Source organism: Capra hircus, chromosome 23 (genome assembly GCF_001704415.2).
Source record: "Capra hircus breed San Clemente chromosome 23, ASM170441v1, whole genome shotgun sequence".
Classification (NCBI taxonomy): Eukaryota; Metazoa; Chordata; class Mammalia; order Artiodactyla; family Bovidae; genus Capra; species Capra hircus.
Window position 1 is genome coordinate 15,510,528 of NC_030830.1, and position 141,277 is coordinate 15,651,804.

At 48.6% G+C, this 141,277-nt stretch overlaps 4 protein-coding genes across 26 annotated transcripts; 2 read left to right on the forward strand and 2 right to left on the reverse strand.

Annotated features, from left to right (window-relative positions):
* Positions 47,956-75,227, forward strand: PRPF4B (pre-mRNA processing factor 4B). Of its 15 annotated transcripts, XR_001917114.1 has the most exons (19): positions 47,956-48,147; positions 54,379-54,474; positions 55,083-56,279; positions 58,150-58,326; positions 58,689-58,844; positions 59,225-59,306; positions 60,593-60,803; positions 61,724-61,797; positions 62,795-62,885; positions 63,438-63,585; positions 64,722-64,859; positions 65,482-65,635; positions 68,141-68,255; positions 68,816-68,967; positions 70,021-70,107; positions 70,779-71,516; positions 72,024-72,069; positions 72,583-72,665; positions 73,455-75,227. XR_001917114.1 is itself a non-coding variant. In XM_018038987.1 (16 exons), the coding sequence occupies exons 1-16, from the start codon at positions 48,011-48,013 to the stop codon at positions 70,980-70,982; spliced, it is 3,219 nt and encodes a 1,072-aa protein (XP_017894476.1). In that variant the 5' UTR covers positions 47,956-48,010; the 3' UTR covers positions 70,983-75,227. The 15 variants fall into 15 exon arrangements, 2 of the variants coding, with proteins under 2 accessions (XP_017894476.1, XP_017894477.1); XR_001917107.1 differs by adding an exon at positions 72,925-72,997 and having other exon boundaries at positions 70,779-72,665; XR_001917108.1 differs by having other exon boundaries at positions 70,779-72,069; positions 72,925-75,227.
* On the reverse strand, positions 77,679-86,321 carry FAM217A (family with sequence similarity 217 member A). Its single transcript, XM_018039031.1, has 6 exons — positions 85,808-86,321; positions 82,540-82,624; positions 82,364-82,377; positions 81,660-81,734; positions 81,504-81,571; positions 77,679-79,315 (listed from the first exon to the last, which is right to left on the reverse strand). The coding sequence occupies exons 1-6, from the start codon at positions 85,865-85,867 to the stop codon at positions 78,103-78,105; spliced, it is 1,515 nt and encodes a 504-aa protein (XP_017894520.1). The 5' UTR covers positions 85,868-86,321; the 3' UTR covers positions 77,679-78,102.
* C23H6orf201 (chromosome 23 C6orf201 homolog) lies at positions 93,403-100,470 on the forward strand. The gene is made up of 3 exons (XM_005696921.3): positions 93,403-93,595; positions 99,127-99,325; positions 100,065-100,470. Exons 1-3 carry the CDS (start codon positions 93,403-93,405, stop codon positions 100,336-100,338), a joined length of 666 nt encoding a protein of 221 aa, XP_005696978.2. The 3' UTR covers positions 100,339-100,470.
* On the reverse strand, positions 100,387-118,051 carry ECI2 (enoyl-CoA delta isomerase 2). 9 transcript variants are annotated; one of them, XM_018039040.1, is made up of 12 exons: positions 117,950-118,035; positions 116,774-116,847; positions 116,451-116,531; positions 114,557-114,710; positions 112,225-112,323; positions 111,826-112,014; positions 111,534-111,603; positions 108,177-108,279; positions 107,340-107,460; positions 102,725-102,814; positions 101,256-101,399; positions 100,387-100,658 (listed from the first exon to the last, which is right to left on the reverse strand). In XM_018039040.1, exons 4-12 carry the CDS (start codon positions 114,662-114,664, stop codon positions 100,503-100,505), a joined length of 1,080 nt encoding a protein of 359 aa, XP_017894529.1. In that variant the 5' UTR covers positions 114,665-114,710; positions 116,451-116,531; positions 116,774-116,847; positions 117,950-118,035; the 3' UTR covers positions 100,387-100,502. The 9 variants fall into 9 exon arrangements, with proteins under 9 accessions (XP_017894529.1, XP_017894526.1, XP_017894522.1 ...); XM_018039037.1 differs by having other exon boundaries at positions 116,706-116,847; positions 117,919-118,002; XM_018039033.1 differs by lacking the exon at positions 116,774-116,847 and having other exon boundaries at positions 117,950-118,051.

Here is a 141,277-nt window from a genome sequence, read left to right on the forward strand (position 1 = left end):
TTGGGGGCCACACTGACATTCAGGGTCTGATTAGACTGGAGGAAGGGTGTTGCAGTGGCTTGCCTAGAGTTGATTGGATTAAAGTGAGACTGGTTGGATTACCTAATTGAGAAAGGAGGCAGCCAAGCAATCCGATTTATGTTATGTTTAATAAAGGGAACAATTCGGGGGGCTTAGAGACAGGAGGGTATGGATAACTTTGTGTATCTGAGCAGGGACAGTGCAGGGAGCTGGAGGTTTTCTGCTGGAGATCTTGAAGGTTAGGGTTACGGAGGACTTGTAGGAAGGGCGTCTCCAAAGGTGGCAGCTATGAAAAGGCAGCGTCTGTACAGGAACAGTGAAGAGTTCCTGAACCACGGGCGCTGCTGGATGCTGGGGTGTGCGGGCTGTTAGGAAATAGGGGGTCCCTTTATTAGAGACCTGGTGGCTTTCCTGGTGGCCCAGCAGTGCAGGAGACCCAGGAGATGCGGGTTTGATCCTTGGGTTGGGAAGATCCCCCAGAGGAGGCGATGGTTACCCACTCCAGTATTCTTGCCTGGAGAATCCCATGTGCAGAGGAGCCTGGAAGGCTACAGTCCATGGAGTTGCAGAGTCAGGTGCAGCTGAAGCGACTCAGCACGCACACGTGTAGGATACTACTGTCTGAGAGCATCCGTGTGTCAGTGTGTGTCTGCAGAAGAGCTCTACCCAGTGGGGTGCTGGCAACCTGAGGGTGGGGAGAGACAGGAGCGAGCTGGAGGGGCGAGGAGATACAGGAGGAAGGAGGGAACAGCTGTCCTGAGGACGAAAGGAATCAACCCATGTAGAGCACCTGGAGCTCAACAACTATCTGCTCTTATCCTCATGCTCTTGGTTAATTTCTTTGAAGGAGCTGCTCAGTCTCTCAGACGTGTCCGTCTCTCTGCGACCCCGTGGACTGTAGCCCACCAGGGTCCTCTGCCCATGGGATTCTCCAGGCAAGAATACTGGAGTGGGTTGCCATTTCCTGTGACCCATTTCAGAACCTTCTGAGGGCAAAGGCGGACCTGCCCATCACTTTCCCAGCGTCAGGGGAGGCGGCCGCTCGATCACACACTGGGGGAACAGCCCCCAGCCCCGAGGTGCTCCCCAGCGGGCTCCCTTAGCTCCCGGGGTCAGGGGGCCGGAAACCTGGTGTGGGTGACCACTTTTACTTCTGCCTTAAGTCCCGTATAGCTCTTCACAGCCTGGCCACAGGCCCTGTCTTTGTTTAAGATTTTAGTGTTTTGTTCATCGTGAAGCTCTTTGTATTATTCTTAAAACACTGCACCATTTATCTTGCCTGCTGGATTTTTGGGTGTCCCCAGCCTGCACCTTAGCGCCCAAAGCAGCTGCCTCCCTCCCCATCCCAGCTCCAAGTGTGGGAGGGACACTTCTTTTCTCAGAGTTCCTGCCTCAACCCACAGACGAGAGTTTGCACCAGAACCCTGGCCCTCTAGGGCAGAGGCTCTCAGCCTTGGGTGAAGACGTCAGACCGAGTGCCCTAGGGTTTCTGTGCCCCAGAGTTGTCCGCACTGAGCTGAAGTCATTCAACAATTAGACTTTTAAGTGTCCGTATTCCGACACCCCTTTCTGCTGTATGTGGTGATGCGCTGCACTCAGCTGTCTCTACAGTTTGGGGGCAGCACTTTGACCTATGACCTTGCTTCTCTGGCAGTTCTAAGAATAACTTGATTTTTCGGTTTGCTCACCTTTTACGTGTTGTTAGTGTGGCGTGCTGACTTCTAAGCTCCTTGCGTGCCTGCACCAGAAACCAGAGCACCCGCCCACAGTTTAGCAGCATTCTAACAGCCCCAGCCTCTGAATACACACATCCTGCAGCCGTCCGACCTGCCCCCATTGGGGTTGGCGTTGGCGTCTCCCTGCGGGGTGGAGCTGACGCCCTGGGGACCCGTCCACCTGCCTCCCGGGCCCCACCCCTGGTTCCTCTCGTGGGTCTTCTTCTTTCTCATTCGCTTCCTCTTTTTGATGGAGCACATCCTCCTTGGCTTTAGGATCAGGGGTTTCTGAGAAGTACTTGTTTTTAGAGCTTGCGCATCTGAAACGTACTCATTTCACCCTCCCACGGGACTGAAAGTTTAGAAGATGGAAATCACATTCTGTCAGGACACTGAAGGCGCTGCTCCTAGCCTCGTAGTTTGCTTTCTTGACTATTTCACTTGGAACGTGGAGCAGAAGATCGTGGGGGTGGGGACCACATCAAACCCGGGAGAACTTCCCCCATCCCAGACCTCCAGGGACGGTCCAGCACCCCCTTCCCCTGTGCGTCCACGCTGCTCCGTCCGCCTGTCCAGTGCTCCAGCAAAGAGCCCTCTTCTCAGAGGCAGAAACCCTCCTGGGCCGAGTCATCTGATCCCACAGCCCCCTCTCTGCGAGACCCCCACCCAGATGGAAGTCGTCCCGCTTTGTCGTCCACGGCAGCTGGCACTTGCTGTGCGCATTGTGTGAAGCTTTCTCCTCATCTCTGTGTGATCAAGTCCTTGCACCCCGGGGGTCAAGGCTTTACGATTCCTGTCTCCCCAGGCTACCTGGACCACAGAACTGTTGGTTTAACTGACTTGGATGAAGACGATATTTGCTCCGGGATATTCAAAGCACAGCAACGAGGGTGGGTGCCCAGACCTCAGCCGGCCCCCAACCTCTCCAGGTGGAATTCAAGCCTGACGCTGTCAGGATGCCTGAGCCACTGTTTCAGAGGCTCCCAGCCCAGGGGACCCCAGGGGAAGGACGGCCGCTATCTCCTCTGGTGATGCTGGTGGCCCCGTAGCGCACAAGACACCGCCCCCTCCAGATGGAAAGAACACGGATAGGGGACGGCAGAGGGAAGACTGTCCTCTCCGAGAGGTCTCCCCCTAGGAACAGCCGAATGCAGGGTTTCAGGCGGTGGCTTGTCTCCAGGACCCTCTGAGCCCCACACGTGCCCCTACTCCTCCAGTCACGTCTCTGTCCCGAACCCTCTGACTCTTCCGAGGAGGCCAGCTTCCTGGAGTCCGGACGGCTTCACCGCCCCAACACCCAGAGCCAACGCTTGGATCGCTGCAGAGATCTCCATCCAGGGGTTGCAGAAACGGGGCTCCCTCCCAGCCCTGGAGAGAGACTCCAGCTAGAAGAAGCAAGGACGATCCGGGGAGGATGCTGAAGGCTTTGATCTCAGAGACCTCGCCCCAGCCTTGTGCGTCTGAGACACGGGTTCTCGGCTATCCTGGAGAAGCCTGTGGCTTTCACTGTCTCTCCTTTTCCCCGGGTTAGACGGCTGTGGCTCTTTCTTGCGTCTCCTAACGGGCCGTGTCAGACACTTCTGCAGTTACACATCCTCACGCGGGTGCACGGAGCTTAGATAATCTCAGGACGCTCGGGGACCAGCTGCCCATGCAGGAACAGAGAGGAGCATTCACAAGCAGTTTGTAATATGCTTTAAAATTTTACCATTGTATTGAAGCCTGCTCCCCACATCGTCTTCAGAAACACTCCACAAAATGTTTTCATCTCAATTTCTTCCTTTTCACGCTTTTAAAATGTATGAGTATAATCCATACATGTCTTCAAAATATGCAGATTTAGAAGACGCAATTTTTTAGCGGTTCTAGATTTTTTTACAAATTACTGTCCTCTGTAGTGATGGGCAGTGAAGAAAACACAGGTTCCGCTTCTGTTTTTCTGTAGTTGCCTTCAAATTAGGCTTTCTCTCTGGCGGAAGCCTGTCCTGGGCGTTCTTTGTGGTAATTTAGATGTCTATGTGTATATCCGGGGAAAGACGCCTAGAACCCTTTGCTCCCTTGCCCATTTTTTGAGGGAGTTTAGTCTACTAGCCCAAATGTGGGATGTCTTAGGAGGTAGAAAAGCCACCTTTCAGATCAAGCAACGGTGAGGTTGACTTTCTCCCTCGAACCATGCAGTTCAGTTCAATCGCTCAGTTGTATCCGACTCTTTGCAACCCCATGGACTGCAGCACGCCAGGCTACCCTGTCCATCACCAACTCCCAGAGCTTACTCAGACTCATGTCCATCGAGTCGGTGATGCCATCCAACCGTCTCATCCTCGAACTATTAGGACATGACTTGTCGTGGCGCCTACCTGAGGCACCTCTTTCCCCAAATCGCAGACAGAGTTTCTGGAAGCTCATAGCTTCCAGAGTTTCTGCCTCCCTCATAGCTGTGAAACGGGAAGCCTTGTGCACTCAGCTGATATCATTTCAGTTTGGGGGTGGGAAGTAAGAGGGAGGAAACTTTTTAAAAGTTATGAAACGACTCCTGCACCCCACCCAGCTCCCTCGTGCACCTGCAATATTATTTGTTTTTTTAAGAGGATTAAGACCCATCCCCAACCAGACCTATCCATTCCTCCTTTGCTTTTTCCAAGAGCCCATTAGAACACAGGCCAAACCTTGGTCCCAGTCCGTATGCCAAAGACGGAACCCTTCCCTGCTCAGAAACAGCATCCCTCTTTCTTCCCTGTTGGTAACGAAGTGAGCTGCAAACTTCTCATTGTTAACATCCCTCCTTCTCCTCCTCACTTCAGCCACCTTTACTGCCTCTAAATCCTAGATGCCAGCCTTTGAGTAAAAGTCACTCCTTTTAAGGTCCTTTGCGCCACATTGGGCTCCCATCAGACCAGCATACCCTGCTCATGGGACCTTTGTGTGGCTTTGAGCAAGTGTGCCCAATGAGGCAATCGGTGGGTTGTTTCCAGGTTTTTATCTGGTGAGATAAGGGGACACGGATCAATTCCTCCCATGTCTCTATGGCTGCCTAGGAACCAGGGGCCCGGGACTGGCTTGGAAAGCCTGTGCAAAGCAGTATCTTCCCCAGAAAGGACATTCTGACCTGATGGGCCGCTCAGGGAGACTTGTCCTCTCTCTTGCCACCGGGGGACTGGGCGGTGGGGTCAGCGCTGGGGTCTGAGTGCCCGACGGGGATGGGCTGAGCAGACTGTTTGCAGGGGGGGCAGGGGCCCCGAGACCCTGCCTTGTGCACACAGGACCCCGTCTGGGGCTTGGAGTGGCTGACCCTGTGTCCTGTCGGGGTTCCCAGGAATTCCTTCCTGGGAACAGTGACCCCAGGAGCCCACACTTTCCTCACGACACTGGCCAGTCTTTGTCATCTCCTCCGAGTCTCTGGCACAGCTACACCCCGGGGTTCCACCAGCCACCAGTCCACAACCTCGGGTTTCAGATATGCAAACATTTAACCAGCAGATTAGGGGGTTCTGGTTTGACGTGTTAGTTTAGTCTTGTCTTCTTAAGGAAGTTAGGATTTTCAAGACAGCGCGTTCCTAAGTGTATCACCCACACAAGGTCACGGATAAAGCCTGTAGGATATAAGGTGATTTAGTCCAAGATAAACACTTTGAACTTCCAAACCCACTTTGTCTTCACACAATCATTTCAGCCTCCTTGCCAAAGAGTTCGTGGATAAGATGGATCATTCTGAACTGTGCTTCTGAGTGGAGATTCAAATCTCCTCATTCACACTGAAAAGTCTAAATACACCACGACTAATCTCAATTTCTATTGTAAGCGGCTATCGAAAAAAGAAAAAGGAAGTGAGATCAAAGTTTAAAAATGTTCAGGACAAAAAAGTGTGTGTTTGCAGCCTGTCTTTTTCCTTCAGGGTGTATATGATTTCACAGCAGAAGAATTTCTGCTGCAAGTCAGACTCAGTCCAGCCTTTGGAAACAGCGCCGACAGAGCTCTGGGGAGGAGGTCTCTCACCTACGAGGCCAGCCTTGAAGGATGAGCTGGCGGTTCTCAGACTCTTAGACCCGGTGACCATGAGTCCTGAGAGCACCTCCCAACCGTGAAGCCCCGCTAACCCCCACCCAAGACGTTCAGCTCAGTCGACCTCCAGGCGATTCTATTGCAAACAAGTCCTCTGTGGGGGAAAAGTCACTCCTAGCCCTACTGGTGGCAAGATGACCACTCTCAAGGCTTAATGCTGGGCTAACGAACCTCCAGGATAACCGTCAGTATCCTTGCCTCCCAGTAACCGCATCCTCGTGAGGTCCCTCCCATGAGAAATCAGGGCTGGGCCTGCATGACCCACAGAATATGCTGAAGCATAATGTACGCTTCATGATATATGAAGACAGTGTGGGACTTTCCAGGCCAGGCCGTGAAAGACATTGAAGCTTCCACCTACAACCCAGATTTCACAACAGCGGCACTGTGGCCACTTTGGACCAGCTAACTCTTCACTGTGGGGGCTGCTCTGTGCATTGCAAGGTGTTTAGTAGCATCCCTGGCCTCTACCCATTAGACAGCAGCAGCCTCTCCTGCTTGGCTGTAAAAATCAGAAGTGTCTCCAGGCACTGCTGAGCTGGCCCAAGTTGAAGACCTCTGACCTGGACTCAACTTGCTAGCTCTGGGGACAACAGGTCACCGGATATTGCGAGAGCGCTGCGGACAGGAACACATGGGGAGGAGCTGAGAGCCCCAGCTGACAGCTGATTCCATCTTGCCATCCCCTGGGGAAAGCCACCTGGAGAGGGACCAAGACACCAGAAGGCGGGGGGAGCTGGCCAAAAATTGATGGCTAACTCCACGGGAGCCAGAACCATCCAGGTGCACCACTCCCAAATTTCTGACACATAGAAACCAAGAGAGATAACAGATAATGATTACGTTGTCAAAGCCACTGGGTTTGGCGGCGACTTGCCTAGTTGGTTTGTTCAGCAATTGTTCTTGAGGTCTGAGAACCGGCTGCATGTAGAGCAGGCAAGCACATCCTTTTTCTTTCCCTGAGCACATTCTTTCCCTGACTCTTCGCGACCCCATGGACTGCAGCACGCCAGGCCTCCCTGTCCATCACTAACTCCCGGAGTTTTCTCAAACTCATGTTCATCAAGTCAGTAATGCCATTTAACCATCTTTTCCCAGCATCAGGGTCTTTTCCAGTGAGTTAGTTCTTCACATCAGGTGGCCAAAAAATTGGACCTTCAGCTTCAACATTAGTCCTTCCAATAAATATTCAGGACTGATCTCCTTTTGGATGGACTGGTTGGATCTCCTTGCAGTCCAAGGGACTCTCAAGAGTCCTCTCCAACACCACAGTTCAAAAGCATCAGTTTTCTTTATGCTCAGCTTTCTTTATGGTTCAACTCTCACATCCATACATGACTATTGAAAAAACGATAGTTTTGTCTATGACTTCGTCAGCAAAGTAATGTCTCTGCTTTTTAATCGGCTGTCTAGGTTAGTCATAGCTTTTCTTCCAAGGAGCAAGTGTCTTTTAATTTCATGGGTACAATAATCAGTACCTTGGTCTGAACTATCTCCACAGGTTATGGAGGATATGACTATCCCTAACTGTTTACAGACCAAACCTACATGCTGTTCCTAAACCGGGTGACTGCCCTGCTCCTGCAGGTGGGACATCAAATGTGTGGGCCTAGAGGGGGAACTGGGGCCCCTGCTCATTGCCAGCCCCGTTGCTCTGGTGTGAGGCTCTGGGGCCGGTTTGTTTGTCCCCAGATGTTGGTAAGGCAGCTTGGAGGTATTGTTTTTGTTGTTGTGTGTTTTACATACTGTTACCATTTGACAATGAATTAAGGTCTATATATTTCCATTTTTTTAGCCACAGTGAGCTTGAAAGGGCTATTCAGCTTTCGTTTTCCATACTGTCAAGAGAAATGTATTATTCCACTTTTTTTCTATTGTCATCAAATGTATACCATTCCATTTTTTACCGCAGTCAACAAACATGTATATTATTCCATTAGCAAAACAGTCTGCTGATTTTAGAATATCTAAATTCAATTATCCAGTTCTATAATTACTCATGTGATTTTCCTTAAAATATATGAGAAGAGAGAAAACTGGAAGCTAGGGAGCAAAGAACTATAGATTCTTATTCTTTGGTTTGGTTCTAAAGTTCTGCACCAAGAGATGATGGAGCATTTATTTGAGAGAAAAGAACAAAAAGGAAAGAAAGGAATAAGAAGACCACTCAGGCCCTGGAAAGAGCCTGGCACCCTTTCCGCATATCATCTTTACCTCTTTCTCTGATACATAAAGATTTCACATAGTTATAATCAAAGTGTACATATACTTTATGCATTACTTTTCCATAAGATATTATCCAGTTCTCTGTTTCAAAATAAAATACATAGTTGCCATTTTAATGGTGGCATAATATTCCATGATCTTGATATACGTCACGTCCTTATTGTTGGATATCTGGTTTGTATGAATCAGACTTGTAACAAGATATGACTTCTGAGAAGATCTAGAAATATTGTCAACAGATGGCTTATGAACTGATTTTGATATTACAGTGCCTCTATTGATGATTCTGCAGTAAATAAAATGTAACTAAGGATTGCTCACAAGTTGGTTGGAAACGTGGATATTATATATACAAATAGAATTTACAGAGAGATACATGAAATTCAAAAAAAAAATGACAGAAATGAGATGTAGGTGAGACAGAAAAGGCCAAATATACATAGAAACCAAATGCCAGATCCATAAATAAAGACATTTTGGTCACGTTACTCATCCACGTGTTAGAATTTTTCACAGTCCAGGAGTTTTTCTGTCTGAATCCATGCGTCTATTTAATCCTGAAATACTGAGCACATCCTCCAGGTTTTATATCCCTATACAGCTAAACTGTTTCTCAGTTTCTCTCTAAGATTTATGCTAAATCCATATTCCTAGATTAAAGCAACAGTTTCTAAAGTGAAAGGCAGGAATGGAAAGTGGAAAGTAAGGCGTTTTCCTAGTTAGAGAAAAAGACACAGAGGATCTCAGGAGTGACTTTGATTTATGGGAGGGTGGATGTTTGAGAAGGTAACCTGGAGAGGAGTAGAGAAAATGGAAGGAACTATTTCTGTAGTCTGGGCTTTTATAAAGAGACTGAAAGAGCTACACGACGCCCTTGTGTTAGACACTGATGTGTTCAGACTGCGTCTTAGGTCATAAGGGGCTGAAGTTCTCCTTTTAAAAGAACCAAGGTCGCACCCTTGCCCACCCTGATCCCAGCTGAGCAAAAGGGCAAGTTCCATCTCCCTGGAACGTTTCAGCCGGCGGAGTGCCAAACTGCAAAATCGTTCTCACCGACTCTGCTCTGAGAGGAACCGATGCTTCTCTGGTTTTCTTCCCTCCCTCACGGGCCCAGCTGTGACTCCGGGCCAACCTTGAAAACTTACCCAAACTGTTACACAATGAGGGGAGCTGTCTGCTAGGAAAATGGTCTCCGTACATGATTTCTTCTCTCTGAGACTCACAGTGGTGGCTCGTGGGATGGTGCAAAACCCAAATCCTCGTTCCGAGCAGGGCGGTACTCTGTGAGGCCCTGTCATCGTCCCCTGGAGTGCGTGTCTGCAATAGAAAATGCAGACAACTTATTCCTCACTCTCATCTGCTCTGATTAGATGGCACTTATCTTCAACCCCTGTGTGAAGGGAATGATCAGACTGTCACGCAGATCGATATACTTGATTATATACCAGTATCTACATAGTCGCTTCCCTGGTGGCTCAGTGGTAAAGAATCTGCCTGCCAAGCAGGAGAAGTGGGCTCCATCCCTGGGTTGGGAAGATCCCCTGGAGAAGGAAATGGCAACCCACTCCAGTATCCTTGCCTCTAGAATCCCATGGACAGAGGAGCCTGGCGGGCTATTGTCCATGGGGTCTCAAAGAGTCAGACACGACTTAGTGACTGAGCCCAGCTGGGATGGTGGTAAAGAATCCTCCTGGCAGTGCAGGAGACCCAAGGGACTTGAGCTCGATCCCTGGGTCAGGAAGATCCCCTGCAGTAGGAAATGGCAACCCACTCCAGTACTCTCGCCTGGAGAATGCTACGCACAGAGGAGCCTGGCGGGCTACAGTCCCCGGGGTCGCAAACAACATGCCACATTCACATATACAGACACCTGTAACCATTTCTGTCTAATTCTGGGTGTGTTCACACACACACACACACACACACACACAATATGAGCTCATACTGACACTTCTGATTTCATTCCTATCCCCGCCCCTTCTCCGGGGTGGGCACCTGGGGCCGCTCTCCCAGCGGAGAAGCTGCTCTGGCCGTGGGATCGAGGGAGAGGCCACAGCCAGCCCGTGCAGAGGCCATGCGGAGGCGACCCAGTGACCACAGGGTTCCACTCGCCTCTTGCCACACATTCAGGATTCGCAGCACAAACACGGTGGCTCACGGGTCCCGTGGTCAGGAGTCCAGGTTCAAGGAGCAGGGCAGCTGCAGCGCCTCGCCTGGCTGGAATCTGGGGTCCCCTCTGAGCTCTCCGGTACGGATGGCCGTCAGGCCCTGGGACCGTCTGGGTGCAGCTCTCAAGCCCCTGTAGGCCTCCTCCCCACCACGGAGGCCGCTCCCTCATTCCAGGGCTCTGCGTGGCCAACAGGACAGCCTCTGCTCCAAAATCCCCCTTGTCAGGAAGTCCTCTGTGAAAGGGCTCCCCTGCTTAGGTCAGGCCCACCCAGGGCAATCTTACTTTTCATGACCTCAAAGTCAGCTGTTTAGGGACCTGAATTACATCCATAAAATCCCTTTATCTTCACCATGTTATTCACTGTGTTAGCTGTTCAATCGTGTCTGACTCTGACCCTGAGGACTGTAGCCTGCCAGGCTCCTCTCTCCGTGCGATTCTCCGGGCAAGAGTGGTTGCCGTTCCCTTCTCCAGGGGATCTTCCCGACCCAGGGATCAAACCTACATCTCCTTCTTGGCAGGTGGATTCTTTACTGCCTGAGCCAGCAGGGGAGCCCTGTTAGGGTACAGATGTGAGATTCCACTGAGTTCACAAGTCTCGCCCCCGACGACAGGAAGTTATCCAGAAGCTGTGCACGGTGGGGCCAGAGAGGGAGTCCTGATTCCCTGAGCTAGCCTGACCCCCTAGCTTTTTTTAAATGTACTTTTTAACTGTGTTATGAAGCATAGAACATAAAACTCAGTTTTAATTCATTTTTCATGTGTTGTGAGTTCAAGAGCACCAGGTGCGCTCATGGTGCTGGACTCCAACCCCCTCCCTCGAGCCCCACAACTCTCTCTAGCCTGTGAAACTTAACCTCCGTGCAGACTGAGGCCGTGCGGTCCCGGCCGCCCCCCACCCCACCCCTTGTGTGGCCGGGGCAGGAGCGGGGAAGCCGACAGGTTCGCCCAGCTCACTCCTAAGCGCAGTCCTGTTGGAGCCCGTTTCTTGTCCCATTCAGCGTTGGCTGCGCATTTGGCCTGCTCTTTACAGGACCCGTGTAGCTCACCCCCTGAGCTGGGACCGTGAACCCCGTTTGCAGGGCAGGATACAGAGGAAGAGACGAGTCAGGGGATGGAAACAGGACGTGCTGCCCGACTCCACGCTTCCCACAACTCCAGACGCAGTGAAACTTCCCACTCGGTCAGCAGGACGGGGCAGTCTCTTCAATTTGGGAAAGGAGCCAAGCCCAGAACAAGCAAGGAAGCTCATGCCCGCCCTGTGTCTCAGTGTCCCGATGACCAAACGGGGACGGCAGCGTCTACACGTGTTAAATCGCCGCCCTGCATGTAGACAGCCTACACGACAGTCATCTTCCACCCAGGGTGGCTGCAGGGCTCTGGAAAGGCCCTACTGCTTCAGGGACTGCTCTCAAGCTGCACAATAAAAGGTCGCTCTTCCGCTTGTTGGAAGCTTCCCTCCTCATGGATGTGCCATTACTGAACAGGGTGAAGAACGTGACTTTGATTGTTTCTTTTTTTAATTTGTATTTCTTCTGTTCTGTGTCTGAGGGAAGCTGCGGGCTGTGGGTAAAACCTGCTTTTTACATCCCGAGAGACTTAGGCCCAGCTGGGCCAATGCAGAAGGGACTTTGGTCCCACTTTCTGGGGTCTGAACGCTGTGTTTTATATCCTGCAAGATTTCTTTAGCTCTGTTCCGGAGTCATAATTATTTCCAGACAAGATGCTGGCTTGGCCGCCGGCCGCGGCCCTGATGCCGCTTTTGAGTTTTTCAAGCAGCAAACACAGAGCTGTCCTCTCGCCTTCAGTGAGCAGTTGGTAGCGTGGCAAAGGAAGAACTCGTAATTTCCAGCTATGATACTGTGTTTCCAGGGTAAAGTAACTTGTTGTTCAAATTCCAAAACCACATGCGTAGAAACTATCATTTTCTGGGTGGGTAGGAACTCTCCTCTGCAAGCAGAGTAAGGGTGACTGTGTCAAAGGCCTCTCTCTGCTTTTGAATGTTGAGGCCCGTGGGGTGGCGAGCCCCCTGGGAGAGGGTGGGGCTCAGCCCTCTGTGAGCTTTGTGTGTGGACTCGGACCGGGCAGGCTGGAACCCTGGGGACCTCCGACAGGTCGGCAGTCTGCTGGGGACCCCAGAGGTGCCTGGAGCCCTGAGGATCTTGGGTGTACCTGAGTTTAACCAACACAAATTCAAAAGACTTCCTGCTTGGAAAAAAAAAAAAAGAAAGAATGAGTAGGAGCTATTTATATTGCCACTTCAATATCTTCAGTGTGCTTGGAGATAAAGGAAAATTCCATAAACACAGGAACTACAGCTACCAGTCCCCAAAGATGCGAGTGCAGCTGTTTGCACCTCCTCCGGAGCAAGAGGGGATCCAGGGTGAGGTCAGCAGCACGCTGGCCCGTTCTGTGGACGTGGCCGTTCAGGTGGACACACGCTGCGGTCAGACCGCTTCCTCTGTGTCCCGAAGGCAAGTAGGGGACGGGCCCTGCAGCTTCTGCAAGCTGTGCCCGGCCCGAAACTGCGTGCACACACACACACACACACACACACACACACACACACACACACAGTGTCTGACCGGCCCAGCCTACCTCACTGAGTGTACTGAGCCTCATTTCTGTCGACAGACCCCCGCAGCCCTTCGAGCCTCTTTACCCCAGCCTCTCATGCCCACCGTGGCCTCGGGTCATGGTTTCCTTCCAGGTTCCCGACTCTGCCCTCTCTCCTCTCCTCAGTGGCCCTGGGACCTTGATTCAGAGATGACCTCAGGCCCCCCAGCTGGTTCCCACGTCCGCCCGTCGGCGCAGGGCCGGGCAGCCCAGACTAGCCAGGGCAGGTGGGTCTGTCGCCACCCACGACTTCACAGATCTTCTGTGCCCACATCCTGCTCCCCAACTTCCCGCAAGGTTGCTCAAGGTCACTGAGATCTGCTTTCCCCTTCCTCACAGTCAGTGTCTCCCACACGACCCGGTCTCCCCATTGGCCTGACTCCAAGCTAGAATCAGAGTCGGACCAAGCCTTGGGGAGGAGGCAGGCAGCCTGGCTCAGCCTCACCGCCATGCCTGCATGTTGTGGCTGCAGCAAATGTGCGGAACGTGGAAAGAACCTAGAAGAGAATTCTACCAGAAATGGCACCATGAAGTCCATTTACAGGGGACAGAGACGGCAGGAAGGCGGTGACGCAGAACCGAACGTAGGGGACAAGTAGGTAAGCCAAGCTGTTCCCAAGACCCAGACACAGCGAGTACAGAACCAGGTGCAGCCTGGCCGTCGAGAAAATTCTCCCTGGCCAGCCTGCCCTCTGGCTCACACTTCCTGCCCGTGAGTCGTGTGACCTCAGCCAGAGGTAAGGAGGCCCCAGAATTCACTTGGGAATTAATTCAACCCTTAATTTTTGGAATGATATCATCATTTCCTTAGTGAGCACATGGCGTTAGTCTTGAAGAGATACAGAATTAAGTGTAAAAATAATGAAGATAAATCAAACCTATTTTTAAAAATATTGGTACCAAGAAAAAGTCTGTGGATATTTGTGGGTTTTTCCCCCATTTGTTATGTTTATGAGTATTTTGTGTGCTGGGTTGCCAGGTCAAACTTGAAATTCTAATTTAAAGCATTAGTTCAAACAGTTGACAGATGATGGTTTTATGTTGACATTTTAAGGAAATGTAAGATTCATTATGTGTCCAGAGTTTATTTGTTATTTTTCCAGGAATAATCACTTAAGTGTTTGGCACAATTTGCCTGTTTATCAGACAATTAAGGAAATAAAATTATTACATTTTCAAATGCTGTTTTGGTTTTTTTAAATAGGACCAAGGATTAATCAGAGGCCCTCTTTGAAAAGTCATTAAATATTACTAGATTCATTGTTGAAAATAAAGTTTGCAGGTTGAATGGCATGAAGGGACCCTGCCACAGTGCTAATTAAGCATTCAAAACATTCACCAGTTTTTATTGTAGGTGTATTTCTCATGAGACTCTTCGGCAAGGATCACCTTTCCTTTCACTGAAAAGGCTATTTCATACACCAGTGAGCACATACTCACACCAGAGGCCAGGGAGTCCAGTGCGAACTCCAGGGAGGCTGCTGTTACCTGTGAACTGAGTCGCTCAGCCCCTCTGAGCCTCAGTCTCCTCATCTGTAAAATGACACAGCAGCAGTTACCTCCTGTGGCCGACTCTAAGGGCAGATGAGACCAGGTGGGCGAGAGAGGCCCTTGCCAAGGACCCCCACAGCAGGCACCCAGGCTCGTCCCATCTAGGAAGACTCCGATCAAAGAAGCATAGCAACCTTTTACCTGGGCCACAGCCTTTCCGATTTCATCAGAAATTCATGTCGTAAAGGAAACTTACACATTGTCTTGAAAGCCTGCAACGGCTCCATCTCAGTCAGGGCATGAGCCGAGGCCAGGGCTGTGGCCCACCGCCCGCACCCTGGCCCCCGCAAGCTGCCTGCATTCCCCCTGACCTCATTGCCTGCTGTTCCCCTGCTGCTCTGCCCCCGACCTGCCCAAGTGACCAGCGTTTCCCCTGGCTGCGAGCGTTTCCAGCAGGTTCTGCATGACCCACCCCCTCTCGCTCTCAGGCCTCTTTTCAGATGCTGCCTGAGCCCCCTAAAAAGCCCTCCATATCGGCTCCAGCCCCTGGATGCCGATGGCCATGCCGTCCTTTTCCTCCAAGGTCCTCGTCACCATTTAGCAAAACACCCAAGCCGTGACTGGCTCTGTGTTCACATACCCCAGTAGGGTGCGAGCAGAGCAGAGAGTGTGTTCCCCACCACGGACCTGACAGAGCGGGAGCCCGCCCCTCAAAGGAGCAAAGGATGTGAGACAGGCGGGCCCAGGACTCGGGCAAGGTGGATCTCTGAGACTCGCCTGTGTGGTCTTCGTGTACAGATCCCTGGGCCTCCTGAATCTTTGCTTCCTCCTGTCCACAGGGCAAGCAATCCTGTGGGACACAGGGAGCCCAGGATGACTCAGGGTATAAGGGCGCATTGGCTGGAAGGCGGTGCGGACTGTTATCACTAGCTGGTGACAGTTCAGAAGGTTGCCCGAGGGTGCACAGTTATAAACATTTTGAAGTTGAAAATTGTTTTCCCTTATGGAACAAGGCTGTGAGCCAAGAAAGACTCAAATCAGCAGTGCTCATCCCTGTCACATGATACGGGGGAAGGACAGCCACCATGAGTTGTCTCAAAACTGGTGAAAACTGGGGTCGACTGAAGATTCTGGAGACGTCTCAGGAGGGAATTGTTCTCATCTTGGGAGCTTGTCTCTTTGCTCTGTGAATGCCTGGTCAACGTTCTCTCGGTAGGGGTCTGGGAAATTGTCTGATGGGGAGAAACTCGATGAAGTTCATTACCTCTGATGATGGATAGAATGATTCTCTAAGTGCAACGACTGTGTCCAACAGGATGGCATGCAAGTTCAAGAGAGAGAACAAGGGTTTTCCTCGCTGTTTATACATGGTCGTTCAGTCCGCATTTTAAAAACTCCTCTCATTGAATTCAGAGACCAAAGGTCTTTCTCTCAGAAACTGAAGCTTTTGTACAGAAAGAGCCCAGGCATATTTGCAGGAACTAGGCTGGTGTGACAGGTCACCTGGGCAGCTCTGCAGCATGAGGACACCGGTCTGATTAGCTGAGGCCACAGGTTCAGATACAGCAAGTTCCTCAAACCAGTCACCCTGGCACCAGTCCACACACCTGCGCTAGAGCTGACCGGGGGCCAGGGTCACTGGGGGGCAGGGTAGGGGGGACAGCTAAGTGTCAGGCTCCTGGGGACACAAGATCACATGTGAGAGTCTATAATGTTCTAGAGCAGGTGGGGAGGTGGGTGTCAAATCAAACTCCAGTGTTATCCTGTTTTTCAGCAATTTAAGGACAAGATGTTCGTGGATGGGGGCCCAGCACAAGAGGTGAGCGCCACCTGGTGGACGAACCCGGAGGTCCTCCTGGTACCCAACCTGCCCCCCTTCCCAGCCCCACCTGCCAAACTCACCAACTGACGCTAATGCGGCGGATGGAGCGTACACTTGACAACATTCTTTCACGTTTTTCAAAAGAAAGATAATTTAAAATCTAATCATGCATTTTCCCTGCGGATCCCCCAGGTGCTGTCTGCCTTCTTGTTCTCCAGGGAGGTTACACAGGAGCCATCCCCTCACCCTATTCCTTGTTCCTTCGCTCAGACATAGCCTCCCCGACGTCCATCTCACACCTTCCTGCTTCATTCAAGAAACCCTGATTTTGTGTAAATGCCATGTAGGGCCCAGAGATGCCACATGAGCAGGGCCGGCCTCTGGCTCTGAGTCAGGAGAACAGACGTGCAGGTGATGAGTGTTGGGATTTGCCGACAAATAGCAGCAAGTATGAAAGGGCTGCCAAGGGCGGGGGGCGGGTGGTCTGGGGGGAGGTCGGGGGCTGTGAGGGTAGAGGGGAGGGTCAGGGGCTACGGGCAGCGCCCCCAGAGTCCACCCCACTCACTGCCGCCGTTCAGATGTCCCCAAGCTCCAGCTGGTGCTGAAGCTGCAGCCTTGTCCCTGAAGCCGGTCCCCAGAGCCTCCCTCCCTGGCTGCACTGGGCTGGCCTGGGTGTGGACACGTTGCTTTTCCTCTTAGTTCATCCAAGGCAGGGATGGAATTTTCCAGCAGAGTTGTTTACTAGGCAACTTAAGGGAAAAACAAAAGCAACAACATGAAGTGCTAGCTTGCTGAGGCAAGCTACTCCGTCCCGGGGGTTCAGGCAGACACCCGAACACCGGCGAAGACGGCTCGGCGAGAGCAGCTCCTCCGCATGCGGCCCCTCGGCCCCCTTCACCCCTCGTGGGTCTCCAGGCGGCCAGGCTGGCGGAGGCAGAAGGCAGCTCATGAGTCTCCCGGGCTGGCTGAGATCGCAGGACCTTCCGGAAGCAGCTTCTGGAGCCCGGCTCTGGGATGGGTTCGTGACGCGCCTCCCGGCCCCACTGAAGCCCTCCGCCCTCGCCCTTACCCTCCTCCTCTTCCTTCTTCAGGACTAATGAACATTTACGTAAAGTAAAAACATGAATCATAAACGTTGCTTGTGGTATATGGGGGCCTTCCCTGGTGGCTCAGATGGTAAAGAATCCACCTGCAATGCAGGAGACCCGGACTTGACCCTGGGTCAGGAAAATCCCCTGGAGGAGGGCATGTCTACCCACTCCAGTATTCTTGCCTGGAGAATCTCATGGACAGAGGAACCTGGTGGGCTACAGTCCATGGGGCCGCAAAGAGTTAGACAGACTGAGTGACTAACACATCCACCCATCTCCACACACACACGGTATATGGAGTATGCACAGACAGGTGTCCTTCCATCAGCTCAGTCTCTCGGTCATGACTGACTCTCTGTGACCCCATGGACTGCAGCACACCAGGCTTCCCTGTCCGTCACCAACTTCCACAGCTTACTCAAACTCACATCCATCAAGTCGGTGATGCCATCCAACCATCTCATCCTCTGTGATTTCATAGTCATGAGAATAAATAATGTGCAAAAATATAGTGTATGTTTGTGCAAAATATGTATTCCTATTATTTAAGTTTTTAATTGTAATATGTAAAAAAAAAAAAAAGACCGAGGAACATTTGAGTTACCTCTGTGCTTGGTGAAGGTTTCTTTTGGTTCCTCTGGAATCGAATCTGTAGGCTAACGCACTGCACTTCTTGATTACACCTTGAGGTGAGACTCAGTGCCTTCCTTTTTACAGAATTCTCTGGGACAAGTGTGTTTAGTCTGGGCAAACTGGAAATACCACAAAGCAAGGCTGGATCTGGAAGTTAGCCTTGAGACCGTGTGCGCTGAGCAGAAAGGGAGGCCGGGTCTGGGCGTGGATCATCTTGCATGAGGGACCAGCAGCCCAGGGGGGAGTCCCAGCCCTGGATCTGGGCGAGGGTCCCCCGGCGCGGATCTGGAGGAGGGTCCCCAGGGCAAGGGTCCCCTGCCTGGATCTGGGCGAGGGTCCCCAGGGCGAGGGTCCCCGGCCTGGATCTGGAGGAGGGTCCCCAGGGCGAGGGTCCCCTGCCTGGATCTGGAGGAGGGTCCCCAGGGCGAGGGTCCTCGGCCTGGATCTGGGCGAGGGTCCCCGACCCTGGTTCTGGACGAGGGTCTCCGGCCCCGGATCTGGGCGAGGCAGCAGTCGGAGCATCAGCCCCGCTGACCACGGGCCGGGCGAGGCCTCTACTCCCTGCGCCCCGCGTCCTTTCTGCGAAGCGGCACAGACGAGGGGGCGCCGCGCCCCTCCCCCCCCGCAGGGTCTCGGGCAGGGCAGCGCCCCCCGGAGCCGCCGTGCTCCAGCCCCGCGCCCCAAGGCTCCCGACTGGCCACTCAGCAAGCTCTCTCGGGCCCCAGGACACCCCCACGAGGCTGTCTCTCACACTCTGCCCCTGACCCCGAGGGGACCGAGCGTTTTAAAAAAGACGGACTTTCTCCAGGGCGCATTTCTAAACAGCAGTGCTGGGCCTCAAACCCCAGTTGGTGAATCACCAAAGCCTTTTTTAAAGGACTGTTTTTTCTTGAGGTAAGGCATGAAAAGTACTTAGGCCACCATCCAGCTCAGTGGGTCTCCACCCAGTAAACACACGTGTGCTTGCACGCGTCTCCCCCACCCTCATCTGTTCCCCTCCCAAGGGTCAGGCGGCTGTCCTTTCATGGGGCGTTTCCGACGTGAGCGCCTCGATCCCCAGAAGCGGTCACTTGTCCTCCACCAACCGCACCAACCGTGGCTACGGCCAGCGCAGGTTGTCCTGGATCCGGGAGCAGAGGGAAGAGCTGAAGAAAAACACATTCCTCGGCACAGCAAGACAAATGCCCCGGGGAAACGGTACACGTGACCTTACTTACAGAGAGAGAGTCACAGATGTAGAGAAATGTATGGCTCCCAGGGTGTGCGGAGGGAGAGAGAGACTGGGGGGTTAGGGTTGGCATATACACACTGCTGTACATAGAAGCTATGGCTACTAAGGACCCACTCTGCAGCAGATGGAGCTCAACTCAACACTCTGAGATCATCTAAAAGGGAAAAAAATCTGAAAAAGTGAACATTTTATATGTATAACCGAGTCACTTGGCTGTATAGCAGAAACTAATAGACATTGTAAATCAACTATACTCCAGTGAAAATTTCTAAAAAACACACAAAAACAAACTATTTCTCTCTCTTGAGGATGGTCCGGGTCAGGAGTCAGGAGGCCAGCAGGGCAGCGCAGGACACTGCCCCCGGCTCTCCTGGGGGCCAAGGGCCATCCCAGCCACGGGTGAGGCCCCCGGAGCTCAGTCGGCTTTGCTCTCTCCATCCCCAGGTCTGGACAGCCTTCCTCCGCACAGCAGACCTCCACCTAGTCACTGCACTGGGCAATGTCCACTCACAGCTGGTTCATTTCCAGGACAGAAGTGAGGCTGTGCCGGCCTCGTGGGAAGGACTCTGCTTCTTCCGGTCCTGGTGTTTAGTTTTCTCTCCTTCTAAGAGGTCGCTACGGCATAGGCGGCTCTTGGGATGGCTCCACTGTCAGAAACGAGCTCCCTGCTCGGCTGGACCAGGACTCCAGGGCTCTCCTGCCTGGACAGTGTCTGCTCCCACTTCAGGCAGGAAGATGCAGGCCTGCCTCGTTCTTGGTGATCGATCAGAACCGAGACGAGCTGAGATCCCTCCTCGCTTCCCCCGGGAAGCAGCTGATGGCTCTCAGACCAGCGCATCTTCTGGGCCAGACGGAACCATCCCCAGCCTGCTGAATGGCCTGAGGACACAAAAAGCCGGTCTCAGAGATGTCACTGAACACTCTGCAGACTTCAGGGTGGTCCAGTGGATAAGAATCCACCTGCCACTGTAGGGGGACACGGGCTCCATCCGGGGTGAAAGAAGACCCCGCGTACCGCAGAGCAGTTCAGCCCATGCGCCACGACTGCTGAGCCTGCGCTCTAAAGCCCGGGAGCTGAGACTCCCGAGCCTGCACACCCCGGGGCCGGTGCGCCACAGCAGGAGTGAGAAGCGAGAAGACCACGCACCGCAATGAAGTGCAGCCCCGCTCACCGCAGCCAGAGCGAAGCCTGCGTGCAGCAGCAAAGGCCCAGTGCAGCTGAAACAAATAAATTCTAACTCTGACCCCATCATTTCAATAATTCAGATAGTACCTTGCAGGTCATCTAACCCCTTAGCTTCTCCCCTCTGTCACACCCATACCTGCAAAACGTACTGCTTTCCCAGTTTGGTTCTGGATACACTCCGATTCCAGAATTGCGTTAGGAGGGGATGAGCCCCGCGGCAGGACTGTGGGCAGAGGAAATTGGCCATTTAACTCCCCAGGCAGAATCGCACCTCGTGTGGAGAATCCTTTTTTAACAAAACCCTTTGAGGTACTATTTTGCGGCAAAAATAACAGCTCTTGGGGCAAAGCCAAGACAGAAGGGAGTAAAACTATCAGAACAAAATTGCTCTGCTTAATAAATTCCCTCAAGGCATCTCAAGACTGAATGGATAGGAGACCCTCGACCAGCAAAACAAAACAAAACAGAAATATGAGGAGTAAGAAACAGTGGTGAGCAGAAGGGGCTGGACAGCGGGGTTTTGCAGGGGGATGTGCTCATTTGCAGGAAGTCTTGTGGGGCAGGAGCACAGCACAGCCCCTCCATCACCCCCTCGTGCACCCTGACTCCTCAGACCTGGACGGGGAGGGAGCCCCCAGTAGGGGGGGAGCTGCAAGTTCTGGAGGAACAGTCTAGAGACAGGATTCCAGAACAAGAAGCTGGTGCTGGCTGGGAGGAATCCGGAAATGTCCCCACCTCCCTGCAAATAAGGGGAGGACGCTGGATTCCCCAGTGTTAGTGAACTGGGGCTGTGAGAAGCTTTTTTCCATTTCAGAGTGTGCAGTGACCCCGCAGCAAGAGGACTGGGCGCCTCTGTGCAGCTGACCATCAGATGCGTCCCCCTCCTCTAGGCCCAGGTCCCAATTCAGCAAAATTTGTGCTGAATTAATTTTGGTTACTATGGAGATGCTGATTTTAAATTGGGTAACAAGGGCCTGCATACAGTTCTGTCTGTCCCTTTTCAGCCTAGAGTCTGGCTGGTGAACAAGATCTTTTTCATTTGGTGCCATAAATAACACATTCAGAAAGATTCTATCAGTTCAGTCCTACGGAAATATTGGTGTCAAAATTAGCAACACGGCGCCCTTTGTATGACACAAGGCCTGTACCCGCTAATACCGCCCAGTGGATTTAATTAATCACACTTGACAAATGAGCGCTGTTTGCTAAGAGGTCGATACAAAGAGATTGATACATTAGTCTGCTACTCATTTTTCTCTTCCATAAAGTTACTTTTTAAAGAAATCGAAAAAATCACCTATAATTTTGTTGCATTATAAAAAATACTACGGTCACAACACTTGGAAAGCCAAGAGGAGGCACACAAGCTTCTCCCATGCTGACAAAAACAGCCTGAGTGTTGTAATATATTTCTAGGAACATGTTCATTTATTTCTTTGCAGTTTTTTATTGTTAAAATTATGAAGCCTTTCCAATGTTTCCAAAACAATATAACACCTATACGCTCCCCACTGAAATTAAATCTGCTAGCATTTGACTATGTAATTGTACACATAAAATTACTGTATCCCTCTCTTTTAAAAGGGCTTCCTTAGAAAGAATCTGCCCACAATGCAGGAGACGTAAGAGACGGGGGTTCAATCCCTGGAGAAGGGAATGGCTACCCACCCACTCCAATATTCTTGCCTGGAGAATTCCGTGGACAGAGGAACCTGGTGGGCTACAGTCCATGGGGTCACAAACAGTCGGACACGACTGAGTAACTAACACTTTCACTTTTTTCTTTCTCTTTTAAATGGACAGAGCATGACAGATAAAGCTAAAGCTCAGGCCCTGAGATCCCATCCACCCAACACATGTCCACATGTGCGTGGCTGCGAGATTCTGCACTTTGTACTGCATCTTACATTTACTGATCAACACCTACTATCTTTTTGTGTGTGTCTTTGAAATATACATATATCTTTTTGCTCTTTATTTTTTTTCCAATGTGATGTTATTGCAACTCAAGCTGTCTCCCCTCACCTGGGGCCTCAGCGCAGTGCCTCCACGGGGGTCTGTCCCCCACCTCAGCCCAGCACACCGTCCTGCTGCAGCTGTAAAGCCCGTCATGGCTCAAGACCATCCCCAACTTCACCCTTCTCTGATCGCTGCCCAGCTCGCAGGACCGTCCATCAGTTCCAGTGTGACCTGCGCACTCAGTCACTCAGTCATGTGTGACTCTGCCACCCCATGGACTGCAGCCCACCAGGCTCATCTGTCCATGGGATTCTCCAGGCAAGAACACTGGAGTGGGTTGCCGTTCCCTCCTCCAGGGCTTCTTCCCAACCCAGGGATCAAACCCATGTCTCCTGTGTCTCCTGCATTGGCCCAGTCTCACGGGAGAAGTGTTTCCAGAAGGCAAACAAGCAGCACACAAACTGACCTCATTCTGATTGTCAATCAGGGGTGGAGAGAGAGGAAGCTGGGAGCAACACCTCAGAGTGGAACAGGGGGCTGGGGGCCGGGGGGTCTTAACTCATCTTCCACCTCCAGCTCAGACACGCAGAAGGCCAAGGTCTCTGAAGTCTCCCATCTGTGTCCTAAGTCACTTTCTTCTACTTGCTATTCCTTAAGTGTTCTTTCAGAGCAAACCACAAGTTCAAGGACTCTTGAGCAATTCTACACTCAACAGCATGGGTGTGTCTCAGAGACACACTGTGGCATGAGTCCGCTTAAGAAAAGTTCACAATAAGCAAAGTCGACTCCCAGCAATGGAGTCCAGCAGATAGCCCCTGTGGGCGGACAGGGATGGAAGGGGCTCCTGCGGGGATTCCAGGGCACTGCGGATGTCATTTCCGTACCTGGGCGCCTTGCTACATAAATGCGTTCATTTCGTGGCCCGTCTCGGAGCTGCATCCTCAGAGCATGTGCACTTCTCTGCCAAAATTTTGCTCAACTAAAAGGTTTACTCTTTGAAAAAGTAAATCAAAAGTATTCTGTGTATATCAGCAGATGAAAGGATAAGGGAGTTCTGGTACACATACACAAAGGAATATTACTCGGCTATAAAAAGCAACAAATTTAAGTCAGCTCTAATGATGTGGATGAACCTAGAGTCTATTATATACAGACTGAAGTCAGAAAGAGAAAGACAATTATCATATATGAATGCATATTTATGGTATCTAGCGGAGAAGGTGATGGCACCCCACTCCAGTACTCTTGCCTGGAAAATCCTGTGGACGGAGGAGCCTGGTAGCCTACAGTCCATGGGGTCTCGAAGACTCAGACACTACTGAGCGACTTCACTTTCACTTTTCACTTTCATGCATTGGAGAAGGAAATGGAAACCCACTCCAGTGTTCTTGCCTGGAGAGTCCCAGGGACGGGGGAGCCTGGTGGGCTGCCATCTATGGGGTCGCACAGAGTCGGACACGACTGAAGTGATTTAGCAGCAGTAGCAGCAGCTTGGTATCTGGAAAGATAGTACCAACGATCCTACGTGCAGGGCTGCAAAGGAGATACAGACATAAAGAACAGACTTTTGGGCACAGTGGGAGGAGAGGGTGGGGTGGTTTGGGGCACAGTGGGAGGAGAGGGTGGGGTGGTTTGGGGCACAGTGGGAGGAGAGGGTGGGGTGGTTTGAGAGAGCAGCATTGCAACGTATACCCGACCATGAAACAGACGGCCAGTGAGGGTCTGATGTACGACGCAGGGAACCCAAAGCTGGTGCCCGGTGACAGGCTGGAGGGGTGGGGTGGGGAGGGCGGTGGGAGGGGGTTCAGGAAGGAGGGGACACAGCCTACGGCTGACTCATCTTAATGTATGCAGAACCATCACCATATTGTAAAACAATTATCCTACAATAAAAATAAATAAATGAAAACGTTATAAGTATTCTGGATATGTACATATAATTGCAGAACTGAGTCGCTGCTGTACACCTGATGCTAACCACATTGTTACAATCGGCTATGTCCCAACATAAAACAGATTATTTTAAGTATTCTGAAAACAACTGAGGTTTTTGGCTATTCCTCCCACAGGGGAACAAACTCATAAAGGGAGGAAGGCAGTGAGGAAACCAGGAAGGAAAACAGTGAGGTGCCTGAAATAACGGGACCAGTTGGAGGCGCTGGCAACCAGGTCTCTGGAGAGAATGACGATTCGGATTCCCAACTGGGCTTCTTTTTAAAGCAGTATTCATGCCCCTGTAAACCGCAGCTGGGATGGCAGTGTCCTTAACACACGTCTAAGATGCTATTTTAGCAAGCACTCTAAAGGAAGTCTGAAGCCAGGCTGGCCATTTCCAGAGACAACTGGTAGCTTTCCCCCTTGCCTCCGGGCTCCCCTAGGCAAGGGTTGGTGAGGGTGCAGCTGCTGTGGGTGCCCGAGGGGCATCCACCCTTCCCTGTGCCACGAACCTCTGGCTGGCAGGTTCAGCAGTCAGCGGGGTCCTGCCCTAGACACATGGCTCAGGAAAGCGTTTCAGGGTGCCGACCACCCTAAGGAAGTGGGTGATGCAGCTGTGCTGTGACCTCACCTGGGACCCTGTGCTCCCTGCAGGCGCAGGGCAGACATTCCAGGCTGTCAGGGGAGCGGGCTGAAGCTTTGCAAGCTGACAGCATGGCTGCAGGATCGATCCGACCCACCTAGGTCCCCGCCTCTCTGGGCTGGTTTGTGATGGTACAGGCGTGTTGCAAACACAGCGCCCATCTGGCCCCACGGAAATCTACATCCACTCCTGTGAACTCTTTCTCCCACTCACAATGTGGCCTGTGTGCAGACGGGAAGCGACCCCGAGATGTGGAGAGTTATGCTGGGACCAGCCGAGGGGAAGGCATGGGGACCCAGGGACCCCGCGAGGCTGAAAGCAGAGATGTGTCTGCAGTCCTCAGGTTCACGCATGTATCTTTGTTTTCTGGTGTTTCCTGCACCAGCCCTGTGGCCTGAGGCTTGGGGAGAAAGCTGAGACTCTATTTCCTGTTTCCAGGGAAAGAGAAAGCCCATCAAGCCAATGATTCTAGTTTCAATTCCAACCACGGGAGGGGGTTCTATGTGCAGCATCGGGCCTGGGCCTGAGCCTCATGGGCTACTTATCCAGTGAACAGTCCTGTAAATAATAACCCGGCAGCCAGTCTCTGACACCTGCCACATCCTGCAGGCTTCGAAAACTGCTTCCAGACACATCAGACTTTGTCTTTTCAGTATTGTTATAAAGCGAAGGCGAGCTGTGTGAGATTGCTGATTCCTAGCACACGTCACATGGAACAGTCACAGGGAAGGGACGCCTTGCTCCGCACGTGGCCAGAGGGCATCCCCTCTGGCCCCGCTCAGCCTGTCACATGCTCCTGGCTCGAACCACGGCCTCCACGCCTGCGAGGCCGTCTCTGGTTTGGAGCCTGTGGCCTCTCCGGGCAGCGATGCCCCAGATGGACCAGCGGAAGAGAGCCCATGACATCAGGCAAGTACACTTGCCCAGCGTTCTTATCTGTGTCCTGGAAGGGCCCCACTGTTTTCTCTGAGGAGCGCCCTGAAGGAAAACAGCGCTTCTTGCTTCTTAATAGCTAAGCAGCTGGAGAAAAACCAACGATTTCTGCCTTTGCAGCAGTGTGCTTCTCTGGGAAACACAGAGAAACAGAGACATTCTTGCCAACTGTCCTGGAAACCCGACCTTCTGCTGTGTCCTGGTGTCAGGCAGATACAGACTCGACTTCCTAAAGTCCAGCTGCCTGGCTCAGATCGCATCCTCCCACCACCTCGGGCGACTGGCAGCTTAAAAGCCAACATCTCGATCACTTTTGCAGAGGTGACAGCTGTTTGGAATATCTCCGTTTAGCCCACATGAGTTTTACATGTTTCCACAGGACAGCAGGCTCCTCCTTCCTTCCCAGTGTGTTGATGACACGTGAGCAGGGAACGCAGAGTCAGAGGCCCTGGCTCCCAGCCTGGCCCCGCCACAGACTCACTGCAGAGTCTCCTGAGCCATTGCTTCCACGTCTGCAAATTAGAGGTCCAAAGAATGCCTCCTTCAGAGAAGTCCAGGACTTTTAAATATATGAAAAAATATATATGGGAGAGTTCCGGAGAAACTCTAAGACCAAAATATATTACCGAGCTAGGAAACCCGGCCGGTGTAACTTGTCCTCGCGATGAAGAGAATAAAATGGCTGCGGTGCACTTCACCGCCCCGAGCACGTGGTTCGTGAATAAGAACTAGCTAGCAGAAACGGACGCAGTAGGGATTCAGAACTGCTGAAGGATGGGCCAGAGAACTGGGGAGAGGAAGAAGTGAGATCTTAGTTAACCTATAAAAAAAGGAAAACATGCAGATATATGAGCTTTAAGACACACGTAAGAGCGTGACAAAAAGAGTAAGCACAGCTCGGGTCAGGAGAAGGAGCGAGGCAGTGAAGGACCGGAAGGACGTTGTTTCCTGCGGCCTGTCCGGCCCGGAGGCCAGGACCGGTCACCTGGGCCCACTTTTCCTCCCCGGCTGGACTGCAGGTGCTGGAGGGCAGGAGCTGTCACGGCGGGGCCTGCCCAGGGCCCAAGTGCACGGCCGGCGGCGCGGTGACTGCTCTGCAGACAAGCACAGACGCTTCGGTCCAAGGTCACGCTGCAGAGCGAAGAGGAGAGTCCGGGCAGCCGCCAACCACGTCCGCAAGGTCTTGTCCACCGAGCTGGGCCGCAGCCGCTAGAGAGAAGGTGCCTCCGGGTCGGCCAACCACCGAGGCTCGGCCCCACCAGCTGGCGCCCGCCTCACCGTCAGCTGTGGGGAAGGCCCGCGCCTCCCGGGCAGCTCTCTCCCCGCCCTCCTCCGCACGCCCCTGGGTCTGCCCTCGCCTGGGTCCAGCAAGGGGTGTCCCTCGCAGAGGAGCCGCGGCAGGAGGAGCACAGCGTGTTTGCCCGCTGCCCTGGGGCCTGCTCTGGGTTTCATCACCGCAAACCTCCTCCCTCTCTGGACGCAGGCAGGGAGGAGCCAGGCCTGCCTTTGCCCCTTAAACATCTCCAGCGACTGCAGCGTCAGACTGCCCTCCCAGGTGCTGGCGAGTGACCTGGGGAGGAAGGTGCCCACTCTCCTGTCCACAGAATCCTGAAACACAGATGCTGCCAAATTCCCCTCTCCCCATGGCCCAGTGCCAGGGAAAAACAGGCTCTATTTTCACTGAGAGGTCTTTAAAAATAGAGAAGGAGACAGGAGGAGGGTGGATTAAGTGACCTCTGGAACTCCAGGCCGGGCACAGGAAATCCTGGCAAACTCAGAAATGTATGCTTAAGGGACCAGTGGGCTTCGCACAATGAGGCCCTGTTGAGCTTTTTGCTGCAGCAGGCTGGTGAGCTGAATTAATCACTGTTCTTTGCAATCAACTAAGGAAAATGGACTTTCCTTCAAAAAAAAAGAAAGAAAGAAACAGCTGTGAGCAATGACTATAAATCGGTTCATTTTATGTGGAAAGATGCCCTGTGACAGTCAGTAAAATGAACACTTCCTTCGATGTGACTTGAAACAGAATGTTGGAAGTGACGATCTATGAGTGAAAATAGACGGGCTAACAAACAGCACGGTCTCAGACCCACTAAACCAGCAAGAAGACGCACAAGGGGTGAATTTTGGAGCCAACGAGTAGAAACGATAATCCTGAGGATGATGCCTAATGTTTATCGAATGCTTGTTATATCCTTGGCATTTACTTGCCTTGTCTCACCTACCGTTAAAATTAATATGTCCAAGCAGGTCTGTTTGCTATTGAGACTTGCCAAGACTTCCTCAAAATCACAGGCCCACATCAATGGTCTAAACGCACCGTAAAAACGCAGATTATCAAGGTGGATCAAACTGAATGTTGTCCAGAAGAAACCCATTTTAAAGTCACATACAGATTAAAAGTAAATAGATAGGACTTCCCTGGTGGTCCAGGGGTTAAGAATCTGCCTGCCAATGCAGGGGACACGGGTTCACTCCCTGGTCCACTAGGCCTGTGCACCACAAATACTACTGAAGCCCAAGGGCTCTAGAGCCCGTCTCTGCAACAAGAAAAGCCACTGCAATGAGAAGCCCGGCTCCACGAGGAAGAGTTGTCCTCAATTCCTGCGACTAGAGATAGCCCATGCACAGCCACGGAGACCCAGCACAGCCAAAAATAAATACAGTTTTTTAAAAAGAATAAATACATGCGTAAAAGGATGAAGAGATAGATAGGGTAGTAACCATAAAAATGGACAGGACTGGAAAAGTCCAGGATTAAATTTGGAAGACAAAAGCAACTGGTGAACGTAGAAAGCTACAAGGTGCAAAGCTCCCTGAGCCTGGCACCCAGCAGAGGGAGGGACCCCTGGAAACAGGGGTCTCGGGGAGGGGGGGCTGCCTTCTGGAAGCAAAGATGATGAGTTCGGTTTTGGACATTTCGAGTTAAGTGAGGGGGAGAGCTCTGGCAGAGAGCGAGGCTCTCTACAGAGAACATCTGTATAAACTAGGGTAGTAAAGAGGTCTCCGAGGAGCACTTATCATCTCAAACTAAAGAACATTCTCTAGTGACTTTTAATGGATAAGACTTTCCTCTGAGCAAACGTAACCTACTGACACTGATCAGGCTATTCCAAACAGATAGGAGAGAGACGTTAACATGGAAAGTGCAGCAGGCTCGGTGTCTGTGTGCTCGTCTCCCTTTCCCCAAAGTCAGATGGAAGTAAAGCGGGTAGAATCAGTGCCCAGTGCAACGTCTGGGCGCGCGCTCAGTCCTGTCCGACTCTGTGCGACCCCATGAACTGTACCCCCCCAGGCGCCTCTGTCCATGGGATTCTCCAGGCAAGAGGACTGGACTGGGTTGCCATTTCCTCCTCCAGGGGATCTTCCCAACCCAGGGATTGAACCCCCGTCCACTCCGTCTCCTTAGTCTCTGGCCTTGGCAGGCAGATTCTTTATCACTGAGCCGCCAGGGAAGCCCCAGGTTAATCCTTAGTGGTTATTACATGAAGTGGGCTTTGGCAGGGCTGACTGACTCCTTCGTAATATTTGTGACCCTCTCCCCACTCTGCCCTGTTAAATAAGGTTGATGGTACCTCTTTACGGAGTTTCTGACGTTAGCCTATAATTCAGGGGAGGAAAAACACCCTCATTTAACAAATGACTGCACTAAATCCCAAAGAGGTGAAAGAAACTGGCCTTAAACCACACAGCCATTAATACTTAGGGGCACAAGCAGGGCTGGATCCTGTCTAATGCCCTGCATTTACATTCTGTGTTCCTCCTGGAAGGTGTTGCCATGTAAATTACCTATAAAACATAGGGTTTCGAGTCAGAGAATCTAGGTTCTTAGCTCAGTTTTAACACATATGCTGTATGATCTTGAGCAAGACCATTTACCTCCATGAAAATCAGCACTCTCCTTTTAAAATGATTTTAATGATAATACCTATTGTATTGTTTTTAAAAAAGATATGACAAATACTACATAGAATAAAAGGCTTCCCGGGTGGAGCTAGTGGCAAAGAACCTGCCTGCCAATGCAGGAGACGCAAGAGACGTGGGTTCGATCACTGGGTCGGGAAGATCCTCTGGAGAAGGGCATGCAGGCTACTCCAATATTCTTGCCTGGAGAATCCCATGGACAGAGGAGCCTGGCGGGCTACAGTCCATAGGGTCACAGAGAGTCAGACATGACTGAAGTATAGAATAAAAGCACTGAACAGATTTTTTAAAAATAAACTTTACTAGAAAGGTAATTTGGGACATTTTTCTTTTACATTATTTAAAGATGACTCTCTCTCTATAATTTGACTAAAATATAAGAATTTTAAAATTTGCTTATATTTATGTCTTCAGCGTCCCACTATTCTAATGTTCAGTGGTTTGTTCCTCGAAATTTATGTAATTTGATTTAGAATTAGCTCTACTGGGTAAAAGACAATATTCCTAAGGAAATGCTAATACTGATGGTAAAATAATAATAAAATATTGTATTTTCTACACAGTATCGACAAAAGGGGCCAGTAAGGTAAATAGATTTTCAGAAAATTTATAAACACACACCACAGCAGAGCATGGTACATTAATGTTCAATAGCCTTTATGATGATAGTGCTTCTGTGTAAAGTAACTTGCTGGAGCAGATTACAAGTGAATTTATCCACCACAAACCAAAATCTAGTCCCTTATAGCTGCATCTTAAAAAATAAAATTTTTTTAAGTAAAAGTTCGGGGACTTCCCTGGTGGCGCAGTGGTTTTCCACTTCAGGGGGCACGGACGCCCTGTTGTGGAAAGAGGATCCTGCATGCCTCACCTTGCAGCCAAAAAACTATTAAAAAATTATTTTAAAAAATAAAATGGAAATTTGGCATTGCTGAAGTTCTGCATTATACGTTCAGAGTTTACTCCGAATGATTACTGGCAATGATCGAATCCAGGATTAGCGGATTAAGATCTATCACCACTGATGCTTGTTAAAAATATGCTTCAAGTTCTGAAGGGAATTCTTAAAAAGTACCACTACATGTTTCAGAAACTTCGGAATTTAAAGTTAATTTTCAGTCGGCATATTTTGAGTACTCATGTGTTGGCCAATGTCTTCCTGAAGCAAAAGGCTCAATCTAGGTATACAAATGTTACCACATTCATTAAATGTTGGAGCGATAGTTTTAGGAAATGTGACTACAAGTGGATTTAAAGGGCATATGCCTCTCCTCTTTCGGTTCTAAAGGGAAGCCAGCCTGAGGATAGAGGTACCGTTCGGCTTATACAAGAAGGAAATTGGCCGGGAGTGGCCGAGGCATGCAGGTCAGCAGGATCGCCCACCTCTGTGCGGCCCAAGTGCCATCAGGGAGGAAAGGACAGAACGGTTAATCCAGGCGGTTCTCTTTTACAAGCTTCCCCTTGATTTTCTGCCAGCTCCGCTGCTGCCACGCTTTGTTGGGTTAAGCCTTGCATAGAGATTCTTTCCTGCCCGTAAAAGAAGTCGGCTGTACGAGAACAAAATAACAGGACAGAGGAACTGGAGAAGAGGAAGCAGGAACACAAAAGCAGGCCTTTGTCCTTCACCCACCGGATAACATCCATGGATGGAGAAGTTAGTCGTGGAGCAAGCTTGTTTCACCTACATCCAGCTTAGAAGCCTACATTATTTAATGACTTCATCAAGGGATTATTACACACTAGCTTGAACATGAACACATAAAAATTGGAACATATTCTATCCCAATCATGTTTGCTAACATCCCAATAATCTAACCTGGAGGCTGTCTGCAAGCGAGAAGCTGAGTGATACATTTCTTTAGCCAATAAATTTATCACTGGTGTCTTTAAAAAAGAAGTTGTGTTTTCTTTGCTGATGTGATTCAGATGCAGTGAAATGTGTTCTTTGAAGAAATGCCCGTTTAGTCCCTCTGCCCATCTTTTAAGCAAATGTTTGTTGTTATTGTTAGTCCGTAGATGAGTTCCCTGTGGGGTTCTCTGCACCCTCTCAAGTGTCCCCTGCCAATTCATGTCTTGATTTTTCCAACTCTGTGTTCTACCTTTTACTAACGTGAATGGTGACTTTAACTGATAGAGTAATTCAGCAACCCTAAATTTCAAATTTTGAGTTTAATTTTCAGCTGCTTCAGCCTTAGGGTTAAAATAGAGAACAGGTGGGGTTTTTTTCTTTTTTGGCTTTGTGTGTTTTCATATTTATTTTATATGTATTTTCAAGTTTAAAAAAAATTAAAAATGAGCAACAGTGACTTGAAGGATCTAAGTGCATAAGAAAGATAAATTGAATGAAAAGGATTAGAAAGATTGAAAAGGATTGAAGATAATCTTAATTAAGGAATCTTTTTTTTAGAGATATAGATCTCTAAAAAAGAGAGAATCTTTTAATTAGAGAATTAAGATAATCTTAACTGTTATATAGGTCCTACCATATAAAATAGGGGACTGTATTCAGTATCCTAGGATAAACCATAATGAAAAAGAAATACATATATATGTATAACAGAGAATACATATAATATATATACGTGCAACTAAGTCACTTTACAATAGAAATTAACACAGCATTGTAAACCAACTATTCTTCAATAAAATAGAACTTTTAAAGAGGTTGGGGCAAAAAGTATGCCATTTTTAAAGTCCTTCAACTTAAACTATTCAATGTGCTAAGATGCCATATACTGGGGCATGTCCTGAACCATGAGCTCATATCAGATCAGCAAACATTTCCTTTAAAAGAATAATGTTCTGAGCCAGTAAGAATGTAGTAAAAAAAAAAAAAAGTCACCATCTTACATTTTATTTGGAGCATAAACTGGTGTACTTTTTTTTTTTTTTTTTGGTGTACTCTTTAAGGTGATTTCCTGGTGTTTCTTGAATTTACATCTTTCCACTCATTTGCCCTCGCGGCTCCACTTCTGGGAGTTTATCTCCTGAAACACTTCAGGAACGTTCACTGGACAGACTGAGGCTGGAGCTGAAGCTCCAGTACTTTGGCCGCCTGATGCGAAAAACTGACTCATTGGAAAAGACCCTGATGCTGGAAGTGACTGAAGGCAGGAGGAGAAGGGGACGACAGAGGATGAGATGGCTGGATGGCATCACCAACTCAATGGACATGAGTTTGAGTAAGTTCCAGGAGTTTGGTGATGGACAAGGGAGGCCTGGCGTGCTGCAGTCCATGGGGTCGCAAAGAGTTGAACATGACTGAGTGACTGAACTGAACTGAACTGAACTGATAATTGAAATAGGTCAGGGGAGGAGAGAGATATCAAAGTAAAAGAGGAGGTCTCTAACAACTTCTTGATGGTCCAGGGGTAAAGAATCTGCCTTGCAATGCAGGGGCCCAGGTTTGACCCCTGGTTGGGGAACTAAGATCCCATATTTTGTGGGAGCAACTGAGCCTGTGTCATAACAAAGGACCCTGCAACTAAGACCCGATGCAGCCAAATAAATTTCTAAAAAAAGAAAAGGAGGAGGTCTCTTGGGAGGAAAAGACAGGACCTAAGGCTCAGGCAAATTGGGGCGATAGCAGGTGGTGAAAGTCACTAAATACTTGACGGTAAACCACAACCAAACTGTCTGCACATGAACAGTTAAGTTTCGAATTAAAATTTTCATCCCCTCCCTGAATAATATAGTATAAGCTATTCAGTCAGTTCAGTCGCTCAGTCGTGTCCGACTCTTTGCGACCCCATGAATCCCAGCACGCCAGGCCTCCCTGTCCATCACCATCTCCCGGAGTTCACCCAGACTCACGTCCATCGAGTCAGTGATGCCATCCAGACATCTCATCCTCGGTCGTCCCCTTCTCCTCCTGCCCCCAATCCCTCCCAGCATCAGAGTCTTTTCCAATGAGTCAACTCTTCCCATGAGGTGGCCAAAGTACTGGAGTTTCAGCTTTAGTATCAGTCCTTCCAAAGAAATCCCAGGGCTGATCTCCTTCAGAATGGACTGGTTGGATCTCCTTGCAGTCCAAGGGACTCTCAAGAGTCTTCTCCAACACCACAGTTCAAACGCATCAATTCTTTGGCGCTCAGCCTTCTTCACAGTCCAACTCTCACATCCATACATGACCACAGGAAAAACCATAGCCTTGACTAGATGGCAAAGTAATGTCTCTGCTTTTGAATATGCTATCTAGGTTGGTCATAACTTTTCTTCCAAGGAGTAAGTGTCTTTTAATTTCATGGCTGCAGTCACCATGAGCAGTGATTTTGGAGCCTCCCAAAATAAAGTCTGACACTGTTTCCACTGTTTCCCCATCTATTTCCCATGAAGTGATGGGACCAGATGCCATGATCTTTGTTTTCTGAATGGTGAGCTTTAAGCCAACTTTTTCACTCTCCTCTTTCACTTTCATCAAGAGGCTTTTGAGTTCCTCTTCACTTTCTGCCATAAGGGTGGTGTCATCTGCATATCTGAGGTTATTGATATTTCTCCCGGCAATCTTGATTCCAGCTTGTGCTTCTTCCAGCCCAGCATTTCTCATGATGTACTCTGCATATAAGTTAAATAAGCAGGGTGACAATATACAGCCTTGACGTACTCCTTTTCCTATTTGGAACCAGTCTGTTGTTCCATGTCCAGTTCTAACTGTTGCTTCCTGACCTGCATACAGGTTTCTCAAGAGGCAGGTCAGGTGGTCTGGTATTCCCATCTCTTTCAGAATTTTCCACAGTTGATTGTGATCCATATAGTCAAAGGCTTTGGCATAGTCAATAAAGCAGAAACAGATGTTTTTCTGGAACTCTCTTGCTTTTTCCATGATCCAGCGGATGTTGGCAATTTGATCTCTGGTTCCTCTGCCTTTTCTAAAACCAGCTTGAACATCAGGAAGTTCACGGTTCATGTATTGCTGAAGCCTGGCTTGGAGAATTTTGAGCATTACTTTACTAGCATGTGAGATGAGTGCAATTGTGCAGTTACTATTACTTTAACTTAAAAACAAAACAAAACCTGCACTACTTTTCCATAATCTAGACTTTGCATTAATGCTGAGGTCTCTCGCTTGCTCCCTCATCTCAGTTGAAATTATCTCATGAGTGTGAATTCAGATGCATCTGTGCAAACGCTTTGCGATGCTCCCCAAGTGCTAGAGTCTGTGTGTCTGGACCAGTGGAGTCACAACAAGCATACAGACTGTCTGAGGAAAAATGAGTTTCACGGCTCTGCCTTGGTAAAAGCGCAGACGTTCGTTCTAATATTTTGACATGAAATCTTATACTTAAAAAACGGAATGCTATTTCTGAACACGGTCTTTCTGAATGCAGTGTTGATTCTTTACACACGTGTGTGATTACTGCCTGATGCTGCTCTTCAGGTTTGCCTCTGAAACAATCTCTCCCTTCATACACTTACCTCTAAATTCATCTCACATTGAATTTAGACCATTAACATAACATAGGCCATCCCTGTTTAATTTGCCAATCCAAGTCATTTATTCCTAATCTTGAAACATGCTTCATTTAAGAAAAGCATTCAAGGGAATAAATGCACGGAAATGGAAGTTGCCCAAGAAGTTTCATACGTAGGCAGATACAAAAGACATCTGTGTAGAAATCCAGGAATCGGAGCAGTCTACTTGTCATCATGTTCCCCCCCTCCCCAAGGATGGTAAAGAAGTGGGTGTAACCATGGAAATGTTTCATCCTAAAACACAAATCTTAAACAAAACCTCAAAGCCGAGGAACATCAAGGAAACCAAAAACCCTAGCCCTCCAACAGAGAATTCACATGGGAGAATTCACAACAGAGAATTACCATGACCCAGAGCCGCTAAAACACTGCCACAGAAAGGAAAGCCCACAGAGACAGGGCCCTGTGCTTTTAGCCCAGGCGAGATGCCTTTTATTCTGTAAAAGAAAACACTTGTCAGCAACTGCAGAAATAAAGTACGTGTCTAAAATTTTCCTGAGAAGAGCTATTATTCAGGAGCAAGATTCAGCCACTTTCTTTAGAGGATTGGGACTTGCGTGACAACGGCAGGGGCTTGCTCAGCCGTGTCTGACTCTTTGGAACCCCAGGGACTATAGCCTGCCAGGTTCCTCTGTCCATGGAATCTCCCAGGAAAGAATACTGGAGTGGGTTGCCATTTCCTACTCTAGGGGACCTTCCTGACCCAGGGGTCAAACCCGCGTCTCCTGTGTCTCCTGCAGACTCTTTACTGCTGAGCCGCTGGGGAAGCATGCGAGGGAGGATGTATCCAGTCTTGAGTCATGAGGAGGAGATGAAACAGGGCAGCAGGGGAAGGCGGCTGGTGAGAGGCTACTTGACACTGAGAGGCATTGAAGATGTGACCTTCCAGCCAAGACTGGAAAGCCAGGACAAGTGAACACTCGTCAAGAGGAAAGGAAGAGAAGTCTTGGCAAAGGAGGAACACCAGGAGGGCTTTAAGACTGGAAGAAGCTTAGAGATTGAAATAGAGGAGAAGAGGGTGTGTCTGGAGCTTAAAGAGCTCAAGAGAAAATTTAGGGAGGGCCGAACATCTAAGGGCTTCTGAACCACAATAAGCAATTTGGATTTCATTTGATGTACACGGAGAAAACGCTGAGGGATCTTTGCTCTGATTAATGTTTTAAACATCACTCTGCTGCTTTGGGAGTAAAGAAATGCAAGCAGAGAGACACTCTGGTGGCTTAGATGAGGATGGTAGAAATGGAGAGGAAGGCGAGGCAAAGTCTCGCAGCAAACTTTACAGTAAAGTCAACAGGCAGGGGCGCGCCTTCCCCTCACCGAGGCTAACTAGAGCGCCACGGCAGGAGCAGGTGTGGGCTGGCCTCACACCCTGACGGCAACAGATGACATCATCTGAGAACTAAAGAAAACCTCTCCTCCCGGGGCCAGAGAGAGACAACTTGGAAATTTTCAATAAGAACTCACAGGCAGGACTTCCCTGGCTGTGCAGTGGTTAGGACTTCCTGCTTCCACCGCAGGGGTTGCTGGTTCGATCCCTGGTCGGGGAACTAAGATCCCACATGCAACGTGGTATGGCCAAACAACAGCGAAACTCACAGCCGTTTCATAACACAGACAAAACAATCAAAGACACACTCTGAAGATTCGGATAAATAAAAATTTGCAAGTCGTTATTTCTTTTTTAAATACAAGCCTGATAACAAAACTGTCTGTTTAAAATGGATAAAAGCTGGTAAGTAATATGAGGACAAACGCGGATATTATATTATAGAAAAATTAACCAAATGATATGAGATATGATATTCTAGTCAAGACTGGAAAAATATAAAAGACATCTGAAAACATATTTATGGGTGTGTTAGGAATGGATAAATGAGGAAAGAACAAATGAGAACAGGATTGAAAGATGCTGAAGTGTAATATACTATTACAGTAAAAAAAATCATACTCAAAAGAGAAATGCATTGAATGTCTGAATTTAAAGTTACACAAAAACAATGAATTCCACCCAAATGTCATGGTTTCTGCTCTATCAAGAAGGAAATAAAGTCAGGTACACTCTATGTTTAAATTGGATTTTTATATGCCCAAACCACTGTTCCAAACAGTTATGTATTGTTACATTAATTGTGATAATCTGAGAGGCCAATTACCCATGAAAACCTATGGATTTCTGATACAAATGAACTTACCTACAAAACAGAAAAAGGCTCTCAGACTTGAGAACGAACTTACAGTTACCTGGAGGGAAGCATGAGCGGAAGGGTTAGGGAGCTGGGGATGGACGTGTACAGACTGCAGTGTTTAAAATGGGTCACCAGCAAGGACCTGCTGTTCAGCCCGGGGAACTCTGCTCAGGGTTATGTGGTGGCCTGGATGGGAGGGGAGTTTGGGGGAGAATGGATACATGTTTATGTATGATTGAGTCCCTTAGCTGTCCGCCTGAACCTATCACAACATTGTTAATTAGCTATACCCCAATACAAAATAAAAAGTTTTTTTAAAGAAAACCTATCGACTTCTCAAGATATCATAACATCTCAATGAAATCTGCCAAGAAGACTTTAAAATACATGTTTAAGAGAAAAACACTTTCTGAAAAACAGAGTAAATATTACTAAGAAAATGCGACATCACGTCACATTCAAGAACGGTCGCCAAGACCACTGAGGTGGGCGCTGACCTTTGGAAACCAGGGCAGCCAAGCACCGGAGCAGGACCCGGGAGTCCCCCGATGGGCCAGCCATTCCGCCCCGAGGCTGCCGGCGAGGTTCCGTGGGCCCTGAGGACTCAGGCAGCGCCACTTCCCCAGCAGCGAGGCGGTCCTTTCATAGTTTAACGGCCAGTGTGGCTGTCCCTGCAGGGTGGGAGGGACGAGGAGAGCACCATTCCCAGGCAGTCCACACCACGCGACCTCTGCAGCCACGCCGCGCATCGACATAGCCTGTCGAGAGCCATGCCATCATACATTATTACGTGACGAAGGCGGTCACACACAGCGGGCACGTGCTGGCCCTTCAGGAGCGTGGGCCCGTGTGTGGGGCGGCAGACAGGACAGAGAGGACCGAGAAGGCACACAGCCTTTCGCAGATGGCGGGCGCTTTTCTTCTTAATGTTTATGCTTTGTAAATGCCCTACAACAAACATACAAGCAAGTTAGAATATTAGGCTTTGGGTACAGAATTAGACTGCTTTGAAAACTATAATGACTGATAAAGAAACATGGAAAGGGGAGTGTGCATGAGGGAAGATGCTCTGATCCAGTCCGAGGAGAGCTCCGATCTACAGCCGTTCTCCCAGTTTCTTCCTTTCTCTACGACCGAGAATGACACTGTCTTATGCGTGAAACAGATGGACGACAAGACCTACTGTATAGAACACGGAACGATATCCAACATCTCGTAATAACCTGTGATGGAAAAGAATCTGAACAAGAACATACGTGGATGAATCACTTTGCTCTACACCTGAAGCGAGAGAGTAGCCCCTGCTCACCACGACTAGAGAAAACCCAGGCGCAGCAGCAAAGGCCCAGCACGGCCAAAAATTTACCTAAAATCTATCTATCTGTCTATCTATCTATCTGTATATGTAGCCACCTCTGTAACGGGCTATGCTTTCCTTTTCAGACCCTTAGCAGGATTTCCTCTGGGTGAACAGGGCCATCAGATTAGTCGTTTCCAGCTCTACCCCCTTCAGTGTCCTCAGCCTCTCCTGGACATAGAAATTCCCTTGTGCTTATTGAAACCACGTGAAGGAGGCTTTGCTATTCTACTCAGGCCCCAGCTTTTTTTTTTTTACTAAATGGGGAAACAGCCTCAGAAAGTTTAAGTAGCCTTTCCAGGTTACACAGCTGGTAAGCCACGCTGCCAGCACTCAAACGCCCACAGCTGACCCCACAGCCAGTTTTCGGTTTCAAGGCTCTCTCCGAACCCGCGGCCCGGTGTGATACACTCTGCAGGACAAACACCACGTTAGACCACGCGGAAGACAGCACGGAGACCAACTGAGGCCGTAGCCTTGCCCTCTATTTTCCTCCCTCTTTGAAGACGCCTGATGTTTGCTTGCAACGTGAGCTAGTCTAGTGGAAGCCCGCGTAAGGACGAAATCAGGATGGCCCTTTGCTGCCCTCTGCTGGAGGATGTCCATAGAAAAAGAGAGAGAGACACCCACACACACCACACACACACACACACTACACTCACACACACCCACACACACCACACCCCACACACACCACACCCACACACACCACCCCCCACACACACCCCCCCCCCACACACACACACCACACACATCCCAGGATGGTCCTTTGCTGCCCTCTGGTGGGGGATGTTGAGAGAGAAAGAGAGAGAGAGAGAGAGGTCACCTAGGGTCACTTTGTCCTAACTGCCCTCTGGTGGAAGATGTCCATAGACACACACACACACAGCAGGGTCACTTTGCCCTAACTGAATTATTTCAGATGTACTCATTGGAAAAGACCCTGAGGCTGGGAAAGATTGAGGGCAGGAGGAGAAGGGGACAACAGAGAATGCGATGGTTGGATGGCATCACCGACTCGATGCACATGAGTTTCAGCAAGGTCCGGGATAACAGTGAAGGGCAGGGAAACCTGCTGTGCTGCAGTCCGTGGGGTCACAAAGAGCCAGACACGACTGAGCAACTGAACCACCACCATCTAGGTTTAAGTGGCAGATGAGTTTCTAAAACAATGCAGCTGGCACATGAGAGGGACTGGATGGATATTCGCAGAACTCAACTGAAAGTTTGATGGGCTGAATCTCTGACATGTACCAGGAGTTTGCTTTTTTTAAGAATCTTATGATAAATTATTTTGTTAAATGACTAAACACCTTTCAATTTAAACTTTATGGTATACAGATTGGCATATATTGTGTTTATTTAACATTATAAAATTGCATCATGTAGCCAATTTGCAGTAGTCATAAAATTCACAAATAAAAATCATAATCTAAAAAGTTCACTTGAATCACTTGTTCAAGCACCTTTGCTTCCTTTCCTAAAATAGTTGATGTACAATACTGTTTTAGTTTCCATTGTGAATCACAGTGATTCAATATTTTTGTAGATTATATCACCAGTTAAAGTTATCATAAAACCATGGTTATATTCCCTGGTCTGCATATTTAGATGCTCTCTAATCTTCAAAATGATCATGAAGACCAATCAGAAATACTCATTTTAATTCTATGAATTATAATTAGTATAGACACAATATAAGTCTGTACATATTTCTACAGATTAATACATATTGATTGTATCAAAACTAAGTCCTGATGAAAAAAGCACAAGAACAAACATACAGTTTATAAAAAGGAGCAACACTGAAAGACGGTCTCAAGAGGAAATTCACCTTGCAGACTCCTATTGCCTCGTGTGTGTGTCTTAGGTAGCCTTTTTTCTGGCAAGGGTTTGACCCTTGCTCAGTTGCCTTCCTCTTTACTAACTCCCAGTAATATCTGTACACACCTTACCGATTACAAAGTACTTTTCATATAAATTGTGTAATTAGGGAAACCATTCATATTATCCAAATAGGACAAACAAGGCAGAATGTTTCAGATTGTCTATAGATGGTTCTTGTTGCAGAAATGTAACCTGACATCTGTAACTTTCATCCCTGGCAAGATGAATGAACTCATGTGTACTTAAAAATTGGAAACTGTCTCACTGGCACCTCTCCAGTGGATACCATTTCGGAGTTTACAAGCCATTCTTTTACATTAGGAATTTAATCTAAAACATGATGCTGTTGCTGGGAGAGATTGAGGGCAAGAGAAGAAGGGGGCAACAGAAGATGAGATGGTTGGATGGCATCATTGACTCAATGGACATGAGTTTGAGCAAACTCCAGGAGACAGTGAAGGACAGGGAAGCCTGGCCTGCTGCAGTCCATGGGGTCACAAAGAGTCTGACACGATGGAGCAACTGAACAACAACAATCAAAACAATTCAAATTCTGCCCAAAACTCTACCTGGGACTTCAAACTTGAGGCAGTGCCCACCACTCAGAGGAAACCGACGCCATCCTGCTAGCTGCTGCTGCTGCTTAACAGGGCGCACCGAAGCTGCCCTCCAGAGAGGCGAGAACGCGCCTCCACTGAAGTGAGCGGGAGGACCCCAGTAGCCGCGGTCTCTTTCAAGAAGGAGAGAAACACAGGGCTACTTCCCATGTAGGAACAGGGGAGAAACCACCCAGTTCTGTAGCAGAGGTCCCTGCCTCTCACATTCTCTGCTGATAAGCCTCTGTGCAGCAAGAAGTCGGCTCTCAGTTTAAAATCACCCAGAGTAGGCAGGATCCAGCATTATTTATTCCACATAGTCTGTGAAAATAGCAAGAGGCTCTAGGAAGGCAGAGAACAAGAGGAGAAGGTAATGACAGAAACCAACCACATGCCTCCCCAGGTATCAAGAGGAAACGAGTCCTGGAAGTTTGAGTTTTATTCCTTTGTCCCCCTTGAAGGCATTTGTAATACACAGCTGCGGCAGTGTAGTCGCTCAGCCGGACTCTTGCGACCCCACGGACTGCACTCGCCAGGCTCCCCTGTCCTGGGATTTCCCAGGCACATCCTGTAGCGGGTTCCCCTTTCCTTTTCCAGGAGGTCTTCCCGACCAAGGGCAGTCTCCTGAGCCTCCTGCACTGCGGATGGATTCTCAGCCCCTGAACCGTCAGGGAAGCCTGTAAAACACGGCATCTGGCACTTATTCACTGCTTTGGATTCACTGCTATTTGGTTATAAGTTTTAAATGATGCCTATTTCCTCCAGTATTAATTTTTAAAAGCAAACCTCTATATGATTAAGCTTTATAATAATTTCGAACGAGAAAGCATTACAGAATACATTAAGGCAAAATAATTTGACCAAAAAAAAAAAAAAAAAAAAAGGCAGGCAGGCAACTGTTAACAGATGCGGCTAGACAAAGAGAAGCAGTGGGTCAGGCTGTCGTGGCGCGGCTCGCACACTCCTGTTGAGAAGGTCCTCCCGTCCAGCCCCTCCGCCCGCTCGGTCACACAGGAGAACCGGCCTTGGCCCTGGACGCTTCCTCACCGAGGCAAAGAAGCCGCACAGCCTGGTCCTTTATTGCCTCGCGCAGGGATGGATGTCCCTGCTTCGGGCTCACCGGGTGCTCCTTTGCTCTGCTCCAGTGGGTGTCTCGATGGCCCGGACGGGCTCCAGCGTTCAGTAGCTCACACTCCTCAGGGGAGGGGCGTGTCCTTCTGCCGCAGCACGTGCGCGCCGCGTGCGGGCCATTTGTCCCGCGTCCGCAGGGTGGGACCTGCTGGGCGTGGGGACCAACACACCCCAAGTATTGGAGCTCGTCTCCCTCCGTCTCCTCTCTGTGCTGCTGTTCCATCCAGCGCTAGACCACGTCGTGCTGAGCTCTGCTGCCCTCCGCCAGCGAGAGCCCTCCCCTGGCACTGAGAACCCCGGCACGGTGCAGTCCCTCAGTATTCCATCTACTTGACTAGATTCTCTAACAACCGTCTCGGTTCTCCAGGAGTGGTCCATGAATCATGAGGGGCTCCCAGAAGCCTACAATGGGGTCTACAACGTCGAAACTACTTTATAACAACACTGAGATGCTGCCTGCCATTTTGGCTGCGTTGCCATCGTGCTGATGGTGCAAAATCAAAGGTTGTAAAAGTGCCGCCACCTCAATACCCATCAAGGCAGTAGCACCGTGCTCCCAGTGCAGGGGCCCATGTTCGATCCCTGGTCAGGGAACTAGAGCCCACTTGCGGCACCCAAGAGTTTGCACGCCGCAGCTGAAGGTTCTGCTTGCCACAGCTAAGACCACGCACAGGCAAACAAATAAATTATGGGCATATTTTCAAACAAATATTAAAAGGAGACAATACAACGCATATGCTAGAAAATCATTTTCTATCCCCACACACTTTGATTATACTGAATTATATCAAACTGCCCAAAATTATGCAAGTTACAAAAGGCTAACGGAAACCAGCTGTACTGTGAAACACAGGTGCTGTGACTGTTCACATCCAAAGTACAATTTGCTGAATTTCATTTAAAGTGACTGAATAAGGACAGCAGCAACAAAAAAGAAATGCTATCATAAAATTATCAGCTATCACAATGAGAAGTCAGTCATCATAATGAGAAGTCAGTTGTCATAATGAAAACTCCCTTGGTGTTCAGTGTCAAGGAAAGCCACTTTGGATAATTTTTTAAAACACCACGATGACTGACTCCTTTCCTAGATGACTGATTCCCATGTTTCCCCCAACCATTCTGTGTCAAGAAAACTTTTTCTCTATCAGGTACTGACAGGTAATTTTACTAGCATGTGAAAAATGGTGTCTTCTTGTTAAACTCTACTTAGCTCTCAATTACAATAGAAACTCGCAATTCCAAAAGTTCTCTTTTGCATACACAACATGATTTAGTACAACTGCCGCCTAAAGTAGGCTACACAAGGACTTCCTGGTGGTCCATTGGTAAGAATCCGCTGTGCTATGCAGGGGACGTTGGTTCCATCCCCGGTTGGGGAATGATCCCACATGCAGTGGAAGCAGGTAAGTTCCCTACCTGCAACTACTGAGCCTGCACGATGCAACTAGAGAGTCTGTGAGCTGCAAAGAAAGATCCGGTCTGGCCCAACTCAGACCCAACACAGCCAAGTAAATAAATATATATTAAAAAAATAGGCTACATGGAAGGCTTCTTTCATTACATTTTAAGACGTGAACTCGATTGTCATTTCGTCCTCCTTTTCTGACTTTTATCAGTTCTCATTTGAAACTTCTATGGACACTGAATTCTCCCATGGTTCTGAGGTTGTGCAGGAGAAATTCAGCACAGAACAACAGTTAGGGAGGGCTCTGCTGGGTCTCCATCTCTCCTGCCTGCTTTTAGCACAGAGGACAAGCCACAGGAGAGGCAGTTCACAGGCACCCTCCGGCTTCTTTCATGCGCTGGTCTCTCCGTCAGGCAAAGGACCGTTGCTGTGGCCCCTGGGGCTGGGGTCTGAGGGCACTTGGCACACTGTTGCATTGTTTCCAGATTTCCTCTGTTTTCTGACATTTCTACATTCTAAAACTTGGAAGTTTTCATCTGAGTGGGTTTTCATTTCTGGTTCAAAACTGTAATACCACCTGTCATTCAACAGGAAATTAAAATGCACCTCCTGAGGCTGTTCTTTGTGCTGCTGGTGATTTGGTAAAGATTGAATCCACTTATCTCTAAGGACAGTATTTCTCCGAAGGGCGCAATTTGAGTTTCAAAGTCTTCCCGGAGGAAAGAAGGATGGAAGTTATGTTTTCCTCTGCTAAATGTCAGGATCACAGGATCTGTACTGGAACTTACATTTGAATTCATTAGTTTAACGATACATACCTACAAACAGAAAAAAAAAAAAAAGAAATGCATACAAAGGCATTTTTAAAAGCTGGCATTAAATTTGCTTTTTTCCAATTTTATTGAGATGATTGATATACAACTGGGTGTTAAATTTGCACTGCAAGGCAAACAATTTTACAATGTATTATAAATGTGGTGGGAAAACGTTGCTGAAATGAGATATAGTTATCTGCGATTCCACTCAGTTTACAAAAACACTCCCCTCATATACTCACAACCTCACAAAAGTGAAAGCTGAGCTTTTTAAAAAACACTTTAGGAACCTCCCTGGTGCCGCAGTGGACAGGAATCCGCCTGCCAATGCAGGAGACAGGGGTTCAATCACTGGTCAGGGAAGATCCCACGCCTCTCAGAGCACCAAGCCGTTGCCTCGCCGCCGAAGCCCCGCCCCGCCGCCGAGGCCCCGCCCCCAGGCGGCCCCGCCCCGCCGCCAGGCGGCCCCGCCCTCCAAGGCGGCCCCGCCCCCCAAGGCGGCCCCGCCCTCCAAGGCGGCCCCGCCCTCCAAGGCGGCCCGCGCCCCCAAGGCGGGCCCGCGCCCCCAAGGCGGCCCGCCCCCCAAGGCGGGCCCGCCCCCAAGGCGGGCCCGCCCCCCAAGGAGGGCCCGCCTCCATGGACTTCCAGTGGGCGGGGCCAGCCCTCCCTCGCGGCTCTGCCCTGGCACCTTTCCGGTGCAAAGGTTTCTGGACGCAAGAAAGAGCAGCGCGGTTGCAACGATGGGCCTCGGGTTTGAAAATGAAAAGTCGAGCTTAAGTCTGTTGCTTTGGAAACGTCTGCTGAATGATTAAAGTAAGAAGCGGACGTTTACTTTAACTCCGTCTGCAGAGAGCGCTGCTTCTTCCAAAACTACAGTTTGGAGTGTGTCCTTGGCAAGCCCTGTTCTAGTGCACTCTCCGAAAGTAGCACGGTGCGAGCGAATTTGGTGAGAAATTTTTAAAGGAGGTGTTTGCCAGCATCCCTTTCTGAAGCTTGACTTTCACTATGCTCTCTTTTAAAACTTGAATGATTTGTCCAAGTCTCAACTTGAGCCAGCCATAATCAGGCTTCAAACCTGAACCTTAGATCCTCTGTTCCCCACCTATCCTTCCCCATACTCAGGAAGCTTCGTTTAAGCTCCACGTTAAACATGCTGCAAAGAAATGGAGAGGGGGGCGGGGCCCGGGGAGACCACATTAAGGCTGAGGAAACAGACTGATGTTTAAGCGCTCCACTAATCATCAGGAAAGAGACGACAGTTTCTGGACCTAGGGAAAATAAGGAATTTCTGGTGCCAATCTAGTACTCTTTCCATCGCACGTATGCTAAGTCGTTTTAGCCATGTCCAACTCGTGACCCTAGGGACTGTCGCCTGTCAGGCTACTGTCTATGGGATTCTCCAGGCAAGACTACTAGAGTGGGTTGCCATGCCCTACTCACTCTTTCCATTACTTATATTCAAAACGCATTTGAAAACCAAAGAACCGTGTGGATGGGCGCACTGTAGACAGATGCTAAATAAACGACTTTTCTGCGGGAAGCAGCACAAGAAGAAGGAAGAGTGCAGACAAGAGGAGTCTCAGTTCCAACCATGGCTTGGCAGCTCAGAGCTGAGCCATCGCAATCAAGCCACCTTACCTCTGAGCGTCAGCTTACTAGGCTTAACGTGTGTCATTCCACTTTACATCCAAGATGAGATCTCTTACGGCTTGTACTCACTTCCGAGAAGAGCTCTGTAATAGCTTTGTGCTACATACACCATGTTTATTTTCACTTTAAAATCATTTATTTAGAAGTATTGGACTAATGTTATTTTAATAACATGTGAGCTATTAACACAGTGACACATGGCCTTGCCTTCGTGGGACAGAGAATATAATGAAGTGTAAATACAAGAGTGCTGTATTGCTGTATATGTAATACCTTTAAAAAAGATATACCTGGATGAGAATCTAGAGATAAGAACAATTAGCATAATTCTGAAATTCCAACCTACACACTACTAGTACATCAATAAATATATGGGTGAAAATATAAACCATTTTCTTAAAACTATTTCCTTTGAAAGAAGCCTCCTAAGTTATTATACTTGAATTTGATAATTGAGGAGAAACAAAGAAAGAAAGTGAAGTTGCTCAGTTGTGTCCGACTCTGCAACCCCATGGACTGTAGCCTACCAGGCTCCTCCGTCCATGGAATTTTCCATGAAAGAAACCCTTCATGAAGAAAACAGTTAAGGACCATTCAAAGAAACGCAGCAATGGGTGTGGGGTGAGGGTAGGAGAACCCACAGAAGTCAATAAACATCCCAGGATTTAGTATTCTGTATTAATAAAGTCCATGAGGGGAAAATGCTAAACATTTTAACACATTTGGGATTCAGCCAACTAGAGACTTACAAGAATATTTGTAACTCTTCCCCTCTGACAATCAAGAGACATATAAGAATCTCAGCTATTCTGAACTCAGATTTCTAAATCAAACCCAAACTCAGTTGATTACAAGAATAAAAGTGATCATCACCTTGCTTTCAGGCTCAAGTATGAAGAAAGATACTCTTCAGAGAAACAAAGAGAATGTAAAAACCTACATGTTATTGAAAGCTCTCCAAGAGACAGTTCATTTCAGTTCAGTCGCTCAGTCCTGTCCGACTCTTTGCAACCCCATGGACTGCAGCTCGTCAGGCCTCCCTGTCCATCACCAACTCCCGGAGTTTACTCAAACTCATGTCCATGAGTTGGTGATGCCATCCAACCATCTCATCCTCTGTCGTCCCCTTCTTCTCCCGCCTTCAATCTTTCCCACCATCAGGGGCTTCTCAAATAAGTCAGCTAGAGACAGTAACTTTTAACCAAGAGACAGTAACTTTTCACATACCGTATTTCATTTCGTCTCATTACTGTAGATTCCATTATTATAGAAAAACAAAACCATAAAGTTATTTGGACCAGAAATGTTACTTTAAAATTCAGTTTACAGGTCCAGAGAACCTGGACAGGAGTAACGGACTCCTGACCTGTGGACTCAGCCAAACCTGAAACAAAGTTCCAAAAGTTTCAAACGAACGTGCCAATACTAGTAGTTCCCTACGTTCCAGGTACAGCCCTAGCTTGCAGTATTCTCAAGATGCCTGTCTACAAACTTTCTCTTAATACCGCTTCACACTGAGTTATCTAAGGGATAAGAAGCTGTTTGAAAAGCAAAATCATCTTGTTTTCCCAGCTTGAAAATTTTCACCCGAGTCTGGGTCCCACAACGAGACCAGTTCTCAGAACTGCGCCCAGGATACAGAGTCCTCTGCCTTCCAAACCCTCTCCAGGTTCCTAGAACTTGACGACGGTTTTTACCCAATCAGCGCGCACCTTTAAAGCCCCGACCAGGGCCGCCGCGGTCCCGCCCCTTCCGGAAGTGCGTCACGACGCTCGTGCGCTCTGTCCCCGGATGCACTTGTATATCCGGATTCTTCGAGCGACGCTGAGCTCCACGGGTCCCGACGCTGTCGGCACATGCGCGACGGCCCTGTTCCCTCTTCCTCCGCCTCCCCTGGCTTCCGCCGTCCGCGGAGCCGCCGCCACCGCTGCCGAGGAGTCAGGAAGTTCAAGATGGCCGCCGCGGAGGCGCCGTCGCTGCGGGAACAGCCGGAGTAAGTAGTCCGGCGGCGCGGAGGGCCTGCGCCGGGGGCCGGCCGAGAGGGGACGGGCGGAGCGCCGCCCGGGCGGGCGAGCGGGCGGGAAAGTTCGCGGCCCAGCGGTCGCAGCCAAACTTTGCCTCCCGCGCGGCGCCGTGGGGGCGCGGGAGGGCGGCCTCGGCGCTCCGCCCGCCCGGAGGGCCTAGCTGTTGGGTCGAGGACGGCCGGGGCCCGCAGCGGCGTTGCCCCGGGAGGCGAGGGCGCGAGCGGCCTCTACGGGTCCCGAGCGCGAGGCCGCGGCGCGGGCGCGCCTGCCCGCCTCTGAGGCCACGAGCGGGTCTTCCGGAGCAGCCCGGGCGGCGCGACCCGCGCGGCGGCGAGCCCCGAGCGCTCTTTTCCGCAGGCGGCTCCCGCGCCGCCGCCGGTGTCAGCCCTCGGGGCTGGGAGCCGGGAGCAGAGGGGCGCCGGGCGCGCCTCCTTCACCGCCCGAAGCCGCGGTTGGCGGCCGGCGGGGCGCTCCCTCCTTCCCGCCCGGTGCTCTCGGCCCCGGCGTCCCCGTGGTGTTTTCTCCTCCTCTGCCTGGTGCAGCTGGTGTGCCAGCTCGCAAACTCGAGGCAAAGTAAGACCAAGTCGTCGGTTCTGAGAACTAAGGTTTTTGGCCCGAGTTTACAGCGTTTCTCTGGGAGCCCCAGTGGAATAAAAAATGGGAACGGTCAGCTACTTGCAAACCCGAGCGGTTCGTGTCTGTAATCAAGCTAACGTAAGCATCGATGCGGTCGAGTGGACGCATCCTCGTATATTCTGCTAGGGTAACCCTTCCTTACTGAGAGCAGTGTGTTCTGTTTTCCGTGTGTTTGCTAGGAAAGCTCAGGAACCTAAGAGAGGGAATGGATTTTAAGACAGTATTCTTGTAGCGCCTTTTTTTTTTTTTGCTTGCATCCTCATTATTTGATTTGTTTCCAGCTGTCTTGAGAAAGAGGTAGAGATAGTCTCCCGGCAACTTTGGACTGACAAGAGGAAAAATCTTTGCACGTCCCCAGCCGGGCCATCGCTTCACCGCTGTGCGTCCAGTGCCGGACTGCTTGGGGATTTGCTTTGCTCATCTAGGCAGCGACAGTTACCAGAAGTTTTTCGTTTAGGGCCTCTGAAAGGTGCTCCATTATCTTCACAATTTGACTTAAAAGAGGGCAGGTGGGTTCTGAAGTAGATTTTGCCTCTTTTTGTTTTTCACGGAGTTCACAGTGAGGCCTTGTTGCTGGCTTCATGAGAAGATCCTATGAAAATCTTAGGCTATGCAGCTGATTTTTCTAGTAATCTGTTTAAAGTTCTATAGTATTATGTCCATTAATTTGATTTCAGGGACGGTTTAGATTCCTTTTCAGGAAGGATGCAGCCGTGTTTGTTTAGATACTCAAATAACACCAGCTTTAATCTTGCTTATTTAGGCTCCTGCAATGTGAGTGGCACTGAGACGGTCTTTATTGCACCTCCCCACTCACACACACCTCACACACACTTGGTACGCACAGAATATTCCATCTATATGTGTCCCACTTTCACTTATTTGAAACGTTTTAATATAGAAAATGACAGTTTACTAGGAAAGCAAGTACCATGTTGGCTGCCCACAGTGAATGCTGAAATGTAATGTCTGAGTAGGTTTTTTTTTGAAGACACACCGAGGAGTTCACAGTTATGTGGAATCTGCTCCAAGTGGAATATTTTGAAAAAGTAAAGCTCCCTGAATGCTTTTTAGTGGCTTTTAAGTTTGTCAATGTCTTTATCTCAATGTTTTTTCATAGTTTCAAGCATTTAAATTTTTATATGCATTGACTTACTTGAACTTAACCAGACCAGCACTGAGCAAATACGACCTCATTCAGTCTTTATGACAGCCCTGTGGAGGCGGTCCTGACACTCCCCACATTGTACAGTTGAGAATCTGGAAGTACAGAGAAATTAAGTTGGCTTGCCCAGGGTCACACTAAGCGACAGGTGTAGGGCTCACGCCCGTGCAGCCCCTCTGTGCAGCCCTGCTCTGTGCTCTGGTCTCTCACTGTAGTTCGTGGCTCCTTTTATTTAAAGTGTTACCAGCCTTTAACGTTTGAAATAATCTTTTATTTATTTTCAGTATCCTAGAAAGGTTCGTTTTTATGATATGACAGTTGCAACTCTTTGGAATTTAATATCCTATTTGGAAAGAGTCGGGGTGGAATGGTTCCTTTTGAGACTGGTTGGTCTTTTGAATCCATCCTTATTTTTGCATCTACATTAATTCTGTATTAAAGGAGTCACTTGTCAGAGAAACAGGCTTAGTTATAATTATTTTCCTTGTTGAAAGCAGTGGCATTCACTTTGCTCCCCATTGCCCCCAGCTCCAAAGCATGAATTGAATGCCTCCCATATAAAATGTTATTAGGAATATTCTTTAAAAGTATATATATATGTGAAGAGGGAAGTTAAAATAATGCTAGTGGTTGGTAATTGGTCGCTTTATTTTAAAGTTGTTCCATGGCTATTTTTATTGTGCCAGATGCCCCAAGACTCTGGGTGGTTTGAAGGATGAAATAAGCTAACCTATGAGTAAATACTGTTTGACACCACCATGCTGTCTGCACTCCGAATGCAGCTTTCCTTCCAAATGAGATTTGAAGGATGTTACTCAGCTCTCAGTAAGTACTGGTTTATGACAAACCTGTTGTAGACCAGTTTGGTATAGAAATATACCTACTAAGTGTGTAGTGTTAGATTGCAAAATGTAAATTGTCCAAGAAAGTGATCAGGTTTCTTTACAAGAAACCTTTTCCTAAAACTTTAGAAGAAAGTTGTTAATGAGCCTGAATTAAGTGACCTAGCACAAGCGCGCTCATTATATGCGACATGGGTGCCATTGATGGGCCGAGTTCACGTTTTCCTCATGTGCCTAGTCAGACTTCAGTTATTTTCTTTGAAATTTGCTCTAAGAGATCAACAGAAGAGGCTGGAGATCTGCTCTCTGCCTAACCCCAATGTAGGAGAACTCTGGAGTTAAGGTTAAGCTAGCTGGCCCTAAGGTGGCATTTTATTAGTAACCTAGTCATTATTTGTTGAGGTAACATTCATTAAGTTACAATGAAAACTGGGATTACTCCTGGGAATGGCAGTAACTTTGGGCACCGCTGTGATGTTGATCCTGATTCTCAGAAACTTTAGATGCTAGGTTCTCTTTTGGAGGAAATTACTTCCTCTGAAGGTAAACCCTTCAGTATTTGGATTTGAAATGCCTTGGAAAACTTGTAAATTATAAGTAGCATTGGAAAAGGGTCAGAAGAGGAGATTTTTCTGTGGGGAGATGATTAAATTTAAATCATTTGAGGGTATTGTGGTCAAGAAATAGGCGTATGCGCTGGAGCGTAAGTGAGCTAAAAACCAAGTGTTCCCCTTCAAGAGCTGAGCATGTGCACAGATAGCATAGACCAGCCGTGCCCAGCAATGCCGCTGCATCGTCGCTCAGTCGTGTCCAACTCTTCCGGGACCCCGTGGCCCGCCAGGCTCCTCTGTCCATGAAATGCTCCAGGCAAGAAGACTGGAGCCGGTTGCCGTGCCCCCTGCAGGGGATCTTCCCAGCCCAGGGGTCGAGCCCACATCTCTTGCATCTCCTGCACTGGCCGATGATTCTTTAGCACTGAGCCACCTGCTGTTACTCTGTGAGTCACTCCCTTGACACAGAAGTACTTACTGAGTACCCGCTCAGGGTTAAATCATCTTCTGGGCCTCAGGGATGGAGCAGTGAGCTAAACAGATTACGATCCTGCTCCACAGAGCTTATGTTATAATAGGAGTTGTGCTAGGTGGAGGGCAGTGAAGGGGAGGGAGGGAGTCTGTCTGTGAAAGGGAGGGGTTGTAGTTAAAGGGAGCTGGTCAGGGAAACTTGACTGAGAAAGTGGAACTTGAGCCAAGACCTGAGGTAGGTGAGGGGACCGGCAGTGTGTACTTCTGGGGGGAGCGCCCAGGCCCTTACGTGCAGGGGAGGAGAGCCGTGGTGTTGGGGGGAGCAGGCTCGGCTGAAGGGAGGCTGGGCTGATGCTGTTGGTCTGGTGGAGGGTTCAGGTTTTCACTCTGGACACTCATCACAGATTTAAGGTGAAGATACAAAGGCTTTCTCTTGGGGCTGATGGTGACCTGATGTTGTGAAAGCACCTTCACGCAGAAGCAAGAGCTCTGATGTCAGCTGTAGCACCAGCCTTCCCACCAGCTGGGTGTGCCCATGCCTCAGATGAGTCCTGTCTGCCTCCTTGAATGTGGCATCACATCTGTCGCAGGGACACAGGCAGAGACAGGGCTTCTTGGACACTTGAGTGACTGCTTTGGTGTGGATGAACTCGTTGCAGTGACATACCTGTGGTTGGTCAGAAGTGTTATTTGCCCAGCTTTTACAGTGGGGGACGCTGATGCACGGGAGTGGCTTGTCTGAGGGCACACTGGGAGTATCTTGTTGCAGGTGGCGTCGGAGCAAGGCGGTTTGATCAGGACCCTTGCTCTTTAAATCACATTCTGAGTATCCGTGGGCAGCTCCCCAGCACCATGGGGAGTAAATTTGCCTGGTGTCTGAACAGTAAGCAAAACTGACTTTGGGCACGAGATTTGTGCTGGGCTTTAGGAGCTGTGCGTGTTAACTGTGCGGTCCTCACCATGTGCTCAGAGGCAGGTCCTGCTCCTTTCCCCACTAATCTCACACTCAGTGAGGCCACTCAGCTAGTCAGTAGTGGGACCGGGGCTTGAGCCCCTGGAGCCTGGCTCTGCAGACTTCACCAACCAGCTGTCTGTTCTCTGGGCCGTTCTTAGAGGGTCTTTAGGTTGAGTTCTAGCTTACTGAGTAGAATTTTGCACTTTGGGCACTTGGATTTTTATATTCCTGAAAATCATTCTCAACCTTCATAAAGGTCCTCCCTGCCTATCTCTATATCTTGAATCAGCCTAGTTCTATTTATCTCACACTTTCCCCCTGTAAGTCAAGGTCCAGAAAAATGGGCTTATAGCCCACCTTCTAGATTGTGGGATGGGAGAGTCTAGGAAACGGAGACAGTTGCCTGTATGAGGTTGTAGCCTATACAAGGAACAGAGTTGAAATGCCTTTGTATCTTCACCTTAAATCTGTGATGTCCCCTCACCTCCTTGATAGAGCCATGTTGTTGGGTATTTTTCAGTATACAAAGATACTACACTGTCTTTTTCCAAGTCTGTGAGAAAAGTCTTTTCTCAAAGACTATTTATCCTGTGCCCTCTTATGCTCTATTAGAGAGGTCAGCCCAGACTGAGACCTGGCTCAGCTGAAGACACCGCTTGCTCTGTAGCTCGCTAGTACTCCCTCCTTCCCCGTGGTCCCCAGTGCCAGAAAAGGGCGTTGCAGTGTGACAGCCCAGATCCCAAGTCCCTGCCATGTGGTGGCTGTGTTCTCCGTGGCCCCTCACTACTGTGAGCCAGTAGCTTTTCAAGCGTCCTCCACTGTGTCATGCCCCTGCCCCGCCAAGTTTACTGAAGACTGAGACCAGGCTTGGGGGCCGTGCGTCGAGCAGCCCGACCTTGCAGTCCCTGGGCCTCTCCGCTGTCTCAGCTGTGTGTTCCTGGAATCTGTGCTGCACACCTCCCTCTCCTGGGGTCGGTCCACTTGAGAGCTTAGCTTCCATTAGACCAGTCTCTTCACCAGGTTTGACACCGTGGCAACATTGATCTTTTTTCCTTTTTCTAAAATACCCCTTAACCTTTCTCGTTAATGTCATACTTATTCTTCAGGTCAGTGTTACTCAGCCTATTTTTCAATCCAAATAAATACCTTGTTGATAAACTCTCCCCCAAAGTCGCTGCTGAACAAATCGCTTGGGTTTTTCTGTGATTCACAAGATACCTTCCTTGACCGTTTCAGAGTGATTTAAAGTGACCCCCAGCATTCCCATAATGCCCTTACTCAGGTCTTCATCGTTGCGGTTCTCCAGTGAGGCATGCGATTCTTTCCCACTGGAAGTTTCCTTACGAGAAGCAAGAGATTTTTATTTTCCTGCTACCTGACTTAATGCCTACATTATGTGTAGGTGATTTTCTTCAACATGTTAAAAAGAGATTGAATAGACCCATTAATTGTTAACTTGTAAGGAGCTCTTTGTAGTATATGGTACAAACATTAAACTTACTATTAAAACATTAAACTTATTAAAAGTACAAGAGTATATAATTTGGAGGACTTAAGCAAATTAATCCATCTTGTTCCAGCTGGATGTCAGGAGGAGGATCACCTGCTTCTGGTGACCCTGAGGCCTCAGCCTTGAGGATGTGGCTGGTCAGGGTCAGGAGCAGACAGCATCCTTGGTAAGGGCCCAGGGCGGGATGGCACGGCGAGCTCATCACGCTGCCCGGAGGGGGCGGGTGGTACTGCTGTGGCACACGGTGGCTAAGATGCTGCTTACAGGCCCAGAATGACTCTGAGTATAGCTCGTTTTGGCTCTAGAGATTTAAGTATATATGTGTGTGTGTGTTTCCGAATTCCAAGTGGGGAAAGAGATTAGTGTCGCAGTGGATGTTATCACTAACATTTTATGGAAAAAGAATGGGCAGGTTCCTTTAGTGTGGAGCGGTGGGGATGCTGATTCAAAAGCCAAGTGTCCGCGTGGCTGTTTAAGAAAGTCAGTGTTAACTTACTGTAAAAACTACTGGTTTGAATTTCCTTTTTCTACAAAGTATAATTATGTTAACCTACCCTATTATGTATTTCCTTTAATACTTTCAGTATTTGAGTTCAACCGTTAGAAACAGAGTTAAATCACTGTTCAGCTCAGTTCTTGCCTTATACCTTTGAAATAAAATATTTCAGTGGCTAACTTCATGTATCACATCGAGATATATTTTATCATTGCTATTTTGTTACAACTGAATGCTCCATAAGTAATGTGTCTTTTAAATATTTGATACATTTATAGGATGGAAGATGCTAATTCTGAAAAGAGTGTTAATGAAGAAAATGGAGAAGTATCAGAAGACCAGTCTCAAAACAAGCACAGTCGTCACAAGAAAAAGAAACATAAACACAGAAGTAAGCATAAGAAACATAAACATTCCTCAGAGGAGGACAAGGATAAGAAGCATAAACATAGGCACAAGCGCAAGAAGCACAAACGGAAGGAGGCCGCTGATGCCTCTGACAGAGAGGGCGCGTCTCCAGCCAAGAGAACTAAGCTTGACGATCTAGCTCTGCTGGAAGACCTGGAGAAGCAGAGGGCCTTGATTAAAGCTGAGCTCGATAATGAGCTCATGGAAGGAAAGGTCCAGTCTGGGATGGGGCTCATATTACAAGGTTATGAGTCCGGCTCTGAAGAAGAGGGGGAGATTCATGAAAAGGCAAGAAATGGAAATAGGTCCAGCACTAGATCTTCAAGTACGAAGGGGAAACTTGAACTTGTGGACAATAAAAATAGTACAAAAAAGCGGAGTAAAAGCAGATCCAAAGAACGGACTAGACATAGGTCTGATAAAAAGAAAAGTAAGGGAGGTGTTGAAATCGTTAAAGAGAAGGCAACAAGGAGCAAGTCAAAGGAGAGGAAAAAGTCAAAAAGCCCCTCCAAAAGAAGTAAGTCTCAAGATGAAGCCAGAAAGTCCAAGTCGCCCACCCTCAGACGGCGCTCTCAAGAGAAAGTTGGGAAGGCCAGATCTCCTGTCGATGACAAGGTTAAAGTCGAAGATAAAACTAAGTCAAAGGATAGGAAAAAATCCCCTGTTATCAATGAAAGTAGAAGTCGTGATCGAGGCAAGAAATCTAGATCCCCAGTCGACTTGAGAGGCAAATCCAAAGACAGACGGTCGCGGTCCAAAGAGAGGAAATCGAGACGGTCTGAAGCCGATAAAGAGAAGAAGCCGATCAAGTCTCCCTCTAAAGATGCTTCCTCTGGGAAAGAAAACAGGTCACCCAGTAGAAGACCTGGTCGCAGTCCCAAAAGAAGAAGTTTGTCTCCGAAACAGCGTGATAAGTCCAGGAGAAGTCGATCCCCACTCTTGAATGACAGGAGGTCTAAACAGAGCAAGTCACCTTCTCGAACCCTGTCGCCTGGCAGGAGAGCCAAGAGCCGATCTTTGGAAAGAAAACGCAGGGAGCCTGAAAGGAGACGCCTCTCTTCTCCAAGGTAACTTGATTTCAGAGCGCTAGTGGTTCCTACCATTGCAGCAGATTTCAGTGGAGAAGCTAAAACTTGTGGACAATAGAAACAGAGGTGATGAAGAGTTGATAGTGTTCGGTGTAACCTGTCCTGTCTGCTAACTGTGCTAATGTTCGCTTCTGTCAGTATCTTGCCTGGAGGTGGCTTTTAAATGTTGAACTTACTCTAAGTTCTTAATTTAGTATCTAACGTGCAGAACTGCACCTTTAAATCCAAGAAATTTGGTTGATAAGTCTGAGTCTACACATTTTATGGGAAAGGTGTTAGTTTCTAGAGCAGGGATTGTATTTTGAACAGTGTGGGATGGAATTTTTAAAAATGGAGGTATCAGTTTAAGGATTGTGACCTGTCCATTCTTTTGAATTGGTGTGATTTTGAATCATAACAACATAGTTGGAACTACAGTTGGTTTTTTTGGCCCCCAAAATACAATTGAAAATGGGAAATTTTTTTGTTATTAACTCATATACCTGTAGTCTCATTGTTGAAAAACATAGGAGCTCTTAAAATGATTTTTTTAATCAGTCGTAATAAAAATAATTCATATTTACATAATACATTTGATCCACCAATTCTTGTCTCATAATTTCATGATCTCCTAGCCATCTACTGTGTATGGGTATAAATATGAATTGATGTTGAAGTTTAAATTATCCTGTTTTGAGAAGCTTCAAGAATGCAATTCTCATAAGAGCTACTGTTGATTCTTTACTTCTAAGTGATGGAATGGTCCCCTGCCTGTAGCTCTGCATGGAGACTGTGTTACTGTCTTAATATCTTTTCTTAAGGATCCTATTCTCTTTCAGTTGCTTTCAGTTTGAAAAGGAAATTCTTATGAGTTCATTAAGGGACTAGAGTTGAATATTTGAAACAAGTTTTTAGTGTTAGTTTGCAGAAGAAATGCATGCTAATTAAAGAGACGTTTAAATCCTGCAGGAAGCCTGTAAACGCACTCTTCCATCCCTCCTCTGCTGCCACTCCTGAGACAGCAGTCTCTCTTCAGCTCCTTCTCTGTGCGCATGATACTTCTTAAAAATAGGATTCATACCGTTCATGTTAGCCGTGGTTTTCTTTTCTCATCAAACACTGAGTGGCAGTGTGTAAGGGCTGTTTGTTACGTAATAACATGATACTTCACCATGTGGATGTATCGTAATGATTCAACTTCCTTTGTTGAGACTGATGAAAATTGAGATTGGTTCCAGTTTTTCACAGTTGTGTGCAGAGATATCCATTGAGTCTGTGTGAAGCTTCTTTTAGGGTAGTTTCATAGAAGTGGAATTACACAGCCTGAGATTACGTATATTTACATTTCAGAAAGACACTGCCATATTTCCGTCCAGATAAGTTATACCAGTATTTACTTCCATGACTTGGTGGACTGGCATTTTCTCTTAACTCTTACCTAAAGTTCCTCTCTTCTAAGGTTAATGTTGATTGTAAAGGGATTTTATTCTTAATTGATACATTAAAAATAAGGGTCTTAATTGCAAAAAAATGTCGACAATTTAGAAAGAAAACAGTCCTCAAACCAAGGGAATGGAATATTATTCCTTATATGGGCAAGTTTTATCTGAAACTTGAAAAGATAAACAATATAAATAATTTTTACTAATTCTTCAAATTGTGAGACCAGAGGAAATAGACCTTCTCTTGTGTGTCAAGCATTACACCAAAATGTTATTGTTGTCGTCTGAATTTTTGTTACAAAACATTGTTCTGTGTTTGCAATCTTTAGGTTACTGTGCCCTTTCTTAAAGTGCCTTTACATGCAGGAAAAGTTTGCTTATTCTGATTTGATTTATTCTTCTCTGAACCTGTATCTGGTCCCCTTAAGAACACGACCTCGAGATGACATCCTCAGCAGGCGGGAAAGGTCCAAGGATGCCAGCCCGATCAGTAGGTGGTCTCCAGCCCGCAGACGGGCCAGTAGATCTCCTGTTAGGAGGAGGTCCCGTTCCCCTCTCAGACGGAGCCGGTCTCCCAGAAGAAGAAGCAGGTCTCCTCGGAGAAGGTAAAGCCTCCCCTTTGGTCCATCAGACCGGAGCTTTTGAAGCTCAGTGGGTGGGTTTCCTTAACAGCTGCTTTTCTCTGAGAAACGAGCTGTGGCGCCATGCAGTCTTTCTGTCGCCAGCGTGCGATATTTCACACGCACAGATTGTTGAGGTTTGCTTTAAACTTAAATCAGTATTCATTAAAACATTTCTGCTGGCCCCTTAAAGACTTTATTTTTAGAACAGTTTTGGATTTATAACAAAATCGAGCTTTTGAAAAGTACTGGGAGTTCCTGTAACACCTGTGCCCCAGCACACTCAGAGCTCCCTAACTTCAGTTGACCTTTTCTATGTATTATATCTCTCTGTTCTCCTCAAATAGGGACAGAGGTCGGAGGAGCAGATCACGCCTGAGAAGGCGGTCTCGATCACGGGGTGGTCGTAGACGTAGGAGCAGAAGCAAAGTAAAGGAAGACAAATTTAAAGGAAGTCTTTCTGAAGGAATGAAGGTTGAGCAGGAATCTTCATCTGATGACAAGTAAGAATGGAACTTTCCTATAACTTCTTTTTGCAAATTAGACAAACGGTGTGACTTGAAAGTCTTTAATTTCCATCTATAATTTTGATCACAGCTAGTGATGACTTTTAAGCTTAAGGATCCTTCTTTTGTTTCCAGTCTTTGTGCAGTGAAATAGGTGAGGAGAAAAAGGAGACATAGAAGGTTAAATTTACTTGCCGGGATTCCAAACCAGGACAGTTTAAAAGCAAGGATAGAGTGAGGTGGCTTAAGGTTCCTGTTCAAACTTACTGATGACCGACATTTTCCAGCTTTTATTTTTTTAAATATATGAGAGTTAACAGTTTTGGACTCTCTAAGGATGTCTGGAATTAACATGTATGGATGTAACTTTTCCTAAGCCTTGAAGACTTCGATGTTGAGGAGGAAGATGAAGAAGCCTTGATAGAACAGAGAAGAATACAAAGACAGGCCATCGTTCAGGTATTGATTTTAGTAACATTTTGATCAACAGTCCTTAAATAACCACTATTTAAACAAAATTAAGAATTTTTACTTTAACAGTTAAATGTTGGTAGAGCACTTGAATAGGTCTTGAAAAAAAGATAGTTTCTTAATAAAATTGAAATATTTATCTTTTTTGTATACATAGGATTCCCATATAAAGCCCTTTTGTAAGACAAAATTTGGAGTGTGCTTTTTTTTAATGTTGATAAACAGGAGAACCCTCAAATGAGTACAACTTGGAAGAATTTCCTTTAGCATAAAAATTGTATATATTATAGCCTATTAAATGTGAGAAAGATTTTTCTTTAACGCCTAGTAAAAATGGTAGATTTTCTAATACAGATGTGCATGTTTAAATGGAACGTCCCGATAAATTTAAGACTCCTTGAAAGCCGAGTGGTGCAGGAGTCGGGCGGGAAAGCGTGTCATGGAGGCCTCAGACGGTGAGCTGCGCAGAGGGCTGCCGGCTCTCCTTGGCTGTCCTGAGAGGAGGCCTGGCCACGCGGCCCTGTGAGCATGGCCGTCCTCGTACAGTGCCTTCTCTCATCGTCACGTGATGGGAGGTGAGGGTGGAGGTGAGAGGAGAATTCTGAAAGACACGAAAGATGCTTGGGTGCTGTAAACAGGCAGCAGACCAGGAAGGGGCAGCTGTAGCAGCCTGTGAACTGGCGGCAACCTCAGCATCTCAGAGCAAAGGGCAGAACTGGAATTACCAGAGTACGTGGGGTGTGCCTGGAATTCCAGAGGTGACTTCCCTCCCTGGGGCGCTGCGGAAACTGGTACTGAACAGTTACTGGGCACCCCTGAAGACTTGGTTGAATCTTTTTCTGTTCTTACCCAGGTCCACAATCCCTTATCTCCAACTTTTGGGCCAGATGTGCTTCAGAACTGAGAAATATGTGAATTTTAGAAAGGTAATGTGGTGCATACATGTATCTTACTTAGCCCCTGAGTGAGGGCTAGCACAGCACCCCATTACCCGACACTGGGAGCGCTCTGCTGTGAGACGCCTCGTGTTCACACTGGGAACATTCAGAGTCACGGCTTCAGGTCAGATTCTACCACCTGATGAACATGCACCAGCCGTAGAAAGCCTCCCGCAGCTCTGTGGGTTTGGAATCGCATATAAGGGATTGTGGATCTAATTCAGCTGAGGCATCAATACCTTTATTTTATTTTTATTTTTTAGCATTATTTGACACTCAGGTTTTCAGTGCAGCTCCCTCGATTGGTGACGATGACGCTCTGTGTTGTCACTACAGAAATACAAGTACCTTGCTGACGACAGCAACCTGTCGGTGCCGTCCGAGCCCAGCAGCCCGCAGAGCAGCTCCCGCTCCCGCTCCCCGTCTCCCGACGACATCCTGGAGCGTGTGGCTGCCGACGTCAAGGAGTACGAGCGCGAGAACGTCGACACGTTTGAGGCCTCGGTCAAAGCCAAGCACAATCTGATGGCCGTCGAGCAGAATAACGGTGAGCTAGGTTTCTGTGACTGAGCTCTTTTTCCCGGGTGCTCAGCTCCGTCACTTCACCCAGGGGAGAGGCTGTTTGCGGCAGGGGAAGGGAAGGAGACGAGGAACGCCGTGTGCAGAATACCCCAGTGAGTGTCCCCGTAACCGCGACTGGAGCTCACGCACGGTCCACCGTGCGTGCTCTGTACCTTTGGTTCTGCTTGCTGGAATATTTGAAAGCAAGTCCAAGCCGTGATTAATTTCACCTGGGAAAAGTCCAGTTTGTATCTGTGTTAGATAAGATTTCTAAAGAAAAACATTACTTACAATTGGTAAAACTGATGATTTTTAAATATCTCATGTCTGTAGTTCGTTGGTTTGAATCGTAATCCAGATGTGGGGTTTAACCTTTTGAGGTATGAATTGGCAGTTTAAAGAGGAGCTTTCCTGGCGGCGTATAAGTGTTACTTGTGTGTGCTCAGTCATGTCTGACTCTTTGCAACCCCCGGGACTATAGCCTACCAGGCTCCTCTGCTCATGGGATTCTGCAGGCAAGACTACTGGAGCGAGTAGTCCATCCCTCCCCCAGGGGATCCTCCGCACCCAGAGACCGGACTCCAGTCTCCTGCATTGGCAGGTGGTTGCTTCAACCACTGAGCCGCCTGGCAAGCCCAGTTGTTGCTTAGTTATTAGCATATTAGTTCAGTGTTAGTGAAAGTATCGATACTAGGTTTTTTAATTTTCTGGAATGCATTCTCAGTAAAAAGTGGATAGCTTTGTATATCTTGTGTTATGAAGTGATACTAAGTTGGGTTTTAATGAAACACTGATACACAAGAGGAAAAAGCCTGGATTGCTGTTAGTGATTCTCCATTGATTGATTCTTTGTGTTTCGGTTTGTATCTCTCCATTTTCCAAATACTGATGCTGATTTCCATTCAGGCTCATCTCAGAAGAAGCTGTTGGCACCTGATATGTTTACAGAATCTGATGATATGTTTGCTGCCTATTTTGATGTGAGTATTTTTAGTTATAAAAATATAACTGTTAAGTACATATAGAAAATATGTATTTGGGTGGTATGTACATACCTAGTGAGAAAAAAAGAATCAGGGCTTCATAAAAGTTAAATACAAAATGACTTAAATGTGTAGTTATTTTCTTTTTAAACAGCTCCTTTCTTGGATTTACAGATGTCTGTGTCTGTTGTGGTTAGCGGGGGACCAGGTGACATGAGTAATTTTCAGGCTTTCAACTCAGGGCTTCTATATTGTAGGTGATTGGAAACTTAGGATTTGGAGCTTAATGGAATACATTGAAGAACTGGGAATGTTATAAGGACTGGGTTAAGAAATTTTTTCTTTTAAGCATTTTATCAGGTTTTTTCCTTGAGAAATGGTCTCAAAAGCAGCAGACCATTTCCATCATAAACTTAGGAGGTGTGAGAAACATGGAGGCTTTGGTCGAGGCAGTGGGGTGCACGCATGCACGCAGCGAGCACCCGGCGGGGGATTAAAGTGGACGGGGGAACAGTGGGTCCAGGACCCCACGGACACCAGTGGCCGGCGTCGGCAGCAGTCACGTCTACAGTGTGAGCCATGCTCACGGGCAATGGGTTAGGAAGGATGAGGTGATCTGAGGAAGCTTCATTTGCCTGGGTGTGAAGGGTTTTCCAGGTGTCCTGGAGAGTGATGCGTAAGGAAAAGGTCTTCAGAAGTACCAGGTACTCTTGCAGTGCAGCCAGTGGCATTTCATATGGAGATGGGAAGAGACATGGGGTGTTACATGAATGGGGCGGTAGAAGGAACGTGAAGGCAATGTTAACTTTTTCCCTGAGCGTCACTGTGATACGAGGGACTTAGGAATCACGTTTCTGTTGTGTTGCATTTGTGTGAGTCATGGTGAGAGTTTATTTAACTTGGCACGAAATCTTCCTGTCAGAGTTTAAAGGAAGTGCTTTAAATGTCTGCCTAAATTGGGCATAAGTAGCTCGTGTTACTCCCTTAATTTCAGAGTGCGCGTCTGCGGGCTGCTGGCATTGGAAAAGATTTCAAAGAAAATCCCAACCTCAGGGATAACTGGACTGATGCAGAAGGCTATTACCGTAAGTTCACAGTCCTTGCTCATTTCAGAGTTTATCATAGTACTTTGTAAAGTTGTGTGGCTCAAGGCCTTCCCACTTGGGAGGACTCTGGAGATCACACCCCAGTGCCGTCACTCGAGCATGCAGCTCCACTAGCAGCTGCATGTGCCCGTACCACCGCCCAGAAGCCCCGCAGACTGAAGTGCAGCAAGACCCAACGTGCACCTTAAATCTGTTCAGTTACTTTCAGGCCTCAGGTAATTCTCTGGAGGGGGCAGTGCCAGCCACGCCAGACTGCAGCGCCCACGGCACTGCCTCCTCGGGGTTCGGGGCGTCAGCAGTTGCCGGAGGTGCTCCCTGAACTTCTGTAATGCTTGGAAGCCTGCGGCTTCGAGCATGTAGTGTGGAGGCAAGGCCTTGGGACTCTGGTGTCCAGGAAGCCAAGCACACCGGAGAGATTTGGCACGCTATTAACATGCTCTGTTCCCTGCCTTTTGATTTCTGATGTGTCTCAAGGTTCTGTTCATTAATGTATCCTGGTCAGAATTCTAATGTTTCAGTTTACCTTTTTAGGTGTCAACATAGGTGAAGTTTTGGATAAGCGTTACAACGTGTACGGCTACACGGGTCAAGGTGTGTTCAGTAACGTGGTCCGAGCCAGGGATAACGCGAGGGCCAACCAGGAGGTGGCCGTGAAGATCATCAGAAACAACGAGCTCATGTGAGTTCAGGGAGCTGCGAAACCAGCTCAACACAGGCGTTCACAAACAAGCGTGTTTTTAAACAGTGACAGCAGTCTGTGTAGGACAGCTTGGGGCTTATAAAACAGCAGAGCAGCTCTTTGTGGGTATTTAATTTATAGTCACGTGTTGCTACACGTGACACATCGGAACTGTCGACTGATTGTATTCAGTTCGAAGGGTCGTGATGCTTAGCTGTCAGCGAGCATGATGCCTGCGAAAGGTGACAGTTCAGGTCTAGGAATGCGTCGTATCATTTACCTGCTGCCTTTTCTCTTTACGAGCAATGAGGTCATTGCCATACTGCTTTAACACAATCTGTGCCACACACTGGAGAAGGCGGTGGCACCCCACTCCAGTACTCTTGCCTGGAAAATCCCATGGATGGAGGAGCCTCGTAGGCTGTGGTCCATGGAGTCGCTAAGAGTCGGACACGAGTGAGTGACTTCACTTTCACTTTTCACTTTAATGCATCGGAGAAGGAAATGACAACCCACTCCAGTGTTCTTGCCTGGAGAATCCCTGGGACGGTGGAGCCTGGTGGGCTGCCATCTGTGGGGTCGCATGGAGTCGGACACGACTGAAGTGGCTTAGCAGCAGCAGCATGCCACACACTGAGCTGCATTAAAATCAATCTAGCGTTGGTTTAGAAGCACTAGAAAGAAGTGTCTAGTTTATGCTGAGGTCCTGGGTTGTCCTGGGCTTAGAAGGTTAGTTTGATGGAAATCCTCAACTTCTGTATGATAGACACTAGCTTTAAAATATGGCCTATTGTCAAATTGTAACTAGAATCTTGGAGGATGATATTTACATCGAGGCGTCTTGGGATAAAATGTGCCAGATTGATTTCCCTCCAAGCAGGGTGGGTCTGTTGCTCGGAGTTTGTGTTCTGTTCACTGATTATTTTGGAAATTAGCTCCATGAAAACAATATTTGGCCAAGTGGGAAGTATTGTGTGAATGACGTGGAGACTTGGCCTTCCTCAACAGATGGTTTATTAATACTTTAAAAAAACTTAACACATCGCTAAATAAATATACAAAATAAATACACATTATTTACTTTTCCTAAATTCTTGGTGTATCTAGTTTTGACCTAGTTTTCTTTTTCATTTCAGGCAAAAAACTGGCTTAAAAGAATTAGAATTCTTGAAAAAACTTAATGATGCTGATCCTGATGACAAGTTTCATTGCTTGCGACTCTTCAGACATTTTTATCACAAACAGCATCTGTGCCTGGTGTTTGAGCCTCTAAGGTACGATGCCTGAACCTGGACGTCATGACCCTGAAAACTAGGCTTCCCCATCTTGCCATCCTCAGTTCAGACAAATACTGTGACCAGTTTTCTGGGTGTTTGATGTTTTTTTCCAGTTGGCTGTGGCTTTTGTCTTTTAACTGTTGGTGAAAAGTTAGCTCCTTGACGGTTGTTAATGTGTAGACAGTGGTTGGCCGTGTGCCACACACCCACCTTGTGTGGCCTTGAGCTCAGCAGAGAGTTCCCTGAAAGTTAAATACTCCAAGGAAAGATTAAGCCAGGATGAGCAGGAATGGGAGTCATGGAGTAGGAATATGATTTCAACCTTCAAATCCATGTCTTCGTGTTTCTGCCCATTCTAGGTCAGTGGGAGTTTTACCCCTGTGTATCTTCCCTTCTCTTCATTTTGGAAACTGTGTTGTGTAGACACGGTTCATACGCTCTTGTTTCAGTGTGGAATAATGTATCAGACATTTGGGCAGTGGGTGGGAGGATTCCTGAACAGTGTTTTCATTGTATTTCATACTCTTAAATTGATTTTTTTTCATGCTTGAAAATGTTTTTGCTTTTTACAATTTTCATTTTTCATTTTAACTTCTGATTTTTGTTTCTTTCCTAAAAGTATGAATTTACGAGAGGTGTTAAAAAAATACGGTAAGGATGTTGGCCTTCATATTAAGGCTGTCCGATCCTATAGTCAGCAGTTGTTCTTGGCTCTGAAACTCCTTAAAAGATGCAATATCCTCCATGCAGATATCAAGCCAGACAACATCCTGGTAAGTCAAACGATCAGACGGCCTTGTTCATCCATACAGTTCCTTCTGTAACGCGATTACCACTATGTCCTAGAAATTACATCTTCCAAGAGTCATCCCGTGTATTAATTACCCATTACAAATGACTTTACCAGTTTTTCACTCTGGAAATTGGGCCATGAAGTGTTATAGTGAAATGTGTGGAGAGAGAGGCAGTAGGCTGCTGTCCCAGACGTCTCCGGGTGATGGATGGGTTTCGCGTCCGCTGGACGCTGAGAGCTCTTGGATGCGCGATGGCGGGCTTCCTCTGGTGTCTGAGCAGCAGTGCTGCAGGTGGGGCCTGCTGTGGAAAGGCGTGCTCACCAAAGGAAGGCAGCCCTTGCTTCTCTAGTTTCGTGCAGTGAGGGAGTCGCCCTCTCTGAAGTGGATGCGCGGCGCTGAGTGTCGGGCGCCCAGGAATCATCTCCACCCTTTGTTCTTTGCTCTGTGGCCGCTGTGGCTTCGGGGGCCACGCCCAGGAAGCCCAGGCGTGGTTGGGCCTGGTGTGGAAGACGTGCCTCTCGCAGCGCGTGGCTTTGGTGTGGTCAGGTTTCCCAGTGTGTGTGTCTGAAGCCTCATCCCAGTGGGGCGGCTGGTCTGCACACACCTCTCCCGCCCCAGCCCGTCCTCTGCCCTGGTCATGCTGTCCAGAGGCGGGGGCGTGTTCACGGGCGGGGAATGCTTAAAGAAAGACCCCTTTAAAGTGTGTTTCAAACTCCTTATCAGTAGCTTAGAGCTTGGTTCGGATTTCCGTTTTTCTTTTTAAATATCTTAGACTGTTTCCTTCTAGACTACCACATTGTTGAGGTGTTCCATTTTGTTAGGTTTGGTCTGAGTATGTAAGGTATTGCGTTTCTAAGGTAACTTGGGGCTTGAGGCGATGAGTATTCTCAGTGAAATGGTAGGTACAGTATGAGTTGTAGTCTTGCCTAATCAATTTCATAATTGTCTTTTACCCCAATTTTCTTTTTCTTTTTTTGAATTACAAAGTACAGTGTCCATACCAAAGAATGTATTAACTATGTGTCGGTCAAAAGTAATCACCCAGTGAACAGCCTCTCTGTAACCACTTGGAGGTTAAATAATAAGACGTTTACCATTGTCTCAGGACCGCTTGCCTTTAAAACTTCATATATCTTTGAGTTGGTGCTTAACTAGTATAGGTTTTCACGTGGATTTCAGAGACAGTTTGGCATTCTTCCTAAGAAAAATAAATATCAGAGACCACGTGCAGTTGCTTGTTAATGAAAACCCCAAGCTTTTAGCCCAGCATTTCAACTGTCAGTCTGACAGAGTAGTGTACTAGGCTCCCTGAGGGCCAGTGGATGAGGGCTGCCCGGGTGTGGGTCCCCAGCTGCTGGTGAAGGCCCTCTGTCCACCCAGCATCCCCTGAAAATGGCCCTGGGGTTTTTGTCCGTGACCGTTGAAACTGCATCCGTAAGTCGCTGAATGCAGTTTATGTTGAAGAATGTTGAAGCACTTTGCGTTTGAAGATCTCTTTTTTCCCCAATTTCCCCAGGTGAAGCCTGGTGCTTGACCGTTTCTGTTGCTCTCAGTTCTGTGGACGTCACCTGTAGTGGGCCAGTCCACACTGATCAGGCTCTACGATAGCCTGGGAATGGCCCGGGGCTGTTTGTTTAAAGTGCTGGGTTTCTGTGGGGTGGGAACAAGAGGCCAAGTTCAAGTCCCAACTCGGAATTTGTGTGTGTCTCTTTTGAAGGGGGGAAGGGACTCTGGAATGTGACTTATCTCCACTTGTTAACCCCGAACATGCTTCTGACTCAGGATGGCAGCAGGCATGGGAGCACCTCCAGCCTTTCTCAGCAGATGTCACTGTTACTGTGTATGTGGAAGTATTTGCAAAGGGAAGAGAAATGACTAATAGTGTTCACGTGTATCAGTTTGGCCAAGTGTATTTAACACTTTCTTGACTAATACTTGCTTTATACTTAAGGGATTTTAATTTTTTTGAGACTTGAGTGCTAAATTTGGGATGGCCTAACAGCTTCCGATGGAGGATGTCTCTATTCTGTTTCTGTCCAAATTTAATCTGAGCCCTTCTGCTTTCATTGCCGTCATAATTTTCTGGCAAATGAGAGTTAAGTCCGCTCTCTTCAATGACCGTCTTCATGTTCCTTTAAGTAATAACTTGACTGAGATTGGGTTTTCTGGGGGGTTTTAGAAGATACTTTGCTTCAGTGCTTTCTCTCACTACTCCAACCTTTTCTAAATAGCATTGGTTAGAATCAGATTCACTTGGTATTATCCCTTATTTCCTCGTTGAAGAAAGTTATTTCGCTAATTAGAATACTATAGCTCTTAATTCATAATTAGGAAATTGAATTATAAAATAATTAGGAAAGGAATTTTTAAATGAGTGACTTTGTTCTCAGTATTGGAAATAACTTCTCAAAGCCAATTATTTTTATGATAATGTCTTAATTATTTCTGGCCTGAGTCAAACTTCCCCGATAAACTGTTTTGCAGGTTAATGAATCAAAAACTATATTAAAGCTCTGCGACTTTGGGTCAGCCTCACATGTTGCGGATAATGACATAACGCCTTACCTTGTCAGTAGATTTTACCGCGCTCCTGAGATCAGTAAGTTTCCTCCAGTGCTCCTTGGCCTGGGCCGTCGTGGGCGGTGGGAGCACCCGGTTCACTGAGCACCGTTTCCTGCCGCACTTGAGCAGCCGCTCAAGTCATTGCCAAGGAGAGCAGCCCTGCTCCTCCTCAGGTGGGGTGATGGCAGTTGGTTGTGGCAGGAGTCGCAAACGGGCATGGAAGGCCTTGGATTTAGAAGATGCCGCGTTACTCCGGGCTGGTCGTCACGTCCTGTTCACGGCTTGTCTGCACCTGTGCGGTTTCTCCTCTTTGGCCTTGGCTGAGGCCGGTTAGCTGCTCCACAAAAGGGGAAATGAGAAGGTAGAAGAAACACATGCTTTTCCTACCTCTTCATTTCCTCCCCAGGCCCTCATCTGTTAAGGTTTTTAAGAGTGTCTGTTAAGAAATAGTGGGAGTGAACGTGAAACTAATGCTGAGGTGTGAACTATTGAGATAATGGTTATATCGTCCGAGTTAAATTAATGCTCCTGTTGATGGAAATAAATAGTAGTTGGTTGATAGTATCATTGTATATTAAAACTGTATTATGTTTTCAGTTATAGGTAAAAGCTATGACTATGGTATAGATATGTGGTCTGTAGGTTGCACCTTATATGAACTCTATACTGGAAAAATTTTATTTCCCGGCAAAACCAATAACCATATGTTGAAGCTCGCCATGGATCTCAAAGGAAAGATGCCAAATAAGGTAGGATGTTTGGGTGGGCTCGTTTTTAAGGTCTCAGCCCTACCATCCTGTAGATTCGTGGGTGGCTGACGCTCACCCCGGTGAGAGTACACCAGTTTCTGAGCGGCAGGTAGCTGGCTACTCTGATTGCTTAGGTGTTTCTGGTGCTTAAATTAATGGGTCTAAGCAGCCAAGAGCTCTCAGGACAGAATGGGAGAACCCCATCTTCCTTTTCCTCTCTGAAGTCTGTTCTTGTGCATTTCTTTCCCCTCCTGAATTGAGCAGCAGGGTGTGTAGGGTGGGGCTGTGTTGGGGGGAGAGGACGTGGCTGTTCCACATCTCCGCAGCCTTCCCTTGTCCCGCTGACTGCCCCTGGGTGACACACGCCCACCCTGGTGACTGTGCGGCGAGAACCAGATGCTGGTAGGTTAGACGGAGTCAGAGGAAGGACCTGGTCATCGGGGAACCGCAGGGGCCTATCGGAAGCGGGACTCAAGGGCACTCGGCTTATTAAAGGTTGGACACTGCTGGGCAAAGAAAAAGGTGCCAAGAAAAGTCACATGAAATGACATCTTTTTAGGTTCTGTTCAAATTCTCTTGTGTTGAACTTGTTTAGACTAAGACAGAAATTAGTTATGTTGGTTTTTGCTTTAATGGTGTCATTTCAGGGCTGTTACTAGAACATAACGTTTTTCAGTGTCCTGAGGTTTCTTAAACTGCCAAGAGACAAGGCCCCACTTGTGTAATGTTTTTCCTGTCTAAGAACAGCTGGTTTAAGTCTTTGTTTAGTCTTCAGTTTTGAATAATGAAAGTACAACTTGATATTGTAATGGGTTTATTTAACTCACTGCCTGGGAAAATTAATTTCATGTTATTAAGTAGTTTTAGGTACAACATTTATATTTTTTCCAAATATGTTACTTTCTCAAGAGCAAGGAATCTGAGATCATTTTCAAATAAGTAAGCAAACCCAGAGAGACTAAATAGTAATATTTGTGTGACTTATATATTAGGTTATCGGTAGATCAGACTGTTTTGTAAGAGCTCAAAATCCAACTTATGTTTTATTGCCAGATGATTCGGAAAGGCGTATTTAAAGACCAACATTTTGATCAAAACCTCAACTTCATGTACATAGAAGTTGATAAAGTGACCGAGAGGGTAAGTGTCTTCCAGGTGTGCCACATTAGATGGTGACCTTATAGCTCATGGATGGATTGGGTGTTGGATGGTCTAGGAGCTATGAATATTTCAAAACACATCTATTCCTGTTCCTGTTGGCCAATTTCTGAATAAGACAAATCAGGTGATGAAAAGATGTAAAAAAGTTTGCCTAGCATGAGTTTATTTTACCGTATTTAGGCCTTTTTCTCTTTCCTTGGATCACTTTCTTGGTCTGGCTTCGCATTCAGCTTCCTTGCTGCTTCCAGATCTAAAAACAAATCTGATCGTGTTACTCTCCCTGATTAAAAATTCTTCCCTGGCGCCTCTTACCTGTAAAATACTGTACTTAATTCCTCAGAAAGCCTGCTGTCCCCGGCGGGGGACGTCCCCCTTCTTGCGACTCCATGGACCAGCCACTCCGCGCCTGGCGGTAGGCCAGTGGGCGAGCGCTGTTGCAGACCCCATGCCTGTGTTCCCGCACGAGCTGTGATTTTGAATTCTCATAGAATTCCTTTCTGTTCTTCCTCTGACCTTTTTATAAAATTACAGAACCATGTTTAAAAAAGCCATCATGGCTAACTTGGGGTTGACCTTTTTTCATTTAAGTTTTTAGGTTATATGTGTCTAGTAATTTATTTAGAGATACACATTTAAAAAATTATTTGTAGGAGAAAGTTACTGTCATGAGCACCATTAATCCAACTAAGGACCTGTTGGCTGACTTGATTGGGTGCCAGCGACTTCCTGAAGACCAACGTAAAAAAGTACACCAGCTGAAGGACTTGTTGGACCAGATCCTAATGTTGGACCCAGCTAAACGGATTAGCATCAACCAGGCCCTGCAGCATGCCTTCATCCAGGAGAAGATTTAACTGAGATGAAGACGCTCCGAGGGTTTGAGTAATTAGATGCAAAGACTGAAGAAACCTCACAGCAGTTTGTTAATGTATATAAGCTGATAAGTATTTCTCCAGCAGATTTGAGGAAGCATGATATATTTGAATTAACACCAAGGGTGATATTTCTTTTAGAAATGTTAGTTAATCTGTTTTGTGTCTTATGTGAAATCTCACTGTAGAACTGTTTTAATCGCCAAGACTGCACAGAATTCCAGTGCTAATGTAAATGGTTGCAGTTCACATAAAAGACAGAAGCATCTGCTGTAAAATGAGCAGTGAGATGGGTGGTTGACTTATTTTAGCAAACTTGGCTTCATTTTGGTCCTCAGATAAAAGGCCAGCGTAAATGCTGTTTATATTCACGTTTCCCTAGGTGTGTGTGTGCAGGCCGCAGCGGCACGCCCTGGGTGTAGTCAGTGCCGAAGGGGCCTGTTCCTTCTTGAGCCTGCCTGCAGGGACGGCCTCCTCTTTTAAAGCAGGTTGTGTACAGCATTCAGTACACTGAAGGTAAGCTGAACCATCAACATCACCGGTGTGTAAGATGTTATTTTCCTGGAAGAGTTGACAAATGAGGGACGTTAGCGTTGTGGCAGAATTCCCCGCATGTGTGAGAGCTGCTCTTGTTTTATTTTTTGGCATCACAGCTGTGGAGTAGTTACAGTTTCTGTTCCGTTCATCACATTTGCGATTTGAAGAGAATGCGCTTGATGGATAGAGCGCCTTCAGTGTACTGTTTCTTAGTAACTTCCATTTTTTAAAATCAACTTGCTATAGACTTTATACACTTTTGTTAAATGCAGTTCCTAGTGACAGAAACAGTGCGTAGTTCCCTTTACTGATAACAAATGTTGAGGCCTGATTCTGGAAGTCCTCATATTTAAAAGTTAGATAGACAACGTAATGAAATTTTTAACTATTTGTATGTCATTTTGAAAGTGTATGCTTGATGGTAAAAAGTGTTTTTCATTTGTTCACTGTTTTCATTCTTTGTGATCATGTTGTCTTTCAATACAGGCATAAACCTTCCACTCTTGAACAAAGCAGCTGCTTTTTAAAAGCGGTAATTGCTTCTTTACCTTTTATTTCTTTTGTAAAATGAACTTTTCTGTAAGGATGTGACTTAAAGTGTTGTCTACTGCATAACCAGTCGGCCCTCACTTACTGTAAAGTGGAGATTGCTCTGCTGCACGCGGCGTGGACCGTGCAGGCTTCTGTGTGTTCTCAGTATGCATTGCTAGGTAATAAAGTCTTTTGTGAACAAGGCATTGGCAGCCATTTTTAACAGTTTTTGTCTTCAGTGCTGGTAAGTCAGGTAAACCACGTAGAATGAAAAGCAACCTTGCGTTTCTTCCTTTAATTCTTTACGTGAAAGAATTACTCGTTAGAGGTGTAAGCTAACCAGAAATGTGTAATTTTATTAATAATTAGGAGCCTAATTATTTCATCAAAAAATTCTACCAGTATTGTCAGCTTTCAGTGTAGTGAGGTAGTTCCTGTAGGTCATGGGGCAGAGTCCAGGATTTAACTAATATTTCTGCTGTTTTCTCACTTTTCCTTCTGATGGTGCGGAAAGAGAAAAGGAGACGGGGCACAGGCCACTCACCGCCTTCTCCAGGGTCTGATTTGCTGAGACACCAGCTGCACCTTCTTAACAAGGTTATTTCTGACAGCATGTGTAGATAAACATTTAGCAACGGTTTAAATCAAAATCATGTCAATCAGTTTGGTTTTGCAACACAAAGGAATTAGTAACTTTTTTTTTAACATGGTAGCAGAGAATTTTCAGAAATGTAATCTTTTCTGGTTGGGTGGTAAAATGAATGCTTGTCTCCCTGAGGAGTGTGGAAAATAATCAGATTTTTAGAGGTTAACATAATATTTTAAAATTGTAAATGGGATTTTTTTATTCACCCAGGCACCTAATTACAACAAGCATGCACATTTTGGTGCATTCGAGAATGGAAAATCAGAGTAGCAGCATCCTTCTGGTGGGTTTTGCTCCATTTAAAGGCATGAAATGACCTGCAGCCAGGAAGGTGCAGATGCCATCCTAGGCCAGCTCTGACTGTGTGCCCCCCTCCTTGTGGTGTAGCCGTGAACCGACGTGAACGCCAGGCGTGCTCGTCCTCAGGCGGTGAGGCCTTGTAAGCAAGGCTCACAGGTGCAGCTCTCCTGCCTGAACTAAGCGTAGCAGCTCCCCGCCATGTTAGCTCTGGCATTGGCTCTGGCGGCCACTTACCTGCTGCACAGTGGAGCGTTTCCCGCTGATTGTCACTCACAGTAGTTACATTTGTATGTTTCTGGTGATTTTTCATGGCTTCCTTTTGTATACTTATTTAAGTAAGTTAACCTCCACTAGAAACAGTTCATCTTATGCCTTCAAAACTGCTGCGCGTTCTTTAAAAAGCAAACGAAGTCGCTTGTTGCCTGTTCTTTGTGTTGTAGGTGCAGCTCAGTGGAAGATGATGGCTCCAGAAGACATGAGCCAGGGCTCTGTCCCATAGAGGTCTAAGAACAAAGAGCCTCCATCTAACCTCTGTCTGGTGTTTCAGTTTCAGCATGACGGTTGAGGGTGCATCGCCCTTTGGTACTGAGAGTGGTGCTCCCGTGTTCATTGTAAAGTGCTCACTCATCACGCTTCCTGCCCCTGCCCCTGCCCTCCCCCGGAGTGCAAAGAGGAGTCAGACCCAGCAGTGTTAGCCGTGTGGTCGGGGAGATCCCTCGTAGCGCATAGCTGTCAGAATCGGTCCCTGCGGACTACTAGAAAAACCACAGCCACCAAGAGCATCCATCCCGAGGCAGCTTTCCGCCACAGGGGTCATGTCTTCTTGGCTGATCGATGCCCAGGGATAGGAGCAAGCCCTCAGCGCTGCTCAGCTCCCGGGGCGCCCACCTCTGTGGCTCACCCGCGGGGTCTGCCCAGCCAGTGGTGTCGTGGTCTTAGAATAGGCCACGTGCCGAGCACAGCCGTGGTCCTGAGGGGAGTGAGGGGGCGCTCCCTAGGTCTCCGGGGCTGCGGACTCAGCACGGCTCCGTTTGCCTCCGTGAGCGGTCTTGATTCTCACGCACGGAGTGGTATTGGAGCCCGTGGTCTCTGAGACAGAGACCTGGAGCTCTGTGAGCCTGCGGGGTGGGGCCAGGTGGCGGGCGGTCCCCAGCAGGTGGGCGTGCCCAGCAGGCAGGTGGTCCCCAGCGGGCGGGCAGTGCCTAGGCCGGCCACTGCCATTTCTCTCAGGAAGGTTTTGCTTCATTTCACTTTGTGGCAAAAATGGCATCAAGTGATTGTGAGACTTGAGGGTCTGTAAGTCCTAGAGCGTGACCCACAGAGCGTAGTTTTCTCCGTAGTTGGAGTGGTTGAGCCTACACATCTTAGGATCGTTCTTCGGGTAGACCTGTTGTCCTCCGAGGTTAAATATACCTTAAGACCCTCCCGGCATGAGTTCACCCTCCGTTCTTATTAATAGCACCCTACTCCTTTATTCCCCAGTGCCTGTTTCAGTACACTCTTTTTCTCAAAGTAATTTTTGTGTTTAAAAAACACTTTTTTTAATCACTGTAATTACCACCTCCTTTCCCTAAGACATACTCGGGAAATGTCTTTGGTATGTGGTGGAGGCAGTGAGACATGACTTGTCCTTGGGTGCACGCCGCCTTCTCTCCACCCGTAGTTTATCGTGGTTTCATAGTGGAACTCTTGCTAGCTGGGGAGAAAGAGAATCTCTGCAACAGGAATCCCATGTCTTCAGATGCAGGCCAAGCAGTTAAGGAATTCCCTTCTAAATACTGAGATAGGAAAGAAGCCAGACGGCCAACGTACCGTCACTTTGTTAGTTAGGGCAGCGATAGAAATTGAGCTTCCTAAGGCGTTTTCTTTTTCATAGCATATCAGTTCAGATGTGAGTTTTTATAAAGTGTTCACTACAAATTCATTTGTTTTTTATGTCAATTAATGTGCACCAAATTGACTTTTAAAATGCTTTCCAGTTACTTTGATAGAGTTCATCATCGTGGCATCTTTTTCTTCTTCCATGTGTAGGGTAAGGGACTGTTCTTCTGAAGAATCTTTCCATTTAGTGATCAAGATACGGAAGCTGACCTCTGAAAATACTCAATATGTACCCTAATTATTCCCAGTGTCCTTTGAGTTGTAACTTGCATTTCAGCAGCAATGTTCCTAACTGACCTGCTGGGAAATGTAATAAACACGCCTCTTGTTACCCTGCTGCCTCCTGATGTCTTACTGCCTGTGTTCCGTGTCTGACATGTAAAGTGAGGAACACCGTTTCTCACCTGCCGTCTCCCACTGATCTTCGCAGACCTGCTTGTCACAGAACCCCAGCAGGCCTTCCTGTCTCCCGCTCCTTGTTTCCGAAAGACGGGCTCACGTTCTTACTGCACACCACGTCCCCGGTGCCTGTGCCTCTGAGAAGCGGGAATGCGGGTGGTCTGTCATGAACTTAGCACAGGGCACCCTCTCTGCCCTCCGTGTCCCTCCTGCTCTCCTTGATACATATCCTGAATTTGCCAGGCTCTTGATTATAGGAGAGAAAAGGTTTCCTACTCACTTTACCAATGAGGTAAGGGAAGAACAGAGAGGTCAAGGAACCTGCCTGAGGAGTCAGAACTGTTAGCGGAGCCTGGGTCCCCGTGCAGACGGCTGGCAGCGGGGCCGGTGCTGGCAGCTGCTGCGGGAACATCACAGACCTGTGTGGAGGCCGAACTCCACGTCTTAGCTAGAGACCCTAAAGGGTGTGTGCAGCGCGCCAGGCAACAACGAGGACACAGCATTGAATGGGACGCACGCTCCCTGAAGGGTTAATGAATGAAGATGAGATCTCAGCGCTGAAGGTGAGGGCCTGCCTGGGATGCACACAGGCGAAGGTCGAAATGAGATGGCGAGCGCGCTGGTGTGTAGGTTCAGGGCGCAGAGCTGTAGGAAAGAAGGATGCGCCGGTGGGGAAACGGGTCGGAATTGAGTTAAAGCTCAGGCCCATTTCTGTGAAAATCGGTGGAAAGGCTGTTAACACCATTTGGCTAATGAGCCTAATTGTGTGGGATTCAAGTAAAAGTCTATTATAAGGGATCCTGAACAATTAAGTTTTTTTTTTTTTTTTTTGCTGTTGTAAGGGTCCAGAACTTCCTTTGAAATTAACCTAAAAACTAAGCATACCCTGGCCCCTGCCTCTTAAGTACTATTTGAATTGTGTTCTTTTCCTAATGATATGTTGGAGGAAACAAATGACAGCCGCCTCTTCAACATTGATTTGAATCGCCCTTTAATCTCCACTCTAGCATGCCACCTTAGTGGGGAGATGATACGCAAAAACTTAATAGTGACTGCCTTTGTGGGAGGGGGTTGGGGGTAGGAAGGCTTTTCTAGTTTTCCTTTCCTAGGTGATGTTTGAAGTGTTAATTTGAATTCACCAACCATCCACTAAAACCAAAGCCCACTACCCCTTTAAATACCCAGACTCCGGTCCAGGCGGGCTGCACCAGGCCTCTCACTTTGTATAGCATTTTCCAACTGTTCCAAGAGCCACCTGCATCAAACTCACCTGGGATACTGTGTTCAGAGTGGAGCCCTGGGCCCCTCCCAAAGACCCTGTTTCCTCAGGGCTCCAAGAGAAAGCAGGACTGTCTTGTTTGCCTGATTCTCAAGTGCAGAAAAGGATGTCAGTTACGCACGTGTGCAAAATCGCTTCAATTGTGTCCGACTCTGCACCCTATGGACCGTAGCCCGCCAGGCTCCTCTGTCCTTGGAATTCTCCAGGCAAGAATATTGACTGGACTGGGTTGCCATTTCCTTCTCCAAGGGATCTTCCCCGCCCAGGGATCAAACCCGAGCTGCTTAAGTCTCCTGTGTTGGCAGGCAGGTTCTTACCACTCACACCACCTGGCTAATTACGTCATTTTTTGCCTTGTTTGCCAGGTGATAAGTTTCAGCTGTTTTGAGTTTCAGCTAACTACCCAGGGTTAAGACTCCAGCAGTAGTCTTGGGGAGACATTTGGGCTATTCTGTGATCAGTGACCTTTCTCCGTTTCCCTTCAACATCCTAAAGCTATCCAATCTGAGGGAAGAGGGTGGTTTCAAGCCTCTATCTGTAGCTGGGCCTCAGAAGTGACCTTGCTGTCACGCCTACGCCTGTGACCAAGGGCCTGGGGAAGGGTAAGTTTCTGAGGCTTCAAGGAAGGACCCAGAGGATCTTGTATGTTAATTTAATAAAATAGCAACTTCTTTAGCTTTTGAAGGCAAAACAAATGCCCAAAGATTAGGGCAAAGTGACAAAGGAGACGTGTGGAGATGAGAAGGGTAAGAGAAGGGGGTACCAGTGAGGGGGGGAGACCAAGAAGGTCATGATGTCCCTTACATAGCGGAATCTAAGAAGATGCGCACGGACTGTTTCACAGAACAGACAGACCTACAGACACAAAACAAACTCATGGTTACCAGTGGCGAAAGAGAGGGATGTATTTGGAGTCACTACTACACGTAAGGCAGATGACCAACAGGCACCTCCTGTATAGGACAGGGAGGCCGCACTCCATACCTGCAGTAATCAGTGTAAAATCTGAAAGAACACCGGAGACGCTAAAGCAGCTATAACGAAAAGTCACCGATTCGATGGCTAAAATGCAATAAAAAAATAATCAGACCAGTGGTAAGTCTGTTATACCATTTATTGATGATGGAATTACACTGGAAAATAATCACAACAAAAGAACCACCTTGAGCAGAATGGTTTTCTAAGAGAAACATTCCTTAGAAACGTAACATGTAAGAGACTCAAATATGTCACCAGGGAAGCCCATGGTTTACGTGTAGCCATCTCAGCTGGGGCTCTGACAAGCTCCATGCCACAGCACATTCAGGGATTCTGTGTGCATGTGCGCGCGTGTGTGTGTGTATGTACACACGCACAGGAGTGAGCGAGTGTGTGTGTGCACGTGTGTGTGTGTGTAATACCTGTATCTCACAATGAGAAGCCATATTTGTGACTGTGTAATACCTGTATCTCACAATGAGGAGCCATATTTGAGCCCGGCTTCTTGGTGTAGATTTGCTCATGTTGAGACGCAGGAAAGAAGAGAGAGGTTATTTTTGGTCAGTGGGTGAGCACTTACCCTTAGCTATTAATGAAGGTGACAAACAGCAGTTCAGCTTCTGAACACAGAATGGCCTGCCCAGCACCACACCTTTTCGGTAAAATTCCTTTTTGGCCCTCGGTGCCTGGCTCTCTTCCCTGTGACCATCAGGAAAAGACAGGGGTGTGGGTGAAATCGGTGTGGGAGACTTTGGCGGCAGGCATCTGGCCGAGACCGTTTTAACCAGCAGCTGAGTCGTCTGGACAGGGGCGGGCTTGATTGTGAGTTCTTGGCATGGGTTTAAAACGGAGATGTTGGGATCCTTAACGTCATCATGAACGGCGATGACCTGTTTTGGGGTGGACGAGGTTTTCAGAGCTGGTCTGGAACCCCACTTGTATTTGCCAGCGCTGTTCCAGTTCCACTTGGGAGCACGGTATTCAGGCTTGTAAGAACCAGAACTGTTTTTCATCTTCTCATGACTTTTCTCTACACAAGCCATTTGAAGCCCCACAGCATCAGGAGGTTTGGGCTGTCTCGTTTTGGAGACAGCTTTGGAGGAAGGGGGTCGTTCGGTGGCGACCGGGGCACAGAAGGAGGTCTGGAGTCTGGGCCTTTCTCTCTGAATGGTCAGGTGCTGAAGTCTCTCCATGTCCAGCAAACGAGCCATCAGCGGCTCCAGGGAGCTGGCCGGCGTCTCCACTGACATTTTCCAACTGTCAGATTTTGAGAGGGCTAATTTGTGCAAGTCCAAAGTACTGAAAGGAGGGGGGAGAAAATCAGGATATGGAAATACTTCATTCAGTTCCTCTGTGAAAGGTTCTTCAACATTTTCTATTGTTTCTGGCTTTAAGTTCAGGTCCATCTTTTTAAAATAGCTGAGTAAAGCATCGTTTGCTTTTTCATTTTCTGATAAATCACTTTCATCTGTTAAATTTTCCTCCACACTGCTATTTCCATACTTCAGATTCCAGTTTGGAGCAGTTAAAAGTTCTCCACTGTTGTTTTCTACAGTTGAGCATAAATTAATATGAGGCTCATTCGTGTCCTTGAAAGAGTCTCCATCAGCATATGGACGGCAGAGACTCAGTGGTGCCCGCAGTGCAGGGTGGGAGCCAACTCGCTTGTCCACTGAAGCACCTGTCAGTGGGTTCACACCGAAGAGCCTCATGGGATTATTGGTCATATTACAGCCAGTTTCCATTGAAGATATTTTGAAATCCCTTAAAAAATGATTCATATAATGAATGGTTGGTTGCCTAGAATTAAAATGCTATTAAAATAATGAATAAGAAAGCTTTATCAAAGACTAATGTTTAGCCCCCAGTGGCATTCTATCTGTAACAGAAACATGTTAATTTTCAAATACGCTCCAACTATATACAACTATCTATGTTTTTAAAAGTATAGATTAAAATAATAACTGGGCAGTCCTTTGTACATGCATAGGTGACTAGACCATTCTACCTAGAAATGGCTAACTGACTCCGAATGGCCACGAGGCTACACGTGGCTGATCATAGCTGCTCGCCTATGAAGATACCCTACGTGTAACTAGGATGTCTGAGAAGGAGGCTCTCCACCTCAAACTGAAATTACACTGAAATGTTTATTGAATTAGACAAAAGGAAACTCTCAAAGAGTGTAGTCAGGTTACTTAAGAAAGGCTTCTACTTGGGCCACTGTGGTTTTTAAAAATTAGCCAAAATAGGAAGCAAAACAATGTCTAGCTATAAACAAAAATTATCCCAGATACAGTCTATAGCAATTTTCATCTGATGGTACACTTTCATTTTAGGGGTAATACTTCTAGATATTATATTCAAATGAAAACTGCAAAAAAGCCAGGCCATAGGCTACTGAATTCACAGTTACACGTTTTAAACACTTACTAGAAACAGTGCCATGGAAAGATTTGATGCATTAATTGACATATATACAGTTGTGTTATCTTCTTGCTTCTTTTAAAGCCAACTTACACTAAAGTCAACAAAGTAGTCTTGAGGGGTTTACAAAAACTCAGAAAATGGTAAAGATCTATTCATTTAGCTAAGCACTAGGTTTTATGACTTGCCTCTGAAAAATCACAGGAAAATCACGTTAAATCTATACTTGATAACAGACAATCCATGTAGCAGAAGAAAAGAGAGCATGGAATCTCAATATGGAAGACTGGCTGGACCCCTTTGCCACCAGCTTACAAAGTGGAAATTATCCACCCTGGAGGTGGTCTGAGAGGCTAGACAATGACACCAACGCACTCCGCAAACTTAAACACTCACGGAAGCTGTCGCGGCTTTTACATGTCGCGACATTGAGGAGAAACAGCTCATTAGCAAAATGTTTCCCTGCCCTCAAGCTTCCAACTCTGCACCAACACCAGGCCTCGCCAGCACCAGCTGTGAACACCCATCAACTCTGTGTAGTCCTCCCAACAGCCCACGAGGTCGGCGGTTTCATTTTCTCCCTTGGACGGATCAGGGGTCCCAAGCCCAGGCAGGCCGAGGTCACACATCCCGGAAGCGGAGGAGCTGGGGTTAAGCCGGGGCGGAGGGTTCCGCGCCCGTGGCTCCAGCCACTGCCCCCTCCCGACTCCATCGCGTCCCCTTGCGTCACCTGACCTCATCCTGCGAGCTCCTGCTCTGCAAAGCAGCCTCCCCCGCCTCCCATCTGCACCATCAGCCCGCACACGAACCAGTGCAACCCCCTGCACGCCTCCGAGCTGCCTCGGCTTCAGCACGAGCAGGGCCGCGCCCCGGGCGCGCAGAGCACCCTCGGCGGAGGGCACAGCGGCTGCTGGGGAAGCGCCCGACGGTCAGAACCGGGACGGCGAGCAGCCCAACTCAGCAGCCTCCGCAGACGACACAGGGCGGCGCTCAGTGCACGGAGGCGTCCCCGTCACTTGGACTGTGATGTGGAGACGCCTCCCAGCTGGGTCTCAGGCACACCGAAGACCCCAAAGGCAGAAGTCGGCCCCAGGCAGGGTCTGAAGTGAGGAAGGGGGCTGCGGGCGCGGCCGGGCTCTCACATCCGGCTCAGCCTTCCGTCGCGGGTCTCCTGCCCCCTGTCCCCACCTATAAAAGACGCAGTGCCAGCAGGCCTCCCAAGCGGGGCTGCCCTGCGGCTTCGGAGCAGCGCAGGGACGCGAAGAGACCGTCGCTGGCGCCTGCATCGCGCCTCTCGCCGGGGCTCCTTCGCCTCTGGACGAAGCCCACCGCTCCTCGCCCAGCCCCGCCGCGGCCAGGCCCGCTCACGGCTTCCGCACTCGCTCGGCCACTCCCTTCCTCAGGGCTTCCCCGGGCTTTGCACACAGTCCTTTTTGCTACTGGTTGCTTTTTGGCCTCCTGCTTCCACTGAGGAGCTAATCCGTCTGCAGCTATCTTTGTCTCACAGTCATAAACACTCGCTCACCTGAGCTCCGTGGTGCTTGCTTCCCTCACAGGGTAACTCCACAGCTGGAACAGCCCTCGTTTACTATTCTAAGAAGAAAACCACAGACGTTTTAGTAACGGCATGCCTTTTTAAAAATAACAAAATACTTTCAGAGTGTGACAGATAGAACCCCACCTGTGTTCTCTGGGGCACGAACTCCGAGAAACTGAGCTCCAGCAGGAGCTGCTTTGCTGGAATTTCCAGGTGGGTCTACAAAGCGGCAGAAGACATTTAAACACCCAGCATCTCTACTCCCGACTCTTGTTCTAAGAATGTACAGTTCTTGTTCTAACCAAGCAATATATGCCAGAATCTGATAATTCACCCTTATATACATATTGGTCTGTACTGACCTCAGTAGGAATAGCATAATCCATTTAAAAAGATCAACTAAGCACTGTTAACTAGTAAGACTTGACTATCATTAAAATTGTCTTTATTTTATTAAGTTAACTGTTTCACATTTTGATCAAAAAAAGCAGATGAAAGACTAATTCTTTCACTACTTCAAAATATAACCGTTTCAACTGCCTTAAGGCATCTTAAGAGCTGAGACCACCTCCCTTTAGGCAGTGACTAGAACATACTATATTCATTAGAATGTTAATTTACATTTATGATATTGTTATATTGAAAAATGCGATATAATAAGATATTCACTTAATGACCTATTTGCAGCTTTGTAAAACAGTAAGCAAAAGCACTGACTTGACTTGTTTGAAGAACTCCATAGAAATAAAATTTAAAGTTTAACTTAGAGGAAAGAAGCTTTCTTTAAGGAACATACAATGTTATGTTGATGTGCTGTGAATTATTTAAAACCAAATATTTATCCTTACCTTGTTAATTTTGCCTGAAAGAATGTGTACGGGAAAAAGATGACAATTAATAGTTACATAAAACTGGTGATGCTCAAAACAAGCCCCTTTAACATGAGTGGTTGTTCCTGTTACAAACAGGGATGTAAGTTTCCGTATATTTATAAATATAAGCAGACACATCCGGGATCTCTTACCACCTGTGGCGCTGTCCCTCCCAGGTGGGGGGCTTTTATTTTCAGGAACAAGCGCTTCTGCATCCAAATTCCAGCGAGACAAGCTCTAAAACAATATTTGTTTCAATAAACTTAACGTAAGAAAATTTTACAAGCCCAAGTACATGACTTTATAGGTCTTTTGGGTAAAATATGACAAAAGGCACCAAGTTCTATGACCCCCACCTCCACCCCATATGGACACTCAGCATTTCTGAGGAGTGGGAAACGTTCGCCTTCAACTATTATCAGCTGGATAAGACCTCAGGAAATGGAAAGGCTTTTATAAGAATTGATGTCTTCGTTTCAAAACTGATTTTAAAAATATGATAAAGTGTCCAGTTCAGTGTGTCCTGGGCACACGATGGCTCATTCACTAGATTTTATGTATCTGAATATCAGATCTGAGAGTCTATGAAAGTCTTTCCATCAACAGAACAAAATTCTCTGACCCTCACATACTCAACACTGACTAGCCCGCATCTCAGTCCAGACTCCAGATGTTGAGAAACATGCAGGAACTGGTTTTTTTTTTTTTTTTTTTAAGGCAAGACATGAATAAGGAAAGGTGCAGTATCTACTGAGGACCCTCGTTCCAGACACTGCGCTGACCGCTATGGGGAAAGGCACGGGTGTGTGCAGGAGAGGGTTGCAGTAAGGCATCCTAGAAAAGAGAAGGTGAAGAGGTGGGCAGTTTACTTTTAAAAAAACTAATATTTGAGGGCTTCCCTGATGGCTCAGTGGTGAAGAATCTGCCTGCTAATGCAGGAGACATGGGTTCAGTCCCTGATACTGGAAGATCCCACACGGAGCAGCTAAGCCCATGCAGCTCAACTGCTGAGCCTGTGTCCCGGAGCCTGTAAACTGGGACCACTGCAGCTGCGTGCCCAGAGCCCGGCTCTGCGACAGGGGGCCCCAGCCCCGCGAGGAGAGCAGTGCCACTCGCCCCAACGAGACCAAGCCTGCAGGCAGGGGCAGAGACTGAGGACAGCCAAACCAAGGAAAGAAAGAAATTTTTTTTAAAGTAACATTTGAGGGATGAACTCAGCAGCTTTGTTACCTCAAATGAGAAAACCCTTTGTAAACTAAACTTTAAGCAACATTCACACCAATGAAAGGTAGTATTAGGTCATCATCACTGCACTAAGGAGAAAGAGGGACAAACCAGCTTAAATACAGGATGAAAATTTAACTGATCCACAAGGAAGTTACCTCCTGGCAGGAAGGAGAGCTGACCTTTGGAAGGTGGGCCTTGGTTTATCTTTTCCTAGAGGCAATGGCACTCCAGTACTCTTGCCTGGAAAATCCCATGGATGGAGGAGCCTGGTGGGCTGCAGTCCATGGGGTCGCCAAGAGTCGGACACGACTGAGTGACTTCACTTTCACTTTTCACTTTCATGCATTGGAGAAGGAAATGGTAACCCACTCCAGTGTTCTTGCCTGGAGAATCCCAGGGACAGGGGAGCCTGGTGGGCTGCCGGCTATGGGGTCGCACAGAGTTGGACACGACTGAAGCAACTTAGCAGCAGCAGCAGCAGCAGAGGCTTTTATTTACAAAAAAAAAAAAAAGTTAATAAAATTCTTTGTTCTTTGAGAGAATATGCTTTGGATCTAGTCTCTGCATGAGAATCACCAGGGGTGCTCTTCAAAAATAACAGTTGAGGGTTTCCCTGGTGGTCTAGTGGTCAAGAATCTGCCTGCCAAGGCAGAGAGCACCAGTTTGGCCCTCGGCTGGGTAAGGTTCCACAGGCTGGGGAGCAACGAAGCCTGCGCACCGTAGCTGAGCCCGAGCCCTAGAGCCCGCAAGCTGCAACTAGGGCCGGCGGTCCACAACCAGAGAAGCCAGCACAGTGAGACGCCCGCACACCACAGCCAGGGCGGGCCCCGCAGCCAGGGCGGGCCCCGCAGCCAGAGCAAGCCCGCAGCCAGAGCAAGCCCGCGCACGGCGAGGAAGACCCAGCACGGCCAAAAAAGAGAAACACAGATGCTGATTAAGTAGGATGAGGCCAGACACTTGTATTTTTAGAGCCTCCTGACAGATTCTCAGGCTTCTCTCCCCTCTGTAATCCTGGTTCCCTGGGACTTCCCTGGTGGCTCAGAGTGTAAAGTGTTTGCCTTCAACGTGGGAGACCTGGGTTCAATCCCTGGGTCGGGAAGATCCCCTGGAGAAGGAAATGGCAACCCACTCCAGTATTCTTGCCTGGAGAATCCCATGGACCGAGGAGCCTAGTAGGCTACAGTCCATGGGGTCGCAAAGAGTCGGACACGACTGAGCGACTTCACCTTCACCTTCAAGGTGCAAAACAACCTGTGAGAGAACTACAGTAACACGATAAAGGGCAGCAAACGAAAACTGCCCCACCGAGATCACAGCGAGATCACAGCAAGATCACAGCAAAGAGGAAGTGAAGTCACCCACCGAGATCACAGCGAGATCACAGCAAAGAGGAAGTGAAGTCACCCACTGAGATCACAGCGAGATCACAGTGAGATCACAGCGAGATCACAGCAAAGACGAATCGAAGTCACCCACCGAGATCACAGCGAGATCACAGCGAGATCACAGGGAGATCACAGCGAAGAGGAAGTGAAGTCACCCACCAAGATCATATTGAGATCACAGCGTTAAGAGGAAGCTAAGTCACCCACCGAGATCACAGCGTAAGAGGAAGCGAAGTCACCAGGTAAGGAAGGCCGTTGCCCACGACATCTGCCACATTGTAAACTCCCTACAGGTGGGAAGTGGGCCCTCCTACTTGATATCCACCTGCCTTGCCAATATTTTTCACAGAAAACATGTAAGGATATTAAACAGGTGAGCACTGTCGAGGAATCAAGGTGGCATGTTTCATGAAATCCCATTGCAATCAGAAATGTTTGGAGATTTGCAGAGAAGCTGGTTAACTTGTCCTTTGTTAAAGGACGTAAAAATGTTCAGGGCAGTCTACGCAGTACTCTCTAAATAAACGGGAAAAGAAATTGAAAAAAGCGTGGATATATGTATAGCTGAACCTCCCTGAGCTGTGCACCCGACGCGAACACAACACTGCCGACCGCCTCAACTCCAATATAAAATTTAAAAAGTTTTTCAAGAGAACTTTTCCGTCTGGTCTTGCGAACGCACCTAGAGGTGGAGTGCACACCGCTCCCAGAGAGAGCAGCGGGGCCCGCGGGGCACCTCGCAGAGGCGCTGAGCGCGGCGGGTGGGTGGGGAGGCGGTGCTGCGCCCCCCGCGCTCCGCTGCACCTACCTCCCAGGGGACGGCCGCGCCCGGGCCGGCGCCGCTGCTCTCGCCGGCTTTTCTGCCCATCTTGCTCCTCGGTTTCCTGGGAATCCTGCTCAGGTGTGGGGCAGCACATGGAGGGCGAGGCCCGCGGTTGAGGCAGAGAGCGCGTCCAGAGGGTAAGAAAACGCTTTAGAAGAGGAGAGACTGGCCTGAGGGCAGGCCGGCTCACAAGAGGGGGTTAACTGGGAACCCAGGCCAGCCAGCCAGAGGGAGGGGGCACAAAAAAGAGAAAACGGGAAGACCTAAGTGTCAGAAGGCGGGAACGAAGGTCTGAAGCCAGAAGGCAGCTACTATCCGATCGGAAGAGTAAAACACAAACTGGCGAATCGTCTGGAAGAAAGACACAGGGCCGGGCTGTCTGCTCTCCAGCATTTAAGCCAGGGGCGCCGTTGGAAAGCGGGATCCACCTTCCGCACGGGCAGCGCAGACGCCCCGCGCCCCCACCCCGCCAAGTGCCTCAGCTCCGCCGAAAGGCCTGTTTCCCACCCCAAACGACCCTGGTCCCGGGCCCCCGCCGCTCGAGGCAGAGCCTGCGGGCGCAGCAAGCGTCACGGCTTTGCCGAGGCAGATTAAGGCGCGGGTTCGGACCCGCTGCAAAAACGCAGACCGAAGGCAGCTGCCGCGGAGAGCAGGGCGCTCGCCGGGCGTCTCCGGGAGGGACGCCGCTCGGGGACGCTCGGCGCCCGGGGAGCCGCCAGGCGGGGGCGACGGGGCGGGGTGCCCGGCCTCCTAACGGGGGCGGGAGGGGAGGGGAGGGGAGGGGACGGGGGCGTCCGGCCGGCCCGGCCGCCTCTTACCGCTCGGCGCCGCTGGCCCCCGGCTCGTCCCCGGCCGCGTCTCCGCGCGCGCTGCCGCCCGGGCGGCCCAGCCGCTCCGCGCGCCCGGCCTCCGGCTCGGCGGGCCTGCGGGGAGGACAGAGCGCGGCGCCCCCTTGCACGCCGACCCCCGCCCCGACCTTGACCGCGCCCCCTGACCCCTGACCCCGACCTTGACCCCGGCCCCGCCCCAGCCTCCTGCCGGACCCTGCAGCAGGTCCAGGCTCCATCCTTACCTTCAGCCCGGCCCCGCCCCCTGACCGCAGACCCGACCCGGACCCTGCCCCGCCCAGCCAGGCTGCTCCCTCCTTCGAGACCCCGATTTGGGTTTGCAGTAGGATTTGCTTTCAGTTCGTTGCTCACCTGTTGCATCAGTTACTGATTTAAATTTCTCACTCGCTACCTTTTAAACACCTTGAAGATGAGACCGGGCCTTTCTCTGACTGGCAGAGTGCCTGGCATAACAGACAGTCTGTACGTGTTTGGGTTAAATTTCCCCCGAAGTGACGTTTTTCTGTGTGGTGTGGTTACTACGTTCAGGCCTCCTGCCGAACGTTTCATAGAGATTAACCAGTGTAACACTCAACAGCCCAGCGAGGGCGGTACTTCTAGGGATTCTTGTTTTATAAATGAGTAACCTGGCCTTAAATATTACATTTCCCAACTTACAATTTCTTGAAAGCTAGTGACTTGGGTACATGTGGGTGTCCACATACTCCTAGCTAACACTGACTAACATATCTAAGTGGGAAAGGGTTTTGTGTTCTCTGGCTGGAAGACAGAAGTGATGTGTGTATGTGGACACGTGTGTGCGTTTCACATGTGTGTGCGCACGTCACGTGTGTAGCTTATGCAGCCCCCATCCTTGCTTTCTGTTTCTGCTTTTCCTTCAGCTTCAGAACTTGACCTGCTTCCTAATCCCTTCAGGTCCTTCTAAGCTGTGGCATCCAGGGATAAGCACATCCTCTAAGATGCTCTCTTTTTTTCCTTGACGGAACATATTCTTAAAAACGCTCCTATTCTCTCTGTTTGATGATTCTTCCTGTCTCTGGAGACTTTTTGAAGGCTTTGCATCAGCATCAAAACCCTGCCTCCCTTCCCCCAAGCTGGTAAGGTTTTTAGCATCACATGTTCAACACAGCAGTGACCGCACAGTCCCCACAGGGTGTTCCGGGAGAGCGAGGGACCAGGCCTCTCGAGGGGCGGAAGGGCCAAGCTGTGGATGTGGAGGATGCAGGGTGGCAGCCGGGGAGCCTCGGCAGAGCCTGGCTGCAGGCTGGTCTGCCCCTAGTCCAGCCCTGAGAGTCAAGGAGCAGGCTGGACGTGGCTGTTTTCCAGAGCAGCTCAGGTCCTGGGGCCAGCCTTCTCAACCAGCCCCAGGCCTCTGCGGGATTTGGTTCTGCTGCTAGCCTTACTTCCAACCCGCTCCTCCCTATTAACCCATGAAGCAGGACCGGGTTGCCTCTGTCTCTTGGCACTGGACAAGCTCTTCCGTCGGTCAGGACGGAGCTGGTCCTGGTGGGCAGAAGGGGAGCTCCTCGGGCCAGTCACCCTGTGGGCCAGGGGCCTTCTCCCCACCTCGGGCTCTCTTGCTGTGGTGACACGGTCTCTTGACAACTACTTTGGAGAGCGCTCTGACATACCTTCCTTCTCATTGTCCAGGCTGATGGACAAGGTCAGGAACAACAGTGCTTAGCTTCTTGTTCTCCTGAAGGGAACAGTTCTCTGCATCTGCCCCCCTCTGTTGACACCCTCCGTGGCTCCATAGATTCCCTTCCTGCTCCCTTGATTCTCCCAGGTATTGCCAAGCTTGGGGCGGGTCGTGTTCTGCTGAAGGATCTTGTGCAGTGTAACTATGGACTTGCTTTCAGAAAGTCAGGACCATCTTTTCTAATTACTAATATGCATTTCCTTGGCTGTACTGCATGGCACGCAAGATTTTAGGTCCCTGACCAGGGACCGAACCCATACCCCTGGGAGCGGAAGCCTGGCGCCCTAACCACTGGACCCCCAGAGATTTTTGCTCTCCGTAAGACTCTATAACAGTGGGAAAGACTCCGACTCAATTACGGGCAGCTTGCATTTAGTGTGTCCAGGTAACTCGGTTTCCCTTACCCCACCCTCCACCTGCCTCCCCGTTTTCCAGCCTCTGCTTTGTCTTTCAGTCAGGGCCAGTTATATTTATCTCCAACTTAGGACTCCATTTTTGTGAGATTTACCTTAAATAGCCTAACTTCCTTGTATTTGTATAATTCTGCTCTAAGAAATATTCATGGAGTTACTTTTAGTTAGAAGTTGTGTTTTTGTTTTAAAAATTAAGCTTGAACACTTTCCTGCCTTATTTGGGAGGCCCCAGTTGTGTTGTAAGAAATCTTGTTAAAAACCTGTTCCTAGAAGGTGTGTGATAGACGTGTGCATGAATATCTTTCCAGTGTAAGATAAGCACAGACATCAGGACGTTCCACACCTGCCTCTGTTGCAGCTCACACTTTTGATCCAGGTCTCAATCATGTTTCCGCCTTTATTTCGATTTTTCTGCAAGATTTGATTTCTACTGTTTGAGTTGCTTTATATGTCTCCCTGTCCTCCAGATGCCTGTTCTCCATAGCTGGGTTTTCTTAGCTTTATATCCCCCTCTCACTTTGGATTTTGGTTTGGGTTTGGGGATCAGAACTTACTCTCTGGGTGGCATTAACAGTGAAGAACCTGCCTGCTAGTGCAGGAGGCCTAAGAGATATGAATTCAGTCCCTGGGTCGGAAAGATCCCCTGGAGGAGGAAATGGCAGCCCACTCCAGTATTCTTGCCTGGAGAAACCCATAGAGCCTGGTGGGCTACAGTCCATGGGGTCGCAAACAGCTGGACACAGTGAGCAACTTAGCACAGCACTTACTTTCTGCTGGCAGGAAAGCTGTGGCTTGGGTCCTCCTTCTGGTAGCTGGGGCCTCCCCGCCTCAGCTGCTTGGAGCGGAACACTCTCTTCAGCACGCTCTCCTTCAGGAACCTGGAGATAATCCTCTCTCTCTGGACGTTACTGAACACCTTGCCCTCGGGAAGCCAGCTGAGCTTGTCATACCCGCCATGGAAATGGGGGGGTGGGAGGAGCTCGGGAGACACGGCAGTCCTCTGCGGGAACAACAACAAAGAAAGGAATTGCCGTTACCTGGAAGTCAAGAATGAGAGACCAGCCTGCCCAGAAGACCAGCGCCCAGTCCTGCAGCAGCTCTGCTGTGGGAGCAATCGTGCTGATAACACGCACGCCCCCCACCCGGGGGGCTGCCAGCCTTTCAGGGCAACTCAGGGCATCACAGTGACCGGAGGAGCAGGGGCACGCCGAGGGGAGGTCTTCCTGATCCTTTCTAGGGAGAAGATAATACTCGACCCCAGGTTCGGTTTTGAAAGGTAAGTGTACCGGTCACTGAAGAGCAGAATTTTAAGTAAGAGGGGCTCAGAACAAGGCTCACAGGGGAGGGGTCTGTGTCCTCAGCATCAGCACCTCAGGCTGAGAGCAGTTTGGCCACAGTGAAGGTCATGCAGCTACTAAACTGAAGGTCACAGCTGGGCTTGGCACCCCACCTGCCCCAAACAGTGTTCTTGCTACCGCACCATCATCAGAGCAAAGGGATGAAATCCAGCTCCTTGAAGAAGACATACCTGTGGCAGAAAACACTTATTCCTCCGAGTTTATTTAAAAATAAAAGGTAATCATCGTGGCCTCCTGATTTCAGCCAAGGTCAGTAAACTTCAGATTGCTGGAAAGATTCCAACAGCTGTTATTTAGAGCAAAGAGTGAGAATATATAGATCAACTTGCAGCCTTCGAGCGCCAGCTAATGGTTGTTGGGGGGTGGGGCGTGGGGGGGATGGAGGCGGGAAGGGATAGTTAGGGAGTCTGAGATCGACACGCACACACCACTATATTAAAAATGGACGGGACCTCCCTCAGGGTCCAGGGGTTAAGCATCTACCTTGCTGTGCAGGAGATGTGGGCTTGATCCCTGGTCGGGGAACCAAGATCCCACATGCCACAGGGCCACTAAGCTCACGTGCCACCACTACTGAGCCTACGTGCCACCACTACTGAGCCTGCGTGCCAAAACGAGAGAGGCCTGCACGCTGCAACCAAACCCAGCACAGCCAAAAACAGACACTGTCTTAAAAATGAAATGGGAAACCAACAACGACCTGCTGCACAGCGTGTGGAGCTCTGCTCCGTGTGAGGCGGCAGCCTGGATGGGAGGCGGGCTTTGGGGGAGAACAGATGACGTGTGTGCAGGGCTGAGTCCCTTTGCTGTCCACCTGAAACTATCACAATATTATTTGTTAATCAGCTATACTCGAATACTAAATAAAATGTTAAAAAAACATATGGGTCAAATAAAGAACAGGCTTGTGGTTGCTGAGGGAGAGGGGAACAAGGGGGGAATGGATTGGAGTTTGGGGTTAGCAGATGTGAGCTATCATATACAGATGGAGAAACAAAGTCTTACTGTATAGCGTAGGGAACTATATTCAACATCCTGTGATAAACCATAACGGAAAAGAATATGAAAAAGAGTGTGTGTATATGTATAACTGAGTCACTGTACAGCAGAAATTAGCACATTATAAATCAACTATACTTCAATTAAAAAATATAAAAAGAACATATAGGTCAATTTATGTGAACTGGAAAAAATCAATTTTAATAGATTCCCTTCCTTGGCCTTTGAATGGCTTAAAACATGGTTTGTTCTTCCCTATTTATGTGAAAGAGGATTTAGAGTAACCCAGTCACATCTGCTTGGAAGAGAGAAACTTCTGGCTTCCAGAATATTCTACCCTCCCCCTCCACCAATTCCTTTCTCTCTCCAAAGGCACCCGTGAAATTGTGAGACTCACACTCTATTCCAGGGGCTCTGGTTAGTTCCACACCTATTTAAAATGTATTTGTATTTAAAGTACATCTTTCTGTTTACTTTTTAAAGTTGCAGTTTTTAAATTGCAAGTTGAAAATTCAGAAGTGGAATTTTGTGTCTCCTGTGCTGGGGACCATGATACCATCATGACTTTCTTACAGTCCTGGCCAAGGGTTTTGACGTTTGATAAAAAGCTGGCCCTCAGGCACGCCCCCCAGCAGTCCAGTGGTTAAAACGCTGCACTTTCAATGCAGGAGGCGCGGCTCTGTACGTGTTCGGGGAACAAAGATCCCCCGTGCTGCGCAGCGCCACCAAAAAATAGGGGGAGAAAAACAAACAAAAACTTAAAAACACTCCTAGCTTTCACCATGTGAAGCTGAAGTGACGTTGCTGAGTCGTGTCCAACTCTTTTCGATCCCAGTCTCCTCCATCCGTGGAATTTTCCAGGCAAGAGTACTGGAGTGGGCTGCCATTTTCTTCTCCAGGGGATCTTCCTGACCCAGGGATCGAACCCAGGTCTCCCACATTGCAGGTAGATGCTTTACCCTCAAAGCCACGCAGGACGCCCAGTTTTTGCCGTGGCTTTCCCTGTTTCTGACCATTCGGCAGTGTCCAGCCAGTTCATGGAACAGACCAACTATGGTGAGCCTGGCTCAGTTGGAGCCTGGCCAGGATTACCTATAAAAGATTTCATTATTTGCATTTTTGCCCAATTTCTGGGAGTAGTTCTTGGCAACTCCTATCTTTCTTGGGGGTTGTGCTTTCAGGTGTGGTGGTTTAAGATCATTTAGTATGTCTGCTTTTGTTATTTCTTTATTTATTTTTATTGAAGTGTAGGTAATTTGCAATGTTGTATTAGTTTTAAAGGGCTTCCCAGATGGCACTGGTGGCAAAGAACCTGCAGAAGACGTAAGAGATTTGGGTTCCATCCCTGGGTTGGGAAGATCCCCTGGAGGAGGGCAAGGCAACCCACTCCAGTATTCTTGCCTGGAGGATCCCATGGGCAGAGGAGCCTACGTGTACATCAAAGCGATTCAGTCATACACACAACACACATACACACGCACACACATGCATTCTTTTCTGAGACTCTTTTGCGTTCTGTCGAGAGGCCGTTGCAAGCCACCGAGTGCAGCCCTCTGTGCCGCCGGTAGGCCCTCGTTCTTTGCCTGCTTGGTCCTCCGTCTGCTTTTGGACTACGATGGAGAACGGCTTCTCTAGTAAAGCTGGAGCTGAGCATCTTTTGTTTGTTTCCTTTTGTCTGCTCGTGTTAGTCTAGGTTAATAGAGAAAGAGTTGGTCTAAGGAAATAAGCAGCAGCTGAGCTTCTTACCTGGGTTAATCTGGACATGTCCTCCGCCGTGGATGATGACGCTCTTTCCCTGGTTCTGCTTGGAGACCTCGCTGCTGTAGCCACACTCCCCGGGGCCAGGTAGGTCTGCAGAGCCTTAATTAGATTCACACAAGGTGCTCGGCTTCCACTGGGGGCCGGATGGGAACATACCACTGATGTGCGCACACTGGGTTCCCCTCCTGTAGGAAAGCACCCTGCCTTCCTTAGGTATCGTCCGTGTCTGGACAGGAAACAGGTTTCTGCCTAAAATCCCCCTCAGACTCTGGATATTTGTGAAAGGCGAACTTCCTCTGGGTGGAAGATGCGAGGCGCACACTCAGGGTTCCAGGCTTGAGCTCTGGGCCATTGTGACCCTCAGAACGCTCAGCAGCCAGAGGGCAGAAAAGAGGGTTCATGGCGCCTTCCTGGAGATGACGGAGAGCCGGGAGCCAGCGGCTGCCAGGGCCTCCCCCGCTCCGCTCTCCCTCCGCTCTTCTCCGTAACTCAGAGGGTCATCATGGGGACAGCCAGGAACAGCCAAGTGGAGCTGAAACTGCCGCTCCTCGAGAAGCCTAAGACCCCGAAAAACTACAGCCACCCTGAGGTTCTCCGTCACACCTTTGAGACTCTGTCCAACCTTCACAAGCTGCTTCCCAATCATCTGATGGAGCTGCTCCACTCCTGCCAGAGTGAGGAGGACAAGAAAAAATGTATGTGGGCGGAGGGCAGGCGCCAAACTCTTCAGGAAGCCTGCAGTTTATCGCGGTACCCATGCCCCTTCTGTAGCCACGCGTGGGTGTGTGCTAAGCCGCTTCAGTCATGTCCGACTCTGCGACCCTATGGACCATAGCCCGCCAGGCTCCTCTGTCCGTGGGATTCTCCAGCAAGAATGCTGGAGTGGGTTGCCGTGCCCTCCTGCAGGGGACCTTCCCAACCCGGGGATGGAACCATCTCCTGCGTTGCAGGCGGGTTCTCTACCACTAAGGCCACTGGGAAGCCCCTCTGGTCACGAGTGAGAAGCTAGTCCTGCAGAGCAGGTATGGTTCACGCCTGAGACCTCGACCATGTCCATCCTTCGTGCTGTGGGGCCACGTGCTCAGAGCTCACACGCGGGTCACCTACACACTGCCTTTCCCAGCGCCGCCTCCTGCTCTTTTGTGAATCGGGAAAGACGGGAAGGGGCCTAAGTGACAAAGACCAGTGAATGTACAAGTTCGTTCCTAGATGTGGTTTTAAGCTTAGTGAGATAACCTCCCAGTTAAAGGTCAGGCTTTGAAGTTTACTCCTTGCTCTGTTTCCTACCCCTCCTTCTTCCTTTTTTCAGGCTTGCACCGCCCTGGAGGAACACTGTTCTCCCCCAGGCCTTACAGGCTTTGCAGTGGGCAGTGGCTGCCCCTCCTGGATCAGTTAGGGAGGGTGATAACTGGACTGATTTGCAGAGTTGGGTGGAGCCTGGCTCCCGAGTTGTTCGAGCTCAGGTGAAGGGCAGAGGTAGATGGTAGCCACCGGCCCCCGGGGCCTTAGGGAGTGAAGTGGCAGCTGCCACACTGATGAAGACACAGGTCCTGGGTAGGAAGGCGGGTATCGCGGTGATGATTTTAGAACATAAGGCTGCTTTGGTGATTTGTCTTCTGGTGGTGGTGGCTTAGTTGCTAAGTCATGTCTGACTCTTGCAACCCCATGAACAGAAGCCTGCCAGGCTCCTCTGTCCGTGGGATTCTCCAGGCAAGAGTATTGGAGTGGGCTGCCATTCCCTTCTCCAGGGGACCTTCCCGAGCCAGGAACCGAACTGGGTCTCCTGCATTCTGTCTTCTGATTAATCCCTAATCCCTGTACAGTATCGGGAATCAATCCCAAGATCCAAAGATTACATAGCAATCAAGAAAAGTGTAAGGGCCTCATAGAATAGAGAGACATTATACACTGGCAATTCACAAGATGAAATACAAACCGCCAACAGACATGAGAGGGGTTCAGACACTCTGGTAATCAAGGAAGTAACAGAAAACCAAGGAGGGGTTTTTTCCCTGTGGTCTTGTGGCTAAGACTCCAAGCTCCCAGGGCGGGGGGCCTGGGTTCAGCCCTTGGTCCGGGAACTCGATCCCACATGCCACAGCTGAGATTTTGCAGGCTGCAGTTAAAGATCCTGCTTGCAGCGACAAAGATTCAAGCTCTTCCATGCTGCAACTGAGACTCAGTGCAGCCAAGGAAAGAAAGAAATATTTTTAAAAAGATAAATTGAGGAGATATTTTTAAGCCATCAGAGGGGTCAAATTTTGTAAGATCAGTAATGATAAACACGTGGGGAAATTAATACCCTCACAATTGATGGTATGTTCATTGCTTCAGGCTTTTTCGAAGGTAATCTGAAAGTCTTTGTCAAAGTTTAAAATGTATGTTGCTGGCTTACTGAATGAGCTCAGTAAAGAGTAAGCAGAGTGTCCTGGGACTGCCAGAATGGGGCGGTTAAAGCAGCGAATGGGTGGTCTCATGGCCTGGAGGCTGGAAGTCCAGAGCCAGAGTGTCAGCAGGCTCTGAGGCGGCTGGGAGAGGACCCTTCCTTGCCTCTTCCTGGTCTCTCGAGTTTGCTGGGAATCCTTGGTGCTCCTCGATTTACAGACACATCACTCGACTCTCTGCCTCCGTTGTCTCAGGAGTGTCTGCACACGTGACACCCGTCTTCTCCGTGTGCGCGTCTGTCTTCCTACGAGGAGCAGCATACTGGATTAAGAACCTGCTCTGCTCCAGAACAGGGCTTCCCGGGCAGTGCTAGCAGTAAAGGACCTGCCTTCCAATCCAGGGGACGCAGGAGACTCGGGCTCAACCCCTGGAGTAGGAAATGGCAACCCGCTCCAGGACTCTCGCCTGCAGAATCCCCGTGGACAGAGGAGCCTGGTGGGCTACAGTCCACGGGGTCGAACAGAGCCGTACACAACTCAGTGACTTAGCACACACACTGCCCCAGTGTGACCTCATCTTAACTACATCTGCAGGTTATTTCCGAGTGAGGCCACATCCGGGGATACTGGGGCTTAGGAGACGCTCCAGTCCCCAGCACTACAGCACCTTTGCCTAAAGAAATCCTCACGTGCCTAAAAGAATGCTTAGCATTTTCTTACATAGATAAGTTTGTTGTTCATAGTTGGGTATCTGGCGCCACTGGATGCTTTTCAGACCTTGTGGGCTTAGAACAAAACTGAGCCAACAGAAAAATCCGCAATACATCCTGTTAGATGCGTGTGTCCTGCTACTTAGCAATTCCACTTCTGCTTCGTGACCTGGAGAAATACTGGCCCACTCTGCACAGAGAGGCAAGAACAAAGGTGTGCGTCGAAGCACTTGATAAAGGTGAAAAGTTCTAAAACGCCTATTAGCATTCAACAACAGAATGGTTAAACAGACACATTCATACTGTGAAATACTGTTAAAAAGACAGTCGATACTAACATATCTACAAAACACACGGCAGAGTTTTAATAACAATGATTCCATTTTTGCCAAAAGAAGACTGTAAATTTATAGATGTAAATATCTACATGACTGTTTAGAAAAGGGTTCTAGAAGGAGACACAGCAAATTCGGGACGGTGGCAGGATAGCGAGAGGAAGGAAGAGGTTCCTTTGACTGTTGTTGACTTTGAACTAAAAGGCCCGCCCAGTATTTCTCCAGCAAAGATGGCTTTACTCGGTATCCACGGAGAAGTGCAAATCAACAAACCACAAGGAAGTCACCACAAGGCAAGGACAGGGGAACGCTTTTACGGAAGGTAAAGGAAGTTGGGAGGGAAACCAAAGGAGCGAACAAACCGGGTGAGTCCTGCGGAAGAGGAGGGGGGCGGGTCTTTCTTCTTCCGATTTGGGCTCCGCTGTGGACACAGGGCTGAGCGCGCCCCCTGCTGGTCTCCTGGCTCTGAGGTTCATTAATTTTCTGCACCGTGTACACCGCTTCCCTGGAGAAGGCGATGGCAGCCCACTCCAGCTCTCTTGCCTGGAAACTCCCATGGACGGAGGAGCCCGGTAGGCTGCAGTCCATGGGGTCGCGAAGAGTCGGACACGACTGAGCGACTTCACTTTCACGCATTGGAGAAGGAAATGGCAGCCCACTCCAGGGTTCTTGCCTGGAGGATCCCAGCGACGGCGGAGCCTGGTGGGCTGCCGTCTATGGGGTCGCACAGAGTTGGACACGACTGAAGCGACTTGGCGGCAGCAGCAGCATACTGCTTCCCTGGTGGCTCAGACAGTCAAGAATCTGCCTGCGACTCCGGAGACCTGGGTTCCATCCCTGGGTTGGGAAGATCCCCTGGAGAAGGGAAAGGCTACCCACTCCAGTATTCTGGCCTGGAGAATCCCATGGACAGAGGAGCCTGCTGGGCTACAGTCCATGGGGTTGCAACCAGTCAGACACTACTGAGCGACTTTCACTCACTATACTTAAGCTGTTAAATTTTATTTTAATGGAAGTCTTTCCATCCATCTTTAATTTTTGTAATTGAAATTCAGTTTTAAAACTGAAAATGGAGTGAGCGTTTATGTGAGGTTGGAGAAGTGGGTTTTGATTTCTCAATATTCCAGTTATATGTTGATTGTTTGTTCTCCTAGCCTTCCAGTGTCGACACAAATAGGTGTTGACACGCCTTTAGCAGTTGGTGGTGATCCTGCCATGTAGGCTTCGGTCCCCTGAATTATCAATAGATTTGAAATCCTGACAAGCAAACCCTACGCTCTTGCTGTTGGGCAGGGGGAGCCTGAGGGAGGCTGGGCGGCCCAGCTGTGTGGTCATGGGGCTCAGGAACCGCCGCAAGAACCCTGGCCTTCGTCCGCAGGCGGGAGCCCCATACTCAGGCCTGCTCTTGAGTCACTTGGTGTGATTTTCTGGCCTCTAAGGATGAAGCTGATCACTGTCATCATACCATTTAGTTCACTTAGTCTGGATGAGGCAATGTTTCTGGGGGTCTCTACCAATTACCCTGCCCGGGAAGGACCTTCAGGGATCCAGCCAGTGGAATAACGGGGGCTGGATGAGCTCTGATCTAATTCCGAGTCTGATGCAGGGCCTCCCTGAGTCTCTTGAGGCTCAGCTCCTCTTCCTGCCGCAGCTGTGTGACAGCTTCTTCTCACCTGAATGGGTTGCAGAGATGCTCAGAGCACGGCCTGCAAACTGGCTTTTGCTTCTCAACATGTTACCAGTTGGCAAAGAGATAAAAAGCCTGCCCTGCAAGGTAACTCAGCTCTGTCAGTAAATGACGTGCATTTTAACTGACTTCCCTTCTCCCTCCCTCTTTTCTTTGGAGGGGGAGAGATGGTTTTGATGAAGGAAGGAAGCGGTGTCCTGGAACACGTTCTGACACAAGTTCTGCCTCACAGCTGCCGGGCGATCTGATTATGGGCCATCCATGTGAAGCAGCGCGTGTGCCGTCAGGGCAGTGTGTGGTTACTATCACTGAAGCACTTGCCCTTTGAGAATCACAGGCAGATCACACCAGAGAGCCTCACTGCCTGCCCTGTGCAATCCTTCACTCCCTGCTTGCTGGGCGTCTCTCAGACATCCAGGCCCAGGCTAAGGTCTAAATGCTGCTCACTGGTATTTTTGGAATGAAAAAATGGCAGAGCTAAGTAGCAACTAAATGGCGTGAATAGCCGTTCTCAAACCAAGCAGAGATGGGAAGGAACACGGAGTTGCTCCAATGCTCGCTGCACCAGGGCCTCCCTGGGGCTCACGTGGTGAAGAGTCTGCCGGCTGGAGAAGGAAATGGCAACCCACTCCGGTACTCTTGCCTGAAGAGGCTCTTGGACAGAGGAGCCTGGCGGGCTACAGTCCACGGGGTCGCAGAGTTGGGCAGGACTGAGCAACTGACACACAAAATGGAGGAGACACTTGCTGGCGTGAGGGTACACTTATCTGTTCTCGCATCTCCCGCAGGAAGCAGGATGGGGCAGGCAGGATGGGTCCCCACCCCCACCCCGTTCTGGAAGTCTTAGGGCCTCAGTGCCTGCCACAGTTGGCCTCGGGCAAATAAAAGACAAAGTTGTTTACTGGCAAAAAAAATCTGCCTGTAGTGCAGAAAACCTGGGTTCAATCCCTGGACCGAGGAGATTCCCCGGAGAAGGGAATGGCAACCCACTCCTGTATTCTTGCCTGGAGAATTCCACGGACGGAGGAGCCTGGCGGGCTACAGTCCAGGGGCAGGTGTCGCCGAATTGGAGACGGCTGAGCGACTAACACTAATTTATTCTATTACTAGGTGAGAATTCGGAATACTCTGGCTTAGAAAGGATCTTGGAAAGACATCAGTTTCCAAGAGAGATTAATCTGACCCCCAAACCAAGCAGCATGCCCCTGTGGAGAAGGAGGCAAAACAACAGCGGCAATCAGGGGTGGAAGAAATGCCGCCTGTGGAGTAAGGGCACGAGGGAGCCTCCGACGTCGACCATAGTTGTCAGGTAGGCGGCCAGCTTTGCCCCGGGCGGGCCTGTTTAGAGATGTTACAGGATGACCGCGAACCCCCGATGCCTCAGCTGAAAAATGACTTGAAGTCGTCTCTGGCGTATGTGGTTGAGTGTGAAAACAAGCTCTGCTCTGCATAAAACACAAGCTGCCTTTTCACCCTCCGCTGCACCCAGCGTCTGTAGGCGTGCTCAGAGACGGAGCAGGCGTGTGGGATCCCTGTGGGCCGCCGCGTTCCAGGTCGGGGAGTGGAGACCTCGCTGGGCTGGAGTGGGATTCTAGGGACCCAGCCACTGAGCTGCAGGGATTTTGTGCTGTGCAGGTCGGGAAGCACCAGCCCGCCCCAGCACGGCCAGGGACCCAGGGTGCAACCCTGAGTGGCTGAGCCGTGCCTGTATTCCTAGTCCACCAGATTCCTTCTTTTTCACGTAAGCGCTCACAGCTATACATTTTCCCACTCAGCACCAATTTTACTGTGCCCCGTAAGTTGTTTTTACTAGATTACAAGGACAGTGAAGGCAGCTTTCAGATGTGTTTTTTATAAGGGACCGTCTTAAATGAGAGTGAAGACAGGACAATAACATGAGGAAATAACCACTGATACGGAATATCACGTTCCTGGGAAACGGTCTAATTCTCTACATCTTTTTGGCAGATGATAGGGGTGGAACGAAACTAAGATTCTAATTGACCCTCTGATAGTCCTGCTCCTTTCTGTCCATTCCTCCCTGTCAGATGGCTGAAAAAGAACATGCGACCCATCGAAGACCTTGCCTCGGTCACGCAGAGGTTGTCGGTGTTCGGGCCGATAGAGTCGGTGACTCTGTGTGGACGGCAGAGTGCCGTGGTGGTTTTCAAACACATGGTCTCGGCCTGCAACGCGGTGAGCGCGTTGCAGAGCAGGGCGCCGGGCAGCCTGTTCCAGTGCGCCTGGCAGCAGCCGTTCATGTCGCGAGAGCTGACCCTGCCCCTGACCAAGGGCCCACAGAAGCTCCCCAAGCGCGTTTGACATCATTTGTTTTCCATCAAGGCTCCAGCACAATACAATCATAGTAACTGGTATTTAAGCACTGAAAGAAGGCACAGCAAGCTTTATTCGGCTCGGGGGCTGACAAGCGGGAGCAGCGGTACAACGCTTCCCTGGAGGCGCCCGGCTCTGCTGCCACGCGGCCGTCAGAGCTTCGACTTTCTGGACAGGAAGCTCGCGATGGCGTTCATGCACTCGTCTGACAGCCACCTCTCCCTCAGGACACTGCTTTCTTCCGCGTTGACCGCGTGCAACGTTTCTTTCTCCCTGTTTCTGATGATCTGCTTGGAAATTCTCATGGCCTGAAAAGTCAAAACCAACAGTTAGCTGACGAGGTATTCTAAGAAGAGTTAGGGTCATTCTAGAATACTGATGACTGTGTGGCTCCATTGTTCCTTTGATCCTGTGACACCTTATAAGGAAGACAGGGCTTCTCAAGCGTTCGTGTGTGCACACGTCACCTTAGCAGGTATGGGGCGGGCCCTGTGACCGCATACTTCTGGCTCCAGGACTGCATTCTGAGCAGCGAGGATATGAGAGAGTCGCTCACCGGCGGGCACGTGTGGAAGTGCAAGCGTCCTCGAGGAGCTCACCTATCTATCTGCCTGCTCACCTGGGTTCGAGGCCAGAAGTCCCAGCAGAGGCGGCTGGTCAGCCTCCTCAAAGTCATGCCCAGGAAGAACTGCTCCTCTGTCTCCACAGCCCAGAAGTGGAACGGCCATTTGGTAAGTTTCGTAAAAAAGTCAGTATTTCTAATGTTATTACGGCTACTTTTAATATCAGATTTACATGTGCTCAGAGCAAGCGAAGGGGTCTTTTTTTTTTTTAATTGCCTATTTAAGGCAAACGGTTCTTGCAAGTAAAACAAACAAACAAACGAAAAAATCCAGAATACTAACATTTGGGGGGAGCTTTGAATATGCTTTCAGCCTGGCCCAAACTTCTTTCTGAAAAGTGCTGTCGGGAAAAACTTCGGTAACGAGTCCTTGGGCACATGCTTCCTGGGCCGTTAACTTTTTCCCAAAAAGGAGCATCTCTGCCGCCTGGAATGAAAAGCAAGGTTAGGACGCGACTTCAGTGAAGAAAGGCTCAGTTAACTCAGAGTGAGCTCCTCTCAGCAGACACGCGGCCATTTCCTTCGGTCTTTGAGAGCGCCAGCATTTCTCATTAAGGGAGAAATTGATGACCCCACAGGCAATGCTGTGCAGGCTGTGTGCTGAGACCGTCAGGCTTTCGAGAAGGCTTGTGGAGTTCGCTGCCTCTGTTATGTGTCTATGTTGGGGAGGTAAGAGCTGGGATCTGGAGCAGAAATGCCAGATACTGGGTCTATGACAAATGGCAGCTATGATTCCTTGTTTCGTACACAATAAACAATTACAACAACAAAAAATGGCAACTCATGGTCATAGAGAATGACAGCCAGCGTTTAGAAACAGCAACGGTCAAAATCCCCTTCCCTGGAAATTCACACAGTGGTCTGGCTCTGGGAGGCCTGCCCAGGGAGTCAGATGAGATCTAATTAACTGGAGGAAGGTGATGAAGACTAACGTTCAGGTCCTAACAAAACTGGGGTCACTGAGTGGGTATCTTTCTCTATGTTCTTCAAAGACTGTTCCACAGCCAAATGCTCTAAGCCTTCGAGTTGGGTCTGCCCGACTTTTCAAGTTCAGATCTGTGTAACACTTCAGGGAATGTGTCGGAAGAAAGAGATTTAAAAGGGGGATTCCTCAGTGGCCTAGTGGTTAGGATTCTGGGCTTTCTCTGTTGTGGCCCAGGTTCAATCCCTGCTCGGGAAGCTGAGATCCTGCAAGCCGTGCGGCATGGCCAAAAAAAAAAAAAAAAACAAACTTTAAAAAATCCACATTTTTTCCCCATGGAAATCTGACAGCAACAGGCAAAGGCCCCATCCCCACTCCTCTCTCAGATCTCAGAGGATGTCTGCCAAGCCTCTCCCACCCCTGGTGCCCCGCCCATCACGCTCCCCTTGGGGTCCTGCACACAGACGGTGGGCACTGAGGCTTCCGCCGACGCAAGGACAGGCCGGAGCAGCCACAGGCCCCTCGGTGCCCACCCTGCCCTGAGCAGGCTGGAGAGAAGGCTGGAGAGGCCAGGCGGCTCTGGGCGCAGGGGCACCCAGCTCAGCGTGATCCGCTGTCTACGGAGCGGCAGACTGAGTGCCAACCCCCTCCACACGAGACCCTCCCCACGGCCCGGCTCCTCTCTTTAAAACTCTCGGATCTGCGGGGCACATCATGTGCTTCTGTGTCGTCCCTATTATCTATTATCGAGGGAAAGAACAGGGAGTACGGGACGGCTTTTGGAGTGGAGAGACTTATTTACGTTTATTTTTAAGGCTTCTGAGACCTACCTTGCTTGAGCCCATTATCTTGGGGAAAGTGTAAGAGGAACAGCCTTCCGGACTCTGGCCCAGGTGACTGAACGGAGTGTGAAAGGTTGCCTTTTTGGAGAGAAAAAGAGAAAAGAAAATCATCTTCTCACATGTGATTTCAAAACGTCGCCACCTGTTTGTGTCCTCCTTGCAATGCTTAACTGAAGCACTTCATCGTGTCACAGGCAGACCTCACTCCATTGACCTTTTGCTTTACTGTGCTTCACAGACTCTGCTTTTTTCTTTTTTAAAAAAATAAATTGAAGGTTTGTGGCACCTTCGTATCAAGCAGGTCTATCCATGCCATTTTCCCAACAGTGCTATTTTCAAATTAAAATGTTTTTAAAACATTTAAAAATAGCTCATGGTTTTTTAGACACAATGCTATTTGCACACTCAACAGACTACACTATGATGTAAACGCAACTTCTCAAAGCACCGGGAAATCAAAAAATTCCTTTGACTCACTTTATTGTGATATTTGCTTTATCCCAGTGGTCTTGAAGTGGACCCACAATATCTTCAAAGTGTGCCCATATACACACAAATTGACTTTCTGAACACACACAGTTTGATGAGTTTTAAACAAATGTATAGTCATGTAGCCACTACCATAGTCAAGATATGGAATATTTCTATTGCCCATAGTGGTAACGAACTTGCCTGCAGGAGGCATAAGAGACAGAGGCCCGATTCCTGGGTGGGGAAGATCCCCTGGAGAAGGGCATGGCACCGACTCCAGTGTTCTTGGCTGGAGAATCCAGTGGACAGAGGAGCCTGGTGAGCCACAGTCCGCGAGGTCTCAGGGTCAGACTGAGCACACAGCCTCAGGTTCCTCATGCCCTTCTGCAGTCAGCCTGTTCCTCTCATGCCTGAGCCGCCACCAATCTGGGCTCTGTTCCTACAGTTTTGCCCTTTCTCAAATGTGTATAAATGGAATCATGCATCCTGTACCCTCTCCTCCTTTTTCAGGCCTCTGTCCTTAGCAGAAGGCTCCACGTTGCTGTCTCATGTACCAGGATTTTGTTCCTTCTTATTTCTGAGCGGTACTGCATCCGATGGGTGTGTCAGGGTTCATTTATCCACTCACCAGTTGAAGCCACGGTGGCATTTCCAGTACTCTAGATATTGTAAGCTTATGATGAATGTCTGTTTTCAACTCTCTTGGGTAAATACCCAGGCGTGCAATTGCTGGGCTGTGTGGTAAATGTGTGGTTTAACTCTCTAAGAAGTTGTCAGACTATTTTCAGAGAGGCCGCACCATTTAACAACGCCACCAGCAGTGTAAATTCCAAATGCTCCAAGTTCTCCCTAAACCTTGTCATCAGCATCAGCCTTTTCAGAGTGTTGCCCGCTCTCATAGGGGTGTCCTGGTGTCTTGGTGTGGTTTTAATCCCTTGGTGGCTCAGCGGTGAAGAATCCACCTACAATGCGGGAGACCTGGGTTCGACCCCTGGGTCGGGAAGATCCCCTGGAGATGGAAACGGCAACCCACTCCAGTATTCTTGCCTGGGAAATCCCATGGACACAGGAGCCTGGCGGGCTACAGTCCGTGGGGTCACAAAAGCATCACACATGACGGAGCAAGTAAACAACAATGACTAGTGACGCCGAGCATCTTTTCACGTGTTTATCAGCTATTTAGTGCCTTCTTGGGTGAAGTAATTTGCAATACTTTGCCCACTATTTTTAAGTTGGCTTGGTTATCTTTTTATTATTGAGCTGTAAGAGTTCTTTACATGTTCTGTTTACAAATCCTTTTCTTAATGGTGTCTTTCTCATATTTTCAAGAGCCAGTTATACTTTCTTTTCTGTGAGCCGTATTATTCCTCTCCAGCTTGCGTTGTTGATCCATCACTTTACTAATTCATTTTAAAAACTATACTAGCAAGGTTAGCCTCTCTTGCTGTTTTCCCAATTGTCTTCATTTTGCCCCAGAGGTTTTTGATTGGCTTTAAATACCCAAAACTACTTTAATATTGGTTATTTAGGCTACAGAGTCAGTCAGTTATTCGACTACAATAACTGTGTTTTCCATGTTTTCCTAGATGTCAGAAATATTTTTGTGTTTCTTGATGAATGAAAAGTTCTTAGGAAATTAACTTATAATTTGACAATTCTGTAAACAGCATATTTAGACTTCATTTTCCATAATCAGACATGGCTGAGGTTTTTTTCAATGAATACTGTTAGAAGATAAAAACATATGATGTGCAACACATACAAGTCAAAATAATAGAAGTATAAAGAAAACAGATATTAAGGTCACCTGCCTTCTCTTTTGACCCCAAAAGAAAGCCTTTTGGAGAAAATGTGCTGAGAAGGAAGGAACATAATCAGAAAACAAAGAAGGAGCCAACCCTGGAAAGCGCCACAAACAGGTACACGGAAAGCGAAAGATCTGCGGCGTGTAACTCACTTGTAAACATGATTATAAGCAACACCGAGCTAACTGTCAGGAATAAGAGCAATAGAGGCAGAGACGGTTAGATACGGCGTCAGGCTGCCTGGTGACCCTGGAGCTTCTTGACCTCTGTGCCACGGTTTTCTCATCTGTGAAATGGGGATGAGGGCCCCTGCCTCACGGGGCCGTTACTATGGGCACTTACTGAATACGTGTAATGGGCGTCAGCAGAGTGTCTCCTGTGGACTGACCACTTAGTATTGTTATGACTTCCACCTTTTCATGAGCTCAAAGGGGAAATGTGCTGTTTGCTGATGGAGACACCAATAGATAGGCATGACCTACTGTCCATAATAAAGAATAATTGGTTATATGGGTTAAATGTTAACCCACATTTAATATGGTATACATTCAAGAAGCCAGGAATGAACAGATCCTATAAAATCAATTCCTCTCCACAGCTTCTTTCTTCTGTGTCTTTCTCTGATTTGAAATTGAATCCTGGTTTAATTCAGTTGGGTGAACTCTCAGCAGTGGTCACTATTTGTCAAATATCTTACTGTGGGCCCAATCTGTCAGCATATATAATACACACACATTTCCCTCTGATTTCAATTTTAATTTAAGTTGTATCATAAGACGGAGTCCTGGGAATCTTTAAAAAGATGATGCCCGTGACAGTCACCTGGAATCTAGTGGGAGAATAAGATGCAAAAGGACACTATTTGGCTTTCAAGTCCTACAGAAAGAGACCGCCAAGTTCAGGTCAGGAACTTCTGCTCTCACCCTGCTCAAAGCAGGTCAACTGATGGGTCATTTAACACACAGAATGGGACTGAAGACTGTGAATTTCTGCCTTTGGGCAGAAAGTTCTACCTACAAAGGTTAGGTAGCCAAGTGTCTAGAATTGCACTTGCTATTTTTACGGGGAAATTATTAATAAGTATTAGATCTGACAATATGCCCAATCAGATTGAAAGGAATCCAGTCAAAGATGGAGCAAGGACCCTTATAAATGGCCCTGTTACTGGAGAAGGTACCTCCAACAAAACCAGGAATCTCTTCAGCGGCAAAACCCAACTGTTCCCTGCAAGGATACGTGTACGTCAGCAAATTTCATTGCCACAAAAGCAAGAGTCACTCTAAGACTCTCATAACCCTAAGAGGTGGTTATTAGTTCTATAGGAGAAGTTCTAGGGTCAAAGTGCTAAGATAAATGTTTATCACATCTTTGTTTATAAGGAAAAAAACTAGACATGCTAGGGTTCCAGTGTCAGGGACTGGTTAAATTAGGTAAGCTAAATAACCCAAATGTTAGCACTGCTTATCTCTGAGTGGGGAGAGGAGTGATTTTAGTTTTTAAAAATGTTTAGCATTTATCTACCTGGCCACAGCAGGTTTAGTGGTGGCATGCAGGCTCTGCACTGTGGCACGAGGGGTCTTTAGCTGTGGCATGCAAACTCTTGCTTGGCACGTGGGGTCCAGTTCCCTGACCAAGGGTGGACCTGGGCCCCCTGCATTGGGAGTGTGGGGTCTTCGCCACTGGACCACTAGGGAAGTCCCAAGGAGTGATTTTTAAATCAATTGTTTTCCTTGTACTTTTCCATATTTTCCAAATTTTTATTTTCTGCTATGACATACATTACTACTACAGTAGGAACTGAAGTGCAAATCTATGTAATTCAATGGTGAGCACGAGGCAGTAACTTCTCTGAGCTTCGGTTTTCTTAGCTAAGGGGGGAGTGAAAATAGATGCCGCCCCAAAGTCCTTTCTCAGTCTAGATTTCTAGACTCCAGGGTTCACTCACATTGAAAAAAAATGATCAGATAACTCACTTGCATAACCTTCAAAGCTGCTCTGTTTTTTTTCACCCGTGCTTTCAAGTCTGAAGGTCTCCCAACTATTTTAGAGCAAAGTTGAATGAGTCTTGTGTCAAAGGGTGAGAGTAAACAGAACCAAAAGGGCTGGGACAATGCTGGAGACAACACTGGTGTTTAGGAAAACTCAGGTTAATAGTGAAGGAAGACTGAAGCATGTCAAAGAAGACTAATTCTTTGGGGAAAATGTAACTTTCATCCCTTCTAACCCCGACCGCATGCCCTCTGTTTGCTATCGGCAACGCCAAAGCAGCCTTTGGAGGAGCGTGTCTTCACCAGCCTGACATCACTCGCTTCTGCCGGCGTACTTACCCGGTCGGTCGCGTACACGACATCAAACAGCCCGAGGACGGTGACGGAGATCCCCACGGCCGGACCATTGACCACGGCCACCAGAGGCTTCGGGAAGTCTATGAAACAGTTGACGAAATCCCTGCAGACACGGCAACAGACAAGCGTGTTGAGCTGTTTGCAACAGCTTCACCGAGGTACAAGCAGGGCCGGGGTCCGAACGCGCTTCTCTGGGGGGAGCTGGGGACGTTTCCACCTCCGGGCGCCTCCCTGGCCTGCAGCCTGCGATTCACCCAGGCCCCGTCTGCAGGGCACTGGAGGGGTGCCTGCAGGGGCCCCGGGGCCGGCCTCAGTTCAGATCCTGCGTCCTGGGCCTTCCGTCAGGGCCGTGAGCCAGCGGCCAACTCGGAGTCGGCACGGGCCGCGGGGTGCCGGCGTGCTGGGCAGCAGGGTGCTGGGCAGCAGGGTGCTGGGCAGCAGGGTGCTGGGCAGCAGGGCCCGTCTCCAGTCCCCTGCGCGCAGCGGTCCCGGCAGCGAGGCGCGCCCAGCCCGGGAGACGGCGCTCGGCTCCTCCGCCTCGGTGCGGCGGCGGCGGTGCTGTCGCTAAGTCGTGAGCGCCACGGCCTCGACGCGGAGAACCGAGCGCGCGCCGGGAGCGGGCTGCCGGGCCCGGTCGGCTCCGTGCGGAGCGCCCAGGGGAACGGGAGTCACCGCGAGGAACCAGACGCCCTTCCTGACGGCGGCCGGACAAGCACGCTTGTCGGAAGTCACCGCCGACCGCAGGGAGCCAGTGTCTCTCCTTTCCGCAAGCTCAGACCCTGATGAACGGGCGAGCGCCCGGGGCAGACGGCCCCTCACCTCAGGACGACCGCGCTGCGCCGGGCCATCTCCTCCGGGCCGCCGGCCGGCAGGGTCGTGAAGTTGGTCAGGTCGTTCCCGCTGCAGAAGTAGTCCCCGCTGCCTGCGAACACAAGCACGGCGCCACTCCCGCGCCCCGCGCCGGGCGCCTCCCGCGCTGGGCGAGAGCGCCGTGAGCCCGCGGCGTGCCCGCCCTCGCGGACCGGCCGGCCGGGGCATTACGGACACGCGGACGAACCAGCGCGGCTGGGCCACGGAGGGACGCGAGCCGCAGCGGGGCTCCGATCCCATCGGGGGGCTCGGGGAGGGGCTTTGCCGAGGCGGGGACAAGGGCACTGAGGCCTGCAGGGCGGACTGGGGAGGGGGGACAAGGGCGGGAACAGGGCGGGGTGTTCTCCGTAGCTGACAGCGCGTGTGAGGCTCTGGGGCGGGTCACCCGGCGCTCAATGGGCCCAGAGAGGCACCATCACAAATGGATGCGTTCAGCCTGCTCTTCTCGGTCCAAGACAGGTAAGTTAGAAGGGAAAGCAGAATTTAGGGAATCTACATGACATGAATTAGAAAGGCAAGTTTAATCGACATAATTATAACTCTACACCTTAACAATCAAGAGTGAATTTACTTTTAATTCTTAAAATTTTAAAATTTAAACATTTATTGTTATTACTTGACCAGGCTGTGTGGCCTATGGGATCTTAGTTTCCCTGACCACGGATTGAATCTGTGTGCCTGGCATTGGGACCAGGGAGGGAGTGGACCACCAAGGATGTCCCTGAAGTTACTTTTTAAGTGTTTCTGGATGATATAAAAAAAAAATTGGTCATTTTTTTTGCTTCTTAATCTTCAAGGTAGATATTTCAATATACATCTAGTATATATGAAATTTTAACAGATTCTAAAAAAAAATCAGAAAAACTGATCATCTCTGATTATAAGCTAGGAATTGATAACAGAACTGCAAAACAAACAAAAATCCTTTCTGAAAACTGAAGGACCTATTATTACAATGCTTAGATGAAAAGAATAGGAAATCAAAGTGAAGGGTATATAGAAAATAACTATGGAACAAGCATGTGAGCTAAGTCACGTCTGACTCTCTGTGACCTGTCGGACTGTAGCCCACTAGGCTCCTCTGTCTATGGAGAGTCTCCAGGCAGGAATACTGGAGTGACTTGCCATGCCCTCCTGGAGGGGATCTTCCTAATCCAGAGGTCGAACCGGTATCTCTTATGGCTCCTGCACTAGCAGGCAGGTTCTTTACCACCAGCGCCACCTGGGAAGCCCAGAGGATAAGCACTACTTCTCAGCACTTAATCTTTCGGTTTTCTTACTTGTAAAATACTAGTAATAATAGGGCCTAATCTCATAGAGTTATTGCAAGAAAGCTTAGAAGAGTTACAAATTAAGAAAGCTACCAAACAAATTAAAATGCTTAGCGCAGTGCTCAGCAAACATAAAGTATGATACACTTGTTGGCCGTTATGACCAGTTATTATGAAACTCAGCAGTTTCACTTCTACAACGTGGATATCTTTGCACATTTACTGAAAGATGGATGTCTGAGGATATTCCTTGCAGCATGATTTTAATAGCAAAAGAATAAGTACAATCCACCTGTTCACTGACAGAGGAATGATGACATAAATTATGGAGTCCTGAAACTTTCATACTTTGCAGTCCTGCAGAGGAAAACTTAGATGCGCAGGTGCTGACTGAGAACAAATTTTCAGGACATGCAGTTAGGACAGAAAGGTGGGTGTAGTATGTGTGTGTTATGTGTGTCGTCTTCTGTTTATAAAATGAGGGGCAGGGAGAACCACACACACACACACGGGCAGTTTCTAGAAGGCTCAAGAAAAGCTGAGCTATCTTTAGGATGCAGGACTGGGGTTTCTAGCTTAGTTATTTGCCATTTCATAGTCTTTGGATTTTTAAGAAACGATGTGCCTGCATTGTACGTTTAGTTTAAAAAATGTTAACTAAAAAATCAGAACCTGTTCTTCTCCTGTACCCAGCCAGTGCTGCCTCTGGACTGTTCCTGGTGCCTTCCTTCTTCTCGGCATACACGTGGGATGCCAGAGTATCTTCGCGTCTTCCCTGCTTCACCCTTTCTCATTAGCTGTTAGGTATCTTTCTCCTCACTTCTCTCTCACTCTCTCTTTTTCACTAAAAGTGCTCTGATATAATATTATATATTTTACAAATTTCAATGAGAATTAAAATCACTCCTGGGAATTCCCTGGTGGCCCAGTGGTTAGGACTCTGAACTTTCACTGCCAAGGACCGGAGTTCAATCCCTGACTGGGGAACTAAGATCCCACAAGCTGCGTGATGCAGCCAAAAAAGAAGATAAATAAAATAAAATGACTCCTGCTTCTGCCACACCAATACACACAGCAGGAGCTCCCACTCCCCAAGTGCCTGTGTGAGCCCTGCCCTGCACTGCCTCATGTCACCATCTTGACCACTCTGCGGGGTTATGAAGACACCGTCTTCTCCATTTAGGAAGCAGAATTCACCCACAAGTAGTAAGAAGTGAAGCTGGGGTTTAAACTCAAGTTGATCTGAGTCCAGAACCTCAGCCTTCACCGCTACATACATGCAAAGCCCCTACTAAGTTCAATCATCAAGTTCTCATCAGCCCAGGCCCACCAGCATCCGTGTTTTCCAATTATTCTCACAGTGCTGATATAGTTGCTAACGTTTTATTTCTTAAACATTTTTCTATATGGTTAGTCTCTGCAGTTACACTTTTTAATGCTTTTGCAATACACGGTCTACAGGACGTCCTGTCATGTGGTTTATTATGGTCATTTAGAGGATTTAGAATGTTTTGGGAGATTCCTGTGTCAAAGTATGTGAACATTTTACATACTGTCAAATGCTGTCTTTTTAAAAGGTCCTAACACTTTTTAAAGCCATTTATGCTGCTGTCAGCTAGGGGCATTCACTCTACCGTGACCTTGTCAAAATTCAGTATAGTATAAAATTTCGCTAATTCAGACGAGCATTAATATAAAATGGTATCTCACCATTTGTATTTGTGTTCTTGCTTATTACTCTGGTTGCATTTTCCTTGTTTCTTTGATGCCAAGACTTTCTCATACAAACTGTCTATTCATTTTACTTACCAGTTTATCTAACAGGTTTAGCGCTTTTCTTACCAAATTGTACCTGCTTTTTACATGATAAAGATATCAATCCTATGTCTTCCCATATTGTTTATGTATTTAAGAATTAGGGTATCTCAGCACTAGAAAGATGATAGAGCTTATTTATTCAATTCCCTTTCTAGGAGAAAAGCCTCCCCTGCCCCCAAACAGAAATCTTATTAAGAAATCCAAGGAAATGTCTTACCTGTTAAAACAGTTATGGCTGACTCATCCTTGCTTGCAGCCTGAAGTGCAGCTATGACGTCATGATACATCTGCGTGAAAGAGGGAAGACGAGGAAAGGAGAAAACTGAAAACGATCATCCCCACCCAGTGGGTCCTCTCCACGTCGGTCTGCAAGCCTGCTCTTTGCAAAGTGCCAAACGCTTGCCTGGGCTGTATTTACAGAACCAAAAAGGATGCTGATACTCTACCGTTTTCGAGTGAAACAGAGGAGATAAGACAAGCAGGACGGAGTCCCGGGCAGATGGTGTTACCTGAGTGGTGAGAGCATTTTTTTTGGTTGGACGGTTCAGCCTGATGGTGGTGATGCCGTCTTCGGAGGTCACCACCAGGCTATCGCTTTCCGGTTGCTTCCTGTCTGCTTCAGGGGCCTCTGGGCTGGGGGACTCAGAGGAAGCACTCAGCTTGGACACCAAGTCCACGTAGTTCTGTCGGGCAGCTTCCTAAAGAGAGATGGTGATATCAGCCCAGTTAATGAACAAGCATTTTGAGACACTTCCTGTCCTAATAAGTACACCTGGCAATGAAGGTCCTGGTTGGATATAGGGACCTCTATCCCCAGAAGGCTCATCTTTATGTCTTAATAGGGAGAAACACCCACCTCCCTTAGGAGCACAGTAAGTGAAATAAAAGCAGGGTGGGAGTCCATGTACCTTGGACAGACTGCCAAGAGCATTCCATGCATCCCATTTGGTCTTATTGATAAAGTCCAGCATACCTGGTTTGGGCACGTTACAAGGTCCTTCAGTGGCCTATGAAAGGAGAGGGGCAATTACTGGTCAAAGGCACATGCAAACTGGACCGTAAACAGCTGAGATCCGCAAAATGCACACTGGCGTGATGGTGCCTCCCCTCCCAGGTAGCTTCACAAGGCAGAGGCTGGTCTGAATTTCCTCTCCCTTGCCCTCTCTCTGATGCTGCCGCTAAAAATGTACAAACAGAAGAAAAAAAGACTGCAGAGCCAAACTATGCTATTATGGGTTATCAGTCCCTCAGGCTGTAACTGCCTGCTTATGAACATGATGCAAGATCAGGGTTTGGGGAAATGCTTTCAAAAAACTAATCGTTCGTTAGGTTTGCATTGATGGTTCAAGCAAACAATCTTTAAAGGAAACTAGCCTACAAACATTTAGAAAACATGGTATATCCTGAAAGCTCATTCAAAGGTACCACTCCCCACCAATTCCTCCCAAATCTATGGTGGTGGATGTCCGGTAAGTGAGCAACAGAGTTGCCCCTGGAGGGGGCCGGGGGTGGGGGTGGGCACCAGAGCCACCGGCCCTTAAGACACTTAATTGAAGGACATGCAGCTGGAGGGGGGTAAGTGCAGTGAGTGTTTTGAGATTAAAAAATATATATGCACTATTCTTTCCAGAAATGGCAACTTGAAACTCCATTTACTAACCATGCTTTTAATTTTCATAATATAACTAGCTAAAAGAGAAAAGAAGAGAGAGGCTTTGAAAGACAAAGACGGTAAAGGAGGCTAAGATGGTCCGAAGAAAAAGACTGATTTCTCAAGAGTTAGCCATCGGGGATGCTAGAGGCAACACGGGCCATAAGACTGCCCCCCACTTCTGACACATGGGTGTGAGACCAGGGGCTCCTGGAAGTGCTGACTCGGGGCAATGATGGCTCACAGGACACACTCTCCTCCTCTCGGTTACCAGTCATTGCAGGTGGGGTGGGGAAAAAAAGTGCTGACGTGAGTGTGCCCCGCCCGCACCGGCCACTGCAGAGTGAGGACTGTGTACCCTCCCAGTCTCCGAACTGGCGTGTGACACACACACAGAGTCCCGCTCACCAGGGAAGCTCATCCAGGCCTCCTCGGTGTTCAGAGTTTTCCCTGGGGCTCTGCCACTTCTGAGTGACTCTCCGTAACTGCAGCCTCTGCTCCAAACCCCACTGTCACTACCTGGGGGGGCCAGTCTCCTCTAAATCCCATCCTTAGACTCTCCAGGCAAACAAAGACTCGGTCTATCATGCTTGGCATTTCAAGGGCTTAGAAATTACCTCCCAGAAGCCAAGGGTGAGGGTCAGACCCCTGTGGGGCAAGGTTGAATTCTTTAATATACACACTAGTATCAAAGTAAGAGGGGCTCACAGGGTCACAGAAAGAAAAAGAGAGGACACAGGAGCCCAGAGGGTCTGACTTTCTGGATAGTTTTCAGACACTGTAACTGAAAACTCAAGTTTTGAAATGTTTTTATAAAGATTTTCAAATATATGTAAGAGTAGAATATTATAATGAACTCCCAATATTCAGCCCCCAAATTCAATTAACTCTCATTTTTGCTATATTTGCTTCAACCATCCTTTTCTTTTCCGTTTTGCTGAATTTTTTTAGAGAATGGCAAACACCACACCATTTTTCACTCCATGTACTTAGTATGCACTCCTAAAAAAAAAATATCAATTTTTCTTATATAACCATGATGCTATTAAGAACAGTTCGGCAGCCCACCAGGCTCCCCCATCCCTGGGATTCTCCAGGCAAGAACACTGGAGTGGGTTGCCATTTCCTTCTCCAATGCATGAAAGTGAAAAGTAAAAGTGAAGTCGCTCAGTTGTGTCCGACTCCTAGTGACCCCCTGGACTGCAGCCCACCAGGCTCCCCTGTCCGTGGGATTTTCCAGGCAAGAGTACTGGAGTGGGGTGCCATCGCCTTCTAGGTGTCATCTAATACTCAATCCCTATTCAAGTTTCCCCAGCTGTCTCAAGGCCACTCTGATGGCTGGCTGTTGCTTGCTGTTTCGGTTGTTGTATCTTCGAAGTCTCTCTTACTCCGCAGTGATCCTAAGGAGTGACTATTTGCCTTAACAGCGCTCTGAAATCTTATCTAATAAACTCTCACGCATAGTCTTCAGAGGAAAGGCAGCAACGCACCTACACACTCAGGCTGCCTTCTCAGAGCAACAGACAGCGTGTCTATCTGAGGACCCATGTGCTCAAGATGTTTCTCTCTCAAACACCCGTGGCGCTTACCTGCTTGTAGAGTGCGTAGAGTTTCAGCTTCACCTCATTGCCCGGATCCTCCTTCAGGAGCTTCAACTGGCTCACCGCTTTGTTAAAGTCCTTCTGGCTGGTTTGCATGGCGGGGCCACCCACGTGCAGCCCAAGGGCTGGGACCTGCAGGGGGCTGCAAACCGGCGCGCGGGTTCCTAACTGTTTCCAATTCCCCCACGCCAAAACGCTACATTTCTCCAGTGGTATTTTCCTCGCACTTGCCCTAGCCACCTGGCTGCGAATGGTTAGTGGTTTCCAAACCGGTCCCTAGATAAGAAATCCAGAGAGAAGCTAACTTCGGTAAGGAAGGCCCTCAGAGATAAAAGCAGCCAGAAGCCAGGGAGCCCCGAGGCAGGAAGTAAATGAGAGGCCTGGGAAGGAGGCAGGGGGGCAGGAGCGCTGGGCAGGGTCTGAGGGCTGCCAAGCCTCTTGCGCAACTGAAGTTGTTTTAACCCACTTGATGATGGCAAAGAGCAAAAAAAATGTTCTTTTTAGAAGCAAAGCTGTTTTATGAGGGACCTCCCTGGTGGTTCCATGGCTAAGATGCTGTGCTCCCAATGGAGGGAGCCTGGGTCTGATCCCTCGTCAGGGAACTAGATCCCACACGGTGCAAGACCTGGTACAGCTGGAAACAAGCAAACAAAACCGGTGAAGCAACTACGGGGAAGGGACATTCAGCCTGTGAATGCCCAGAGTTTGTGGGGACGATCTGAGTTTCAGCCTGGGTAAAGCTCCCCTCTGCTGATCTAAATGACTTTCCAAGACCTCGGGGGCACTAGTTCCTGCCATGGTGAAGGGGACTCTTCTCAGTAGTGGTAAAAGCTAAACGGGGGCACCATGGAATCCGCCTGTCTGGCCACCCCAGCAAACTGCTCCAGCATCGAGACACTTTTATTTTGAGGCTGGCAGCTGGACATTATCTCTTGAAAAAGTGAAAGTTGCTCAGTCATGCCTGACTCTTTGCGACTCCTCAGGCCACAATACTGAAGTGGGTAGCCTTTCCCTTCTCCAGGGGGTCTTCCCAACCCACGGACTGAACCCAGGTCTTCTGCATTGTAGGTGGATTATTTTACCAGATGAGCGAGCCACAGGGGAAGCCCAGCTCTTGGAGGGCAAAGTCAAAACTCTTTCCTGGCTTATTAAGAGACACTATCCTGTATACTTCTGGCTTGTGAAATGATTATACTTCCCGCCAGGAACCCGTGTCAAATAGAACACTCGACAAGACAGTCTCAACCTCTGAGCATAACGGCAACCCACTCCAGTATTCCTGCCCAGAGAATCCCATGGACAGAGGAGCCTAGAGGGCCACCATCAATGGGGTCGCAAAGAGTCGGACACGAGTGAGCGCACATACACCCCACAGACAAAACGAGGATACCGAGGCCGCGGGGGTAAAGCACGCGGGAAGAGCGCAGCGTCCCAAAGTCCAGAAACCGCGTCTGCAGCTGAACCTGCGTCCCTCTGGAACCAAGTTTCCTGACCGACTTCGTGAGTCGTCCTTCTGCGCAAAATCCTGTCCCCTCTCTCGTCCCCTCTGACCTCAATGCTGGGCAAACTGCTATGAAACCAGTCAGACGACTAAACCCACTGCTGCCGATACTATCGTTCCTGCACTAAAACTGCCGTTCTAAACAGCCCCCAAACTTGCAAACTCAGGCTGTTTCTCCAGAGCAGGATAAGCCCACAGACCTCCAAGCCACGGACCACCTGGCCAGAGCCATAAACCAGAGACATCCAGTGATTGCTCTCACCACTTCAATAATTAACTTCAGCTTCTCTGCTCTTCCCCCTCCTCCCCCGCAAAAATACCCTGAGGGGGTTTCTGTGGCCGCTTCTCCCACTCCCTTGGGGTTCTGCAATGAATCCTTACTTTGCCGCCAGCTCCTGCTGCTGGAACTTAGTCTTCTGCTCCAAGGGCGCAAGAAGAGCCTTTTGTTCTATGATGTAGTCACTGATTAACAAAGTATAAACTTTAATCAGGTCAATGCCTAACTCTGCTCAGCAAACAAGTGCGTCCCAGCACACACACAGATAACAGGAGGGGAGAAGAAAGGCAGGTTTTCAGAAGGAAAACTGGTTGGTGTTGCAGATAGCTCTTCTTTCCTAAGAGAGGTGGAGGACCTACCTGGGGGAATCTACTTGGCCTGGACTCTAGGCTGTGAAGCACCCTGAGCAGACACGCTCAGTCCTCACCTCCAGAAGTCTAAAGAGCCAGCAGCAGAGTGGGGACAGCAAGCGTGGCCAGGTAAGTCCTTTTTAAGCACACACTGTAAGCAGAGGGAGGGGAAAAGCATCACAGCACAGCAGTGAGGTCACAAACAAACAATGGATGTTCACAGCAAAGACTCGCATCCAAGTTACAAATAAACCCCAAACATAACAAATGTATCACCTCCTCTGCAATAATGTAATTTTCAAAGAGTGAGCCCAAACTTTGAATTAATGCCGTTCAGTAAAATTAGCCTTCTGGTTTTACATTAGGCTTCCCTGGTGCCTCAGTGGTAAAGAATCTGCCTGCGATGCAGGAGACCCAGGTTTGATCCCTGGGTCGGGAAGATCCCCTGGAGGAGGAAATGACAAACCACTTCAGTATTCTTGCCTGGAGAATCCAAGGACAGAGGAGCCTGGAGGGCTATAATCCATTGGGTCACAAAAGACTTAGCAACTAAAGGATACTTTTTATATTAAATAACTGAATCATTTTTCCCCCCTAAAAAGGAAAAACTGAATCCTACCCGAATCTAGCAGCTGGCAAGTTTCAAGTAGAAAACGAACAGAAAATTTGAAATGTCAATAAAGGCCGAAATGTGCTCCCCCTCCCCAAATACGATACAAACGTATTTATTTTAAAATCGAGTTTTAAAAACAATTACAAAGCACGACCGTTTAATACATAAACAGGGAACGTGCCTCTCCACGGAGGCGGCTGGCGCGCCGTGCGGTCTCCCCGCCGCCTGTGAGCCCCGGGTCCGGCCTCACGTGGGCCGCCGCGCGCCCCGCCAGAAGTCACCCGGAGGATGTCCTCCGCGAAGCACCCGAGTCACCCCCCGGACTGCGGGGAGGTCCTCTGGAAGGCCCGACCCGGCAGGCCGCGCCCAAGTCTTCCCCACCCGCCCGGCGCGGCGTCTCCGAGCCCGGCAGCGGCCGGCGGGGGGGGGGGACCAGGCTTGGCGGGCCAGACGTCCTTCGGGCCCCGAGGACGGCGAGCGCGAGGCGGCCGCCTGATGTCACGCTCCCCGGCCAGCGCGCGTGGCCCGCAGCGGCAGGAGGAGACAGGCAGCGAGCTCCCGCAAGGACGCGGCGTCCAAGTGCGGCCCTGGGCCCGGCTCAGCACGTACCTGCGGAGAAACCCGGAGTACCAGCACCTACCGAGCCGGCCGGCAAACCCCGCCATGGCCGCAGGAGGACAAGGGCGGGACTGCCGGGCAGGGCGCCGGGCCTGACACCATAGGCAGAAGCGAGGACCGTGGGCGGGGCCGGGGCTCGGGGGCGGGGCCAGGCCGGGGCCTCAAGCCATAGATAGGTAGAAGCGGGGGCCGGGGGCGGGGCCGGGGACGGAGCCTGACGCCATAGGTAGAAGTAGAGGCAGGGGGCGGGGCCGGGGCGGAGACGGGGGCCGGGGCAGGGCTTGACGCGATGCAGTTCAGTGGCTCAGTCTTGTCGGACTCTCTGCGACCCCATGAACCGCACCACGCCAGGCCTCTCTGTCCATCGCCAGCTCCCGGACTTTGCTCAAACTCACGTCCATTGAGTCAGTGATGCCATCCGACCATCTCATCCTCTGTCGTCCCCTTCTCCTCCTGCCCTCAAACTTTCCCAGCATCAGGGTCTTTTCAAATGAGTCAGCTCTTCGCATCAGGTGGTCAAAGTATTGCAGTTTCAGCTTCATCAGTCCTACCAATAAACAGACTGACCTCCTTTAGGATGGACTGGTTGAAACTCCTTGCAGTCCAAGGGACTCTCAAGAGTCTTCTCCAACACCACAGTTCAAAAGCATCAATTCTTCGGCGCTCAGCTTCCTTCACAGTCCAACTCTCACATCCATACATGACCACTGGAAAAACCATAGCCTTGACTAGACGGACCTTTGTTGGCAAAGTAATGTCTTTGCTTTTCAACATGCTAAGTTGGTCATAACTTTTCTTCCAAGGAGTAAGCGTCTTTTTATTTCATGGCTTCAGTCACCATCTGCAGTGATTTTGGAACCCCCAAAATAAAGTCTGACACCGTTTCCACTGTTTCTGCAGCTGTTTGCCATGAAGTGATGGGACCGGATGCCATGATCTTCGTTTTCTGAATGTTGAGTTTTAAGCCAACTTTTTCACTCTCCTCTTTCACTTTCATCAAGAGGCTTTTTAGTTCTTCCTCACTTTCTACCGTAAGGGTGGTGTCATCTGCATATCTGAAGTTATTGATATTTCTCCCAGCAATCTTGATTCCAGCTTGTGCTTCATTCAGCCCAGCATTTCTCATGATGTACTCTGGATATAAGTTAAATAAGCAGGGTGACAATATACAGCCTTGACTCACTCCTTTTCCTATTTGGAACCAGTCTGTCGTTCCATGTCCAGTTCTCACTGTTTCTTCCTGACCTGCATACAGGTTTCTCAAGAGGCAGGTCAGAGGGTCTGATATCCCCATCTCTTGAAGAATTTTCCAGTTTATTGTGATTGACACAGTCAAAGGCTTTGGCATAGTCAGTAAAGCAGAAATAGATGTTTTTTTGGAACTCTCTTGTTTTTTCGATGATCCAGTAGATGTTGGCAATTTGATCTCTGGTTCCTCTGCCTTTTCTGATACCAGCTTGAACATCTGGAAGTTCACTGTGTGTTGAAGCTCACGTATTGTTGAAGCCTGGCTTGGAGAATTTTGAGCATTACTTTGCTAGTGCGTGGGATGAGTGCAATTGCGAGGTAGTTTGAGCGTTCCTTGGCATTGCCTTTCTTAGGGATTGAAATGAATGAAAACTGATCTTTTCCAGTCCTGTGGCCACTGCTGAGTTTTCCAAATTTGCTGACATATTGAGTGCAGCACTTTCACAGCATCATCTTTCAGGATTTGAAACAGCTCAACTGGAATTCCATCACCTCCACTAGCTTTGTTCGTAGTGATGCTTTCTAAGGCCCACTTGACTTCACATTCCAGGATGCCTGGCTCTAGGTGAGTGATCACACCATCGTGATGATCTGGGTCTTGAAGATCTTTTTTGTACAGTTCTTCTGTGTATTCTTGCCACCTCTTCTTAATATCTTCTGCTTCTGTTAGGTCCTTACCATTTCTGTCCTTTATTGTGCCCATCTTTGCATGAAATGTTCCCTTGGTATCTCTAATTTTCTTGAAGAGATCTCTAGTCTTTCCCATTCTGTTGTCTTCCTCTATTTATTTGCATTGATCACTGAGGAAGACTTTCTTCCTGAATATAAAGTATAACCAATTTATATATCCTAATAATTTTTGAAAATCATTTAGTTTCTAAGGAATCAGTTTGAATTTGTATTTTTTGTGGTTTAATAATATTTCTTTGTAATATATATCCTAAATAGGTATATGGCTCCTGCTCTTTTAATTTATCAACAGCAATATGTAACCCATATTCTTTTAATTTAACCTCTGTATTTAAGAAAAATACGTTGAAGTTCCTCAGCAGAAGGAGAAGCTAAAAGAATGTCATCTATATAATGGATAATATAGGCATGAGGGAATTGTTTTCTAACAAATTCAAATGGTTGGGAGACATATAATTGACATAATATAGGACTATTAATCATAAGGGACTTGATTCAGGTCATACCTGAATGGTCTAGTGGTTTTCCCTACTTTGTTTAATTTAAGTCTGAATTTGGCAAGAAGGAGCTCATGATCTGAGCCATAGATAGCTTCCGGTCTTGTTTTTGCTGACTGTATAGAGCTTCTCCATCTTTGGCTGCAAAGAATATAATCAGTCTGATTTCGGTGTTGGCCATCTGGTGATGTCCATGTGTGGAGTCTTCTCTTGTGTTGTTGGTAGAGGGTGTTTGCTATGACCAGTGCATTCTCTCGGCAAAACTCTATTAGTCTTTGCCCTGCTTCATTCCGTATTCCAAGGCCAAATTTGCCTGTTACTCCAGGTGTTTCTTGACTTCCTACTTTTGCATTCCAGTCCCCTATCATGAAAAGGTCATCTTTTTTGGGGTGTTAGTTCTAAAAGGTCTTGTAGGTCTTCATAGAACCGTTCAACTTCAGCTTCTTCAGTGTTACTGGTTGGGGCATAGACTTGGATTACTGTGATATTGAATGGTTTGCCTTAGAAATGAACAGAGATCATTCTGTCGTTTTTGAGATTGCATCCAAGTACTGCGTTTCGGACTCTTTTGTTGACCATGATGGCTACTCCATTTCTTCTGAGGGATTCCTGCCCGCAGTAGTAGATATAATGGTCATCTGAGTTAAATTCACCCATTCCAGTCCATTTTAGTTTGCTGATTCCTGGAATGTTGACGTTCACCCTTGCCATCTCTTGTTTGACCACTTCCAATTTGCCTTGATTCATGGACCTAACATTCCAGGTTCCTATGCAATATTGCTCTTTACAGCGTCGGACCTTGCTTCTATCGCCAGTCACATCCACAACTGGGTATTGTTTTTGCTTTGGCTCCATCCCTTCATTCTTTCTGGAGTTATTTCTGCACTGATCTCCAGTAGCATATTGGGCACCTAATGACCTGGGGAGTTCCTCTTTCAGTATCCTATCATTTTGCCTTTTCATACTGTTCACGGGGTTCTCAAGGCAAGAATACTGAAGTGGTTTGCCATTCCCTTCTCCACTGGACTCACATTCTGTCAGACCTCTCCACCATGACCCACCCATCTTGGGTTGCCCCATGGGCATGGCTTAGTTTCATTGAGTTAGACGAGGCTGTGGTCTGTGTGATCAGATTGGCCAGTTTTCTGTGATTATGGTCTCAGTGTGTCTGGCCTCTGATGCCCTCTTGCAACACCTACCGTCTTACTTGGGTTTCTCTTACCTTGGACGTGGGGCATCTCTTCAGGGCTGCTCCAGCAAAGCACAGCCACTGCTCCTTACCTTGGACGAGGGGTATCTCCTCACTGCCACCCTTCCTGACCTTCAATGTGGGATGGCTCCTCTAGGCCCTCCTGCGCCTGCGCAGCCACCGTTCCTTGGATGTGGGGTTGCTCCTCTTGGCCGCCGCCCCTGGCCTTCAACAGGGTGGGGGAATAGCTTCTTCCCGCCGCCGCCCCTGGCCTCGGGCATGGGGTTGCTCCTCTTGGCCACCGGCCCTCGGGCATGGAGTCCTCCTGGCTTCTGCCCCTGACCTCGGACGTGGGGTAGCTCCTCTCGGCTGCGCTTGTGCACCGTCGCAGCCACCCGCGCTTGTGCAAAGCAAAGGAGAAAAGGAAAGATATAAACATCTGAATGCAGAGTTCTAAAGAACAGTAAGAAGAGATAAGAAAGCCTTCCTCAGCGATCAATGCAAAGAAATAGAGGAAACCAACAGAATGGGAAAGACTAGAGATCTCTTCAAGAAAATTAGAGATACCAAGGGAACATTTCATGCAAAGATGGGCTCTATGAAGGACAGAAATGGTAGGGACCTAACAGAAGCAGAAGATATTAAGAAGAGGTGGCAAGAATACACAGAAGAACTGTACAAAAAAGATCTTCAAGACCCAGATAATCATGAAGAGGTGATCACTCACACTCACCTAGAGCCAGACATCCTGGAATGTGAAGTCAGGTGGGCCTTAGGAAGCATCACTATGAACAAAGCTAGTGGAGGTGATGGAATTCCAGTTGAGCTATTTCAATTCCAGAAAGATGATGCTGTGAAAGTGCTGCATTCAATATGTCAGCAAATTTGGAAAACTCAGCAGTGGCCACAGGACTGGAAAAGGTAAATTTTCATTCCAGTCCCAAAGAAAGGCAATGTCAAAGAATGCTCAAACTACCGCACAATTGCACTCATCTCACGCTAGTAAAGTAATGCTCAAAATTCTCCAAGCCAGGCTTCAACAGTATGTGAACCATGAATTTACAGATACTCAAGTTGGATTTAGAAAAGGCAGAGGAACCAGAGATCAAATTGCCAACATCCGCTGGATCATGGAAAAAGCAAGAGAGTTCCAGAAAAACATCTATTTCTGCTTTATTGACTATGCCAAGCTGTTGTGTGAATCACAATAAACTGTGGAAAATTCTGAAAGAGATGGGAATACCAGACCACCTAACCTGCCTCTTGAGAAATCTGTATGCAGTTCAGGAAGCAACAGTTAGAACTGGACATGGAACAACACACTGGTTCCAAATAGGCAAAGGAGTACATCAAGGCTGTATATTGTCACCCTGCTTATTTAACTTATATGCAGAGTACATCATGTGAAACGCTGGGCTGGAAGAAGCATAAGCTGGAATCAAGATTGCCGGGAGAAATTTCAATAACCTCAGATATGCAGATGACATGACCCTTATGGCAGAAAGTGAAGAGGAACTAAAAAACCTCTTGATGCAAGTGAAAGAGGAGAGTGAAAAAGTTGGCTTAAAGCTCAACATTCAGAAAATGAAGATCATGGCATCCGGTCCCATTGCTTCATGGGAAATAGATGGGGAAACAGTGGAAACAGTGACAGACTTTATTTTTGGGGGGCTCTAAAATAACTGCAGGTGGCGACTGCAACCATACTTGCTCCTTGAAGAACCAGCTATGAGTAACCTAGACAGCATATTGAAAAGCAGAGATATTACTTTGCCAACAAAGGTCCATCTAGTCAAAGCTGTGGTTTTTCCAGTAGTCATGTATGGATGTGAGGGTTGGACTGTAAAGAAAGCTGAGCACTGAAGAATTTGTGGTTTTGGACTGTGGTGTTGGAGAAGATGCCTGAGAGTCCCTTGGACTGCAAGGAGATCCAACCAGTCCATCCTAAAGGAAATCGATCCTGAATATTCATTGGATGGACTGATGCTGAAGCTGAAGCTCCAATACTTTGGCCACCTGATGCGAAGAACTGACTTATCTGAAAAGACCCTGATGCTGGGAAAGACTGAAGGCAGGAGGGGAAGGGGACGACAGAGGATGAGATGGTTGGATGGCATCACTGACTCCAAGGACATGAGTTTGAGTAAACTCTGGGAGTTGGTGATGGACAGGGAGGCCTGGCGTGCTGCAGTCCATGGGGCCGCAAAGAGTCGGACACAACTGACTGACTGAAGTGAATAAGCTTGTCTCCTACACGTGTATTTCTTATTTATTTTTAATTGCATTTATTTTCTGTTATTATTTTAGAAAGATTTATCTCCCTCTGTGCTGGGTCTTTGATGCTGCGCTGGGACTTTCTCCAGGCACAGCGAGCAGGGGCCGCCCTCCCCGCGGGGGCTTCTCTCGCTGCAGAGCACGGGCCTGGGGACGCCGTTCCAGTCGCTGTGGCTCCCGGGCTCTAGGGCTCAGGCTGAGTACTTGTGTCACCCGGGCTTAGTTCCTCTGCGGAATGTGGGGTCTTCCTGGCTCCCCCGTGTCGGCAGGCGGCTTCTTAACCAGCGGATCACCAGGGCAGTCCCTACGATGCATTCTGACATCAGGCAGAGTTGGCGCTTCCCTTGCGGCCTTGTTTCGGCTGTTCCTACCCCCTATTCCTTCGGCCTATTCCACCCTGTCATAGCTCCCGGGGGCTGTCCTAGTTCTGGACGAGTGCCAGGCCTGGTGCCATCCCCATGTGCTCCTAACCACTCAGAGGCAGAGGCGCAGCCTCCGCCCTGCCGCCAGCTCCCTGCTCTCGGAGTGCCTGGGTCCCCCTGTCTCCAGGAGACAGGAGGCAGCAGGGAGCTGACCTTCCCGCAGTCTGGACGAAGGTGCTGCAGGGTGGCGAGGAGCCGGCGTCCAGATGGAAAGATGTCTACAGAATGTGCTCCAAGCTTGCAAGTTCTGAACGCTGGAGGCATAAAGACATGTTTGTTTGGGAACCAGTAGTGGATTGTAGGGGCAAAGAGTGGGAGAAGTTCCCACGGCTTTTCTCTGCCGTTCTTTCATAGTCATAGAATTTGATTGAAATGGGAGTTTCTTGGCAGGTTCTGAAGGAGAGAGAGACACAAGGTTGTTATTTCAGGCGGCCAGGAATCTTCTGGGTTATAGGGGTTTTTTTCTTTAGGGATTAGAAAATACTTCATAAATACTAAGTTGCCAGACAGTCACAAATCCTTGTGTAAATTTGGAAACAAATTTACAAATAAACAAAATAAATTAAAAAAACAAATGAAACAGCCTAATGGTTTGAGAGGAATGCACAGGGCCCTCTGCCCACACCTACCCGCCTCCAAGAGAAACAGCGAGTGACAGGGGGAGTCTTCCTTGGGCCCCGGGGGTACTGATGGGGGGCCCCAGAGCTCCCACCCAAGGAACACTGCCATTCACATTCTTCCAGATGCTGAAGTCAAGAAGGGTCTTGCTAGCAGCTAGATTGATGCTCCTTTTGGGAAAGAAATCCTGCAACCTCTCTAGGTAATCCTGTTCAGATAAAAATATGTGCTCTTTTTTTCTAGAAAACTCTTTTAATTTATGTACAAATACACACTTTGATGTAAATCTACACATTTACAAATTGTTTTTCAGGCGACAGAAGAAAGAATCATTGACCACGGGGGTGGGGAGTCCTGAGCCGCTGGGAGAACAGAGATGGGGTCACAGAGGGCAAGGAAGGGGAGCTAGGCAGGAGCTGACGTCCTGAGCGCTCCTGGTTGCCAGGAGGCCTGGGTTCCAGATTTGACTCCAGCTCGAGGCCCAGACAGAACAGGCAGGAGCCGAGGCTGACGGCTCAGGTTAGCAAAGGACGCCACCTGCTGATGAAGACACCAGTCAACACTGCTCTCAGCAGACACTGAGCCACACCCCATGACCTCTTCATTTCTTTTTTTGAGAATTATTTTATTCTTCTGCAGTACACATCCTCAGAAGCAAAAACACAGAGATGAAAACTTGAAGTCTGCTCGTGGAACCATGAACTCCGTGAATGCTCTTTCCCTGAAAAGAAGAGGATTCAGAGAAAGACGGGTCTAAACCCGGCTCTGCTCCCTGGTCCTTGTGAGACCCCAGCCAAGCTCTGTAACCCCAGCACTGGTTCACTTATCTGGAAAACAGGGACAAGAGTTCGCTCAGTCGTGTCCAACTCTTCGCGACCCCATGAACTGTAGCCCGCCAGGCTCCTCTGTCCATGGGATTCTCCAGGCAAGAATACTGGAGTGGGTTGCCATTTCCTTCTTCAGGGGGTCTTTCCAACCCAGGGATTGAACCCGGGTCTCCTGCATTGCAGGCAAACGCTTTATCCTCTGAGCCACCAGGGAAGCCAGTAACTACTATAATTATATATAGTGTACAATTCTATATATGAAATTATCAAGCATAAATGTTAAATGCGATTATATCACACATATAGTTTATAGATGCAATTAGAAAACAAAATGTTATTTAAAATAATTATATATACATGCCCAATCATTAGGTCATGTCTAACTCTGGGACCCCGTGGACTGTAGCCCTCCTCTGTCCACGGGATTTCCCAGGCAAGACTGCTGGAATGGGTTGTCATTTCCTCCTCCAGGGTATCTTCCTGACTCAGGGGTCGAACCCACAGCTCTGCATCTCCTGTGTTGGCAAATGGGGTTCTTACCACTCTGCCACCTGGGAAGCCCATAGGCATGAAGACACTTACGATATTTTAACTACATATGTAACTGTAAATACAATAATTGCCTAGAAGAGTCAATGTTAATAATGACCATTTGGTTATTTGTTAATGAAATAATATCATACGTCCCAAGGTTGGCTTATCCTGAGCTTAACAAGTCAACCTGATAGAAACTGATCACTTTTGGGGAAGAAAAATGATGTGTGCTCACGTTTGGGACATGCGCATCAGGGGTCATCTCAGTGACAGAGATGCTCTGGAGAGCAAGGACTACCTAGGCGTGGGAAGCCTCTCGCCCTCCCCAGTGGCTCAGATGGTAAAGAATCTGCCTGAAATGCAGGAGATGCCGGTTTGATCCCTGGGTCGAGAAGACCCCCTGGAGAAGGAAATGGCAACCCGCTCCAGTGTTCTTTCCTGGAGACGTCCATGGATGGAGGAGCCTGGCGGGCTGCAGTCTATTGGGGGGTTGGGTGGGGGGCAGTTTTCCCTTGGGCAGGACCACCCCCTCAGTTGCTGGCATCTGAAACAGAGCAAGCTTTCCTTTTCACCAGCCTGGTCTTTTTATTAGCTCTTGAGCAGCAAGCCGCTGGACCCCACTTTGGGTAACACAGTGACTTTAGATAATTTGGATTTTCCTTCAAGCTGTGGCTTGGGTAGGTAGCACACAGTCTATCACTGGAAAAAAAAAAAAAAGAATTGGAGAAGGGTGCAAATAATTGGTCATTATCAACATGGTGCCTCCTGGGGCCCTTCTTGGGTCTTGACGGTGTATCTCGAAGAGAAAGCTGCAGTCTCACCAGAGAACAAACAGAAGCTGGTGTGCCTTCACAGTGTACTGTGTTAATCTTGTCGGGCTTGGAGAGATTATCCACACCCTTCACCTTGCACCCCTGTAGCTCACCAGGGGCACCCAAGGGAAGGCACAGTGATGAATTCTAGTTTTTTTTTGAGGAATTAGAAGTGATCTCAGGACTCACTCTAAACCCTTTATAACCATATGTTATGACTGGAACATAATTGCTACTATGCACTCTGTGTCCAACTCTGCGACCCCCTGGACTGCAGCACACCATGCTTTCCTGTCCTTCACTGTCTCCATGAGTTTGCTAAACTCACGTCCATCGAGTCGGTGATGCCATCCAACCATCTCATCCTCTGTCAGCCCCTTGTCCTCCTGCCTTCAATCTTTCCCAGCATCAGGGCCTTTTCCAGTGAGTCAGTTCTTTGCATCAGGTGGCCAAAGTCCTTCCAATGAATATTCAGGATTGATTTCCTTTAGGATTGACTGGTTTGATCTCTTTGCTGTCCAAGGGACTCTCAAGAGTCTTCTCCAGCACCACAGTTCAAAAGCATCAATTCTTTGGTGCTCAGCCTTCTTTGTGGTCCAACTCCCACATCTGTACTTGACTATTGGAAAAACCATAGTGTAGGTACAGGTGTAGTCATTCTCAACTAATGCTTGTGTAGTCTTAAAGCCTTGCGTGTTTTTAAACAATACTGCTATATATAAATATCTGGACCCTTCCCCAACCATCATGGTTGAGAATCTAAAGTCCAGAGCCAGCAAAATCAGGAAGAGAGCCCCCACTGAGAATCCTTAACACTTCCTACTCCTGCTGAGGAGAATTGCACATTTCTACAATGCCGGTGACAAGTCTGAGGCAAAGACGTGGCCACACAATGGTAGGGAGTGGCACCAATGTCCGGGAAAGGGCTCGGGACATCGAGGGTCAAAGAGTGAAAGGTCAAGAAGAGCCACCTCACCCACCTCCGGGTCAGGTTTTCAGAGCCTTGGGATGCATTATTCTTTCTGAGCTCCAGCTTGGCCTGGTTCCCGTTATCTGGGCTCTGGCCCCAGAAACCTCTCATTCCAGGGCAGAGATTAGTTAAACGACACAGAAGCAAAAGCACCAATTATGATTCCAAAGAGTGCAATAAACCCCCAGGACTGTTCAGGAGCTTTTCTGATAGCTTTTTTTGTCTCTGCCCATGTTGCTGTTTATCTGTAATAAACATTATTCTTGTGACAAAGACACTGGAGTTTTACTTATTTTACTGATATCCTTCCAAAGCTAGCTTCAGACACTCTTTTCTTTCCTTTTTTTTTTTTTTTTTTGGTGCAAATTTTGGTGAAGTTACTAATCCATTGAGTCTGTCTTCCTGGAGTGGTTTTCAGATTTTCAGATAAAGCACTGTCATTGACTTCTGCTCTGAGGCTGTTAGTGCTCACGAGCTTGTGTGTTCAGTCATGGCCGACTCTTTGCAGCCCCATGGACTGTAGCCCGCCAGACTCCTCTGTCCATGGGATTGCCCAGGTGAGAATACCGGAGGGGGTTGCCATGTCCTCCTCCCGGGCATCTTCCCAAGCCAGGGATTGAACCCCAGTCTCTTGCATTGGCAGGTGGATTCTTTATCCCTAGAACCACCCTGGAAGCCCGAGGCTCTCAGTACAGTATTTGAAGTGTTATTTACATCAAAATCACAAACTGGTTGGCCCTCCCTTCTTGGGCTGGTTCGCCCCTGGCCTCCTCCATGGGGAGCTAGTGGTTTCCCGACTAGAATTCTCTGGGTGCAGTACAGCAGTGCTGGGGGACGGGGTGGGGGTGGAGGGAGAGGGGTGCAGGGGCACAGCCGCAGGCCAGCCAGGACGGGACATGGTTGTCTGAGCTCCTTTCCCTGTTCCTGGTGCTTTAAATTCCACTTTTACCCCGAGGAAGGACTCCTGCTTTCCAGCACGTGATATGATTATTTTGCAAAGCCCCGCGGATTCCAGAGAGCTGCAATTCAGGAGCAGGAGATTCCTGCTGAGATAATTGGAAGGTGGTGGTGGAGACCCGGGAGCTCAATACTTTGTAGACCGTTTATCCGCACAGTTTCCTCTTCAAACGTATGTCCCCTGCTGAGAGCACTTCATTTCCGGAGGACAACGAGCAGTTTCAGGGGTGGAAGCATGACCTGGATCCGCCTGAGATTTCCGTACACTGTTGTTGGTCAGCCCTGCGGCCCAGCGTCACCTGCTCAGGGCCCGACTCAGCGAGTCCTGCCCCTCCGGGGCTCCACTGGGAGCGGTCACCGGGGAACCCAAAGCCCCTTCCTTTTCTGCTCTCTGTGCCAGGAGGACACGGAGGAGACTTCTGGGCTCCACCGCCTCTCTGCCTCTGCTAACTGCACGCGTCACCCTTCGCTGTCTTGCAGGGTTTCTCCTGCCCCCCAGGGCCACATGGGCACACGCTCAGCCCTTCCGCGGCCTTCCTGGAGCCCTGGTTCCAAGGATGCCCGCGCCTGCAGTCTCCAGGTGTTTCACTGTGTGGACAGCCTTTCTGCTGTCCCCTCTCACCAGCTGAAGGCGACAGCTCTGCCACCCTGTCCAGAGCCTGGCATTTCATAGTGTCTCTCAGTCGTGTCCAACTCTCTGTGACCCCATGGGCTGTGGCCCGCCAGGCTCCTCTGTCCCTGGGGTTTTCCCAGGCGAGACTACTGGAGTGGGTAGCCATTCCCTTCTCCAGGGGATCTTCCTGACCCAGGGATCAACCCTGGTCTCCCGTATTGCAGGGAGATTCTTTACTGTCTGAGTCACCAGGGCATTTCATAGGCCTCAGTAAATATAACTGGCATTTAGAGAGCAGTCTGATGTTCCCTTTCTTTCTCTCTCTTTTGCTCCGGTTATCACGACTGGGGTAATGGGGTGAAGGGCAGATTTCTGGTTCTCCCAGGTGATCAGAGCTTTTAGCAAGAGCAGGTCTCACAAAATGTTCTTTCCTTTATGCAGCTGCTCTCTATGGTGAATTCCCACAGGAGGTGTTTTTCTCAAGGACTGGATTGGAGGACATTTGAGTAGCACCACCCGAGGTCACTCCCAGGACCATCCCTTCACGCCAAGCCCAAGTTTCTAGACTCAGAAGCCTCATGAATGTGCTGTGTGGGCAGGGAGCGCCCCGCGTGGAGCTCAGTGCTTATCTCGGGCCGGTTCCCTCCACCCAGTGAACGCAGAGATGTAGGGGGCAGAGGAGAGATACCCAAGCGCTTAAGGCTTGCTGGAGCCCAGAGCTGGATGACCAGGCTCAGCTGGTGTGCTGAGAACCTCGACGCTTGCTGCAGCCAGATCCCTATGCAGATGTGCCCTGGCATCACCATGGAAACATCCCTTCAACAGCAAATAATGAGATGGTGACGAAAGAGATGGGATACAGGACCTGAAGCAGAAAAGCAGTGCCGGCAGCTGAAGGAGGAGGCAAGAGGTGGGCCCAAGAGCAGCAGCCAGTTGCATTAGAATCAAGTACTACAGGTGTAAGGGTACTGGAGGCCCATCCCAGTTGACTGCTGTGAACATCAGTAAGGGGGAAAAGAAAAAACAAATGCAGTCGCTCAGTTGTGTCTACTCTTTGCGACCCCACAGACTGTAGCCCGCCAGGCTCCTCCGTCCATGGGATTCTCCAGGCAAGAATACTGGAGTGGGGTGCCATTTCCTTCTCCAGGGGATCTTCCTGACCCAGGGATCAAACCCAGCTCTCCTGCATTGCAGACAGATGCTTTACATTCTGAGCCACCAGGCGTTTAACAAGGGGAAAGTTCATGAAAATGGGGTCTGGAGGCCAGAGGGGGAGCTCTCAATCACCTAACCCTCCTTGTCAATACAGATCCCACCGGGAAGAGAGGTACCTCGCCCCACAAGCAGGAAGTGGCTCTGCTTTACTACCCAGCCGGAAGGAAGATTTTCTCCTTGCCTGGCAACAGCTCAGCCAACGACGCACTGTCCCAACGCAGCCAATGAAAAGCCACCATACTTAGAACTCTCGGCTTCCTCCAATGGACTCTTTATTAACAACAGCCCTTCCTGACTCCTCTTCTCTTCTATAAACAAGTTTTCCTCCGGGTTTTCCTGGTGGTCCAGTGGTCAAGACTCTGTGCTTCCAAAACAAGGGGTGTGGGTTCCATTCCTGGACAGGGAACTAAGATCCCACACATTGAACGGCATGACCAAAAAAGTAAATGAAATATGAAAAACATTTAAAAGCTTCCTCTTTTTGCTTTATCAGACTTGCAGGTGGCTTGCCCCAGTTGCGAACCCCAAATTGCAGTTCTTCCCCGCACCTGTATCAAGTTGTTTTGCTGGGAAAAATAACTGACTTTTATTGTTTTAGGCTAACACTGATGTGATGCCTAACAGAGTTATGATTTACGAACTTTACCCTCCTGACTTGCTACAATGCTCAGGCCTCAGATGGTCCACGGTGACTGAGCAATGAGAGCCAACTGATTCGGGTTCTGCTGGTCCTACTTCTTGGCTCGCTTGGGGCACAGTAACAGCTCTAGGAGACCAGCACAAGCTTCTTGTCAGACTGAAACCTATAGATCTTGGCATCACTTACAAAGTGTTTTTCCCTCCTAGGATAGTTCCCCAAATTAGGAGCATCTTCTGTAGTTTCTTGCTTGGGAGGAGATACTACTCATAACTAGTGCTCAAGGTACCCATCATGTTTCCCCCTCTGGGGGAGGGGTAGATATCTCACTCCAGTAGCTGATGGTCCCACCGCTACCAGCATCTTTGGTTATAAAACTCTCAACACCTAGATTTTGAGTTCCTGGAAAGGAGGTCCCCAATATTATTTATCTTTGATTTCTCAGTATCTTGCACGTGGTGCGTGTATAGTTAGGTAGAAGCTCATATGTATTTATTAAGTGGTTTCAGAGAATATCTCTGTGTAATCAGAGTGGTTTATCAAAAAGTTTGCCACTGTGGTCAAAACAACTAGCAGAGCTCAGAGATGGACGTTTCTATTGCGGTCTGGGTTGATCTCTGAGAATCCTGAAATACAGCTGGGCGCGTGCTCCTGTCCCTGCCTCCTCCGACAGTTTATTTCCAAATATTCCTGATTGCCTGCGTGACCAAGAATTAGTTACTAGGTTGGGGAGTTAGTTTTAAGGGTGCATGCATATTTAAAACCACAGATGAAAGCATCTGAAAGTTAAGACAGCTGTTGTAATATCTCTACCAGTCACCGTTCCTGTTAGCAGGGAATCCAGGTGCCTCTTTGGGGCTGCATCTTGACCCTGGGTCCGTCTGAACCGTGGGTGTGCTCTAGGTGGGCCGGGGGCTCCGTCTGCATGGCCTCTGTCCGTGCGGTCACAGCTCCCTTCTCCACACCAACATCCCTGGGCTTTCTGAGTCTCCTTGCGTCTTGGAAGATGGTGCACTAGTGTGGTTTTTTCTCATGAAGATGATGAGGAATCACCTTCTGCAGCAACAGCCCCAGCATTTTTGGTATCGGGGACCAGTTTCGTGGAAGACAGTTTTTCCATGGACCAGGGTAGGGGATGGTTTCCAGATGGTTCAAGAAGATTCCACTGTGCATGTCATTTCTACTACTATTATTACTGCATCAGCTTCACCTCAGATCACCAGGCATTAGGTCCTGAAGGTTGGGGACCCTGTTCTATAGAATGACTGTGACACCTTGTGGACATGGCTAGGACTGCACCCCAGCCTGAATAACAGCCCCACCTGTCTCGCTTTGGGGCGGCCCAGGCCTCAGTCTCCTCCAGCGTCCCCTTCCCATCTTCCCTCCTGGAAAAGCAAGTGTTTTGGACCACAAGCAAGCAAAGCTGGCACGCTTGATTCCAGGTGATAAGGTGACCCTGTTAGTTTGCTTCTGTCTTGGGTTGAGTGTGCAGGGTTGTACGGGCATGGAGTGTGTCAGCTTCCCCGGGGGCTGGGGCCACTCCTGCCCAACTCCAAGTCCTTCGGTGACTTCTTCACACAGAAGCAATGAGCCTTGATGGTTCACCTTTGGCAAAAACACTTGTCTCCCCCAGAGACAGATTTCCACGGAAACCAAACCCAGAGGGAGCATTCTCGAGAGGCAGTGTGTCAAGCAGAGTGTGGTAAAAACCACACGAGGCGGAGGAGATGTTTGTCTCAGGATTGCTCTAGAAATGTGAACAAAATACAGGGGCAGCGGAAAAGCATGTTGACATTTAAAATATTTCTCTTTAGTGGAAGTGAAAGACCCTAGAAATGTTGGAGGGTAGTACATAGAATGTGCGCAAGGCATGATGCAGAGTGCTGGGAGTGGTCAGGTGTCAAATGTGAGCCCACCCTCAGGGCTTCGCACCCCGATGCACGCAGATGACCGCCCCAAAGAAGAGCACAGTGAAGTACACGAGAGCTGGAATGAGTCACTGGGCCGAAAAGCTCTCACTTCAGGGCCAATGGAATGGCTTTAGGAGGCCAATCCGTTCTCACGCGGCTGCTCTGTGATGTATTAAAATAAGCAGCGAGAAGGACAAAGCCACTCCAGGGTGGATGAAAGGAACTCAGTCTATCACCCTGGTTCTCAGCTCCGTCCAAAGAGAAGTTCTGAGGCAGGTATGGGAGGTGGTAAGACATGGCTTTACAGTGTCGGCGACAATCCGAGAGAAAGTTGGATGACTTGGGAGAGGCGACTGTGGTTACAACATGGGCTGCATGTTGTGGGTTACTTGGGGAGTTTTAAAAAGCGCTGCTGCCTGCCCCACCCCAGAGACTCTGATTCACTTGGTTTAGGGAAGGGGGAGGAGCCTGTGCACTGGGATTTACGGATTTCCCCCAAATGATTGTAAAGTGCAGCCCAGTCACAGAACCCCTGGGAAATCGTGTTCCCAGCACCTTCCCACTCCAGGTTCTGTGATACATCCACACACAAACACACAGACACACAGACGTACACATTCTTGCCTCTGCTCTTGTAATTCTCAGCTTTGCATAAAACGGATTAAATATTAAATGGAGGGGGTGAGAGATTACAGAATATGCTACTGAAACAGTGATGTCAGTTTATTTTGGAAAATTTGGAAAAATGCAGAAGTCTGTCAATCCCACCACCCAAAGATAATCATGACTAACATTTTGGATTTTTACCCTATTTTTTTTTTCCTATCTGGATGTATGTGTATTACTTACAGTGTTTGGTGGGCATTTTCCTTTTCCATTTGGTAACCTTGGAAAGCATGGTTTAGAAATGATAGATGGTACTTCTTTATAGAGATGCGCCATAATTTACTGACATTTTAATTGGCATTTGTTTCCCAACCTTCCTACTATTTTAAATAGCATTGCAATAAAGATGATTGTATGTGAAACTTCATGGATCTCTGAATACTTTTCCTTTAGGATTAATCCCTAGAAGTGAAATCTTTGAACTGAAACATATCCATATTTTTAAAGCTTTTGATAAACATGACTAAATTTTTCTGTAAGAATTGTGCACCAATTTGCTATCATATCACGAGTGCATAAAACCCAAAATTTCTTCGTGCTGCTGTTGAAAAAAAAAGTTCTTGACAGTTTGATAAACCACAAAGGTATTTCACTATTGTTTGAATTTGCACTTGGGTTATTGCTAGGACGGCTCAATAGCGTGTCGTGCACATAATAGCCAAGAACATTTCATTTTCTGCTGCTTCCCAGCATGTTACCATGAGTGGGAAGGGCTTATTCTTCTCAGGTGTCCACGTGACAACTCTTGAAGGGGTTGTGGAACTGCAGTTTCTGTCATTGTCAAAGTGGTTTGTGAAGACAATACTTTTAGAAAGCACACATTTTATGGAGTTGGATTTTATATGGATGCTTAGCATGTTATTTTTAAATGACAAGATTATTTAAAATATTGCTAATAATGAATGGTCAGCAAATTCTCCCTCACCCCTGCTGATAATAATAACAGCCGTAATTCAGTGTACACTTACTAAGCACTTTGCCAACAGTGCTTCATTGCACACAGCCTCGTGAAGTCGGCACTCGTCTCTGTGTTTCCATGACTGAGTGAGCCTCAGATATCCCAGGCACGTTGGCTGAGGTCGCAGAGCTGTGGAGGCAGAGCCGAAGCTCGCTGTGACGCCGGCTTTAAAATCTGCCTTCCAACACAGCATGCTGTTTCCTCTGGGGCAAAACGAGGACTCTAGCCAAGGACACAGCATTTCGGATAGTTCTGGCAAAGTGCTCCAGAAGGCAGGGGAAGGATCAGTGTCGTACAGGACTCTGGTGAAGAGGGGGTGGGTGCAGGCGAGCACACATTTTCGCAGAAGGTTGCTGCTGGTCACAGGAGCGGGGTCTCCATCAGTGATCTGAGTGCTTTTCTAGGGAGGTGCAAGAAACTGGGCTCGTGAGAGCTTCTCCTGAAACATACAACTGTCTGAAGGCTTGTTCTGCCAGTATCCCCTGGGGCACAGGGGGCCCCGTTCCTGATCTCTGCCCTGAGCTCGTTTCAGGGGGTGTCGAAGGTCAGTGGTGACCTAATCCTTGTGACTAATCCTTGCAGAGGCCGAGGGCGAGTGCCAGGTTTCAGGGACTTTTCCCCGCTCTGCAGTTCGTAACCCTGCTGTGCATTGGGATCAGAGGAGAACTTTTAAAAAATACTGAAGCCAAGTCGTGTAGTCCAGACAAGTTGAATCAGAATTTTTGAGGGTGGTGCCCAGTGATTTCTATGTTATGAATAAAGGCTTCCTGAGCCGTCGCGTGCGGCCAGGGCCGAGAGCCATTGCTAGTAAGTGTCATGCAATGTGGCTAAGAAAACAGCCGTGATCTGTCAGGTTCAAGGCCTCAGCGTCCCTTGCTCTTCGTATCCCAGCCTGTGTTTTGGAACAAACCCATTTCTCTGAACGCAATTCAACATTCTTATTACTAATCCCTCCAGGGCCCCCCGCCCCCCAACACCCCGCCTCGGTCTGTCTCTCACGCATTCACACGTTAGCCCAGAATCTTTGTTCATACAAGCGGTGGTGGGATGCCAGGCTCAAATTAGGGTGCGTTCTCTGGATGCCAAGGCCAAATACAGAGGTAAAATGTTACTCATCCAAAGGCTTCAGGAGAGATCAAGCGAAGAAAGATGATTCGAAAGGCAAACCTTAGGAGAGACTGAATCACAAGTTTGCCCGGGGGCTTCCCTGGTGGCTCAGTGGTAAAGAATCTGTCTGCCAATGCAGGGGACACAGCTTTGATCCCTGTTCTGGGAAGATCCCACGTGCCTCGGAGCAACTAAACCCGCGCCCCATAGCTCTGGAAGCCGGTGCTCTAGAGGCCGGGAGCCACAACTGCTGAGCCCGAGCCCTGAAGGGCTGAGGCCCAAGCACCCTCCAGCCTGTGCTCGGCAGCAAGAGCAGCCCCCGCGAAGAGGAGCCAGTGCGTCACAGCTGGACAGCAGACCCCTGACAGTGATACGAGAGAGCCGGGCAGGAGCAAAGACCCAGCACAGCCAAAAAAATCAAAATAAACGCATAAAATTCTATAAAAAAAGTTTGCCTGAGCGTCTTCCACCCAAAGAAGCAAGACAGAAAAATACCCTGCTGACGAGGTACCGGGGATGGGGAACAGATGGTCTGGAAGCAGGGTGTTTAGGGACCACTGGGAATGCTGGTTCCGAGAGAAAGGGAACCATCCTTGCGGAGGGCACTACCTCCTGGCTCAGAGATGTGTTTTCTTCACTTTTGCTTAACATTAAGGGGGAAAAAAAAAAAAAAAGGAATCAAAGTTGAAACTAGGAGACTGCACACACACATTGAGTTTCCAGCTTAAAAAACACCAGAAGCTTTGGCAACACCCGGCCACTGTTCCCACATGGTCACAGGGAGAGGTCCTGGGTAGCAATTTCCCACTGCCAAGGGAAGAGGGGGTCTCCAGCCCACCACAGCCCCCACAGGGCTCAGAACATCTGTTTAGGTGAAGTGACTACCAGTACCAACGTTGTTAGCATTCGCGGCCTCTGATGGAAGATTCCAAACCAGCCTGGACGCGAGGCAGTCTCCAAGTGCCAAGTTTTCATTTGTTGGCTTTTATAGCAGCCTTTGCTTGGCTCCAAACATCCCTACAAGACGTTATGGCTGCAGGCCTACAGTTTCTCTCCTTCCCTGACGAGCTGTGTGGTCAGCATGCAGTGTCAGGGCCCGTTCTGGCTTGGGGTCTGAGCAGGGGAGAGACCCCTACTGTGAGCATCATGGCACTTCCCCGGGAACATCATAATGGCCCAGACGCGTCCAGAGGCAGACAGCCCAGCGTGCGTGGGCACATCTCCCGAGGCTGCCCCAAGGCCAAAGTTCTTAGAAAAAGTCAAATGAACTAACTGTTCTTGCCAAGGATACGGTGGTTTTTTTTCCCCTTCTGAGTTGGCCTGACCTGTTTTCTTGAAGATCTATTTCTGTATTTTTCTTGGAAGGCATGACCATCAAGTTCTTTAAATTTCACCAGTTAAGGGGAAAGTCTGAACGCTCTGAACCCTGTGCGCCTTCTGGTAGAGCCTTGAAGACGTCATGATAGCAAAGGTAGGCAGTTTAGAGGTTTCCGTGAAGATCCGTCCTTCTGGGGAGCAAGACAGCCCTGGGGTCTCTATGCTTGTTGTAGAAATGAGTCATTTTAAACAAACACACCAGTAAGTACAGAAATGCCAGAGCAGCTTGTTGCAATATGCAGGTGAAAGGGCTAAATTCTTACAGCCACACACCAAAGCTTATTTTATTCATTGTCCTATATATTCTAAGTCTTGAGAAAAAATAGCCCCACATTGGATAAGGAAAAGGATGACCGTGTCCTTTTATCGTCACTTTCAAGCATCGTCTACAGGGAGTCATTCCCTGTCTCACTTACTTTCTACGACTGGTTAGGTTAACACCCAGGTGGCTCAGTGATAGAGAATCTGCCTGCAGTACAGGAGACTTGGGTTTGATTCCTGGGTTGGGAAGATCCCTGGGGAAGGGGATGGCAACCCACCCCCGTATTCTTCTCTGGGAAATCCCATGGACAGAGGAGACGGGCGGGCTACAGTCCACGGGGTCACAAAAGAACCGGACAGGACTTAATGGCTAAACAACAACAACAACAACAGGTGTTAGAAATTAAAGGTTGACGTGGAGATTTACAAGCTGGAGACGGTTTTGTGTGTCCAGGAGGGACACATTTTATTTTCTTCTTTAGAAACGACAGTGACAGAAGTTTTGGTTTCATTGCCCTGCAGATAGAAAATCAGTGTTATGTCTAACTTGACAATCTTATTACAGCATTATATCGCCCAGGACTCAGTCTTTCCAGCTCTCTTTGAATGAGCTTTGCAATTCTGCCAGGTTTTTTTTTATTAATGAATAAAGCAAATTTTGGGAGCATGTTCTTCCTATATTAGCATAAAGCAGTCTTGTTTTTAACTTAAACAGATGATACCGCGGCACTAGTCTTATCCCCCAGGAGAGTTTTCTGCGGCCTGACCGCCTGTACACGGTGCAGAGCTTCTTGCTAGCTTGCTGTGGCTGCGTCGGCTGAACTTTTTAAGTGCTCTTGGGGTTAATGTAGTTAACACGTGTGTGTGAGCCTGCGCTGTCACGTCTCACTCTTTGCGACCCCAGGGACTGCAGCCGCTAGGCTCCTCTGTCTATGGGGGTTCTCCAGGCAAGAACACTGGAGTGGGTTGCCATGCCCTCCTTCAGGGGATCTTCCCAACCCAGGGATCGAACCTGCAGCTCGTACGTCTGCTGCGCTGGCAGGCAGGTTCTTTACCACTAGCGCCACCTGGGAATATGAGGTCAACGCTTGGTTGAGGAGGAGAGGACTGATTGATGAGCTTCCGTTTAGGCTGGGGGTCCACAGCCTCTGTGATCTAACACCTGATGATCTGAGGAGGAGCTGGTGTAGTAATAACAGAAATCAAGTACATAGTAAATGTCCTGTGCTTGAAGCATTCTGAAGCCATCCTCTGCTCCCTGGTCTGGTGGAAAAATTGTCTTCCAAGAAACTGGACCCTGGTGCCAAAAGCTTGGTGACCGCTGGTTTAGGGGAAGAAGAGCCAGATAAGTATATTCATGGACACAGCCAACACCATTTCCTGCTGTCCCTGCTCTCGTCACCATCAGGACCTCCGTTTCCGATGCGGTCTTTTCAGGTTAGTCCTTGCAGTGGAAGTCTTTCGGAAGCTCTTTTTTATCTTCTCTACCCCATTTCCACGTGTCCTGACATCTGAGAGGAGGAGGCTCAGAGGCCACCTGGCTAAGCCACGAGGGAGGGTCAACAGGCTCCTAAAAATGAGGCTCCTGAAGAGCTCGGGATAGTCAAAGTCTTATTTCAAATGGGTTGGGAGGTTGGCTTTATTGCACAGAGAATGAATTACTTACTAATTGTAACGAATAACTGTGTGGCGGTGGTGGTTTAGTTGCTAAGTCTTGTCTGACTCTTGTGACCCCATGGGGGTCCCGCCAGGCTCCTCTGTCCATGGGATTCTCCAGGCAAGAATACGGGAGTGGACTGCCATTTCCTTCTCCAGGGGATCTTCCCAACCCAGGAATCGAACCCAGGTCTCCAGCACTGCAGGAAGATTCTTTACCAACTGAGCTAGTCCTGGACGAATAACTATGTAACTCTATTCTAAGATGGTGCTAGGGTCTGTTTAAATGTTTTTACATGCGCTGTTCAGGGAAAATAATTCTTTTCCAAATATCGGGATAGGTTTGGAAACTTACATGTAATGAATCATCTGTGAAATGATATAGCAAACAGAGAAATGCTTTGCAAACTATATAGTGTTTTATTTTGCCATGAATGTTACTTATTATCAGTACAGTAATTCAGTGTAAGCTGAATGTCCCCAAGTCTGCAGATAACTGAGAGGCAACCATTCTCTTGCTAACCGAATAGAATAACTCTAGTCCACACCCCATATTTGGTTTCAGTAAGTTCATTTCAATTCAGTTCAGTCGCTCAGGTGTCTGACTCTTTGCGACCCCGTGAATTGCAGCACGCCAGTTCAGTCCCCTCCTGAGTGTTTCTGAGGGTTCCCAAAGAATGCGTATCAGCTGTGGTCTCCAGGTATCAGCTTGTCCTGGCCACGCTGGCAGCTGGGTTCTCTCCCCGGCTCCTCCCAACACCTCTTTACTGCCTCCGGGCTTCCTGTGGACAATCACCTGCCAGCACCATCCTAGCCTTTCCTTTGCTTCCTAAGAAAGTGCCAAAATAAACCAGACCCTAATTAACAGCTAATAAACGTTTGCTGAAACCACTGGTGCTTACTGCTGCTGCTATGTCGCTTCAGTCGTGTCCGACTCTGTGCGACCCCATAGATGGCAGCCCACCAGGCTCCACCGTCCCTGGGATTCTCCAGGCAAGAACAGTGGAGTGGGTTGCCATTTCCTTGGTTTCTAGAGAGGAGTTAAGATGCAAATTAAGAAACAACTCAAAATACTCCTCAGGCCCTGCCTCTCAGCACATTTCTGGGGTCCACTTACAGCCAGGGTCCTTTTCATGCCCTCTGTTTACCTTTTTCCAGGAGCTGAAAGGTATTCAAAAGTAGATCATTATCCACTTCACGGGGACTAGCCTTTCATATTACGATACACAGAACTTCAGTTTTCTCTTACCAGAATTCCTCATTGCAGCCAGCACCTTGGGTCTTCTGTTCATAACCAATAACTCCCCAAAGACTTGCTTCTCTAGACAAAGGACTTGCTCCCCCTTTTGGGGGCACACCCTCATCCTCCTGTAACAAACGTGGAGGTGGCTCCAGCCACGCTTCTGTCTCCACTAACATCAGCTGGATGAAGAAAGTAAGGCCAAGGTTAGCTAGACTTTCGGAGAAGGCAATGGCACCCCACTCCAGTACTCTTGCCTGGAAAATCCCATGGACGGAGGAGCCTGGTAGGCTGCAGTCCATGGGGTCGCTAAGAGTTGGACACGACTGAGCGACTTCACTTTCCCTTTTCACTTTCCTGCATTGGAGAAGGAAATGGCAACCCACTCCAGTGTTCTTGCCTGGAGAATCCCAGGGATGGTGGAGCCTGATGGGCTGCCGTCTATGGGGTCACAGAGTCGGACACGACTGAAGCGACTTAGCAGCAGCAGCAGCAGCAGCAGCAGCAGCAGCAGCTAGACTTTGAGCCACCTTCTAGAATACCTGATTGGACTTCTGTATATTAACCATGTATGAAATAACCTTGCTAAATTCAACCACTGATTCTGAGAGTTTGTGGATGGTTTTGAGCATTTTATGTACACAGCCATTATTTTACCTTAAAAATTTTTTT

Bases quoted from the DNA above. Each gene is read 5' to 3' on its own strand.
- PRPF4B (XM_018038987.1), top strand. From the start codon at position 48,011: ATGCGCGACGGCCCTGTTCCCTCTTCCTCCGCCTCCCCTGGCTTCCGC. The intron at 58,845-59,224 runs GTAAGAATGGAA...ACTTTTCCTAAG, and splicing joins GAATCTTCATCTGATGACAA to CCTTGAAGACTTCGATGTTG. The intron at 68,968-70,020 runs GTAGGATGTTTG...TTTTATTGCCAG, and splicing joins AAGGAAAGATGCCAAATAAG to ATGATTCGGAAAGGCGTATT.
- FAM217A (XM_018039031.1), bottom strand. From the start codon at position 85,867: ATGGGCAGAAAAGCCGGCGAGAGCAGCGGCGCCGGCCCGGGCGCGGCC. The intron at 82,625-85,807 runs GTAGGTGCAGCG...ATATTGTTTTAG, and splicing joins GCGCGGCCGTCCCCTGGGAG to AGCTTGTCTCGCTGGAATTT. The intron at 81,572-81,659 runs GTGGGGTTCTAT...TTTTCTTCTTAG, and splicing joins TCGTGCCCCAGAGAACACAG to AATAGTAAACGAGGGCTGTT.
- C23H6orf201 (XM_005696921.3), top strand. From the start codon at position 93,403: ATGGGGACAGCCAGGAACAGCCAAGTGGAGCTGAAACTGCCGCTCCTC. The intron at 93,596-99,126 runs GTATGTGGGCGG...TTCTATTACTAG, and splicing joins TGAGGAGGACAAGAAAAAAT to GTGAGAATTCGGAATACTCT. The intron at 99,326-100,064 runs GTAGGCGGCCAG...CCTCCCTGTCAG, and splicing joins ACGTCGACCATAGTTGTCAG to ATGGCTGAAAAAGAACATGC.
- ECI2 (XM_018039032.1), bottom strand. From the start codon at position 116,874: ATGCTTTTCCCCTCCCTCTGCTTACAGTGTGTGCTTAAAAAGGACTTA. The intron at 112,324-114,556 runs GTAAGCGCCACG...CTCCTTTCATAG, and splicing joins TCTACGCACTCTACAAGCAG to GCCACTGAAGGACCTTGTAA. The intron at 111,604-111,825 runs GTAACACCATCT...TCTTTCACGCAG, and splicing joins AAAATGCTCTCACCACTCAG to ATGTATCATGACGTCATAGC.